General features: G+C 35.5%; 2 long non-coding RNA genes across 7 annotated transcripts; one reads left to right on the top strand and one right to left on the bottom strand.

Moving 5' to 3' along the window:
• Positions 1-24,158: 24,158 nt before the first annotated feature.
• LOC138920879 (uncharacterized) lies at positions 24,159-119,375 on the top strand. Of its 6 annotated transcripts, none has more exons than XR_011432837.1 (6): positions 24,290-24,593; positions 24,707-24,862; positions 94,742-94,872; positions 107,623-107,770; positions 109,365-109,424; positions 118,371-119,375. It is a non-coding gene; the product is annotated as an uncharacterized lncRNA (long non-coding RNA). The 6 variants fall into 6 exon arrangements; XR_011432838.1 differs by having other exon boundaries at positions 107,623-108,190; XR_011432835.1 differs by lacking the exon at positions 94,742-94,872.
• On the bottom strand, positions 52,270-99,467 carry LOC111770854 (uncharacterized). The gene is made up of 4 exons (XR_011432840.1): positions 99,349-99,467; positions 94,511-94,640; positions 91,701-91,859; positions 52,270-55,770 (listed from the first exon to the last, which is right to left on the bottom strand). It is a non-coding gene; the product is annotated as an uncharacterized lncRNA (long non-coding RNA).
• Positions 119,376-144,179: the final 24,804 nt, after the last annotated feature.

Genomic DNA, 144,179 nt, shown 5'->3' with positions numbered 1-144,179 from the left:
TGCCAATTCAGGATGAATTCACAAATTAAAATAGGTATAATTAAGAATCGCTCCCTGAGTGTACATGTAACCACAGCACTAAATCCTTATGCTTAATACTCATGTTCATACTATTTCATTTTAGAACTACCTACCACCTTTACTGCACATCGAGTAGGGGAGGACATAGTTACAGCAGCAGACATCATAAAGAAAAAAGCTGATGTACTTTACTATATAAAAATTTGATGGGCAGGCCCGGTGGCGCAGCAGTTAAGTTCGCACGTTCTGCTTCTCAGCAGCCTGGGGTTCGCTGGTTCAGATCCTGTGTGCGGACATGGCACCACTTGGCACACCATGCTGTGGTAGGCGTCCCACATATAAAAAGTAGAGGCATATGGGCATGGATGTTAGCTCAGGGTCAGGCTTCCTCAGGAAAAGAGGAGGACTGGCAGTAGTTAGCTCAGGGCTAATCTTCCTCAAAAAAAAAAAAATTTTGAATTTTTGGTATACAAAATTTTAAGTACTTTGAAATAAAATGAAAATTACAAACTGAATAAAAATAATTGCAAGACATGTGACAGATAATATGACAAAACCTTCATATATAAATAACTTTTACAATTCAATAAGAGACAAGAGAAACAAAGGAAAAGGTGTACAGAGGAAGTTCCTCATGATTAAGAGCTATAGATATGTATAAATAACAATTAAATCTGTAGAATTTATAAAGATATCTATGATATACTGTCAGGAAAAAAATAAAGATTTCTAAGCCACATGCACAGCATCACATACATACACACTCACAACAATCTCTGGAAAGATTAAATGTTGACATTGGGTGAGTAAACCTAAAGCTGTTATTTATTATTATTATGTTTATGTTTATGTTTATTATACCTTTATATATTTCCTTCCTCTGTGTCTCAGCAAGTACTCCTTTAATAGGGAAAAAAAAAAAATGAAAACTTGCGGGAAGAAAAATGACTGACCAATGGAGGACTCCTAGAATGTAGCCACTTATCAGTATTGAATCAATACTTATAACAAATGGATGGAATACACACAAAGAAGGATAGCTATATATTAGAGACGCATTGTGGTCTAATTGGAAAGAATAATGGCTACAGTGTCAATTAAAACTGGATTCAAAATGTATCTTTGCACTGATTAACAATATGGACTCGGGTCCATCACCTAAAGTCGTTGATATTAGGTATCCTTGCGGTTTCCAAGCTTGAGGATTGCATGGGGTGGGAGGGGAGGAGTTGGGGGATGGGCATGGTATATTCAAAATTTTTGTTTTTTCCTCTGTTCTTTGAATTTATTGTACTTCCTTAAAGTTTTTTTTGTTTTGTTTTGTTTTTTATTTACTTTTTAAAGTTATGTTTTTTCTGGTCTCCGTCATCTATGAGACTTTCATTATAGAGGTGTAAATTCTACCCGTATTTTCCTTAATGATTTAATTAGTCTTTACCTTTTTTGTTATTGTTATTTGCTGTTTTAAAAGACCTTCCAGGTTGAAAAATAGTTGCAAAGTATTGTCGGGTTTTCATTTTTTACATTCCCTCCAGTACAAATGAAATTTATTTTCCTCCATGGTGATGAGTCAAGTTGTCTCTTGTTTAAACAGAAAAGTTATTTCCCAGTACTAACTTTAAACCAATCTTAGTGATTTCAAAATGTCACCTAATAAACTAGAAAAGAATGCATATCTTTTAGGGTGACAGGATTAAATAAGATAATGTACGTAAAGTACACATTCCAGTGCCTGGTACATAACACTGTTCAGTCAATTGCCATATACAAACAACTTTGATATTTTTATAACAATCAATTCTCCCTGAGGATTAACAAAATGCTACATCTGGTATCTGTCTTTTGGAAATAGGAGACTACGTTTTAAGTTGTTATTCTTAGAAAATAATGCCTAAATTCTTTAAAGATAACTGGGCATCCTGTCTTTTACTAAAAGAATTCTAAGTTTTCTTTGAGCCTCAGAATCTATAATTTTATAGTTGTTTTGAATCACCAAGACTTCAACATATTCTGAGATATTTTTAAAGAGTTTATATTTACGTATATTAATAATGAGTCAAAATGTGCTATCTGTACTTTCCCAGTCTGTGTGACTATTGAAAAGCATTTTATAAGTGGCCATGACAATATCATAGGTACATGAACTCATTCTCTAGTAAATGCTCATGACATAAATCTTTCCACCCACACTATTGCTTATGTTAAAACAAAAGAGGCAAAGAATTAATAAATAAGTTTAACTTTTCTGGGCAATAAAGTTATCTCTAATCATTGAACATGATAAACCCTTTAAACTATACTCAGATTTTGTAACATACACATTTCACTGTATTTTATTCAACAGAATTTCTGCCAAACTTTATAACTTGAAATAAAAGTCTTGAAATTTCCTACTGAGATAGACTAAAGAGATGCACAAATTCTTTGCCACTCTTTCTATGGAGAAAAACGATCTTCTTTCCTCCTGTGAATCTGGACAACATGTAACTGTTAGGTTCAATAGTGTGGTGAACTAGACACCATGTCAGTTCCAGGCTAGCTCTTCAAAGGACTGGCAGCTTCTGCGTTGGTAATTTGGAGCCCTAACCTACCGTGTAAGAGATAATACGAGAGACCTGGAGAGGGCATTGAAGAGGAAGGGTGTGCAGCTACCTCCAACTTTCCAGCCATCTCCATCAAAGCACGAGATATGTGAGGGAAGAAACCTTCATGGAGACAGATTTTTTTCACTGCCAGGTACTCCAGTTTATGGCACATAAATTAGACACAAATCATCCAGCCACGCCTTCTCCAAATTACTGACTCAAAAAATTGTTGGCACATTTGTCCAAATCCATAAAGTGTACACCACCAAGTGTGAACCGTAATACAGACTACAGACTTTGGGTGATTACGATGTGTCAATGTAGCTTCATCAGTTGTAACAAATGCACCTCTCTGTTGGAGGATGTTGATAAAAGGAGGCTATGTGTGTGGAGGCAGGAGATGCATATGGATATATATGGGTATATATCACCTTCCTCTCAATTTTGCTGTGAACCTAAAACTGCTCTAAAAAACACAAAATCAATAAAAAAAACATTGTTGGTAAAAATAAAATGATTCTGAAACTAAATTTCTAAGGTGTGCATGATTTTATGGTGGCCTATTCTTGTTAAAACACATTAAAGGATTAAATTTTGAGGAAAAACAAAAGAGAACCTGGATTTTTACATAAAGGAAACTTTTGAGTATTTGAAGACTTTTTATAATTCAAAACCTGAATTGCATAGATTACCTTGAACACCCAGAATATTTTATTCCTATAATACTGTAATGCAAATATTTAGATATATAAAACTGTATATAACTAGTTTATTTGGTAAAAATAGATATATCTACTCTTACACAACTGTAAGCTAAGTCAAACATAAGTCATTATCAAATAAACTTATAAAATGTATACCATAGCAAGTAACATTAATACTACAGTTCCCAAACTGCGTGTGAACTCTACCTTGAGAAACTCCATTTTAACAAATTTAGTCAATCTACAAAATTAAATTATTATTATGTAAAGTTTTCCCAATAAGAAGAATCTAAGCTTTTATAATGACAATTATAAATCAACATGAAACCTGAAATATTTTCAGACAGTGAACTATATTTATTGGACAAAATGTCCCATCAACATATTTTTTTTTTCCCTCCTGTCACTGATAAGGTAACTATAATCGCTTTAGGTAGATGTTTATTAACATGTAAAATTCATTTAAATTGTCACAAAGCACAGTTTAAGAAGGTGGTCCATGGAGAAGTGACTACAAGAGTGTAAAAGTAAAGATCCTCAGTTGTCTGATCACTCTGGCAAGATGGGGATGGGACTGACGGCAGAGCAACAATGAGAGAAATGCAATGTGCTATCCCAAAGGCTGCCTCCATCCTGGCAAGTGAGTCAACATCTCTGTGTAGTTGAATCCCACTGAGCAGTTACAGCAAAGAAACATTGCATTTTTAAAACCCTGGAAAATCCAAAATCTAGACATTTTGTATGAACAAAGAAAAATTATGTTTGCATTATTTTATGAGGACGTATTCTTCTAATGAGTAATGAAGTAGAATTGTTTTCTTCCATTCTTTTCTATCTTAATTAATGTTAAGAACATAATATAATTTTAACTGTATTATCAATACAACCCAGGGTCATAATCACACAATTTCTCAATTTGCATAAGTACCTTATAAACCACTTCCTAATGTGACATGATACGTTTGACAAAAGTAATGTGACTAAAGATTTTATTATTTATCTTTTTTTGCTGTAGAAACCATTTAATTTGCTTTCACCACATTTGATGCTGATAGAAAATTACTAATGTAAATGATCAATGTGCGTCTCCTAAATATGAGTACTATTTTTTAAAGAAATATTCTAAGAACTTTGGCAAACGTATTTCTCCCTTTGGTTTTCTTGGTAACAGCTAACAAAACACATTTATCCACAAATTATTCCTGGAAGCATTATATGTCTATTCGTATGATAAAGCAAGCTGCAGCAAAGAGATACATATTCTAATAAGGTGTTTAGATTATATTCCCAATGCATACATGCAAGTGTTTGCCAAAGTAAATTAAGCCAGAAAGCTATCATCTTCTTGTTACTGATAGAGTTCATCTATATTCAGTTGCATTTCCTTTTTAATATACATTTTACTATCAAATTTCTTCAATCTCTTTCCTCCTTTAGACTAATCTTCCCTTACTCTTTCCCTCTCATTATAACGGTCATAAAGAATAAGCATGTCTTATGAATCCTTACAAGGCTGCTGAGCAAGATAATAAACTTCGATTTTTTTGCTCCCAAATGTTAATACCTGTTTTAATAAATATAAACCAAACATTGCACTTTATTCCTTTTTAATTATCTAATATGCCCTATTTTCCATAGTGTCCAATTAATGTCTAACACCAAGGGCGTCTCATTTTGTACAAAGCTCTACAAACATCAAGAAGAACAAAAGAACTGGGGAAAGCATTATGTATATCATATAGTTATAATAATTACCACATTGTTTCCAAATTATTTATCAGTGTGTCTCACATCTCTGCTACCTCTGACCTCTCTGATGAAGAGACCATATGTTATTCATAATTGGTCTCACCAGCCCAAAGCTCAGTGTCTGCTACAAAGGGAGTTCGCCAAAGATTACGGGTGAATAAATGGGTGGGTTGATGGTAGGTGGAGGGAGAGATTGAGGAGTATTGAATAGAGTAATATGTTACCTCCTCCCAAAAGAAAGTTCTGATAGAAAAGCAGATACCAGACATATAAATGCTTTATAGCAGTATATATTGTCAGAGAAATAAACTGTCATAATACTTAGCATAAATTTGGCCTACTTTTGCTCAGCATAAGCAGAACTAATTATATATAAGAAGGTATCTGAAATAATTCTGAAAGACAATCTAAAATAAAATCTTTATATTCATTGATGTCATCTCTCAAAAAGCAGCACTTAGACGTGCGTGCAATTATGCAAGTCAATCATTTACACAGAGAGGCGTAAAAGCATCCTGCAGAGGCGGAAAATTAATAAGAATCAACAATTAACTTTATTTCATCTATCCAAGCATCTTAGATATTGAAATATAAATTATCACACTACACAATCTTGCTTGGAAATTAGAGTGATGGCATCAAGAATGCATTATTCTCTTGATTCAAAGGTATTGAAAGCAAGAGCAGAAATCATAGTTAAATATAGATTCAAAACACTTTGGCACATCAAAGCATGCCATCCGACTGCTCAGCGTTCTTTCCACATGCCACATTGTGTTCACATTCTTATTCACTTTCGCATGTAGTTCCTTGCTCCTCACAACATGACCCTCAGATAGAGCTGCATTCTACTCTTACAAATGCTCATTAGTGACAGCACTGGCATTCATTGCAAATGTGATTTATCCAGATTTTACCAAGAGAAGAGCCATTAAAGTTCCCACCTTGTAAGTTGCTCAACTTAGACCCAAGGAGAATGCCTATTCCCACTTTTCTGTTGAATTGCACACCAAATTCACATTATTTTGCCTCCACACCTCAAGATTATGATTGAATCCCCCCCCCCCACCAAAAAGAATAATATATCCATTTTCTTTATGCAGCTTCTTCTCTTTCTAGGGATTGCACACAAATTGTTTAAAACTTCACTGGAGAATTAATTACTGAGAAAGTCTATGGGACCCTTTCCCCCAAGGCTTTTTGTCAGCTACCCGTTGGCAATACAACTTCCTCATCCTCTCTCAGCTGTACAGTTCTGTTGCAACTTGATTCATGGAGCCCTAAACTAAACTAAATTGACATATGCATTTATTAAGCAATCTTTAACATGCCAGACAATATTTAATGTTAAGCACATGGAACACAACAGTAAACAAGAAAGACAATGTCCTTGCTTCCTGGAGCTTCCATTATTATGACAGAGCGAGGGTGAAATAGAGAGTTAATACACAAAGGAAATATTATATTGGGATCAATTTTGGAGGAAGGGAAACGAGAGAATAGAATAGCTTTGGGAGAGACAATGTGGATACTGTGGACTAGACAATATCGGAATTGTCTGCCCTCTCCGTAAAGGAAGGGCCATTCCCAGACATGACCAACCTTCAGGAATATAGTCCATGTGGAGAAACAGAATCCAACTCGGAGAAGATGAGGAAGAGCTGTTTGTTGGTAGGAAAAACCCAGCATCATCGAATGTGATGGAATGCGGAGTGCGAATATCCTTAGCCACAGCAATAGAGAAAATGTTTGTCTAGAGAAATAGAGACGAAGTTACCAACAAAGGCACAGCCCTCAGGTGGCCAATGAACCTAAATAGAATTCTAAATATTTGTATGTAGAAAAGAGGAACATTTGAGCTAAGAAATGAATGACTAAAAAGAAGCTATATCTTCAGAAAAAGAGAAAGAAACTTTAGTAGCGAAAGAGCAAAGCAAAGACTCTAAGAAGGAATAAGTTCAGTGAGGTCCAGGAACATAAAGAAGACCAGTGCGTCTACAGTGTGATGTTTAAGAATGCAGAGGTATTAGAAGAGGTAAGAGAGTTAGAATAAGTCCAGATACACCAGGTAAAGGGCTGGGTTTTATTCTTACATGACAGGAAGCCACTGGTTAATTGTAAACATAGTTGTGACATAACCTGGCATAACATTAAAATATGATAAAGGTCACTCAGGATACTATACATGGAACGGATCAGAGTAGGGCAAGGGTGGAAGCCAGGACCCAGTTAGGAGGCTTCTGTGGAAGTTCAGGTAAGAAATAATTATAGCTTAGCCCAGGGAAGTGATAAAGAGGGGACATTTGGAGACAACATAATAGAACTTGATAATTTAGTTAGATATTGGATGGTAGGAAAGAGTAGAATCATGGATAACTCTCAGATATTTGGTTTTAACAACTGAGAAGATAGTTGTTTCATTTCTGAAGCAGAGAGAGTATTTGGTCAGGTAAAATGTAATTTGTGTATTAGACATTAAAGATGAAATGTAGATTAGATAGCTGTACATATGAGGTTAAACTCAGTAAAGTCAGAGTTGGAAAAACGTTTAACTTCATATAAATGGACTTGATAGTTGACACAATCCCTAAGGGAGAATGTGCAGACAGAAAAGAGAAGAGGGTCCTGGAATGACTCATGGGATAGTACAAGTTAGCCATTGCATTAGTTTCCTACTGCAGCTATAACAAATCACCACAAACTTAGCTTAAAACAATGCAAACTTACTACCTTAACATTTTGGAAGTCAGAAGTCTAACCTGGGTCCGCAGGACTTCTGGAGTCTTCAGGAGAGACTCTTTCCCTTTCCTTTTGCAGCTTTCAGGGGCTGCCCACATCCCTTGGCTCTTGACCCTGCATCGCTCCTGTCTCTGCTTACATCCCCATGTCTTTCCTGACTCTGATTCAGCCTCTCCTGCCTCCCTCTTTCTCCTATAAGACTCCTTTGATTAAAATGGGCTCACCCGGATGAACCAGGATAATCTCCCCATCTTAAAATCCTTAATGTGATCACATCTGCAAAGTTAATTTTACCCTAAAACATACTCACAGTTTCTGGTAACTAGGACGTGGACATCTCTGGAGGTCATTATTCTGCCTACTACAGACATGTGGGAGAGTCTAAATTCAACTGCCTGGACTGTGACTACAGATTCCACATACCAGACTGTTTCAGACATCAGTTACCCTTGATATCTGAGACTACTGTGGAGAGACATACAATTTTGGGAAGAAATTATTATAGGCTAGAGCAGTACATTTATAGGATTTTAAAGATGCAGGAGACATTAAAGATCACCTAGAACTCCTCAATTCTTGCACAGATGAGAGAATTCATACTAAGAATAATTAAATGGATTAGGACTTAAATCCACATATTTTACTTGAGTTCACTACACTCCCCTCTCCAGAGAGTATCCTGGTATTTAGCAACTCAGGGTGGATTGCAGATTACCATTTGCCTGACTGCTTGGACTTGAATTCCATCTCTGTCACTGATCAGATGTATGACCTCGGTTATCTCTGCCCCTACTTTCTTCATTTGCAAAAATAAAACAATAATAACCTCCAGCTATTGATGTGTTTATCGGACAGCCCAGGTTTCCTCAAGAGAAGAAAATCAATAGGAGTGGTGTCTAGTATGGAATTTGTTATTTGGATTCAACCTATAAAACTGTGAAAGATGCTGGGGAAGTGAAGGATCAGAAAGGGGAACCGAGAACCCAGCAAGAGTCACTCCTGAGCAGATCTGAGAAATCATTCACGCCAGTGGCTGAAGTGGGGCTGGGGATGGAAGTTTGTGGGGACATTTATGGGATGCTATTTTGTTGGGTGTTTTTTGCCTCAATTGAGTCCACAACCAAGCTTCTGGAGGGGAACCTAGAACTGCTATTGGTCAGCAGGACCAATAGTGGGGAAGATCGCCTCTCAGCAGAGTGGAGGAGAGCGAAGCCATTCTACAGCCCACCAGGCAATTCTGTCTGTCACGTTTGGCATCAAAAAGACCTCCTGAAAGTAATGGCCATCCTTTCACTTCCCTTCTACCTTTCAACTCTCTCACGAGTTCCTGTTGTGGTCAAGTCTAACTTGGAACCATATACGAAAGGGGATTCTGGGAAATATACTCTCCAGTTTATTCAGGTTGACACAATTAAAATGAACTTACCATTTACATTGACACATACATGTCTTTTTACAGGTAATAGTCTAATAAATTTGATGCAAAACCCAATATTTCAAAATTAATCTAAGTTGTCAATAGATGACATTCTTTAAAATTCAAAAGACCACTTAGAAATAAATTGCATATAAGGCATAAAAATATCTGTATCTGACTATATGAGCAATTTTTTCCTGAGGAAAATTAGAGATTTGTTTATGAATTTAATAGCATTGCTTAAGAAATGTTCCATTCTTTTGGGGACATATACTTATGTATAACTATTCCTTTATTGTTTAATTTGTGTTGTAAACAGAGCACTTTTTTTAATCATGTAAAATATTTTTTAAAAATTCAGAGTTAACAGAGATATAGCAATGCTCAATTATTTATTAAATTTGATGATCCAACATTCTTTACTGTTTCTCTAAAGATTAGTTACTGATTTGCAATTTACCTCTCTAAATACAGAATGAAATTGGATTGCCACAATTTTCTTCAATGGCCAATTTTTTGTCTAAAATACTTTGATTTTCTACAAAGTAAGAACAACATATGGGGGCCAGCCCAGTGATGCAGAGGTTGAGTTCACACGTTCCACTTCAATGGCCCAGGGTTCGCTGGTTTGGATCCCAGGTGTGGACCTACACACTGCTTCTCAAGCCATGATGTGGCAGGCGTCCCACATATAAAGTAGAGGACGATGGGCACAGATGTTAGTCCAGGGTGTCTTCCTCAGCCAAAAACAGAGGAGGATTGATGGCAGATGTTAGCTCAGGGTTAATCTTCCTCAAAAAAAAGAAAAACAAAAAGAACAATATATGGATATTCTGTTCCTTAGATGCGGTTTTAATGGCCTTATTGTTTTCTTGTGATCTTTTCTAACCATAGATCTAGAATTATTTCCAGAGAGTTTTCACAACTTTAATGAAAATAGGTATCTATTCTAGTACTAAATTTAGAATATTCAAATGAAATTATTACTCTGGGATTTCAAAATTATTTAACTGTGTAGATTCTCAAAGCTTTGGAAGTTATTTTTCAAATACATCATTGGTTTTTAGTATAATAGTTCTTACCACAACTTTCTTTCCGATTTCACAAATTTTGTGACACTTTTCTTTTTTTGCTAAGGAAGATTAGCACTGAGCTAACACTTGTGCCAATCTTCCTCTATTTTTTTATATGTGGGTCACTGCCACAGCACAGCTGATGAGCAGTATAGATCTGCAGCAGGGATTTGAACTCGGAAACCCAGGCTGCTGAAGCAGAACGTGCTGCATTTAACCACTGTGCCACAGGCCCAGCCTGTATCATTTTTGCTCAGAAGAAAATATCATGTCTAAAATCTATTTTATTTGGAATTATTATATATTCACAATATTTATTTACATTTTTATAGTGAGTTGTGTTTTCATAAGTGAAATAAAGATTGTTCCCTTTTTTGTTTGTTTGCTTTATGAATACGGAAACTGAAGTTAGGAATCCTTGTCTCATTTTGGCAAGTAAATTATGGAGTGCCAAATATAAAACAAAGGTTAATAACAAGTCTAGTGTCTTTTGTATTGTGTCACATATTTTTGTAACACTGCATCATATTTTAAAATGGACGGTTTACCTCCATCGTAATTACATCGTGCTTTCTACTTACAGAAACATGACATTTCCTCTGTAGACGTTCTTACTGGTGGAGCTTCAGGCTCCACTTCTCAGTATCTGGGTACTTTAAGGAGAGAGATTCACATCTCTCGAAACAGCCGAGTACCCCCTACATTTCCTGACCTCACGTGCAATAAGAAAAAATGTTTTAAGAAGATCTTTTATATAATGAAATGCTAATTAGTGTATTATTAACTGTGAAATTAGTTGCATTTAACTGATAACATTGTGGTTCCACAAACATGAACTTAAAAATTATTTGCTTATTTGGGTAATTTTGAAAAGAAATGGAAAAGGAGAAAGCAATAGAATCATAATTAACTAAAAGTAATGAACCTGTTGAATTAGTGCTGTTCTTTATTGCAAGAATAATCCAGAAGACCCAAATTCATAGCAGCTTTTCTAGTACTTCCCCACCCCCCCAAAGATTTTGTTATGGAATATAAAGAAAGAAAACTAAGTGTTGTCAGTTCCAGTGTGGGAATCTTGGTGTTGCATTTCTCTTTGCTATAATATAATAGCACAACGTTTTTTATTGTGAATATATAATGAATCCATATAAAATAGATTTTAGGAATGAATTAACCTGTAGGAATTGTCTGTGTGGAAACCGGATAGAAACCAAAGGTTGAAAGGTCCCTTTGAAGTCATCTGGCAGAATGTCCTTGCTATTTGAAGCCAACATTCTCCATATAGCGTTTCAGGAACAGGAAACTTACTGGCTATAGAAGAAGACTTTTCTCCCTTTGGTTAGACAAATCTTTAGAAAATCCTCCATTATTTGAAATCTGAGTTATTTTGCCCTGTGTTTATAGGTTTGTTTGCAGATATACAGAATTTAATTTTTCTTCTTCATAATTATTTGCAGCAGAAGTGAAATAATATATGTATATGCTTCTCATACCATAACATAGTACTGATGTTTAAGCATACTTCCTATAATCTCATATAGTCCAAATAAAAAGTTCCAAGCAAAATTTCAACTAGCCTTTTCCCTTAAAAGGCAGATTTGTAGTGGTAATCTTCCACTGATACAACTGCAATAGCAATTGTCTGTTCGGAAATATGAAGGAATAGAGCACACTGCCTTTTCAAATGCTATATCCACCAAACTACATCATTTAAAAAAAAAAGAACAAATGAAAATTTTAAAAGACAGAACAGAGATAGAGAACTGTAAGTAGGACAAATTTAATGAATTCATTTATGTGTTGGGCTAAAATACATCCCTCATCAAGTCAGTTTGAAGTTGCTGTGTGGTAGGGTGTTCCACCTGCTAATGACCCTGCAGCTGGCACGTGCATGGCATCCATGTTTATCGGCATCCTCAGTGTCAGTTATTTTTAAGAAGCTCTCTTCCAGGCCTCTGAATAATTTATCTATCAAGTGCGGCAGTGCATGACAACACCAACGATACAATTTGCAGCCTTGCACAGACTCTCATTATTTGGTGTAAATGAAATCCCAAGTCGTTAAACTTTTTAAAAAATGAAGGCAGCCTGTATTAAAAATATGAGCAATTGAAAGACCTCCTAGGTCATTCTTTCAGTCCACGATATGCATAGTAATGAGCCTGGAAATAAGTTCAATCCCTCAGCAATTGTTTGTTTTCTTCTGAAAGACAAAAGTTTCTGTCAAACACATCAAGGAAAAAGTTCAAGCAGGCTAGTTTCATCTGTTCCACTGGGAATATGCCTAGAAAATTGGCCAAGAGAAAAGACAACACAAGCAATGATGATAAGAAATAACATGCTCTGAAATTTATGAAGTCGTAAGTTATAAGTCAATAGAATATGTAGGGTGTCTGCCAAATAACTATGAGCAATTCACATTTCTGTGTCTGAAGGTTTTCCCCCCACATATGCTGTCAGCTTTATCAAAAAAAAGGAGATGGAAAGACCTTTTCCCTGTTCTGGTTATACGAGCCTTATCAATTTCAGGCAAGATGGCAACTAACTTTCTTGACAATGAGTATAAACGTATCTGCAGGCTCTCCCTGCTATGTTTCCAGTGAATTCTGATGGCGCTTTACATGAGCTTCAAAGCTATTTGATGTTGCCGCACTTTTAACCCATGAACTGAGATTCATTGCCCATCGGAAAACATTTAGTCACAAATCAGTATGGAATAAATGTTATCTAGCACAGCTGGTTTTGTTGTTGGTTTACAAATGCAAGAAATACATATGATGATACAGTGTAACATCTCAATGTGAACGTTGAGGAAAAGCCTTCAACACTCACTTACAAACTAACCAAACTTAGGTGTGATATCACTCTGCATTACCAATATGTTTTTTTTTTTTTTAAGATTTTATTTTTTCCTTTTTCTCCCCAAAGCCCCCCAGTACATAGTTGTATATTCTTCGTTGTGGGTCCTTCTAGTTGTGGCATGTGGGACGCTGCCTCAGCGTGGTTTGATGAGCAGTGCCATGTCCGCGCCCAGGATTCGAACCAACGAAACACTGGGCCGCTTGCAGCGGAGCGCACGAACTCAACCACTCGGCCACGGGGCCAGCCCCAACATTACCAATATGTTTTAAACGCACTTTACCTCTGTGAGGTGCCTGACTTTGTGGGATTAACAGAAGAGAGGAAGGAGGAGGAAAGAGCTCTAATGGTTTTATCGAGAAAAATCGAAGTGCAATTCAAGATTTGATTAATGTGGCTCTCTCCCACTGTCATTAAGTTCCATGAAGGCAGCCACTTTCATTTTACTTCTCCAGTATATTTTCACTACTTAACATGTTCCTGGCATGCATGGTAGATACTCAGCAAGTACTTGTTAAATAAATGAATGAATAAATGAAGTAACTGGCATATTCAAATTCTTGAAGCTTCCTGCATTCAAACGACCCTGCTAGGGCAAGGGCTGCTTTGAAAATGAGTCTCACAAATAATCACAAATCTTTTTGGTGTCCCATATATTGTGACAGTAAATTATTGTTATTATTATTATTATTATTATTGGTAAGGAAGATTTGCTCTGAGCTAACATCTGTTGCCAATCTTCCTCTTTTTGCTTGAGGAAGATTGTCCCTGAGCTAACATTTGTGCCAATTTTCTTCTATTTTGTATGTGGGATGCTGCCATAGCATGCCTTGAGGAGTGGTATGTAGGTCCACACCCCAGATCCGAACCTGCAATCCCAGGGCTATCGAAGTGGATTGTGCGAACTCAACCACTATGCCACCAGGCCAGCCCCCTGTGATGGTAAATTTAATAGAAAAATGCCAGCACTGAAAGAAATTTAAAACTAAGACAGTGTAAGCTGCCAACCAATTCTAGAATACTCTTTCCAGTAACTGTGATTGTGGTAGGCAGATACTAAGATGATCCCAGCCTCGTGACATTGAGGCGCATGTGTAATATCCTTCCTTTGAGTGTGGTGCACCTAGTACTAGCTTCTAATTTGACAAAAGTGATGGAACATCACTGCTGAGATTAGGTTACAAAGAGAATATCTCAATTTCTCTCTCTCTCTCATTCACACACACAGGCACACACACACATTCCTTGGACTGGGAGAAACAAACTACCATGTTGTGACCAGCCCTATGGAGTGGTTAAACTCCTGTCCAGTCTTGAGACAAAAAAGCCCTGACTGAAGCTTGGCTGCAAATGAGAGACTCAGAATAAGAACCACTCAAGCTGCTCCAAGATTTCTGACCCACAGAAACTATGACATAATAAATGTCTGTTGTCGGTCACTCAATTTTGGAGTGATCTGTTATACAGCAATAGATCACTAATACACTGAAATACAGCACCCAGTCTGTGATTTAGCATAAATCTATTTATAGGGAATCAATGGATATAGGAGATCCTCGTTAAGAAATGTCTTCTTAATTTTAAGTTGAAATATACCACCTTATGATTTTCACCTATAGGTTCCTAAATGTTGGTACACCAGTGAACAAGACAGATCACTTTTCTGGAACTTTAGAGATTATATTTTAATTAGGGAGACAAACAGTAAACACATTTTAAAACGAAAAAACTATGGCGTATGACAGAATCATATCATGCATAACAGAATAAACAAAGTAAAAGGCAAAGAGTAATTGGAGAATGTGCCATTGGTTGGTGTGATCAAGAGGGGCATCTCTAAGGATATGACATTTGAAGTGGGCTTAAAGAATATGAATGAGGCAGTCACATGAAGAGCTAAGGAAAGATCCAGCAAGGCAAATGGAACAGTAAGGACAGCATCCCAGAAATAAGAAAAAGCTTCATAGTATTTAAGGAAGAGAAAGAAAGCCAGCTAGGTTGAAGCATAATGAAAAATTGGACAAAAGGTTTGTTAGTGATAAAGTAGAAAAGACTGGCAGGAGCCAGATGCTGTAGGGTCCTATTAGCCAAGGAATGAGCTCATTGGTTTTTTGTTTTTGTTTGTTTTAATACAAGTGGAAGCCATTAAAAGATTTTAATCAGAGGAGAGTATCAAAGGCTTAGTTAAAACTCTCATACTTAGGCCAATTAAGGCTGACCATTAGGGGTACATTTGGCTCTCTCAGGTCTATCAGGTGCCTAGGAGTTAACACCAATTTGGCTTATTACATAAAAATCACTAAATTCTACCAGCTTTAGCTGGTACTGGAACTTCTGTCTCTATTTCCCGAAAAAATAGTCAGCCAAAATATTGCACTTATCTTCAGAAAGAACGGTGATGTCCTCTCTGGAATCTCCTCTTTTCAAGTAGGTTCTTGAAATATCCATGACTAAGCTTAGACCCTGGGCTGAAGAAATACTACTGAAGCAATCAAACGAGGAACATCCAGTGAGCTGTAGGCTCTCTGAGCCTGGCACCAGGAAACGTCAGCCAACAGCAGTAAGGTATAGCAGGTCTTCCACAGTTCAGCGGTGTTCCTTGGCTTCTCATATCATGTCCTCAGCCTTTGACCAAACATAAGACAAATGCAGCAAAGTCAATATATCTGGGTATATTGGTCAACTATTGTCGTGTAACAACAAGACGTAAAATCTCTGTGGCATGAACAATAACAACCGTGCAGTTGGTTGGAGCAGCTCTGCTTTAGGCTGCGGTTCAGCTGGGCTTTGCTTCAGACCATGAATCTACCCCATGTGGCTCCTTCTGGGGCCCAGATTTAAGGGAGAGAATCTGCTTACGGGATCTTGCAAAGATAGGGATCAAGAAGTGGGAATAGGGAGCAAGAAGTGGGTAAGTGAAACACGTGATACTTCCTAATGCCTCAGCTCATAACTGTCGTAAACTGCCCTTTCAGCTCATTATTCAATGGCAAAATTAAAACACATGACAAAACTCATTATCAGAAGGAGTAGGCACTACACTCCCCCTACGGAAAAGGGAGGGAGCAGAGATTACTTTCGAAACATTCATCTAAACTACTGCACTGTAGGGGGCTCATCCTTACGCCTCAGTAGGAAAACATCATCATGCTAAAGATCCCTTGGACAGAGTACAGGTAGCTTTTCAGGCTACAGATGAGTTAAAATCTGAAGGTTTTCTGGGACCCATATGTGTGGTCTTCATTTTGGCCTCCTGTCTTTAAGTTCTGGTTACGCAGTTCTTCTTTTTGTCCAGTTGGCAAATGTAGCCACTCATATAGATCACTGCCGATGCCCAGGAAAGTCTTCATCCATTTAGCATTGATGGCATGGCTCAACACATGAACTGTTGGTCTAGGTAATGAGTGTCTCCAACAATTCTAAGCCTTAAAAAAAATAAGCGTACATTCTACTAATTAGCTTCTCTTTACCATTGTAGCAGGAAGTGATGCTGCCCACTTCCTAGCAGAGCAGAGAGACCCTCCACGTGTGTAGTGAGCAGACTGTAAAAGTATCTTGGGATCATATAAGGACTTGCTTCTCTAATCTTGAGTTAATTTACTGCCATATCACTCTGCAGAATTTTCATTGAAGTTTTAGCATTGTTGCTGTTGAATTTGTTTTCTGTTAGGAGTGAGAGGGTTGTAACTGGGTGTGTACCACTTTTTAAATAATAGACATCTAAAACGTATATGTAATTTCTGGTATTCGTTAGACATGCCACATCATATACATTTATGACGTCAATTTTTCCTAAAACTTTCCTCTATTTTTAAGAGAGAGATTATTTGGGGAATTTTCTAATCAAATCAGAAATTTATCCCCTGACTTCAAACTTTAGGTTAGCACTGAAGTCTCTATTATTAAATGATTACCCAGTAATGAAAACCATCTTGAGGGGCCGGCCCGGTGGCTCAGTGGTTAAGTTCTCATGTTCCTCTTCAGCAGCCTGGTGTTTGCTGGTTCGGATCCCAGTTGTGGACATGGCACCGCTTGGCAAGCCATGCTGTGGTAGGTGTCCCACATATAAAGCAGAGGAACATGGGCACGGATGTCAGCTCCGGGCCACTCTTCCTGAGCAAAAAGAGGAGGATAGGCAGCAGATGTTAGCTCAGGACAAATCTTCCTCAAAAAAAAGAAAAAACACAACAACAAAACCATCTTGAAATTCTTAAATAAAAATTCATTACTATGTGTAGATGAACTTCTCGTTTGTAGAAAATTAAATTCCAGTATGTCCCTATTATAATGCAGGCATTATATAAGGTTGTGATAAGCCATGATCATATATTATTAAGTAGTTATATATAAAGCATATAAACAAGAAGAAAAGACTTTCAAACTTCCATGTTACCATTATTTGGCTCAAATTGTTTATTGCATGAATAAATAGATCACAGTGAACTCCATTTATTTGTTTCTGAGTATTTTTTTGAGTGAAAAATTTAAAAATATTTTATACATGGAGAATAAAATCTACATATGTTTCATATAAATGCTCATGGTGACACTTGAGAATGCATATCATGGTTTTATTTCTCTACTAGTTTCTTAACATAATTTACCTTCAGCATACATACATCAAGTCAACTTTTCAAATATTTGACCCTTTCCATGTAGGTTAACTAGTGTTTTGAAATTGCAAAAGTGAATTATAAGGGAAATTGACATGCATCCATGCTATTAAATAAAACTTTAATAATTTTATCTGGCCTGTACCCTGTGTGTAGTTATTATAAAAGTTATTCTGAGAACAAAATTCCAATTTTTATTTGATAGCTGCTTCAATTGGCTTGCGTTTGTCATTTTATGTATTTTATGAGAAGAAGCAATTTTAGTTTGCTAGTCTTGAGGTGTTAAGTAACTTCTATTTTTTAGGTTTAAGAAGTCTTTTAAAGTTTGTCTTTATACTTTGGAAATTCTTATGTTGAAGATTAAAAGTTTGTAAGTCCTGAGCTGAATCTTAGAGAATAAGTTAAAACGGCATGTTTTCACACATGAGGAAAAGATGGTAGAGATAAGCTAAAGGACTTGCTTATGGCCCCATATTTAGTTCCCAGTGAGGTGGGACAAATGGAAAACATTCTTTTTGTCATCCTGTGATGTTTATAATTCTCCGTGGATTCTTTGCCATTCTATATCTCCCACAACTCTGGCACCATCTTCAGTTGTCACCATCATCTTCATTCTCAAAAGCGTCCTCAGCTGAGCATGACTAGAAACTGATTATATTTTTATCAGTGGAAAAGACGATGTGTGAGAACCCATTCAGCGAATTATTAGAAGATCTTATGTATATAAAAATACGTAGCTGGGTCTTGTAGTTCTGGATTCCCCATTCCTTGAGACTGCATCAACTATCTTGTTTGACATCCACAACACTATAATATCCTGGAATTTCTTCTACTTTTCTGACTGTTCCCTGAGTATTATTTACTGGATCATCTTTTTCCTTCTTTACACTCAGTCAATAGGAGAACTCCAAAAAAATAAATTCTCAATTTTCTCCTCTTCTTTTTCGTGCCTGGGAAATAGAATCTAACACTCTAGCTTCAACTCTCCTCTATCTGTGAGTCATTTCCATTTCCTTACGTCTAGCCCTCCATTTTCCCATGCTACTTTTGCACTTCCCATTGAAATGTCCATCATAACTATTCTGAAAAGCTATTCTAGATCTCTCACGCATTATGTTTACTCTCTCTTTCTGTCTTACACACACACACACACACAGAAACATACACACACATATACACACCACTACCATCACCAAATTTATGTCTGTTAATAAATGGTCCAACTATCCTCTTTGTCATTAGGGTTGAAATCTCCAGATCACCTTGACTGTATTTCTTTATTGACCATCACATCTACCAATTGCTAATTCCTGATAATTCACATAATATCTTTCCATTTCCTATCTATGATTGCTACCTTAATCTAGAAATTCAGTAATTTGTCTTTCAGTTTATTGCAATATATTTAAAAATATATACCTTTCCTTAGACTCTTTTACCTCCAGAATGTTTTATGTACTAGTCTTTTTGGAAAACATATTACATTCTTGCTTAACATCCTCCCCAGTCAAAAGCAATCACTAATCTACTCTCTGTCTCTACAGATTTGCATGTTCTAGACATTTCATGTGAATGTAATTCTACACTATGAGGTCCGTTGTGAGTGGCTTCATTGACTTGTTTAATGGTTTGCAGGTTCATGCATGTTGTAGCATACGGCAGTACTTCATATCATTTTATTACCAAATAATATTCCTTTGTATGGATATAGCACACTTTACTTATCCATTGATTACTTGATGGGCACCAACCTCCATTTTGCTTAGGAGTTCAGAAAGAAAGTGATAATGAGGAAAATTATTTGTAAATGTTTGAATGTCGGTATTTTCAATTTGTTTATTTACTCTCAGATCTTACGTACGTGCCTTAACAGCCTTTGACACCAGCACAGGAAGAACAAAACAAACGCACCAGTTTCACCTTTAGTTGCTGGTAGTTACTGAAATAATTTTACATGGTTGAAGAGAGATGGAAGCTGAATAAGTTTCTGAAAAGCGGAGAAACAGTACAGAGATTCAGTATAAGATGGCATTAATTATCCATTGCTCCAGTTTTAAAAATAAGACTGTTGTTAATAGCCAAACACCCTTTTTTAAAGTTCCTTTAGCGTGACAAGAATAACGAGCAATCTCTGTAATACAGGATTACATTGGTTCTTAGTAGCAGGCTGAGTCACATCAAATTGCTGTTTCTGTAGATTAAAAAATATTGTCTAGTATGGTTAAACCTAATAAAAATGACTGAAACCCATTGGTGGGAAGAAATATTTTTCTTCATTTACTTTACTGAATATGATGGACTGATATTAAAACAAAAGAAATATATGAGGACTGTTGTTACAATAAACAAATGCCACAACAAATCACACTAGCTATTTTTAAGGTGTCTTTTTCTCCATACTTCTTTCTGGGTAAATTTACATCCCAAACTCCTTTTTATATGGAAATGCAACCTTCATAGCAAACTAAATTCTCCTCAACTCTCTATAAGCCCAGGCTGCATAAACCAAATTTGGTTTATTTATAGGCTGGCTAGTAATTTATGACTTGGCTCAAAAACGTAACCTTGGTAAAAAAATTCACTAATACGAATTTGAATTAAGAGGAAAAAGGCAAAGAGGAAAGAACAGGAAGGAAGGAAGTAGCCCCAACCTAGGTCTACTGCTATCTGTCTACTACAGACGCCTAATTAAACTATCTTTTGGATTCCCATAAAAAGTTTATGTATCCAAAATAAATCTAAATTTCCTTGATTTGGCTTATCCTTACATACCTCTCAAAGCAGCTTCATTACAACCAGATGGCTTACAAAACAGAAGAGAAATCTCAACAACTTTAATACTTTGTCAAACATAAAGTATGAAGGAAAACCACCTCTCCTTTCAGGTATGTGTGTCTTCACTGCCAGAATTCACTTACTCTTATTTACATGGTTTATAAAAAACACTAACACAGTTTTCTTTAGAAAGAAGGCTTACTCAGAAAAGTTATAATTTCAGCAATTTTTTTTTGCCTGTCTGTGTACAGCGATTTTTAAAGTGGCAATATTATATTAATACAGGTGGCATCCTTGAAGGAAATGCTGTAAAATGTGAAAATTAATAAAACTATAAGCATTTTATATTACCAAATGAATATGTAATGGTGTCATCCATTAAATAAAGTAATTAAGCTCTTTTTATATTTAATATACAAATTGACAGTAGCATATAAATCTACTATAAAATAAACACCATGAGGGCAGTGTTCTGTTGCTGTTTGGAATGTATCAGGAAAAAAAAAAAAGAAACATGTATATTTCTTCATTTACTTTTTCTTTTCTGATAAGAATTCACAGCCAAAAGAACTTCCAGATCAGTGACATAGAGGTTTTTGCTCATTATACATCATTATAAAAATAAAGAGATTTTTTAAAAAACAGTTCTACTTGCAAAGATAATAAAAAAAACTGTCAAATTATAGACAAAGAAGATTTATTGTCTATGTGTGTTAAATCTAAAAAATCTTTAATAATTTTTTAAGAGAATATTCTTGTCCTATTTAATGGCTATAAAATGCCAGAAGGGTTTCATTGTAATGGAAGTCAACGTGAAAAAAGAAAATAGAACATGAAGTCTTATTGATTTAAAACAGGCCTATTATTCTTAATGTTTCATGGTAGCATGTAAACCTTCTGTATAATTCACAGTCAAAAGCATCATATTGTAAAGGTATTGGTGCGTTTTGACTTAGTATGTTTAGCGCCTACTTGATAAACATGAAATAAGAAAAGAAAATATCCATTTTTTACCGCTTTTTCCTGTTTGGAATCATTCTTCTTGTCAGCAGATGTAAAATGGATGACTATAGAAAGGTACTAAAATGTGGACCTACGGCTGGATAGCAAGAGCAAAGGACATGACTCTCAAATACTTTTCAAAACAAAGTTTTTTTCAAAAGCATATTAATCTCAGAAAATTTAAAAAATATCAACAAAGTAAAAGAAAACATTCAGATGGATCATGTAAGCTTCCAAACACCTTGGCATTTCGTCTAACATTGCACCATGTTGCATTTATAGATTTATATTTTTGGAATTATGGTTAAGAATTCATCCACAGTGAAGGCCATGTAAATTTTCACAGGGCTGGATTCAAGAGTTTTCAGGGGTCATTTCTTTTCTCTGCAACTACATTAAAACAAAGACACCAGAGCCTTGTAGGAGATCAAATTTTGCTTTCTGTTCACAAGATCCATTTAAAATTGACTGTCTTCGTTGGCTAGAAATGACCTATTGAATTTTTGACATGATTAAATGAAAACAGCTTTTAAAATCCAGAAAGATTTATTCCTAGAAAATAGTAGTAAAAAGGAAATAAAAAATTACATTAATACCTCTTTTTTTATTCCAGGATTAGCTTTCTCAGAGACAGAGAAAAATAAGACTGATTATAAATAAAATATAAAAGTTGAGCAAATTGCTTTGGATGAAAGATATCTAGAGTTACATGGAAAGAGTTTGAATATAAGTTAGTAGCCAATATTAAGCTAAAAAAAGAATTATTTAGAAAGCAAAAATTACTGAGGGCAGGCTGTACAAAGTGTAGAGAGCAGCCTATGGAAATGTTTTTTTATGATTGACTGAAACCATAATTATCTATAGAATTACCTGGAAAAGCTAGAGTTAAAAGTTTAGATTATTACATTGGTAAATGGAGTCAGAGAGCTGGTGCTTTATAATCTCGTAAGTCAATACAAAGAAAATTTTTCAGATAGTTTGTATTTGCTCTTGGTTCTGGTTTTTTGTTTTGGTACATTTAAAATGAATATTTCTAGTGTTCTGAATAGTCACTTAAAGTATAATAAAGAAGAACCAAAGAGAAAAGATGACTCAGTAAGGCATTAGAGCTGTATCTATTCTGTCTCGCTCCTATTTATCGTCTCTACTTGCCTCATTGCACTACGGGTAAGGTTGTTCGTCTCGTATACAAAGCAAAGTCCTTAATACAGCTAAATTGCATTCTCTCCAAACTATCATTAAAAGGTTTAAGAGCTTCCAACTGGGATAAAGGCAAAAGTGAATTTTTTAAAAAAATTGGTGGATAGGGGCTGGCCCCGTGGCCGAGTGGTTAAGTTCGCCGCTCCGCTGCAGGCGGCCCAGTGTTTCGTTGGTTCGAATACTGGGCGCGGACATGGCACTGCTCATCAGACCATGCTGAGGCAGCGGCCCACATGCCACAACTAGAAGGACCCACAACGAAATATACAACTGTGTACCAGGGGGCTTTGGGGAGAAAAATAAAATCTTTAAGAAAAAAAAAAAATTGGTGGATAGAGAATAAAATGCAAATAAAATAAGTAATTTTGCAGAGTCTGTCTTAGTTCGTTATATTAAAACCAAGCCACATCTTAGCTCCAAAGTTCACTATTTGAAAATCATCAACTTTAGTTTAAATAGTCATTTTTAGATTAAAGAGTCACACACATTTAAAATAATAAATGAAATACTGTTCTATAGGTGAAATAAAACTTGCAAATTTAAATCTTTTGAACATGCAACCCTGGAGGAAAAAGAAAACAAAACTAAGGATGATTAATGATGAATGTGATACCCTAGACAAGTGTACAAGCATAGCTTTTTTCCCTGGTTTAGTTACACACCATAAAATTATTTCAAAGCATCACTGTGAAAGATTTAGTATTTGATTGTGCTGCAGGCTGACTAGAATTTCTCTAGCTATTTGTTCAAAGACTCTATTGTTTGTGCACTAATCTATGAAATTTCATAATGAGTTTGCATTTTTCAATCATGTTAACTTTCTGCGTTTTTTTTTTTCTTGGAAGCACATCCAGCTGAGGAAATCTATAGCTGATGGAAGGAAAGCTGTGTTACACTAATGTAATTAGATACATTTTAAAGAGCGAAAACATATATAATGAAAAGTGTAAAATTATTCCCATTTCCTCTGCAGAAAATTCTTTTAGAGACATTTAAAAAATCATGCTGGTTTCTTTTCCTGAAGTGATCTGAACGACGGAAAACCTCAATAGGGGGCACTAACAGTCTGTTCTGGAAAGCCTTGCATTTTCTTGCTTGTGACAATGAAACCTAACTGAGAAGGCAGTACCTTTTAGATGCATAAAGTTGCAGAAGTGGTATTGGAAAGGGGGAAAAAATCATCTCGTCCTTGAGCCGAAAGATAAGTTCACAAACCTAATCCATTAGCATGTGATCCACTTTCCCTGTATCGGATATTATCTACGAGCTCTATAAATTCTCTAAGTACTTTGTTTTGCCTGTGGCTCTTGCAAATGATATTTCTCTCCAGTTTTAGATCTCATTGCACATAGTTAAACGCCATCCAAGAAAACGTTGTCACGCCATCAACAGTTGGTGATCTCTGCTGGTGGAAGGGCGCAGGGATACTCCCAAAGAACTATCTACAACAACCATTGGTCTTAGCGTCCTATCTCTGTATTTTGCTTTTGAGGTCACTTTTGATAAGCCAAAAATAATTATAGAAAGAAATCTGTGGTGATATCCAAACTCTAAAACAACCCAGGAGTGACGGCCATCCAGGGAGAGCTGCTGAAACGTTTTGGAATAAAACCTGGGCAAGCCAACAACAGGCCCTGTTCTACAGGATGCAACTTCAGGGACTTCAGGAAAGTCTTTCTGATTTTAAGGAAGTTGAATGATGCAATCCAACCATGTGACCAGAAGCAGTAGTAACGGAACATTTGTGAAAGTTTTTGCCGAGACTGCAGGGATTCTCAAGAGAGACGCCAAATGAAGTCAGGAGACCGCCATGATGGGGCCAGAAAGCACTGGAAATTTATACTCCCCTTTGTTTGGTAAAATCAATCTATTTTGATTATTTTTTTCCATTTTAAGCAATTTGCATCTTTGTGTCTAACCTGAAGGCTGTCCCTTCTGATAAAGATTCCTTGATACTTTTTTCTCACAGCTTTGAGGAATTGTGTAAGATTTCTTCAAGAAGCCATCTAAATCCAGTAGCGGCTGCAGAACCACACCACACCGAGAATCACGTGAGGACTCTGAGAGATAGCTCTGCGTTCACACACCGCCTCTCCAACTTTCAAGCCTTGTGTGGTCTTTAGAGGTATGCTGAATGAGCCCAGTTTCCCCTAACTTTAAAAGGAACACAGTTTCAGTCATTTAAGTTGAACTGAGGATTAAATTTAAAAAAAAATGTGTAAAGTACTTGGTGTATTTTGAGTGTTCAATACATGCTTCTTCACATCTCTTAGCCTGTTTTCTTTCAGACGTAGTCCCTTCATCTATACCAATTTTACGTTGACTATAACATGAACTGTCATAGGCAGCACTGTTTCTATAATCACCTTCCACAAAGCATAACATTTGTTATAAGCTTTTTTTTTCCTGTCTCCAATTGTCTCTTTGCTAAATAAATGTAAAATAAGTTTTTATTTCCATCACGTAAAGTACAATATGAAAACTGAGTGTACCTGGAGTTAGATAAAAGTTTCCTCTTTAGCTTAATAAGCATTATTAATAAGTTTTTAGGAAATTGTATACATATGTGTATGTGTAAATCCAGTCTAGAATCTTATATATAGGTATATCCCTTAGTAATATAGTGAATAATTATTGAGAGGGCAACAACATATTGATGCCCATAACTGAATACAATTTTCTGAAAGTTCAATAAGAATCAGTCAACAAACTTGTCCCTGTAACTTGGTACTGGTCATTTAAGTGATTGAATGCATTTTAAAAGCCTTATTTTGAATGTGAAAAATGTAAAATATTTTGAGTATTTGCCTTTAGTAAAGGGATACAATGCTCAAAATCAAAATTTTTATTTTCTTATGATCTTAGATTTCATTATAGCCTGTCAGTTATTTGCATGTGGCATTTCAATTTGATTAACTCTAAAAAATTTTCCCTCCTTTCAATCAATATTTTCTTTTGTGTGTAGCCACAGTAAAGAGTTACATCCTTCTCTAAAGTCTTTTTAACCTTGCATCTCGAATTTCCCTTCTGTACTACTCATGTTCTTCCTATATTCCTGCCATTATCCAATACTTACATACTTCACTTTTAATTAATTAAGTAAATAAGTGCTTACACAGGCATACAGTTTTAACCAACACTCAGTTCCTTCCTGTCGTCTATTAGTGTCAACACTTGAGTGTTTAATAGGCAGTTTTCAAATGATAACCAAACACTTGCATATTCTTTTTTCTGAGACAGGCATGTGGAAATCATAATCAGAGAAATGTAGTTGAACCTTCGGTAGACAGACTGCACTATAAAGTACTCTGCCAATTAAATTGATGCTACTCATCAAAATTAACATTGCAAGCAGTATGCTTCTCTTCTATGTATCTAGTTCTTTGGTCATTTTCCCTTGCATTTATTTGGCACACTCATATGCATTTCTACATATGACAGTTAATTTTAAGTGTCACCCTCAGTGGGCCACAGTGCCCGGACATTTGGTCAAACATTATTCTGGGTGCATGTGTGGGGGTGTTTCTGGATGAGACGAACATTTGTGTCAGTAGACTGAGGAAAGCAGTAGAGCCCTGAATAGACCTAAAGGCTGAGTAAGAGGGAGCTCCTTCTACCTGACTGAGCCAGAACATAGATCTTTTCCTGCCTTAGGACTCGAACTAAAACGGCTTTTCTTGGGTCTTGAGCCCACTGGCTTTCAGGCTGCAACTGAACTGTCAGCAGCCCTGTATCTCAAGCTTGCTGACTGCAGATCTTGGAATTTATTAGCCTTCGTAATCACATGAACCAATTCCTTGTAATAAATCGCTCTCTCTCTCCTTTTATATATATGTGCACACACAGACACATACACACATATACACATTTACACATAAATATACATATATACATATATATACACACACATCCTTTTGGTTCTGTTTCTCTGAAAGAGTCTACCTAATACACTATGTTATACAATTAAAATAGAAATCAAGACAACATAAAATTTCATAAAATAAAAATTTTTTTGAAAATTGCTATTATATTCTTTAAGCCATATTGTTATGTAAATAGAAACAAAATTCCTGAAAAATATTTCAGCTGTTAGTTGTATTCATAAGGTAGGAAAGCTGCTCCACCTTTGTCTGTCGCCTAACTCCTTTCCCTCATTTATAGAGAAGGATCCTGTGGCCCAGAGAGGGAAAGTTACTTCCAAATACTACAGATTTGGATCAATATCACCTTGCTTTATTTAAATTAGTCTCACCATTCATAAGAACCAGGGATCAAAAAATCTCAAAAATATCTTCATATATGTTATCTTCTAGGCATAATTACAAGTCATATTTTAAGAGAAGTATAAGAAAAGGAAAGGTATTATTTAACTATAGTCTGGAAATGTAAAATTTACAGAAAGAGATTAAATTAATAATTTACAGATAGCCTTGTAAGAATCAGTCTCAGGGAATTGATAAATGCTCCATAGTAGAAGAGTGTCAATGAAATAATGAGGGGTGAACGACTGATAACATTTTATAAACCTTGGTTTATAGCACTGCAATCTTGTTTCGGAAAGGTGCGCTGTTGATCTTGAGAAATGAGGTTTGTGCAAAAATTAACACATATTACAAGCCATAAGAAAAAGAATTTTACATATTCCTTCATTCAAATATTTCCTTCAATATGCAAAAGAAATTTCTTAATTTCTCAAAGAATTTTATCAGAAGATATATTGTCAGACACGACATGGGTGGGTTAAAAAATTTCACTCATTGCGATTTTTGTGAGCATAGCTTTTTTCTTTTTTTATAGTACACAGTAACAAAGACAGAGCTATTACAGAAACACTCATGGAAATAGAGCCATAAAATCTGTGAATTTAGAAATCAAGGCATAAAGTCACAAGAATAATATTACATTTTGAATTAAAAACATCTCAGGAATAGAAAAAATAAATATAAGATTAATTTGAATGAAACCTAAGGCTATTTGAACTATTTTGCATTGTATAAAACATGATTCACAAGAAACTATGTAATTTTGAAATATAGACATTGAATACTATAGATATAACACAGAAGGCCTTTTTTCCCAGAAGGCTTAAGTTAGAGGATCAATCTAGCAACTCCCCCGACACTAATAGGGGTATCAAGATTTTATGATCAAAATCACATTATGAGAAAGGATGTAAAAAATAATCTTTGAAAATTGTGAAAGAAACCACTGCAAATTTCAACATCTAGTTCAAGGAAAAAATTATTGACAATATCTTAATATAACTTCCACATTTTTTCAAATGGGGAACTTGATACTAGCATTGTATAAAATAAACCATAAAATTTTACTGGGTTTCTGTCTGCTGGCCTTTTTCTTGCAAACTGAATAATAGATGGCATTTAAGAAGACTTACCTACCATGTGTTGATAATTTCATGATATAGTTGGTAGGATTACCAGAAGATTAATTTTCATAATTGCTCTGCACCCAGAGCTACCCTATAGAATTCTCAGGAATGAAATCTGCACAGCAAGAACCCTGCTTAGACTGTGTCTTTGTAATACCATGACTGATCACTTCAAACAAATGATCTACAGTGTTAGCATTCAGAGATTGATGACTTCTCTATTTGGAACTGTTCAGCTTTAAATGCGTTTAATAAATCTCAAATAAATTAAAATTTGAGAACTTCTAATAAGTTTTAATATTTTTATTCTAATTCTATCATGAAATCAATGTGTTAAATATCACTTTAATGACTCCAGGAAGTAATGACCTCGAGAACATGACTTCCTATTTTTACTCTTTCTAACTTACATTTTAAATAACTTACATTTTTAATATTTCCTTCACGTTTGTACGAAGAAAAAGAATCACCTTAAGAACATAGAGCACAAAATCGTGACCCCTGTTTCAATCTTCTAAGTCCTCTAACTTCTCTGAAGTAAACCCTATGAAATGTTTATCTCTCCAACTTATTTCTAACATTTATGTTCATATAGTTCCTTCTCAACATAAATCATAGTAGATAAGTCATAGTAGATATATATTTTGTGTGATTTTTTTCCCACATGATAACATGTCTAAGAAATCTTCTATGCAATTTCACAAAGGTCTACCTCATATCCCATTTTATGTATGAATTCTTCCCTCTCTCTTTTTTTTTCCTGCTAGAAACAGTATTGCAAAGGATATCCTTTTAAATATATGTTTGCATACCCAGGCATATATTCCTGAATTCTAGAGTCCTAGGGGTAAATTGTTGGGCCAAATAATGCGCATACTTGATACTTTAATCGCATCTATTGTTACTTTCTCAAAAGCACATATAATTTTACATTCCCACAACACTGTTTGAAAGTACACATTTCTTCTCAATTTGCAATCTCTTATTTTATTTATAAAGTTTTCCAACGCATAATTCAAAATGGGGTGACATACTCAACATATATTCAGATATTTATAGAAAAAATTAATAATATCTTTATATTTTGCCAGGTTTTTATATAGTTATTTTTTTCTTGTTGATTTATAGAAGCTTTGTGTATATATATATATATATATATATAAAATTACAAATACTTTGTGTTGTATTGTATTAGTTGGGTTTCTGCTGTTATAATCCTTTTTGAAAACAAGCTCTGAATGTCAAGCTTACAAAGACAGTCATTTACTCTTCTTGATCATAGGTCTGTAGATTGGCTGGGATTTGGCAAATTTTGCCTGGTCCCGACTGGACTCGATTCTACTCTGGAGGTCAAGTTCAGGTATCTTTCACATGTCTTATGCAAGAAACCATTATCTACTTGGGCAAGTTTTTCTCATAGTGATGGCGAAAGTGCAAGAGAACAACTCTGACCACATCAACACATTTAAAACCCCTGTTTGGAATGTATGTGCACTGTATGAAGAAAATTTGTGAACTAGTGATCCTGTCCATCAGTATATCATGAATGTTTCTCCAAATCAATTGCTTATGCTGTTGTTTTTGTACAAGTTGTAAAATCTGCATTCTAATAACCTGTTCCTTTGTAAATTCTGGATTTTGTGTCTTACCTAAGTCTCCATGCTAATCATGAATAAATATCATCCTATGTTTTCTCTTAATTTTTTTATAGTTTTGACTTTTGCATTTAGATCCTTGTTCCATTTGCAGGTTCTTTATGTGTACATTTTAAATGAAAACATTTTTTGTGAGCTTTAACTTATCTTTCCTATTGCCACAAGGTAATTTTTATTGTCATTTCTGCATGAATTTGAAACGCCATCTTCATGTACTCAATTGCCACATATAAATTGGTTTCTTTCTTGCTTTTTTCATTTTTTTCTTCTAATCTACATCTCTATTTCTGCACCAGAACCACATAGTTCTCATTTCTGCAGCTTTACAAAATCTTTGGTTACATAGTAAATCAAGTCCTAGCTTACTGTTTTGGATTTTTTTGACCTTTTCTATATATTTTCTCTTTTGGATGACCTAAAGATTAAGTTTTCCTTTCTCAATTTAAAAATACTTCTGGGATGGGGCTGGCCCCGTGGCCGAGTGGTTAAGTTCGCGCGCTCCGCTGCAGGGGGCCCAGTGTTTCGTTAGTTCGAATCCTGGGCGCGGACATGGCACTGCTCATCAAGCCACGCTGAGGCAGCGTCCCACATGCCACAACTAGAAGGACCCACAACGTAGAATACACAACTATGTACCGGGGGGCTTTGGGGAGAAAAAGGAAAAAATAAAATCTTAAAAAAAAAAAAAAAAAAGAAATACTTCTGGGATTGTGAGAAAAAAAAGAATATAAAAATAACATAGATTGATCCATCTGAAATTGCTAATCTTTCCTCCTTTTAGACCCACAAAAATAGCAATCATTGTGATTCAACCTAATATATAAAATTCATTTGGAAGAAATGACATGTATACAACATTAACTGTTCCCATAAAGGAATATAATGTAGATTTTCCCTGACATATTTTTGTTTGGTTGGTTTGGTTTTCACCTGGCTTTTTCATAATTTTTTTAGGTATATCAATAAGGTCTCTAAGGTTTAATTTGTTGTTAACAAATGGGAATTATTTTGCATTAGATTTCTGTATTGCTATTGCTGATTTATAGGAAAGATATTGCTTTTTCACAAAGCTGACGTTGAAAGGAAGTGAAGTATAGTGGTCCCTATCAAAAGGCTCTGAAGCCAGGCTACTTTGGTTCAAATCCTAACTCTACCACTTATTTGAAGAATGATATTAAGGAGTTCCTGCCCTTGGCATGTTTTCTTCTCTACAAATAAGCTATCATAACACTTTCTGTCATGAAGTATGGTTTCCCAAATTCCTCTATCTATTGTCCTCTTTCAAGATTACCACCTCAAATCAGTGACCTGTCTGTGTACGTGTGTGTTCCCGGGGGCGGGGGCGGGGGGGGGCTTGTCATTGGGAGAGATGTGAGAAGCAAGCTTGCAAAGACAAACTTTGCTCCTGTCTATGAGGTAATTTCATTTTCCTTGATTCAGTAGGTCGTATTCTGCTAAATTGTTGAGCAAAAGTCAAGCAGCAGTTTCTGAAAGCTTTCTTAGGATTTTAATTTCATGTAAAATTTATTAAAGTGTTAAAATACAAAACCAAACATGTCATCTGAACATCCATCATAGCAGAAATGTATAGAAATTCTACATTTTTACATTGCAGTGTAAGAAGTTTGAAATATTGTATTAACCAAATGTAATACATCCTAAGACAGAAAAGAATAGAGACTTAGTGAACAGGACTAACTTCACTTAAGTAAGTAGAACAAGGTAATGTAAATTGAGCAAAATGAGAGAAATTCAGAGAAGAAAAGCCAGACATGAAGAGATGACATTTACCCCACACTTTAATTGGGCAAAGAGAAAAACTCCTAATCTGAGTATATCCTTTTTTTCAGGCACTTTTTTATTATTACATTTTTAAGTATACAGGTCAATAGTTTTTATTATATACACAGTTAAGTTATACCATCATCACAGTCAATTTTAAAACATTTACGGCACCCCGAAAAGAACATCACATGTATTCTTTAGCTCTCACCCCACTATACTCCACTCCTCAAGGATGAAGCAACTGCTAGTCTACTTTCTGCCTCCATGGATTTATCTATTCTGGACATAGCATTTAATAGATTAATATCATATTAACCTTTTGTAACTGGCTTCTCTCACTTACTGTAATGATTTTAAGTTTCATCCATGTTATAGCAGGTATCATTATTTCATTCCTTTTAACAGCAGAATAATATTCCATTCTATGGATGTACCATATTTGTTTATCCATTCATCAGTTGATGGAGATTTGGATTGTTTCTACCTTTTGCCTGTTATGGACAAAGCTGCTGTAAACATTCATGTGCAAGTTTTTGTTTGGACAGACATTTTCATTTCTTTCGCAATATACCCAGGAGTGGAATTGCTAGGTCATATATAATTCTATATTTAATTATGTGAAGAACAGCCACACTGTTGACCAAAGTTGCTATGGTGTACGAATGCTCTGACTTCCCTCTAGCAGTGTAAGAGTATTCTGGTTTCTCCAGATTGTTGCCTTGTTATTATCCGTTATTGTTTTTTTTTTTTTTTCACTCTAGCCATCCTTGTGAGTGTGAAGTAGTATCACACTGTGGTTTTTATTTGAATTTTCCTTATAGATAATGACACTAAACACCTTTTTAATGTTCTTATTGGTCATTTGTATAATGCCATTGGAGAAATGTCTATTCAGATCCGTTGCCCTTTTTATTTTCTTTTTTTTTTTAAAGATTTCATTTTTCCTTTTTCTCCCCAAAGACCCCTGGTATATATTTGTGTATTTTTAGTTGTAGATCCTTCTAGTTGTGGCATATGGGATGCTGCCTCAACATGGCCTGATGAGCAGTGCCATGTCCACGCCCAGTATCGGAACAGGCAAAACCCCAGACTGCCGAAGCAGAGCGCGTGAACTTAACCACTTAGCCACGCGGCCACCACTCATTGCCCGTTTTTTAGTTGAGTTGTCTTTTATTCACTGAGTTCCAAGTGTCCTTTATGCATTCTGGATACAAGTCGTTTCTTAGATATATAACTTGCAAATATGTTCTTCCATTCTGTGATTTGTCTTTTCATTTTCTTGATAACGTTCTTTGAAGCACACAAGTTTTAAAGTGGTCGTCTCTTTCCTTCGTGATTATTCTATTTATTGTCTGTAAGCAGCTTGTTTCTCATAAAATGCTGTATTAGATTGTGAGGACTACCATGAAAAAGCACCACAAATTAGGTGACAAACAACAGGAATTTATTGTTTCACAGTTCTGGAGGCTAGAAGTCCAAAATCAAGACTTCTGAAGGGTTGGTTCCTTCAGAGCGCTGTTGGGGAGAATCTGCTCCCTGTCTCACCTAGCTTCTGTTGCTTTACTGACGGTATTCAGTGCTCTCCTTGGCTGGTAGGAGCATCAGTCCAGTCTCTGCCTCATCTTCACACGCTGTCCTCCCTGTGTATGTGTCTATCTCCAAATTTCCCCCTTTTATAAGGTTGTCAGTCATATTGGATTAGAGGCCTGCCCTACTCTGGTACAACCTCATCTAAACTTAGCTAATTACATCTGCAACAACCCTAATTCCAAGGACGGACACATTCTGAGGTACTTGGAGTTAGGACTTGAACCTATGAATTTTTGAGAAACAATTCAAGTCATAGGTACATCATCAAATAAATAAATACATGTCGAGTACTTAGATATTACTTAATAAAATCTTGAAATTTACATAAAATAACTATTTTCAAGGCTTTTCCCATACATTGTCTCTTTTATTTTCCTCATAACCACCTAGTTTGATAATCAGTACTTATTTTTGTCTTCATTTTATAGATGAAGCAGTTGACATCTAGAAGGATTACTGATTTGCCCCAGTTTATTAAGTGTCTATGTAACAAGAACACAAAGGTACCATCTCCCACTCTATGTCCTCTCCAGGGCCTTTTACATTCCTAAGGGTAATGCCTATGACTATACCTATCTATTTAAAGGGAAGGTGGCACTGATAAAAGTTGCAAAGCTTATATACTTCTGTGAATGTGTGGGAAATAAATGCTCTAGGAAGATTGCATAACATTTTATCTAACAAACCTAATGCCTGTCTGCTGTGAGTTCTACTCAGCTAGATAACATAGGAAAGACAGAATGAATAAAAAGCATTATCCTTGCTTTCAACGTACATATTGTCTATTAGAGAAGTTAAGAATAATATGGAAAAGGATGAATAGGAAAACAAGATCAGAGAAACTATGATGAATTGTTCAATTTTGTGATTCAGACAGTGGTCAAAGGAGAATTAAATTTGGGTGGCTTGGAGTATTCTGGGATGGCTTTATTATGAAAATTGGACTTGAATTAGGGACTGATGTAAGGAGATGGAGCCTGAAGTCATACAAAGGAGGGAGCATTCCAGACAAGGGGAAAAACGTGAACCAAGGTAACAAATGGAATTGTGAATCCTCTCTCTCAGGGAAAGGGACAATTCAGGGTACGGTAGTACAGAGAAAAAAAATAATTGAAGAATTAATAATAACAATTGAAATATTAAACTTGCCATTCTTCTCATTTCTTTACTCATATTTGTTGATTAATAGGTGACTGAACTAGTAACTATAAAATTTTATGTTCATTCCAAAGCATTCACCCAGCAAGAAGAGAACCACTCTCAAAAATAAGATCAAGTTTTCATTTCATGGTATTAAGGAAAATTAGCACATATTCAAAGTAGTGGTTTAAACTCCCTGTACCTTAAGTGTTTCATCAGTCTACCTACTGAGTAGGTATGGAGTATGGGTCATGAAAGAGCAAAGTTCCCCTTCAAGCAAAGTCAACCCTAATCTGGTGGGTCAGTGCTTTAACCTCACAGCCTACTCAATCCATCTCTATTTTTCTGGAACTACCAACAAGGCTGCCAAATGTGATCCATGCACTTGTCCACTAGAAACTGAATGGGAGCCATCAACTCATTTCACACAGGTCAGCAAACAGCAATCAAAGGCTAATGGCTTTCTGTCACCACAAGCCCAGGATAGGTGCAAAGGCCGACCTGGAGGTTAGAGGCTCTGCATCCCATTACCTATCCCAGCAGCTGTCTATTCCCCCTCTAAAAAGCAATTTACTTGGTGCAAAATTGAAAGTAGTACTTGATTTGCTGTTTTCCCAGAGCTGTTTTGAAATGCCAAGAAGTTTTTAAGGTGGCAGAACTGATGGACTGGCCTCTTTGTTAAGTATCTGGCAGGTTTGAGGGAGCAGTGGTGAGAGAACTAATAAAGAGAAAAGCCAAGCTATGCCATGGCAAGAGTGAATCACCATTTGATATGTGACAAAGACTCTTGGGCTAAAATCCTCATACAACTGTTGTTAAGTGTCAAATAGAGCCACACAACGGTGTTTCCAAGGAAAGCTTTTCTTTCACAAAGCAACTGTTAATTGATGTCAGTGATTAGAGATGGATCAGTTGAAAATACTTTTCTGTCTACATCATTAACAAACTGGAATTATAGGAATAGTAACAACTTAAAACATTTGATGTCAATATACTATAACTCTAGTAATGTTTATCTTCAGAAATAGTTTGTCCCAAACTGTTAAATAAGCAAGTTGCATATGTCTTGTCCTAAATTTTAGGAAAGCTTTGCCTTAAAATTAATAGAAAACTACCAAAAATGGAAAATCAAGAATAGTGGATGGATATACACTATAATTATTTAAGATTGGGCTTTACGTACCCTCGAATGCATAAGTCATACCCAAAGTTCTAGTAAGCTTTTGTTGATTCATTTTATTATTTTTCATCAAGAAAGTGCTTCTAATTATATAATATTTAGGATCCAAATAATTTGGATGCATCCCTATGAACTAACTAATCATTTTATTAATCTATGAAAAGCTATAACCACCATGTCTGTCTATGCTTCTCAGTCTACACAAACATCACTAGAAACAATATTTGAAAAGATTCCTTTCTGTGGGCCTCTGGGGGGAGACACAGCCCAAAGAGTGGTTGCAGCATTTTCTCAGGCTAGTTTATAGCATAACTACACACAGAGATGCACACACAAATACAGGTACAAATGCATAACAAAGATAAAGGTGGAGTGAAAATAGACACTAAGATCTGAAAAATGCTCAACAAGAAAGAAATCTAAAATATCTCATTTCACTTAGATGTCTAACTGCATTTAGCAAGACATAAAATTACATTTAGTTAACGGAGAAATTATATGACCTCCAATAAAATGTCTCAGCTTGTCAGTAATGCTTCGTAGGGTGAAATAATCCTCAGAATTTACAAAAGCCTTATAAGACCCTATATTATTTATTTTATACTTTAGCTCAAATAATAATCATAATGTTTAATCATTGCCATTGACTTTCCCACAAATTATGAGTGTATGTGTGCATGTACTGTATGATTCAAAGTTAATTATGTATCCCCAGGAACACCCCAGTGATTTTCAACACATCATATAAATCTGTTCCCAGAATAGCTTTAAAATATTGATATATGAAAAATATCTTAGAGTCAAATCAAAGTTCAGGGATATCCTAAGTCATGTTATTTTAGCAAACAGATATAATTTAAATTCTAAAGTAACTTGCCTTGAAAGCTACTATTTTTGTTAATACTTTAAAAAAGACTTTATTTAATCTTAGAAAAAAGTACAGAAAGTTCTTGTATGCCCTCTACTCAGCTTCCATAAAGGTTAACATCTTCTACAATCATAGTATATTTATCAAAACCAGTAAATTAACAGGTGTCAATACCACTAACCAAGCTACAGACCTTATTTGAATTTCACCCATTCTTCCCCTCGTGTCCTTTCAAGAATCCAGTCCAGGATCCCACATTGTATTTAGTTTTTGTCTCTTTAGTCTCATCTTTCCTAGTCTTTCATTCTGTCAGTTCTCTTTCAACAGGAATTTCATTTATTTTCTGAAGCAAGAAGATAGACATTGATTTCCACTGATTGTCTACTGTCACAATGATTTTATTATTGATTTTATTGATTGATTGATTTTATTATTGTGTCCGCTAAATTAAATGAGAAGTAATCAATAATTTTGTGAAAATATATACAATCGCACAAAAATTTAGGGTCATGTAAGGAAGAATAACTTGAACCTGTATGTTGTTCATGTATAATCATGATATGTTTTTGCGTTATCTTATTATCATTATATCTTTTAGAAATGTGTTGTCAATTCCGTTTTGCATGTGATGAAATTGAAGCACAGAAAAGTAACTTGCCCAAAATCACAGCTGATAAGGAACAGACCAGAATCTCAAAACAAGTTTTTTGTATTACAATCATATGCTCTAGACAACCTCCAATGCATGAGTTCTGCTGACAGGTACATAGGATTAGATTTTTATAGACTGAAGGATCTAAGTCCTAAACAATCTAGATCTTTTCAGCTGCCTTGCACAGCTTCAACCGCCCACTCACACCAAAATGTGACACGACCCAATAGAACTGTTGCTTGCCAAGCCCTAGTGTGATCAATAGATATCAACTTTTCACTTAATTTTTCTGTTTTTCCATTAGGCAGTGTCAAATATCACATATAGACAAATAAGTCATGCTAACATCTTTCATATAAATTTCAATGAGCCCAATAGTCCCTATCTGAATACCAGTGCTAAATTTCCCCCTTCATATTGCCTCCCAGTTTTGAAAGGAGTCATGTTCAGAGACATCTATCCATACACGTTTCCCCAAATTTTCTTGTCACCAAGTTACCATGAGACCTGAGCTGACACTCATGAACGGGGTGTTGTCTGACTCAATAATCCATAAAGTTGGGCATGTCCAGCAGCACTCCCTCATCAAATGGAAGTGATATATACATGACTGAGTGATATATACAGGCCCAAGCAGGCCCTGAAGGCACAAGTAAGTTAAATGAAGAAGTGGCCTAAATGCCCATGGTCCCTACTCCTGCCACACTACCTTCTTTCTCTCAGCCTGCACCTAAGGTGTCATGGAGAGTTCCCAACAATCAGTTGACAGAGGAAGAGGAGACTCATGTCTGGTTTAGAGATGGTTCTCATAATATGTAAGCACCACCCAGAAGTGGAAAGCTGCAGCGCTAAAACCTATTTCTAGGACATCCCTGAAGGAAAGAGGTGAAGGCAAATTCTCCCAGTGGGCAGAAGCTTGAGCAATGCACCTGGTTGATCACTTTTCTTGGAAGGACGAATGGTCATATGTGCAGTTATATACGAAACCATGGGCCATAGTCAGGAATTAGAAGGAATGTGATTGAAAAATTGGTGACAAGGAAATTTAGGAAGAAGTATGCAGATAGACTCTCTGAATGCGCAAAAAATATGAAGATATCTGTGTCCCATGTTAATGCTTGCCAGAGGGTGACTTCCACAGAGGAGTATTTTAATAATCAAGCTCTGTTCTGTGGATACCAGTCAACCTGTTTCTACAGCCACCTTTGTCATCATCTAATAGGCCCATAAACAAAGTGGCCATGGTGGCAAGGATGGAGGTTATGTATGGGCTCAGCAACATGGACTTCCACTCACCAAGGCAGGCTTATCTACAGCCACTGCTGAGGGCTCAGTCTGCTAGCAGCAGAGACCAATACTGAGCTCCAGATATCACGCTATTCCCTGAAGTGATTAGCCAGCCACCCGGTGGCAGGTTCATTACACTAGACAACTTCCATCATGGAAGTGTCAGTGTTTTGTCCTTACTGAAATAGGTACTTACTTTGGATACAGATTTGCCTTCCCTGCATGTAATGCTTCTGCCAAATCTACCATCTGTGGGCTTATAGAATGCCTTATTCATGATCATGGTGCCAAACACAGCATTGCTTCTGGTCAAGGAATTCACTTCACAGCATTTTGCACACCAGCCTGAAGCAGTTGGCTTAACAAAACAGTGGAATGGCCTTTTGACAACCTAGGCACAGCACAGCTAGATGGCAATACCTTGTAGGGCTAGGGCAAGGTTCACCAGAAGGCTATATATGCTCCGAATCAACTTCCAATATACGGTGCTGTTTCTTCCATAGCCAGGATCCACGGGTCAAGGAATCAAGCAGTGAAAATGGGAATGGTGTCGCTCACTATTACCCTCTAGCAATCCAGTGGAAAAATTTATGCTTTCTGTTTCCATGACCTTATGCTCTGTCGGCCTAGAAGTCTTTGTTCCAAAGGAAGGGATGCTTCCACCAGGAAACACAACAATGATGCTATAGAACTGGAAGTCAAGACTACCACTTGGCTGCTCTGGACTCCTCATACCTCTGAAACTACAGGAAAAGAAGGGAGTTATTGTACTGGATGGGGTGACTGATCTTAGCTATCAAAGGGAAGTTAGGTTCCTACTCCACAATGGAGGTAAGGAAAGCATGTCTGTAATATAGGAGATCCCTTTGGTATCTCTCAGTGTTACCACGCCCTGTGACTAAGGTCAAAGGAAAACTACAACAACTGAATCCAGGCAGGACTACTAATAGACCAGACCCTTTAGGAATGAAAGTTTAGGTCATCCCACCAGGTAAAGAACCATGACCAGCTGAAGAGCTAGCTGAAGGCAAAGAGAATATAGAACGAATAGTGGAAGAACGTAGTTATAAATAACAACTACAACTATGTAAGTAATTCCAGAAACAAGGACTATAATTGTTATAACTGCTCCTCTTTATTTTGTTATAAATATGTTTGTATGTAAGTGTGTATAGGAAATATCTTTGTTTCCCTCTCTCTCTTATTTCATCATCATGTAACATAACATTTATTGACTTATTATCATAATATTTAAGTATTGTTAATTTCATATAATAGTATTTAAGTTGTGGGATACCAAAGAGAAGCCTAAACAGAACTCAGGAACTTTACCTCCTGTTCTAGAGAAGGGGTTACTGTGTTTTCAGTTACATGCAGGAGAGTTGTATCAAGTTAGGCAGAATTCTAACCTTGTTATTGCCTTTATTTAAAGATTAAGTACAGTTAAGAAGATGTGTATGAGTGCCAAGTTGGCAAAGGGTGGACTTATGATGGTTAATTTTATGTTTCAACTTGACTGGCCTAAGAGATGTGCAGATATTGGTTAAGCAGCATTTGGGGTATGTCTGTGAGGGTGTTTCTGGATGAGATGAGCGTTTGAATTGATAGACTGAGTAAAGCAGATTGTCCTCCCTAGTGTGCGTGGGCTTCATCCAATCCATTGGAGGCCTGAATAGAACAAAAGGTGAGGCAAGAGAATATTCACTCGCTGCCTGTTTTTAAGCTGGGACATCCATCTCCTCCTGTACTCAGACTGGAGCTTACACCACGGGCTCTCTTCCGTCTCCAGCCTGCAGACGGGAGATCACGGGATTTTTCAGCCTCTGCAATTGCGTGAACCAATTCCTTATAATAAATCTCTTTCTTTCTTTATAAATATGTATAATAATTTATATAATCTTAGTCCATTTGGGCTACTATAGAAAAATGCCATAGACTGAGTAGCTTATTAACAACAAACATTTATTTCTCACAGTTCGGAGAAATCTGAAATTTCAGAGGCTAGAAATCTGAGATTAGGGTATGGTCAAGTGCGGGTCCTCTTCCAAGTCTCAGACTCTGTTGCATCCTCACATGGTGAAAGGAGTGAGGGAGCTTTTGGCTCTCCTTTACAAGAGCTCTAATCCCATTCATAAGGGTTCCATTCTCATGACCGAAGCACCTCCTAAGGGACCACCTCCTTACCATTACATTGGGCATTAGGATTTCAACTTATGAATTTTGGAGGGACACAAATTTTCAGACCATAGTCTTCTGCACCCTGGTCCCTCAAAATTCATGTCCTTCTCACATACAGAATACATTCATTACATTCCAACAACTTCAAAAGTCTTAATTTGTTCCAGCATCTACTCAAAAGTCTAAGTCCAAAGTCTCATCTAAATATTACCTAAATCAGATATGAGTGACAGTCTAAGTGTAATTCCTTCTAAGGCAAATTGCTCTATAGCCACAAACCTGTGAAATCAAATATGTTATGTGCTTCCAAAATACAGCAGTGGTACAGGTACAGGACACACTCCGATTCCAAAAGGGAGAAATAGGAAAGAAAGGGGTGACAGGTCCCAAGTAAGTCCAAAATCCAAGAGGATGAATAACATCAAATCTTAAGTCTGGAGAATAATCTTCTTTAACTCGATGCCCCACCAGCCAGGCCCACTGTGGGGGTCCCATCTCTTGGACACACTCAGGTGTCCCTGCATACAAGAGAAGCCACTTTGAAGCTTCAACACTGCTTAAAAGTAGCTGCAGCCAAATATCCAATTTCATCACTCACAAGTTCTACCTTTCATAAAACATTAGGACACAAACATAATTCAGCCAAGTTCTTTGCCACTCTATAACAAGGGTGGCCTTGCCTCCATTGTCCAATAGCATGTTCCTTTTTTCTGTCTGATGCCGCATGACGGTGGCCTTTTTCATTCATATTTCTACCAAAATTCTGTTCCTGACCATCTAGGTATTATCTAGAAGATTAATGCTTTCTCTACAGGTCTCCTCTTTACTATCTGGGCCCTCACCAGAATTGCCCTTAACAGTGTGTTCATGGCAATGTAGGCTTTTTCTAGCACTTGTCTAAAACCTCTTCCAGCCTCTACCCATCGCCCAGTTCCAAAGCTGCTTCCACATTGTTAGACATTTGTTACAGCAGCACCAGTACTTCTCAGCATCAATTTTCTGCCTTAGTCCATTTTGGCTGCTATAACAAAATAACACATTCTGGGTAGCTTATGAACAACAGAAAATTTACTTCTCACAGTTCTGGAAGCTGAAAGTCGTCGATCAGGGTGCCAGCATGGTTGGGTGAGGGCTATCTTTGGGGTTGCAGACTTCTTGTATCCTCACACTTTGGAAGGGACTAGGGAGCTTTGTGAGGTCTCTTTTAGAAAAGTAGTAATCCCATTTATGAAGGCTCCATCCTCATGATCCATGCCCCTCCCAAAGGCCTCACATTGGACATTAGGATTTCAGCATATGACATTTAGGTGATACAACCATTCAAACCATAGCATATATAAGAATAAATTTTATATATAAAATATATATTCTTTATATAAATATAAATAGTTATACATTATATAAATATAAACACCATATCAATATATATTATGTATTAATATGAATAAATATAAATTCATATAATTTATTTCTTTATAAATATATATTTTATATATTTACACTATTGGATTTATTTCTCTGGAGAACCCCAATATGAATGACCATGTGAGACACAGGGAGAAGGTGGGCATCTGCAAGCCACGGAGAGAGGCCTCAGAAGAAATCAAATCTGCTCATCCCTTGGTCTTGACTTATAGCATCCAGAATTGTGAGACAATAAATGTATGTTAAGTCACCCTGTGTATGCTGTTTTGTTATGGCAGCCCTAGTAAACTAGTACAAGATTTGACAGTCACAGAAATAACAAAGGAAACAGACCTGGATAGAACACAAAATACGTGGAAGAGTGCAGAGTGAGTAATACATGACTTTCCCAGCCTGTGGCAGTTCCCTTCTTCCCTTCAATCTTCTAACTAGTTACTCAGGCCTAGTTAAGAGCTATTCATACTTGAGACTCTATTTCCCCAAATGGACTGAATATATGGGCAGCACACCACAATGAAGAGAATGTCTGCATAAGCCTATTCCTGATTGCTCTACACATCACACTTACATATTGCATTCGATTTTTATTGCCACATAACCAATTTTCACAAACTTAATGGCTTGAAACAATATTCAATTGTGATCTTAAAGTTTCTGTAGGTCAGAAGTTAGGCATTGGTTGACTGTGTCCTCAGATACGGGTCTATCCATGTTGAAATCAAGATATTGCACAGGTTGCATTCTCATCTGGAGCTTGGAATCCTCTTACAAACCCATTCAGATTATCCACAAAATTCAGTTTCTTGTAGCTGTAGGACTGAGGTGCTGCTTTCTTGCTGGCTAAAGGCCAAAGATTGCTCTAAGCATCAAGAGGCTTTTCTCAAGTCATTAGCACATGGGCCTCTCCATCTTCAATGGCAGCATTCCTCCTAGAGAATCTGAATTCAGAAAGGGCCTAGTCTCTTTAAGGGCTCACTTGATTAGCTTAGTAACACGCAGACAACCTGTTCTTTGATTGACTCAAGGTCAACTGATTATTAGTCTAATCATTAGAGTGATATCTCATTGTGTTTACAAGGGGGGGAGGATTTTACAAGGCATGTACACCAGAGGGTGGAAATCTTTAGGGCCATCTTCAACTGTGTCTACCCCACAGATTCTTCCAAATAACAACAACAACAAAATGGTGAACAAGGTTGAAGACTCTTTCAGGTATAAATTCTCCATTTTATGAATAAAAGATAACACCAATATTAGTTTCCTTGGTCAAATTTATAACAAATACTAGTCTTTGTTTTTTCAGTTTTGATCCATAAACCCAGGTAATCCAGAGTGAACTGTTTTTAAAACAGCTGATATTCTCATTTGAGTCTATTATTTAAAACAGGTTTTGTATCTATTATCTCATTTAATCCCACCCCCTATAGATACACATGGCATGTGGTAAATAAACTAATTAACTATTATCCTCACTTTATAAATGGAATAAAGGTGATTGAGAGAAGTTAAGTAACTTGTAAAAAGTCACACAGTTAATGAGTGCTAGCACCTTGACTTAACTTTAGATTTCTGCATTTGCTCTTTTCAGCACACCATGCCATCTTTCAGAAGTCATTTGCACTAAAAGATAACAGAATCTAATGCTTCTATGTTTTTAATCTTTAAGGCAAATAAGACAAGAATCATAACATATTTGCTGTTAGTCTTGACTGTCACAATATTGTGTACCGTCTTGTCCATTTGAGTGGGCTTTAGAATCACAAATTTGACAGTCAATATGCAGATCTTTATTGAATCTATTGTTTCCTAGATACTAGGCTACACAATGTGGAATGCTGAGATATATAAGGCAAGCTTGCTGGACTCCAAGAGGTGTTTGTACTTAAAAGGCAATATCAACGGCAAGGGCTATTAATTGTCATTTTTCTTTTCTTTTTTTTCTTTTAATGATTGCCACCTGAGCTAATACCTGTTGCCAATCTTCCTTTTTTCTTCTTCTTCTCCCCAAAGCTCCCCAGTACATAGTTGTATAATGTAGTTGTGAGTGCCACTGGTTGTGCTGCCATTTTTCTTTAATTCTTTTTTTTTTTCTGAGTAAATTCTGGATTTCTCGTGTGGTCATATATGACATATATGTCATATATGTCATATGTTGTTCTTATATGGAAGATCTCTTATGAAAACAGGAAAGTAAAATCAAAAGACATTGTACAAAAGAATAAACTTCTTAGAAATTAAAAGAATACAAAATGACAGAGTGGCAGGGTCCAACATTTGAACACAGTTGAGAAAAATATTTTAAAATAGACAACTAAGAGAATTTTTACTCCATTAAATTATTTTCTTATTTCATCCTTGATGAGAGTTAATTCATTATGGGCTTCAGAGAAACTGATTGAATATACAATCTTATACTTATAAAAATTTTATCAAAATGATACAAGAGAACACTTTTAAGAATTATATTTATTTGTGCCACACTTACAAGGTAAATTTTGTCAACCTTGTTAGCCAGTTCTGGTTAATTCAGAACTAAATATAAATTGGGTTTTCTTTTTGTCTAAATGTCAGGCTTACTTTAATCAAAGATGAAGACAAAAAAATGAAAAGTTGGAACATTAAGAGTTACTACCTAAAATTTTCAAAGCCTGAGTAAATATACCTATCTGCTAAACACAAAAGGTAAGTTTTAGGTTTACAGAGATATTGCGGACAAGTCAATAGATTTTGAAAGTTTTGGTTTTACAATGACTTGCACCAACTCTAATCCCAGCCCTCATATTTTAGACTATCTTTACTTTTACCTTCCAGAAATATGAAATATCTAGGTTTAAGAGGTATCTCCATGTTGACCTTGAGATTAACACAAAGGCACTAGTTTTATAAGTGTAATCAGGTGATCAGTAAGGCATTTGAGTAGCACATTTCTTCTTGTATCATCCTTAATTAATCTCATCATTCATATCTGAGTCGTAATTTGCTACACCACTGCAAACTGAGTTTTAGTCTGGTGATTGAACCTATGCTACTTTCTTATCTTACCACTACAAATAGTTTGCTTTCAGTGGGATGTCTTGTCAGAAAATCTCATGATTCTATTGATGAGTTCAAAAAAGAGAGATAAGTAAACGAATTATGGTGTGGTAAAAATTGGCAAATAACTTTAGCATTAGCTACATAAATTAAGAATAACATTCCTAAACGCAAGAGGGAAAAAAATGAGCATTTATCAAGTTTTTCGGCTGATTGCTTATGTGGTTTGGGGCAAATAGTTTAACCTCTCTGTTCTTTCATCTCCACCTGTTTATTTATATTCTATGAAGCATTCTGGTGTCTTCGCATATCTGCAAGGTAAAGTAATGCTAAAAAGGAAAGAAAGAAAGTGTCATCTGGAAAATGAGGATAATGATATCGTAATTGTCAAGCAGTTTGAATTTTTTGAAAAAAAATATGAAGCAATTTGAAGAAGTATTGTTTAATGAAAGCAGCTATATCTGTAACTCAAATTCACATGATCATAACTGTATAAATTATAAATGAATCTTTTTGCTTTGGATAGAAAATCGGAGGCAAAAAACTGTCATTCATCAACAATGTGATATGTGAAAAGTAAAGAAAGTAGCTTTATCTTCTGGTTTAATAAGCAAGTCAACCAAAGGGTGAAATATCTTTCTTTCAATGAACAGAAAAAAGTTTATTATACTGATTTTTTTGGCCTGTCTCTGTCTTTTCATTGTTAATGTAAAACACTTCATCATATTCTGGTTGCCTTTTGTCTTCAAATAATATGATTTTTTTTAATACACTCGGGCTTAAATAGGGATCTTTTATCATAGATGTGATAGCATTACTTCTCAAATTTCTTATTGCATATTTCCACTGATTGTATTCATTTTCCAATAAATATTTATTGGTCACTTGTTAAATGCAATGTACTAGGAGTTGTGAAGTTTTTAAAGATTGCACTAAAGCTTGCTAACTCTGAAACGTGATGGATGGTTGCACTTGGTTTTTAATGACACGACAGCAGGTGTAAACTAGCTCAATACAGGACGGGGAAAAGGTGGTCTATGAGGACTTTTGGTGCATGTCTGTCAGGCCAGTCTCCATCAACACGACAAGAATATGGTCCAGGGAATACCAGTCTTTCTCTTCCCTCAACTGTCCTTTCTCTCTTAAAGTCTCTGCTGAAGCTGGATACTCAGGAAGCATCATCCTTGTTCAAAGATTCAGTCCTTTTCTCTGTTGCCCTAGTAAGGAAATAAATAAATATTTTGCCTGCTGTATTAGGAAGGAGGATTTTTCCTCATTCTATGTATTTATACAGACTCTTATTGGTTGATAAAAAGAAAAGTCAATTTTGAATTTTTAGTTAATGAACATTTCACTCACAAATTCTGACTCAATAATATCTTGGCATATTTTGTGGGAAAATTAATATTTATTCACTTTTTGTTGAATAAGGATGATGTGAATTGACTCTGTTGAAAGAGCTTAATTAAAAATTTGAGAAAGTTTTATGTTAACAACCATTTTTCCAATGTCCTTCTATGCAGAGGTCTTTCAATATTACTGTGAATTCGAAAAAATAAATCATTGGTTCATACCCTCAAAAAGCTAATAGTTAAGTGAGAGAATCTGACATGCATAGTGTGTTACATTGACATAAGAAAATATATTTCAACTGCTTATTAGCTGTGCAAAGTCTCATGCTAGCACTGAGAATAGAAAAAATAGACAAATTCTACCTGAAGATCAGGTAAAGCTGAAAGGAGGAAAATACATTGAACATGGGTAAGGTTTCTATTGGTGAATAAGTGTTGGATACACATCTACTTTTGGAATTCTGTAAGAATTATTCCAAGGGAGGAAAGTGTGGCTTGTTCAAATAGAAGTTTGATAGAGGTCATGCATACAATATGAGAGATTCAAAAGAGGGACATGGCTAAAATGTGGCCAAATCAATACCAGCCTTAAATCTATTCTAAAAAATGCAGAGCTGAGATAACTCATATGAGACTAATTGATGTTGACTCTTTATCATATTGCTAAGTGTATGACGGTTCTGCCAAAGCAACGCATCAATACAAGTAACAGAGGGTACTCTACATTTCAAGGATTCCTAGAAAACTTGGGGACAAATTTTGCTAAATAAGGAGTCGTTCTTTCTTTCTAAATGTCTATATAAGGCTGAGGTAATTTAGAGAATCACGTAAATGCTATTTGATTAAAGTGTCAAGTCTGTATGACTTGACCTAAGTTGGTATTTGGAAGATCTTTGTGTCATCTTGAGAGAAAGAGAAACTGAGTAAGCCTTAATAGATTGCAAGAATTAAATTAACATATGCATTTTATTCATTCTTTTTAACAAGGCCTTGTTATGTATTGGGGGAAAAAGATATTTTTCTGAAGTTGAGTTGGGCCTGATGAGCCATTTACAATGGGCACGTTGCATTGGCCATCTCCTTCAAAACAGATGAAATAAAATATTCTAGAAAATTCCATGTCTTTTTTAATCCATCTCATTATTCTTAGAGAAGATGGTAGTTATTCATGACTTTCTTATTAGGAGAACAAAATTTTCTTAGGTGTCCACATATCAGGGTAAAACATCGTGCTTTAGTTTTAAATGTTTAGAGCCTACTCTCCAATTGTTCAAGAGACTATAATAACATGCAAGAAATTTAAATAAACTTTATTAATAGATGCATATTTATCTTCTATTTTAAATAGAAATATGAAAACAATTCCATTCACACAATAAAGTTTATAAGGGAATCATTTTTAATATTTTAAACTATATAAAAGTTCATACTATTTCAATACATTTCTAATTGAGATTTTGTTCTGAAAGAATTAAAATGACACCCTCTGTGCATTTGTTAATCAATTACCATCAAATCAAATGTATCACCATCAGATGGTAATGTATGTCTATCGCAGGAGCTTTGAATGAGCTGGACCCAAGCTTGTATTACAAGAGCATGAGACGTTATAGCTTGTACAGCTTCTCATTCAATAGTTTGGAACATAAAAATGCAAATAATGTAAGTCTAAAGTTTTAATGATGACTGTCAAGGGAATATTGTATCTGAATCCTGCTTCAAATTCATTTTAGAATGGCAGACTTTAATCACCATGGAAAGAATTTTGAAAACCACTATATATAGAAAATATTTATCTTTGCAAACCTAATTACTAAGCTTCACTAAAAGACACTCTAACACTAACTCTATTTACCTATAAATTTTCATCCCTGTTTACCCTCTTTGATGTAATGTTTAATGTGGATTAATAGAAAATGAAAGGGATGTAATATTCTAGAAACCAAGTTTCTAGTCCTAGATTTGCCAATGGCTAGTTTTGTGATGCCAGATAATTTCACATTCTCTGATCTTCATATTAGTCATCAGTAACATTGTAGCTTTATTCCGATTTGATATAATATCTATGAAGTAAGTGTTAACAAGAAAGTGTTATAAAATTGTATATTTTGTACTATATACTGATTATTTCTAATTGTAAAATAATATATGCACCTTGTAGAATATTTAGGAAATATAGTACAAGGAACATTTATACCTAATTTAAAAATTATCAATGGAAATAATAAAACGAACTAATCATCTCTCTATTTTCTCTCTTTCTCTCATACAAAATAAAACATATTGCATGCATTTGCATCCCAATATCCCAAGAGCTGACAGAAATAATCATGGAATTTAGATCTTGCCTATGATTAAATTACTTTTTTCTGCAATATGTACCTTCACATTTAAGAATTATTTTGACTTGTCCATTGCTTTACAACATCAGCAACACCATAGAGACATTATATTTTAGTGAAACTGTAGCTTTAGCATCAGTTGTTGTGGTAGGTTCTAAGATATTCCCCAGTGCTCACCACCTCTTGATATTCATGCCACTGAGTTCTTTCTGCTCCCTGAATGAGGACTGGCCTTAATGATTTGATTTTTACTAATAGAACCCAGCAAAAACAGTGGATGTCATTTATTTGGTTAGACTATGGAGATTGTGACCTCCATGAAGTTAGTAGACCTTTCCTATTGCCATGTCACCTTTCACACTTTGATGAAGCAGGCTGCCATGTTGGCAAAGCCCCATGGCAAGGCTCTGAGGGTTAACTCCTGCCAACAGCCAACAAGAGACTGAAGCCCTCAGTCTAACAATCCGTGAGGAACTGAATTCTGTCAACAACCATGTGATCTTAGAAATAGATTATATCCATGTGAGAGTTGAGATGACCATAGTCCAGCTGACGTCTTGAACACAGCCCATAAGAGATCTTAAAGTCTAGGATCCATCAAAAACATGTCCAAATTTCTAACTCATAGGAAAGGTAAAATAATAAATGTGTGTTGTTTTAAGTTATTGAGCTTTCGGGTAATTCATTATGCAACAATAGATAACTAATATAGTTTTTACACTCTAACTTTGTCATTATAATATTATTTCTATAGTGTCTCACTGATTAATATTTCTACTGAGTCTTAGGTGACTGATATTTCCCAGGTAACTAGAGTGTATTACTGATTAATGTCTCTTTTCATAAAGAGTACATCTGTTGGTTATTTTAAGAGACCTTGAAAATCTTAATGTATCTTTTATTTGTCTGCACATATACATAAACATTTTTTGTTATTATAGACATGTCAGTTCCCAATATATTATCTTCAAAATATAGATTCTCTACTGTTATTTCCTAGTATTTATTGTTATGATATGTGTCTATTTTTAATAATTAATTTCTAATTCTATATGATAAAAATTATTAATATAGCTTGCAAAAACGATATGAGAAATGATATGGTATGAGAAAATGATATTATACGAGAAAAATAATCTGAAAAACATCAAGGCAAAGACAAAATGGGGCATAACAACAAAATGAGCTCAGAAAATAAATGTGTATAGTTTTCATAAAGTCCTAAATCGTTAAAAATTTGTCACAAATTTAGCCTTGAGTTTTTGTTCAGTGAATGAAAGAAATATGTGGGACAAACTTCATAATATCATGTTTACATCTTTAAGATGGTAACATGTTGGATTCAGTATGATTTCATCCTTTAGGAGAATTATCCACTAGCCTCCATTCCATCCCAAACCTCTTTTTGGCTAACATGTTAGTAGACAAGTTTCCTTTATCTTTAAAAATAATTGTTGTGTACCTGACCTGTCTTTTTGAGTTCTAGATTCACATCTTTCTTTCACTTAGAAAAGTTAGTTTGTGTTATATTTTGCTTTTATTCCATTTGTCCATTGAATTTTCATCTTTTACCTAGAAGTTTCTTATTAAAATTTAGATCTTTGGATCTCTAAACATTGTTCTTTCTCATTGTTTTACTCACTTTCTCATTTTCTTAGTTCTGATGGAATGTATTAAGTTAGACTTTTCCTTTACCAAAACTTGTTTCTATAGTGTCTAATGTATGATTGGGGTCATGGATCTAGTTTTATTTCAGCAATTATGGTTTTTATCCCTCTATATTTTTTCCTGGTTCTAGCTCTACATTCATGGATGTAATACAATCTTAAGTTTTATTCTAACATAAATGAGGGGTTAGTGTAAATCTATACAGAAAGGAGTAGCTTATCATTATTCGAGATGAGCTCTTCCTTATGAACTGTAATATTTTTACAAAACTGGTGATATTTCACTGATTGCTTATTTTTTATATGATATTCTATATTTGCCTTGCCTTTTAATGGCTTAAAATGATAAAGAATCTTAGATAGTTTTGTTGGGCATTAAAACTCATAGACTCATCATGTTCAGATGAAAAGGGTAAGTATAGCTCAGATTAGTCAAAAAGTCACAAAATCAGTGCATTGATCCTGAATCTTTGATTGACAAGTAAAGAGTTAGGATTGATTTAGGAGGCATTTGAAAGCCAGAACGCTGGGCAATGTCTCCAGGATACTTCATCTCGAGGCATATCATTTTCTCTTCTGAGTTGATAGGATCACACATCGTAGGAACAAGTCTTGGCAGTGCCTGAGTTACTCTTTTTTGTTATAAACCAGTCCAGGAACAAGACCCACAAAGAAAAGACAAGCCACAGACTGAGAGAGAACATTTGCAAACATATATCTGATAAAGGACTTGTATCCAGAGTTTGCGAAGAGCCCTAAAAATCAATAAGATAACAAAGGATGCAGTTAAAATGGGCAAAACATTCCAAAATACTTTATGAGGGATGTGATAGCAAATAAGACGTTGATTAAAATTCTATACATAATTAGTCATAAGGAAATACAGATTGAAACCACAATGAAATTCCACTATATGTTTAAGGATGACCAAATAAGAAAACAAAAAAGAAACAAAAATTCCAAGGGCAAATAATGATGTATAGTGGCTACAACTCTAATAAAAGACCGGTAGAAATGCAAAATGGTACAGGCACTTTGGACTGCAGTTTGGCAGTTTACCACCAAAGCTAAATATTCATTTACCATATGACCCAACAAACCGCTCTTTGGTATTTACCCAAGACAAATGAAAACTTATGTTCACAAAAAAAATGCATAAAAATATTTAAGGCAGCTATATTAATAATTGTCAAAGATGCAAATAACACAAATGTCCTTCAACAGGTGAATGAATACACAAACTGTGGTATATCTGTACAATGAAATACTATTCAGCAATAAGAAGGGATCAATTATTGACACAAGGAATAACACAAATGATTCTCCAATGCTTTATGCTAAGTGAAAGAAGCTGATCTTAAAAGACTACACTCAGAATGATTCCCTTTATATGCCATTCTGGAAAGAGCAAACGGATCAGTTGTTGCCAAGGGCTGGAGCTAAGGGGAATGATTGATTACAAAGGGGCAAGAGGAAAATTTTCCAATAATGAAAACATTCTATGTAATTCTGGTTTCATGAATCTATAGATTTGTGAAAACTCATAGAACTGTATACCTAAAAGGGCAAATTTTCTGATTGTTAATGATATCTTAATAATCAGACTCAAAACAAAAGTGTTAAAGGTAACTATGACTGAATTTTTGCAAGAGTTAAATGATGGACAATATTTCAGATGCTACTATTAATACTAAAAGCAAATTATAATTATGATAAAATATGATAAATTCCATAGTAATGAAATTTTATGTCTTGCAATTTGGAATGAAGATTACATAAGTTTTTCTTTCATACTCTACAGTGTGCTTTCATACTCTACAGTAGCATATGATTTTCATACTCTACAGAGGCTTTCATACTCTACAGTAGAATCATACAGATCTCCTGCTTGTAGAATACAGGTCATAACAAATAATGGTGTATTTAACAGACATGAGCCATTCACATTCCATTACTATTCAATGAAAGAAAAAAGACATATGCCAACTCTTCCATAATAAACTTTAGCAATTATTCTTTTCAGAAAATGACATTAAAAATATAAATTATAGGTTTATATTATACCAAGTTCACTCTGAATTAAAATACCGCAATATAGATTACATCATAACCAATGATGGATGACTAAATACAGTTCATAGATCCCTTCCCACACAGGGCTATATGATTGCCAAAAGCTAACTGTAGTGGAACAATTAATGGTAAACATAAATGCAAATATGTTAACAAATAGATCTAGTACAAATACCTAACATCAGCAATTCACTTGCTGTTTTCATTTAAATACTGGTTGAATTTCTTCTTTAAATGTGGAATGGTTTTGTCATGATCTTCACTAAGCTCCTAATAGTCCTACCAACAAATTAAGCATCTGTTAAGAAGTCCAACACCAATTCTGAGTATATTTTATATCTTTGGGCAAGGATGCTAGCTGTATTTGCACAGTAATAATGTTTTTGAAAATATAAAATCCTGTAGAATAATTGTGCTACGAATCCCATTTTATTTTTCAAAGACATTCAGTGAAAAATAATAAAAGTGAAAAAGAATGCAAACTCAGTCATTGAAGCAACTATTTTTTGGAATATTTTATTGTTTTATTTTATTTTTTCCTGAGGGAAAGGATGGATTATTTAAGTGTAGATAGAAGACCTTCTGATTGTCTTAATATTTCCCCATAGTACTGTGAAATAAAGGAGACAAGGAAAAAAGGACTTTTCCAGTAGGCAGTTACTTCTGCTATTTCTTTTGGATCACTATTTTCAGCATTATAGAGCATATAACTTGACAAATGAGATATTAACGGATCGTCTAACACCAACAGCATTTATTTATGGTTGTCTTAAAAAAATCAATTTTGTATATCAAAAGAGCTTCTAACCTAGGAGTTTAGAGATATGAAATGTGAGTTGTATTTGCTTCAACCTACTGTCTCTGCAACACTGGACATAATGTACTCTCTCTAGCATCTTTATATCTTCATTGTTAAGTGAAGTTAATAGATTAGAAAATGTCAGAAGTCCCAAATAATTTTTGATAAATCACTTTCTGATTCATCAAATGTTGTGAATTGGGTTTTTTTGCAGCTTGATAAGGAACATTTTTACTTTTTCTGTGAATTGAATTTAAATATAAAACATAATTTTTATTCAGTTAAAGGCACCATAGTTTAAAAAAGTTGCACACTGTAAAACAAGACCCTAGAAATGTAATTTACCCACAATGTTCTAGAAAACAATCACTAATACTATAGAACCTCCTAAATCACACTTTCCTGGATGTTTAGAGTTTTCATTTAGTTATTTTAATCCTGTGTTTTCAAAGTGTGGTTCTCCAATAACTACTTTCTTCTCAAACAAGTGATTCTTATTATTGTGGCTTTCCAATGGAAAAATTTTAGTGTACACTTAATTTTAATCATTGTCTTGAAAATTATTATGTTTTAAGGTTACTTGTTTTCTTATTCCTCTGCAGATTTGCCACTAAAATTCAAGGGATGTGTTTTATATTCTATTTACATAGCCCTTTTTCTAATAGCTTAAATTATTTCAATTTGGAGCAAGGATTAAGAAAGTGTAATGTGGTAAGGAGAAACTTATTTTATTTGCTCCATGGAAGGTGCAGAAACCAGGAATTTTTCCAAAGTGATTCTATTTATCCATATTCCATTATGTATTCCATTACAGTTATCAGTTAAACTGACGATTGGAGAATACATTTGAGTAAAGAGGAAACTAGATTGGAGAAGGCACTGGAAAAATCATCAAGGAGTAAAATTGAATCTCTAATCTTTTTTCCCTTTCTGCCTGTCTTCTAGAAATTTGACCCCTAATTCACTTCTCCTGATAGTCTAAATGCAAAGTAGTACGCTCAGTGAACCTTCTACTGACATCGACCACTTCTTGGGATGAACTTATCAGGGTTTAGATTTTATAAGGAAAGTAAAGCCTCACCAGTAATCAGGTAGGGTATGATACGTTATCATACATTTGCAGTGTAGTGTGGAATTCAGTGTAAATTTGCCTTTCCTGGGAGTGTTTGCATTTTATGTCTTATAACTTGTTGAGGAATGAAAAGGTTGGTATTCAATTAAAAATGTTGGACATGAGTGCACAGAATGGGGAGGAGTTACTCAGTTAAGAGAACATCTCAGTCTCTAAATTTACTCTACGCAAGCTGTCTGTACTCTACTAGGTCAATTGTATTTATTTTCATTAGTACATTCATTGAATCCAGGTTGTAACAGTTTCTATAACTGCTTAAAACAACATCAGTCAGAAATCTATATAAATAATTTATCACCCTTCCCCCACCCATTGCCCAAGAACTCCCCTGAGTTTTGTGTAACATCTTTCAGTTGAAAGGACATTTACAGAAAAATATGTACATGCCATAAATTTCTGCAAACACCAAGAAACAATCTGCCTTCATAATTTAGTGTGCAGGCAAAGTAAAAAATAGAATCTCTGGTGAATTATTGTTCCCTATAGTCATAATGTGCCTTGTTTCACTGCCCATAAAACAATATGAAAAGTGGCACTGTGATGGATTCAGCAGTTATACCATATGCCAGGATGTTTTCCTGAAAATATCTTTCCTTAAATATCTAACAAAACAGGTAGCTCCTCATGGGCTGATGCATATGCAATTCTAAAACATTTCCTGCATACTCGAAAAGGCCCTAACAAATAATAAAAGGATAATGAGCTGTGAGCATTATTCCGATGATTAAATGCTCAGGAAGTTGGATGGTGAAACCTGTAGGTTCCTAGTGTTTGATTGGTGGTCACACAATCATATCCTAGGAAGGAGATATGCCCAGAACCTTATTAGTCTAGATGCTAACATGGTATCTGGTCCGAAAATTCTAAAGTGTCTCAGTTGCTTAACATTTAGGAGATGATGGTACTCTGGAATGATAGTAATATTTTCTAAACTAATACAACATTTGAGAAAGATATCCTTGTTCTCACAAAGTAAGTGGTACTAATGGCAAACAAGTGAAGTAGAAGCAAAGCAGGAGTCTGTACCTTGGAGTGGACAGTTAATCCTTTACTATTATTCAATAATGGTTTAATGAGAGAAATTCACTTGAAATTTAGATGCAACTGTTTTCAAGCCTTGCTTTAGAACATATAGATGAATATAGTTAATCTATAGGACCACACCCTAAATAATAAGCAGATATTCTAAACTTAGAAAAAAGTACTCAACTAAAATATTCACTGTCTCTCTGTTATCCACTACGTTATCTCCACAGCAAGCCCAGGGCTAGATCCATAAGGAAGACTTAAAAAATAGACTTCAAACAAACGAGTAAAATATGTTTTCTAGCATTAAAGTTACTTTTAAAAAGATTATGTTCCAATTATTTCAAGCCCTTTATTAAATTAATGCAATCTAACATTTCTCCGTATTTCTCATCTCATCCTTTTCTGTCATCTTCTTCTTTTCCTGTATTCTTTCCCTCTCCACACTCTCTCCAAGCAACTGTTAAAAAATAAGAAAGTGACAAAGCTTAGCTTTTAAAATATTTCATTTATTAAAAGAAAATTATCTCATAATTTGAAAGAAAAACGGTAGAGTAATTAGAAGGAAGTTGTTAAGTTTTGTAGATGGAAATAAAAGCTATGTGACCATGAGATGATTCTAGATACGTGGGAGCAATCAATCCCAGGCTTGACCTTTGCAGAAAAAAAGAAAAAATAGGAAGGCTGGCCCCATGGCTAAGTGGTTAAGTTTGCGCACTCAGTGTTGGTGGCCCAGGGTTTCGTGGGTTGGGATCCTGGCCATGGACATGGCACCACTCATCACGCCATACTATGGCAGCATCTCACATAGAAAGACTAGAATGACCCACAATTAGAATATACCACTCTGTACTGGGGCTTTGGGGAGAAAAAAAATAGATAACTTTGGTAGGATATACTACTCAATTTCTCTTCGAAAAATATATAAAAATAGGACAACAATCCTAATTATACTAATTTAAATGTTTTATTTATGTTTGTACTTTCAAAGGAGTTAAGATGATGGATGCTACATGATACATAATTGATAGATTTTTTTTCATTGTTGATATTCATAACACGCCAGATTCTTTAGACTAAAGGCTGCCTATGTTAATTAGTTCACAATTAAACCTTCACACCACATTAAATTGTACCCAAATGGTGCATAATTAATAGTCCATTGTGAATAAAATATGAGGCAACCCAACACAAGAAACCAAAATGAAAAGGGAAAAGACGTAATAGGATGTCCTGTCAATCACTTAGGGCATACAAAAGACTGCCGAGGAGCCTCACTTTTAGGAAAACAGTGACTAGATCTTGTACCTGAAGTTTGTCAGTATACTTTGGATGATTTGTCCTTGTTAAGACAGTAGGAGAGGATTGACCCTTGTTGGGTTACAAAGAAAACAGCTTTCTCAAGTCTAATAGAACTATTACAAAATAGCAAGCACACACAATTTATCATCACATAAAACAGGTAGAAATACTTTACAGATATGTTATGATTTCTCATGTGTCATATTAGCAATCTGTTGGGGATTGACTGGCCCAAGCTTTGTGGTACTATGTTCTCCAAGTTTAGCTTATGTTTTTTGCTTTGCCAAACTTACGTTTCCATGATCATCTCATAGGAAACAGCCAAGAGCTTCACACAGCTGAGGTAGCAGTGCCCATGTTTCCCCAACACAGAAAATAAATCCGTTCTCAGTCAATATTTATTTTACTACGTAAAGTGTACACGGTACTTTCTCATTGTCTTCTTAATCATCACAATAGCTCCAGGAGAACATATTGATAATGTCCCCATTTCACTCCTGAAGATCCAGCAACCAATAGGCAAATAACTATCAAAGCTCCGTGCCTCATATCTTATTCACAATGGACTATTAGTTATGCACAATTTGGGTACAATTTAATGAGGTGTGAAGGTTTAATTGTGAACTAATTAACATAGGCAGCTTTTAGTCTAAAAAATCTGGAGTATTATGAATATCCACAACTTTTCACTGTTCCTGCCTACTCATTCTATCCTGTAATTTTTTCTGCATCTGTTTCCACTGATGGATTTTTCTCCCCATTATGGGTCGTAGTTTCCAGCTTCTTTGTACGCCTTGTAATTTTTTATTGGATGGCAGATATTGTGAATTTTACATTATTGGGTGCTGGATAATTTGTATTCTTATAAATATTTTTAAGCTTTTCTTTGGGGCATAGCAAGTGTCTTGGAAATAATTTGACTCACTGAAGCTTGCATGGAAACTTTGCTAGGCAGGACCAGAGCAGTCCTAGAAAAGCTAATTTTTTCCAACTATTGAGGCAATAACTTTCTGAATACTTACTTAATACCCTGTAAATTATGAGGATATTTTCACCTCTTACTGGTGAGATCACAAGCTATTTGCAGCCCTTGTGAAAGTTGGGATTGTGTCCTCTTCTCTTTGCATGTGGTTCTTTCCCCAACCCCATGTAATTTCCTTTCATTCATGAGCAACTGACTATTCAGCTGAGGACTTCGGATCTCTGTGTAGCTCTCTCCTTCTTGATATTATCTCCTGCAAACTCCGGCCACCTAGGACTTCCCAGACTGCCAACTCCATCTCCTCAACTCACGAACATCGCCAGGTTCCTCCCAGGTTTCCTTACCATTCTGTGACAGTTGCAGACTCTTATTAGACAGTGAACAGGGCCACTCATAATGTTCACACTGATTGTTTCCCGTCTGTCAGGTCACTGTCCTTTACTGCCTAATGTGGTAAGTCTGTACACTGTTGTTTCTTATATTCTGTTTAGTTTTTATTTCTTTCAGGAGGGAGGGTAAATCTGTCCCCTCCCACACATTTTGAAGATTAGCAATCACTTACAGTCATTTTGTTCCTACCAACATCATAGAAAAACACTGGAGACTGAAAAAAATTTTCTTTAAAAAAAATAGGACACATATTTAGTCCAGCTCACCTATAAATAGAAATGTGTAAGAGATGATAGGTGACTTGCACAAGGATCTAAAAGTTACTAATGATAGAGATAGGACACTAATCCAGCACTTATTCTATTAACTCACAATTGTTTGAACTATTGATGGAGCTTCCAAGAATCAAATGAAAGTCAACAAACATAACTTTTTGACACTATAGTTTTAAATGTAATTCTCATCTGTGAAATGGGGACATTATCAATATGTTCTCCTGGAACTATTGTAATGATTAAGAAGACAATGAGAAAGTCTTGTGTACACTTTACATAGTCAAATAAATATTGACTGAGAATAGATTTATTTTCTGTGTTTAGGAAATATGGGCACTGCTACCTCAGCTGTGTGTAGCTCTCGGCTATTTTCTATGAGATGATCATGGAAACGTAAGTTTGGCCAAGAAAAAAACGTTATTTGGAGAAAACTGATCCTGATATTTCAAAATTTAACAATTTTGCAAGTTTGCAAATAAGCCCACAGTTTGGAGAGATTCTACCTTGGCTTAATCCTCATATGATCATGATTTCTTGTTCAAGGATTTGTGAAATTTCTTCACCTTAAAATTATCCTTTTTATCGAGGTTTCTTATGGGCCCAGCAGGAAATCATTAAATATTTTTATTTTTCTAATATGAATAAGAACTCCTCATGAGCACCATATGTTAACCTAGATGAACCTGAGGAAAAGATAATAGGCAGGTCTGGTAATGTGGATTGTCCTATTCAGCTGTGTATTTTCAAATTCAGATGCAAATTTAATTTGATTTGCCCTTTGACCTCATTTTAGTCCCAGGCACATGGGACTATATGTTTTAGTTATACAAATGGTTGTTACAGTAACGTGACTTCTAGATCTTATGCAAGCCACCTACTTCTCTTCAGAATATTCATCTAAGTTTCTTGGTCTATTGAGATTGATCATGATAAGAACATTTAGGGTTATTAAGAGCTGCAAATAATGCATCTGTTACTCCTAATAAATTACTTTGCTGTAAGCTAATGGTCAATTATTATAATAACCAAAATAAATTAGGAGGTAAAGCCTTTACTGGTGCCCGAAAACTAAGCTGCTAATATGAGCAAGATGAATGAGATTTATAATATACATCTTTGGTTAGGGAATAAATATATCATCACAGTTATGTGCTGATTGCTAACTAAAAGCAATGTTCACGGTTATTATTTCTGATGTTCTTTTGTATTTGGGTAATTCAGAGGGGTGATTTGGGAGATTGTAAAACAAATATTTCATTTTACCTTCCTTTTTTCCTTCACTCCTTTCACTTTTTGACATTAATACTGCTAATTGAGAAAGTAAAATATCTAACTCATCTCCTAAATTATATTTTTCCAAAATATATTGCTTATTATATCAAAAATTCCAATGTTAATTAACTACATTTCTAGGGTTGATAGATTTTATTTTGTTTTTAGAATACAGAAGCCTTCAAGAATTTTCTCCATAAATAATTTAATTTAGAACAAATTATATTTAAATCTATAGTGTCAGAAAGTTATGTTTGTTGACTTTCATTTGATTCTTGGAAGCTCCATTAATAGTTCAAACAATGGTGAGTTAATAGAATAAGTGCTGGATTAGTGTCCTATCTCTATTACTAATAACTTTTAGAGCCTTGAGCAAGTCACCTATCAGCTCTCATGCATTTCTATTTATAGGTGAGCTGGACTAAATATGCGTCCTATTTTTTTTAAAGAAAATTTTTTTTCAGGATCCACTGTTTTTCTATGACGTTGGTAGGAACAAAATGAGTGTAAGTGATTGCTAAACTTCAAAATGTATTGGAGGGAACAGATTTACCCTACCTCCTGAAATAACTAAAAACCAAACAGAATATAAGAAACAACAGTGTACAGACTTACGACATTAGGCAGTAAAGGACAGTGACCTGAAAGAAGGGAAACAATCAGTGTGAACATTATGAGTGGCCCTGTTCACTGTCTAATAAGAGTTTGCAACTGTCACCGAAGGATAGGGAAACCTGGGAGGAACCTGGCGTTGTTTGTGAGTTGAAGAGATGGAGTTGGCAGTAGGGAAGTCCTAGATGGCCGGAGTTTGCATGAGATAATATCAGGAAGGAAAGAGCTACACAGAGATCCACAGTCCTCAGTTGAATAGTCAGTTGCTCATGAATGAAAGGAAATTACACGGGGTTGGGGAAAGAACCACATGCAAAGAGAAGAGGACACAATCCCAACTTTCACAAGGGCTGCAAATAGCTTGTGATCTCACCAGTAAGAGGTGAAAAAATCCTCATAATTTGCAGGGCTTTAAGTAAGTATTCAGAAAGTTATTGCCTCAATAGTTGGAAAAAATTAGCTTTTGACTAGGACTGCTCTGGTCCTGCCTAGCAAAGTTTCCGTGCAAGCTTCAGTGAGTCAAATTATTTCCAAGTCACTTGCCATGCCCCAAAGAAAAGCTTAAAAATATTTAAAAGAATACAAATTATTCAGCACCCAATAAGGCAAAATTCACAATATCTGCCATCCAATAAAAAGTTACAAGGCATGCAAAGAAGTGGGAAATTATGACCCATAATGGGGAGAAAAATCCATCAGTGGAAACAGATGCAGAAAAAATTACAGGATGGAATTAGTAGGCAAGAAGATTAAAGAGTTATTAATTCCACGTGTTCAAGAAGGTATAGGAACACTTGAGCATTTTAAGTAGAAACACAGAAGATGCAAAAATGACTGAAATCAAACTTCCAGTGATGAAAATTACCACATCTGAGATTAAACAAGTATACCAGATGGGATTTAGAGCAGATTAGGCACTGTCAGAGAAAAGTCAAATTTAGAGACACAGCAATAGAAAATAAAATATGTAGGGAAAAAATACTACCCCAAAAAAATGAACAGAAACTCATTCTGTTTCTGAGGAAAGTATTACTCTGACACCAAAGGCAGAAAAAGAAATCTCAAGAAAATTAAAATATTCACCAATGTCTTTCATGAATATAGATGCAAAAGTTATCAATAAAATATTAGCAACCTAAACCCAGCAACATATAAATAGGAGTATACACAATGTTCAATGGACTAGAATTAACAACCAAGTTAGTCGAGGACTGAGGATACAATGCCAACGTCTATATTGTATTTCCAAATAATAGTAGTAAACAATATGAAAACAAAATTAGAAAAACAATTTCATTAACAATAACGCATCAAGAATAAAATAATGAAGAATAAATTTAACAAAAGAAAAAATCATATACAATAGAAGTTACAAAACATTACTACGATACATTTTCTAAAAAAATCTAAGTAATTGGATCCACATTGGATTTTCATGCGTTGGAAGACTCATTTCACTAAAGAAGATATACAATATCCAAAAAGCATGAGGTTCAACAATGTTAGTCATTAAGAAAATGTAAATCAAAACTATAATGAAATACCACATCACACCCACTAGAATGACTACTATAGAAAGGCAATAACAAGTGTCAATGAGAATTTGGACAAATTAGAACCCTCATAAATTGTTTTTAGGTATATACAATATTGCAACCACTTCAGAAAATGATTTGGCAGACTTAAGATATTTAAAAATATATTCATTACATGACCAAGCAATTCCACTCTAGGTATTTACACAAGACAGATGAAAAAAAAATCCACATAATAGTTGTACCTGAATGCTTATAGCAAAATTATTCATAATGGACAAAAACTGGAAATAATCCAAATGTTTATAAATTGATGAATGGATAAACAAAATGTGGTATATTCACACAATGGGATATCATTCAGTAATAAAAGAGAAGAAAATACTAATACATGCCACAACATGTAGGAACCTCAAAAAACATTAAGTCAAAAAGCCAAACATACAGAAACCCACACATTACATGATTTCATTCATATGAAATGCCCAGAAAAGTCAAATTCATAAAGATATAAAGTAGATTGTTAGTCCCTGGTGCTAGGTGTAAGAATGGGAAATGACTGAAGAAATGCATAAGGGAAAAAATGTTCTAAATGTGGACTGTGGTGACATTTTCAGAATTCTGTAAATTCACTAAAATTTTTAGAGTGTACACTTAAAAAACATTAATTTTTGGTATGAAAATTATGCTTCGAGAAAGCTTTTTAAAAAATAAAAGAGCAGAACACCAATGAGCTCTGGATCAACTTCAATCTGACAAATACAGTTTAATGGAATTCTCTAATGAGAAAAGAAGGTGAGGAGGAAAAAAAACATTTAAGGAAATAATAGCTGAAAATGTTCCAAATTTGATGAAAATTTATAACCCAAACTTCCAAGAAGCCCAACAGATCCCAAACATAGGACACACGAAGATAGTTACGCAAGACACCTCATAATAAAATTGCTTAAAACCTTTGGTAAAGAGAAAGTTTTAAGAACAGCCAGAGTCAAAATAAACACTACATAGAGAATGACAATGGGATTCTCAACAGAAGCAAGATGACTAGAAGACCATAGAAAAACATGCTTAAAGTATTGAAAGAAGGAACAAAAATTGTCAACCCAGAAATCTCTACCCAGCAAAAGATATCTTTCAAAAATAAAGGAAAAACAAGGCTTTTTACAGACATTTAAAATTTGAAGTAATTCATCATCAGCAGTCCTGCATTGCAGAAAATTTTAAAGGAAGAAATTCAGTAAAAAAATAATACCAGATAGAAAACTGGTTCTCTACAAAGGAATAAATGGCACAGGTAATTGTGTGGGAAAATATAAAATAATTTCCTCCTTATTTTAATATCTCTTTCAATTTGAGTTTTATAACCAAAAGAATGATAATGTAATTGAAGTATAATCTACATGGAAGTACATATAATCTACATGGAAATAAAATATGTAACAAGGATGACAAAAGGCCAGGTGGGGAAAATAGAAACATACTCTTGTGAGGTTATTATAATACATACGAAGTGGGATAATATTACTTGAAAGTAAGACTGTGATAAGAAAAAAACGTATACTATAAACTCAAAATTAAACATTAAAAAAAGACAATGAAGGATTAAAGGTAATAAACCAACAAAGGAAAAAACAGAATAAAAATTTGTCAATAAGCAAAAGAAGATGAAAAGAAAAAGAGGAAGGAGAAGGAAGAAGAAGAAGGAGGAGGAGGAGGAGGAGAAGCAGAAGAAGAAGAAGCAGCAGCAGAAGAAGAAGCAGAAGAAGAAGAAGAAGCAGAAGAAGAAGAATAAGAAAGAAGAAGAAGAAAAGGGAAACAAAGAACACAGGGGACAAATATACTACAACTAGCAAGATGGGCAATTAAAACCCAAACATCAACAGTCGTATTAAATATAAATAGTCTAAACAATCTACTTATAAGACAGGGATTGTTATATGGGATTAAAAGAAATTAAGCCTCAGCTACGTGGTGTCTACAAGAAATCCACTGAAACATAAAGACACTAGCAGATTAAAAGGAAAGGGATGGGAAAAGCTCATATCACATTTAAGCAACCATTGCCCAATCCAAAGTAATGCAGATTCACCCCTAGGTTTTCCTCTAACATTTTTATAACTTTTCCTATTATGTTTGGGTTTTTGCAAATGGTGTAAAATGGGGATCCAATTCCATTCTTTTGCATATAGATATACCATTGTCCCATCACCATTTGTTGCAAAAGCTCTTCTTCCCCCATTGAAATGCTTTGACACGTTATTGGTGAAAATCAGTTAACCCTAAATGTGTGGGTTTATTTCGGAATTTTAATTCTGTTCCACTGATATGTATGTCTATCCTAATGCCAGCACAACACTATCTTGATGATTGTTGCTTTGTAACAAGTTTTGAAATTCAGAAATATGAGTTCTCCAATTTCATTCTCTTTTTTTTAAAGATTGTTTTGACCATTTTGAGAGTCTTGGATTTCCATATTAAGTTTAGGAACAGCATGCCAATTTCTGCAAAGAAGCCAGCTGGGATTTTAACAGGGACTATGATGAATCTGAAGATCAGTTTAGGGCGTATTCTCATCTTAACAACATTAAGTGTTCTAAGTGATGAATATGGGATGCCTTTCCACGTTTGTAAGTCTTCTATTTCTTTCAACTTTAAAAACTAAATTTTATAGCTTTCAGTGCATAAGAATTTCACTTATTTTGTTAAATTTATTCTAAGTGTCTTACTATTTTTGATGCCAGTGATAAAGGAATTCTTTTTTTAACTTCATTTTTGGATCATTCATTGTACATATCTAAGAATACAATTGACTTTTGTATATTGACCTCGTATCCTGAAACCCTGCTGAAATCACATATATGCTATAATAACTTATTTGTGGATTCATCAGGGTTTCCTATATACAAAATTATGTCGTCTGCTAATAGAGATACATTTAATTCTTCCTTTTCAATCCAGACACATTTTATTTGTTTTTCTTGTCTAATTGTTCTCCCTGGAAACTCCAGGAGAATGCTGAATAGAGGGAGTGAAGGCAGACATCCTTGTTTTTTTTGATCTGACGGAAACAGCATTTTTCTTTCAACATTGAATATGATGCCAGCTGTGAGTCATTTGTAGAGGCCTTTATAAAGTTGAGGTCGTTCTCTCATATACCTAGTTTGTTGAATATTTTCATCATGAAGACTTTGAAGTTCTTTTTCAGTGTCTTTTAAGACGATCATGTAGTTTTTGCCCTTTATTCTATAGATACAATATACTACATCAGTTGGTTTTGATGTTTAACCAACATCACATTCTTAGGTAAAAACTGTTTCTTAAATGGTATATAAGTCTTTGCTGTGGATGAGAGGCCCTCACTCAAGAACACCCTGCACTGTACTTCTTTTACTGGAACTTACCGTAATCTCTGTACTGAATCTTCTCTCATCAAAGGCACATCCAACATCATAGGGTCTGCCAGCTGCAGTGTCATTTCCTGCTCTGGGTCCCACTCAAAGCTAGCTGACTTCAACCAGTAGATGGGATGAAGCAATATTCCTGGGTTTGGAAACATGTCTGCTTCAGAATTTGAAGAGGCCTACCAAGTATTTTGTGTGTGTATGTTAGATGCAAGATGCACCAATTTGTCTTTTATTTTGTAACGGATGTTCCAGCAACCCCCTAACTACTGGAACCCTAAAACCTCACTATAGCAGCCAGTCTCTGGACCTATGTAAGGTTTATCTCCCACTGTCAGAAGCACACGTATAGTAAGAAGGCCTCCAGTGTACCAGCCACTTCTCAATCATTCTGTCTAATCATCAGGTCATTGCGATGTTGTTGAGATAATGAATCAGTGTGATGTTCTGTGGGATATCCAGGACTTCAGGTCTCTGGATTATACCATAACGTAGAAAAAGGCAGTTAACATAACTATAAGCCAAGATTGTAAATTAATATTATTGTCCATTTTAGGTGAACAAGAACTGTTTCTGATCCTGTTTTAACTGGAATAGAAGAGAATACATTTGCAAATCAGTGGCAAACCAAGGACTAATCAATGGCCTTAATAATCTGCTCTAGCAAAGAGATCACGTCTGGCACAGTAGTTGTGATCTAGGCAACTGCATGCATAAGTTTATGGTAGGTTGCCATGACTCTCCAGAATCCGTCTGGTTTCTGTAGGTGACACTAATCTCCCAGTCCCTTTGTATATACAGCACTGGTTTTGATTTATTAACTGGCAATGATGGGTGATAGTTTCATTTGTCCTTCTTCACTTCACAACTTTTACAATACAGACCAGTATGGAGGTTACCCTGAATTCTGAGTATATCACTTCAAATTCTGCACTCACAGACAGGGTAGAAGACCTTTGGATATGCCTGCAGGATCTCTGAACCACCATGAGTCAGATGTTACCCAGACTCTATTTGTTACCTGGCTTCTGTAGGCCCCTACACTAACAGGTGGGCCAAGATTCTCTGGGCAACCGTGCTAACTCAGTAGTTCTAGAAATGTGTGGGTCCTAGAAATGTCCCTTTTCTCCAGTGGGCAGCAATCTCAATAAATAGTTACAGTCCCCTTTGGAGACGAACTCTAAAAGTCATCTTGGTATATTCTTACCATACTGTTGCAAGGGACTTTCTTCTAGGGACTTGGCCAGGACTTCAGCCAATGGGTTCTGAATCCAAAAATTGACTCATATGTGGGAACTGAGAAAGGGATTACTGGGGAACAATTTCTCACAGATCTCATCTTTATATACAATCTTGTGAAGAGAAGTACTAATTGCCCTTTGTATTGAAATATCTTTTCAAGGGTGTTTCTGTGGCAAACAACCTTTAAAGTTAAAAGAAAGTTTATTCCTTCATGGCAGAAGGTAGATTTGCTTAGTCCTCATCTTAAAAAATGTAGATTTCCTAAGCTCAGGTTTCCTGTCCTGCGGTGCACTGTGTATGCAGGTATCACCTGGCTGTCTTGCTGTTGGTCTACACAGATTGGGACTTGGATAACTGCCCCCCCCCCCAATGCTTATATTTGGCTACCACTATTGCTGTGAGTTATAAAGTGTCCTTCATCTTTGTCCCAGAAGTCTTGTATCTTCTACCAGCTTCTACAGAACTGTGGCAGCCTAACTTGTTAGCTTGCAAGTAGGGTAAAATATCCCACTCTTCACAGTTCTTGACAAAGATTATAACCTTATCACTGTGGCAATTGTCCTCAGTCTCTTGCTCTTCCAGACTTGCTTGGTTTTTGGTTATAGAGGTTAAGCAGGACTGTTGTTGGCTGCCTGTGTAAGACACGTGATACACATCTGGAATGGTTTGAAAAGGAGAAGCAAGGTAGGGATTTGGTGCTGGTTTACCAATTTCTTCACTTGTAAAATTCGTGAAAATATCAGTATCCTCCTCATAAAGGTTGTACATGTATTAAGTAACATACTGCATGTAGCATATTGAGACCAATATGTGGTATTTATAAAGGACTCATATATTATTATCATCATCCCTCATTTACTAATATTACTGAATTACCTATTACTTATTACTGAAAGTAGTAAGTTACTTGAGAAAATTATTTTAGGCCAATCCTAGGTCTGACCAGCTCCAAAACTGCGGGATAATTAAAAAAACTAAATGTTTTATGTCATGTGTCAATTACCCAGCACTTTGAGATTGATCAATAACTACTGATGCTGCCTTTCTTATATATGTACATGCTAAAAATGTAAAGAAGAATATGAGACCTTATCCTTAGGGCAAGAGCAATATTATCCTCTCAGCCAAAGTTTCCGAGATTAAATGGGAAGTAACAATTTTCATTCCTATTATGTTGAATAAGTATCATCAGAAAAAAAAGTGAAAATTTTATTTTGTTTTTGCACAATGAAGGAGACCATCAGCAAAACAAAAAGGAAGCATAATGAATGGGAGAAGATATTTACAAATGATATATCCGACAAGGGCTTGGTGTCTAAAATATGTAAAGATTTCATACAACTCAATATCAAAAAAACAAATAATTTGATAAAAAGTGGGCAGTGACCTGAATAGACATTTTTCCAAAGAAGACATACAGATGGCCAAGAGGTACACGAAAAGGCGCTCAACATCACTAATCATCAGGGAAATGAAAATCAAAGCCACAAATAGATATATCCTCATACCTGTCAAAATGACTATTATCAAAAAGATAAATAACAAGTGTTGGCAAGGATGTGGAGAAAAAGGAACCTTCATGCACTGTTGGTGGGAATGTAAATTAGTGCAACCACTATGGAAAACAGTATGGAGGTTCCTCAAAAAATTAAAATGGAACTACCATATGATCTAGCAATACCACTTCCAGGTATTTATCTGAAGAAAACAAAAACACTAATTCAAAAAGATGTATGCACTCGTATGTTCACTGCAGCATTATTTGCAATATTCAAGATATGGAAGCAACCTAAGTGTCCATCAGTAGATGAATGGATAAAGAAGATGAGGTATATATACACAATGGAATATTACTCCACAATAAAAAAGAATGAAATCATTTCATTTGCAAAAACATGGATGGATCTAGAGGGTATTATGCTAAGTGAAATGAGCCAGCAAGAAAAATACAAATATAGTATGATTTCAATTGTATGTGCAGTCTAAAAAACAAAACAAATGAACAAACCAAACAAAAGAGGAACAGACTCAGATACAGAGAGCAAATTGGTGATTGCCAGAGGGGAGTGGCGTGCAGTGGGTGAATAAGAAGTGCAAACTTCTATTCATAAAATAAGTAAGTCAGGGAGATGTAATGTACACCACAGGGAATGTAGTCAACAATATCATAATAACTTGGAATGATGACAGAAAAATTTCATAAATTTTGAATTTCGCAACTAGTCTTATCAGTGTGATTATTTTGCAACGTCAATAAGTGTCAAATCACTATGTCATACACCCAAAACTAATACAATATTATATGGCAACTATACTTCAATTAAAAAAAAGAAAATATTCATTAAAATCCTGTCGACCTGATTTTATGAGCAATGTATAACAGAGCTGTAATTCTGAGATTAAACAATATTTAATGTAATGAAATGTCTTGTCAACTTTAATTTACTAACACAAATGTGACTAGATGTATTGGTCACTGATGGGAAATTGACTTTAATTTTAGTACTGTCATCATTCAAAGATAAATTGCATCCTTTGTATATTAATATACTAGTGCCTCCTTAAGAATAATGCCCTGGATTAAAAAAAGAAGTAAAAGAAAAGCAGATGGACATATTAACTAGGAAGACATTCAGTGCATTCTTCCACCCAAGTTCTTTCCCCAACGTTATTGATTTTGGCCCAGAGATAAACCCAGCCACCGTGAGTGATAAACTGTCACCAAGTCCCATTGACTTTTTTCTCTTTTTGCTGTAGTTTTGTCAGGTCAATGAATTATCCTTGGCTTATACTCTGTTCTCTAAGGCATAAATCAAGATTTTTAAAAAACATTAGCTCTTCACAAGTTTGGAGGGATAAAGTCAAATTTAGCCTGAAAAGAACATCTATGCTTTTGTTTATTTGAAATGCCTTAGTCTGATTCATAGACTGTCAATATAATTGCCACTTATTAATGATAAGAAGCGGTTTATTTTCATAAACTTTGAATTTGTTAATGGACAGAAAGAAAAAGGTTTGCTTTTGTCATCTTTATGCACTTTACTTCAATGGTCATAACATATGAATCTCAATGATTTCTGTACTTGCAATTAGTGATGATCAAACTATATAGTCACGATGGTATTAATAATCGCAAATTTTTATTAAAAGTTTAGCTTTTGCCAGATGCTATATTAAGTACTGTATGTGTGTCTATTTATCTATCCTCAACCTATCTATCATTTATCATCTATCTGTCATCTATTCATCTACCTATTTATCTAAAGTCATTACATGCAGCCAGGATTAGATACTATCATTATCTCTATTTCATAAAAATGAAACCTGAAGCATAATGAGGCTATGTAACTTGCTCATGTTAACAGATCTAGTGAGCAGTGAGATGAAAATCTGAATCCAGGTCGTCTGGTTTAGTGCCCATAGGCTTTTAACTACAACATTATATATATTACCTTTTTAATGTAACAGCAGAGCTATATTTAACGGTTATTAAATAGTCTATTGAAAATTTTAAAAGTACTCATAGGTTAAGCTTTCTCAGATTAGTATCCTATTAAAAGACACACAAGGGGCCGGCCCAGTGGCGCAGAGGTTAAGTGCGCATGGTCCCCTTTGGTGGCCCAGAGTTCGCCTGTTCAGATCCCAGGTGCACACGTGGCACCGCTTGGCTCGCCATGCTGTGGCAGGCGTCCCACATATAAAGTAGAGGAAGATGGGCACAGATGTTAGCTCAGGGCCAGTCTTCCTCAGCGAAAAGAGGAGGATTGACAGCAGTTACCTCAGGGCTAGTCTTCCTCAAAAAATTTTTTAAAAAATAAAAATAAAAGACACAAAAATAACGAAATGTACTAAAAATAAAATAAGAAGCAATTTAACCCAAACCAAACAATGTATTATTTTGAAGCATTTGAGTTGATAGTTCCAAGAAACAGGTACTCCAGTGGCTTGAGAGTCCTTACAAACCTAGTATAAGATTTAACTTCACAGAAGGCTACTGTTTGGACCCTCTCTCTCACCCAGCAATTGCCTCGCCCCGCTATTCTAGCACATTCTCATTTTTTCGTTGGCATCGTAACATTGCATTTTCTGGCTATACACCATATATTCGGCATTGTGTAATTTTTAACAACTAAATGGAACTCACTGAGAGAGAGAACACTATATAGCCAATATTTTTAAACTATAAATTACATTACATATAATATTTTGACTTTCTTGCAAACATATTTCCCTTTATCATTCCTATTAACGGGATCCAAACTTTCCCAAGCACTACCTATACTATATAAAAAGTTTACTAAATGTCAATTTTCTGATTATCTTTCAGTGTCATTTTCAACTATTGTAACACATTTAAGTTCTAATCAAAAGCAAAAATATTAAGTACAATTATAACATAAAGCCTTATTGTGAGTCTATATAACATTTTAGTCTTATTCAAGATTTTGCAGATAGATCCTGAATTTCTATTTATTCCTTCTTGAATCTTATATTTGAGGGACAACAAGCAAAGAAAAGCTAACAGAGGTATAATAGGAGTGTGCAGAAAAAGAAAATCAAAGGACAATAGAACAGAGAAAAAAATCTTTAAAAAAGTGTAACAACTTGAAACAACGTATTAAAATGCCGTGAAGTAACTCCTGGATTCATGAGCAACCTGATAAATGATCTTTCCAAAATATGTCATATCATGCCATTTCCTTGCCAAAAACACTTGTATTTCTTTCCTGCACTTCAAATTAAACTTCAGTTTTTTATTTTAGAGTTCAGGGCCAGCTATTATCTAGTTTCCATCTCTCCCGACTTCAGCTCTTACTTCTCCGTGTTGTTTTTCTCACTGTAGCCACAATGGCCGATTTTCTTGTCAAGAATGCATCAAGCTTGCTCCTGCCTTTGGGTCCTTATCCATGCTAATATTTTCTGAAAAGAAAAAGCTCAATTTTCCATGAGTCTCTTGCGTGACTGATAGTTGTTTCCTTTCAGATTTCCTATTAAAGGTCAGCTGAGGAGACAGGCTTCCTCTGAACACTGAATCTAAATAGCCCCGTCTGCCACTAACACAGTCCCCTGCTCATTGCCTCTATTGAACTTGTCGCTTCCTGAAGTTATCTTCCATTTATTTGTTTCCTCTTTTACTGGCCACATTCTCACTTCTAGAATGCAAGTTCTCTGAGAGTAAGGATCTTGCATATCATATCCACTATTATATGATATGAACACTGACACAAACCTAAATGCTCAATAAATATTCGTAAAATTAAGAAAAACATAGTCATTTAAAAATAGAGCATGTTTTACTGTGTCATCATTTAAGCAAAACATCCTCCTTTACCTACGCCTCCACCTTCCTGTGATGTGATTCTATGAACATGATGGCTTGTGAAGACTGGCATTTGGAACAACAAATCTTAAACAAGAATATCAAGGTCTGTGAAAACAGGTGAGTCAATGTGATAACCAATATGAATTATAAAAAGTTTGCTCTTTGCTCAAACTAATTAGTTCTTTAAATGTTTAAATTCCTTGTGGTTATGGTACAGAGGTCTTTGTTTCCTTGCTGGCTATTAGCTAGGAGCCATTCTTAGACCCCATATACCATTCTCATATGGTCCCACATGGTTCCTTTTATCTTGAAAGGTAGTTACAGAGAATCTCCCTCATCCTTGCTCATGTCAAATCCTTCTCACCCTTCTAATCTCTTTAAAGGTTCCCCTGACTAGGCCAGGCTCACCAATGATTATCTCTCTCTCTCTCTCAGAATCAAAGGAGTCATTCAACATAATCTAATCACAGGGGTTAGCACCCATTATGTCCATACTTCTGGCCCACATTCAAGAGGAGCAGGGAGATTATATAATGCTTATCAGCAGCAGGCACAAATATTAGATGTCAACTTAGAATTCTGCCTACCATAAGATGTATTTTCTTCATATTTAATCAACATATAAATTTTATAAACAATGGTTCATAGATTTAGTTATCTAAAAACATTAATAAAATAGATACATAGATATTGATAGACAACTGGCAATGTTAAAGCAGTAAAGGAGAAATCTTTTTTTTATTTTTGGTGAAGAAGATTCGCCCTAAGCTAACATCCATTGCCAATCTTCCTCTCTCTCTCTCTCTCTTTCATTTCTTTTTTGCTTGAGGAAGATTAGCCCTGAGCTAATATCTGTGCCAATCTTCCTCTATTTTGTATGTGGGATGCTTTCCCAGCATGGCTAATGAGTGGTGTAGGTCCATGCCCAGGATCTGAACCTGTGAATCTGGGCTACCAGTGTTGAGTGTGCAGAACTTTAACCACTCAGCCAGAGGGCTGGCCCTAAGAAATCCTTTTTTATGTATATATAATTCATACATAGATTGTCAAAGTCTTAGGTAAAGGACAAGCTGATCATAAATTGCACCACTCTCAGTTATTTGTAATTCTGAAATAGACGTAATTTGCAGTTAAGAGTATTTGTATGTGCATTTCATTTTCTCATTGGATGAGTACTTGTAGATATTTAATTAACATCCAAGAGAGAACCAGTTTGCTTAAAAATTAACTGAAAATTAGATGAGATTTAATTTTATAATTAGATTATAATTTATACATTAAATCTAGAATGGTGAGATGTTACCTGCTTATTAAGCATGGAAGTAGGACAGATGGTTTTGAGTCAATTAGCCATGTGAAGAGTGCGTAATATATTTTTGTTTTATAAGGATTTATCTGTCTGTTAAATTGGGACGGAATCTGCTAAACCTGCAACCACTGCAATTACCTTTGATGGCTTAGAAACAGCGTTCAGAGAAGGAAGGCCTCGCATTTGCCCCGACTTCATCATTTACAAGTTATATGGCACTGGGCAAGTTTTTCTGCAAGATTTCCTTACAATTTTCTGTTTTCAAAATGTCTTGGAGTGCTATCGCTCCTTCCCATGGTTTCCTTTGCCTTTGAAAAATATAAAAACTATATTACGTGCTCTTCACGTGGCTAACCAGCTCAAAACCATTTATCTTACTTCCATGCTTTGAAGAGAAAGGGCATCATGTGAGAAGGGGCACATCCTTCTCAGCCCTCCCACATCCTTCGCCTCTACTCTCTGCCGTGAGAACACCATGACTAAGCTCTTCACCCCGGTTTTTCTCGTTCACAGCGCAAAGCCCAGCTCAGCAGCCCTCCTCATCTGCCACACTCTAACGCCCATTTGCCGCCGGTACTGTCCATTCTAACCTGATCTCTCATCCCCTTCCCAGCTTCTGAAACCCAAGGATTGTTAGAGGCAAAATCCTCTTTCCTCAAACTCTTGCTACATGTTCCTTTCTCTTTTTGCTCCAACGTAAAATTGACTTTCCCTAAAGACACTACTTCCCCTGTAGGCCTCTCAAGTGGTGGGTTTTCCCCCCAAAGCTTTGGTAACACCAGGCCTTCGGGAGTTGGAGGTATTCTCCTTTCTCACGGTGACTTGCAGTCTTTACTCCACCTCCTCCGCTACAACTCCCTAGATGGGAATCACATTTCAGATTCTCCTTCAATCTTCCCGGTTGTACTTCATTACTGACCTCTAAATCAGTCTTCCCTTACACATTTTATTTCCTGCAATATTGTCTCTCTTTCCAGCGCAACTCCTTTTGTAATTCTTGATATTTTTATTTTACTGTTTAATAACATTCAATAGAACTTCCAAGAAAATTTTGTGCAATAATGGAAATAGAGAATATCTCTCTAGAAACTCTTTGTTGTTGAGTTTTGGTAAACATATATTTTTTTAACACCGTCTCTGCTCTTTTGAAGAAAAATTCAGTCAATTCATATAATAAACAATATATTTTATTTTATTCCTCTCTGTTGAAACCCATCCTTTTACATAGCTGTTTGTGATGCTAAAGCTGGGATTCCCAAAACTGTCTTGCCCTTTTGTCCGCTCTCCTTCTGTCAGGCTCAGCCGAAGGAGGGCGCTAGAGCGAGGCCGCAAGGCTGGAGGAGGGTGAAGGGACTGCTCTTCTGTTTCCTGCTCCCTTCCTGTTTTCTTATGGTTTCTGCGAGTGTCACCCCAGCAGCCCTTTCTCATCCAGCGCTAGTAATTCCCTCTGCAGAAGGCGCTGAAGCCAGTCTGCCGTTTTTCCAATAATTGCAAAACCAGCCTCACGGGCCCCCATCATGGTCACCAGCAGCGGACCAGTGTGTGCCTCTCCGTCACCAGAGTTTTGGGTCCCTGCACAGTGGGACCCTTCTCTAAGTTTCTAAATTTTAATAATTCCAGACACTTCTCTTTCTTCCCCTCTGACGTAAGGATGACGGTGCTTCCTGTAGCTGTAGCCGTTATGACCTTAGAATTCTTTTCACCTTTTCAATCTCCTAGTTAAAAATTTTATGCATGGTTAACCATTCTTGTATTGAATTCTCTGTTTTTAAAAAGCCTCAGCTAAGGCATTAATCCTGCTTAGACCTGGGTCAGGTCCTTAAGTCAGCTCACTGAGGGTTTTCTTCAAGGTAAGAAAAATTTCTTCCATTATTTGTTCAATTTCTTTCTCTTCTAGCTCTTCTTTTTCTACCAAAGGGACGCCTATAATTCAAGTATTAACAGTTCTGAATATATCCTTCAAGTCTTTCTTTTTCTTTTTCCTATTCTTTTTTTCATGATTTCTATCTTTTTGCATTGTTCTGTTTTGAAATAGATCTTACACATGATATTTCAGTCCATTGATTTACATCTCCAAAGAGGATATAAAATATTGGGCAAGCAAGTTATCGTTTCTGCCGTACTTGATCTCCTTTGATTTTTCTTGGTAGTGGTACTATTGAAATTGTCATAAAATTGTCAAAGTGTTGTGCAAAATACCTCTAAGAATTCATACTAAGAAAAAAGTTGCATGCGAAAAGATGTAGGTAGAAGATTATCATTAAAGGCTTATTTATGAATAGCTAAATTCAGGGCACAGGAAAATACCCAACTTTGGTAGAACAGTTAAATTATGAAGCAACAAATGATAGAATGGTATTATAAAGTGTTCAAAGAATGAGGTAAGGAACCAGTTACTAGTAGAATGACATTGGACAGGTTACTTCTTTATGATTCAGTTGTGTAAAATTGGCAAAATAATAATAATAATCCTTCTTCCATAGGATAGTTGTGAAGATTTGTTGACCTAATGCAAGTAAAACATTTCGAAAAGTGCCTGGTACATGGTAAATCCTAACTAGGTTAATGTTAGCTGTTATCATTATGATTATTATTCAGTCATTAAATTGTATTTATCATATTATGCAAATGTTATGTGTTCATGATATATTGTTAAGACATATCAAGCAAGTTAGAAACAGTAAGCACAATTTCATTTAGTTTTGTTGAATGCATATATTAATATGGAATACAAAATCTAGATAACTAATAGACTATATATTAAATATATGTGGCAGCCTATGTACTAAATTGCTCACTCCATTCTTTGGAGTTAGAATAGTTGTAAGTAATTCTTTTCTTTCTTTCTTTATTTTAAATTTTTCTTTATGTAATAACCATACTCTACCCAATTATTTAGAAAAATTATTTTTAAAAAGCTTTGAAGTCTTAATATTTTATAATTTTCCTCCTTATTTATATTCTAAGAAAGTATAATAATTTGAAATCATTCTTTACATCTTTTTTGGTCTTATTATTACACTTTTATGGAAGATTTGTTAGTCTTTGGAAAAATAAACGTTATTCAATTAGATGGTAATATTACCTTTATAGGTAGAAATTTATAAATATGAATGTTTCAGAAAATTGAAGAGACTCTACAAATTGTGTCTAAATTTTGATCAAGTTGAGAAATGAGACAAAAGTATGGCAGATAGAGGGTAAAATAATTTTTCAATATGTTTCATATATAAATAATATATAAAAATATATAATATTGCTTCAAAATAAAGATGTTTCAAAATATTCTAAAGATGAAAACAAACCAGTTCCTCAGAAGAAGCAAAATTATTCCTTAGATTAGGAGCTAGGAAAACTTTATCCCTTCAAAATTTAAAAAAGAAATCATTACTAAGTTTTAAAAAGGTAAAAATATATAAATAATATGCTTACTAGCCTTTCTCTTTATTGATAAAGACAAAAAGAAAGAAAATGTTCCAAAAGTCTTTTCGCTAAAAATCTATTTAACAAAATTGATAGCACAGCCACACAGGAAGGACTTATTTCAAATAAATTTAAAGCACACTAAATTGCCAGTGAATTCTTACCTGATGATATATGCCAAAAAGACAAAAATAAATTAACAAAATCTCTAAAACTGCTTTCAATAAGCATGGTCTTGGTAATAATATTGGAATACTAATTTGAAACTGCAATATATATAGTATAAGATAAAGCAAAGAACAACCATCTTATCATGATGTTCAAAATTGAAAAATAGGTCTAGACATATCTGAGTATGTGTGTACATGCAAATATGTAATGAAATAATATACATAATTTGGTAATTATTAAAGTTGAATTTAAAGTGTAGTTATGAACATAAATTAAATCTTAACTTAAAAAAAAGAGTGTGTTTCACTATTGTCAAAAGTAGAAAAAAAGGGCAACCCAATAGTAAAGAGCACCTATAGCACAAAAATTAAGATTTTGTTCTCTACACGCCATTTCCCATTTCTAGTAACCAATGTAACTTAGAGAAATAGCTGCTTGTAGGTATAGGAGAGAAATGATGATGATTTTACATAAGGAGCCTGTAACAAATCGTCTTATCAGACAGCTAAGAAACTAACAAAAAAATGCTAATATTTTGTCAAGAGGACTCAGGAGCCAACAAGAGGAGGCTCTCTCATTTGCCAAAGATTTAAAAACTTGAACATCAATTAAGAATAATAAGCACAATGGGTTTATCAGATAAAATATATTTAAATTAATGAGATCATAAATATAATACAAAAAAGAAAATTACTGATTGATGATATTCAAAGAATAAAAGGAATGAACATGTTATTTTTGTAACTAAACTTTTAAAAAGAAAGAATCAGACACTTATTCTGATTTTTAGTATAAAACTTCCTTCAAAGTAATCACAGAATAGAGAAGGAGAATTTCTCTTTGAGAAAGTATTCTCTGTAGAAATGCAGAAAGAATGTAGAGTTAGAATATTGACATTTTAACTTTAATCTGTTGGAAATAAAAGAAAACTTCAATCTGATAAAGGGTTAAACCTAAGACCTATTGCTAACATCATACATACTGATGAAATGTTCTCGTTTCCTAAAATCAGGAGCAAGGAAGGATGTTTGATTTTAACACCTCTATTCAGCTTTGTAATTTGGGTTCTAGCAAATGCAGTGAAACAGAACAAAAAGAAATAAAAGGCGTATATATTGGAAAGAGGTAGAGAGGTTCTTTTCTGCTGATGACATGATTATCAACTTTAAAATCCAAAGGAATCTACAGAGAAGTTACCTGAAATAAGTGAATTTAGCAAGGTTTTAGAATACAAGATCAAAATTCAATTTAAAAAAATTTTTATATGCTACCAACAAGCGACAGGAAAATTAAATTTAGAAATACCATTTATAGTAGTGGCAACCAACATTTAATACCAAACAATAAATTTGACAATTCATAAATTAAACAAATTTTGCCAAATAAATTCATAAATGCAATAAAAATTGTATAAGAAGTTTTCACTGAGCTCTATAGCATATTGCTGAGAGAAGATTTAATTTATTACGTTCATTAGTGAAGACCTAAATAAAAGAAGAAATATAATATATTAATTGGAATATTCAATATTGTTAGAATGTCAATTCTATGCATATTGTGTCACCACCATGCCAATGTTTTTTGTAGAAATGGACAAATAAATTTGAAAATTTGTATAGAAATTAAGAAGACCTAGAACGTACAAGGGTATTGAGAGAGAGAGAATAAATTAGAGAGAGAAAGAGAATAAAGTTGGAGGACTTGCACCACGTGGTTTCAAAACGCAATAGAACAATACATTAATTTAGGTAGTATGGAAGTGGTGGAAGGAATGAAACATAGTGGAGAGCAAAGAAATAGACTCACGTGTACATAGACAATCAAGTATTTATTGACAGGGATGCCAATACGATGCAATGAAAAGTGAAAACTCTTTTTCCTAAACTGTGCTGAACAAGTGGATATCTTTATGGTTAAAAACAAACCTAATCTTATACATACAAAATTTAATCTGAGATAGACATTAGATCTAATTGTAAGTGCTCAGACTGTGAAGCTGCTAGAAGAACCATAAGAGAATGTCTTCATTCCTTTCATGTGGGCAAAGATTTCTTACATAGGATATACAGGACATCTTCCACAAAATTAAAATGACAGTTCATTAAAATAAAAATTACTGTTCCTAAAAAGATCAAATAAAGACTGGCAGAGAATGTTTGCAATTCATAAATCTGACAAAGACTTATATCTAGAATATGTAAAGAACTCTTAAAACTCAATAATGAGAAGGCAAACAACTCAATTCTTAAAAATGGTGAAAAGTCAACACTTGGACATGAATTGCCAATAAGCACATTGAAAGACTTCATCCATCATCAGATAAATTCAACGTAAAATCAAAGTATGATACCACCACACACCCACAAGATGGCTAAACTTCAAAATTAAATGAAACAAAAGAAGATTAACAAAGTCCAGTGCTGGGATACGGAGTAACCTGAACTCTTATATATTCCTTCTGGGAATGCATAATGGTTGCACACGGGAAAAATCCATGAGAGTTTCTCAGAAATTTAAATATACATCTTGCCATATGATCCAGACATTCCACTCCAGGGTATGTCGCCAAGAAATGTGAAAGTGTGTATTCCCCAAAATCATTCTACAAGAATGTTCATGGCGGATTTTCTATGGTAGACAACATTTGAAAACAGCTTGCAAATGCTTCCATTGGAGGATCAATAAGTAAATTGTCGTGTTAATTACACAAGGCCTTAAACTCAGATGCTCTAATGCTACGGTGGCCTATGTAAAAAGAACAAAATCTAAATCTGCAAATGCTTGAAGGTGAGGAAATCCAAACTCTAAGGACAGCCCAGCACAAACAGTCAATGAAGCTTTAAGCTACAGCCAATCAAATAATTTCCTTTCTTTGCTTCCATACTTTCTCTATATAAGTCTTTCCCCTGGCTCCTGTCTAGGAAGCACTCCTAACCACTGCTCGTTTGGTGCTCCCCAATTGTAATCAATTTTTGCTAGAATAAATTTAAAATATAATATGCATCAGTTTATCTTTTTTTGTTTTTTTTCGGTGAGGAAGATTCACTATGAGCTAACATCGGTCACCATTTTCCCTCTATTTTAGGTTCGGGTTGCTGTCACAGCACAGCTGATGAGTGGTGTAGGTCTGTGCCCAGGATCTGAACCTGTGAACCTGAGCTGCTGAAGTGGAGCACACTGAACTTAACTACCAGGCCACAGGGCCAGCCCCTCTTTTAACAGTAACTTATCCATACTATGGATGTATCTAGCAATAAAAGGAAACAACTAATGATATATGTAACAACATAGATGAATCTTCAAAACGTTATGCTGAACGAATAAAATATGACTTAGAAGAGAACATGCTTAATTCTGTTTATATGAAATTCAAGAACAGATAAAACTTCTTTTCAATGATAAAAATTTTAACGCTGCCTTTTTCCAGAGGATGAGGTGGGAGCCAGTAATTTACATATTGCTCATGATTTCAGTTCCATGGGTGTAAACATTTGTCAAAACACATTGCACTGTTAAGATCTTTGCACTTCACCATATGTAAATTAAACCCCAATAAGAAGATTGAACTCAATAACAATAGGTTCTTCCTCACCTAGAAAACATAAAAACAAGAAGAAATGCAAACCTCTAAAAAATAATGGATCCAGCAATGATCCTCAGTGACAACTAATATTACAAAAAGAAATCAGTTGTATATTAAGAACATCTTGTTGAAAAGAACCAGCACCATCAATGAAGTCATTTTGTCAAAATATGGAACTTCTATGATCTAATTACTTGATCTAGCTAACAGAGTGTAAGAAATACATTATTTAGGAAATCATGTTAAAATATAAGAATACAGGAAAGCGCTATCCAAAATACAGGGGACTCTGGAGGACAAGCAATCTCTTTCTTCCACAAATAAATTTCAAAGAGATAAAGGAAGGTTGTGGAATCTGTATATTAAAAAAATATTTAGGAGACCTTTAAAGCAAGTGCAATAGATAAACATTTTTGGATCCTGGAAAGCTTTTGGGTCCTTTATAACATGCATGTATTGTATAGCTAGCTAGCTAGCTAGAATTATATGTCTGCTTATAGGTATATATGAAAATTAATATTGAATTGTATTTTAATATATACTCTGTATTGAAACATGATACAATAAGATAATAGAAATTTGATAATTAGATATTTCATTATATTAAGAAATATTTGTCATTTTTTGGTATTATAATGGAATTGTGGCTACGTTGGAAAAATATATGCTTAATTTTAAATACACATACATGTATATTTATGGATACAGTTATAATGGTGCCTGAGGCCTTTTTAAAAATAATTCATCATGGGGAAAAGGGAAAAGGAAGTTATAAATGGAAGGAGATTTGCCATGAGTTAGATCGTGAGAAACTGGATGATAGATGTTTGGCGATTCCTAACACAAGTCCCTCTACTTTTGAATTTTAAGTTTCCATAATAGGTTGCTAAAAAAACCATCATAATAGAACAAACTATGACAATTGCACAGTAATTACATCCAAGTGTTTCATAAGGTTCTTTTGAAACTTTCTTCAGATGGCAACAGTCCAAAGTACAAATTAGTAAAAGTAGTTTTACGGTTGCAAAATATTCTGCTCTAAATACAAATGTCTCCAATCGTCAGTATGAATAAAAATCTGGTTTTGCACTTATAGAATAATAGATACCCCTTTTCAAAGGATATTTATTTCTATATGTGGAAGATTTTCTATAACCTCTCTATTGGCATACAATATCAATAATCAAAGGCCTATTGTTGATTACAGGGATGTCAGTCAGACTTAACTTTTTCCTTCTGTGGATTATAATTGCCTTAGTGCAGAATAGTAATGTGATTGCCTAGATATTTTCATAGAGACTTCTATTCACTTTTCTTCCAAGTTAGTGACAGAGTATCCCTGCTGATTGTCTGTATCTTTCTTACCTGAACCTTTTAAAATTTCTGGTAGGTAAACGAGGCCTGCAAAGACACAACGTCGCCCTTCTCTCAGATAGGCAGAGAAGGTCAGACAGCTGGAGACCGCTGTTGACAATCTTTCCTGATGAGATTATTTCTACCAACACATGCACCACTGGTCCCTTCCACATAAACACACACACACACATACACCCTATATTCTGCTGTCCTACTCTAATCATACTACTGTCAGAGGTTGTGGGGTTGTGGCAGAGATTGAAAGTGAAAATAATTAAGCAATACTTTGCATTCTAGGAGTATCGTCATCATTGACACCATATATCTTAGTTAAAATATATATTTTTTAAACAAGTTTAAGGCATCTTGATATTTGTCTCCGGAGATGCTTTTGGAAAGCAAAGGTTGATAAAATCTCCTGAAATTTAGATGGGAAATATCTTTTTCTTAATTTAAATATATCCAAGATCCGCATGAAGCTCAGGTTCTGGTATGACTAACACCAGGCACTAGTTTTCTCTGTCTGAACTTCCAGTAGGTACTCGCTGGAATTTAAATTCAAAACTATATGCCCTAACCAATACCTGGAATAGAGCTGCTCCATATTCCTAGAATGATGTGCTTTAATAGTCTAATATTTGAATTGGAATGATAAACATCCCTTAAGAATATTCAGAAACCTAATACATATATCCATATGCATCTTTATATATATATATATATATCCATATATATTTATATATATCCATCCCATTTATGTATATCCCACGTACATCCATATATGTATGTCCAGCATATATGTATATTATATATACACACACACATTTTTATATATATATATATTTATATCCATCCCTTTTCTAGAGAGACATAGCCCAAGAATTTATTCATTGGTGAGGAAACCATTTTCCTCAAAAACAAGTTAACACTTCAATAGAGAAAAAAATTGAAGAATCAAATTCCTAGAGATTTTTTATGAAAAAAATAAAACTAGAAGTTTTAGATACATTTAGGTAAGAACTCTTTTGAAGTACATACTACCAAAAACCTATCTTAGCCAATAAAATCCTTCGCGGTGCATTCCACGTCTTCTGCTTGTGAGCACTGGTGACTTCCAGCTGAGAGAAACGTATTAGTAAGTGTGTGCCTCAGTAACACTTTAATTAGAGGGTGGCCAGTGTTTCTTGCTGTCAGCTCTATTTAATATTATAATGTCATCTTTCAAAAATGATAACCTGGCTTTTCAAATATTGAGTGTTCAGTCAAGTTAAAAGTTAAAAATAATCAGGAATTAAATAATACTCCTTGGTGAAATATACCTTGATGAAAACTATTATCTGATTCTTCAGTTCCCATTTTCCTGACTCTCTCAGGCACAGGATATTTTAAATGCAAATACATATCTAAATTTGTACATTAAAACTAATCCAAAACTAATTTCTGTATTCAAATTTAAGGTCAAGGAGCACAGAGTAAAAGTCACAATATTACATAAATATTAAAGTTAATCATTTGTTTTCCTGGGTAGACGTACCCCACCCCACCACAACAGGTTTCTTCTGATCCACTGCAGTGAATAGGGCTATATTGCTTAGATCTAATGATCTGTCGTTAGAGTAATAAGCAGAATTCTCTCATTAATATGTCTCCTTTGAATTTGTTTTGCACCTCCCTTTCACAGAACCTCTGATACTCAATGAGTTGGCAAATCCCTGAGACACAGAATCTTAGAGTTGAACTGTAACCTGGATGATAAGTGGTTCAGACTCTCCTATACGTAAGAATTCCTTTTACAGATCCTCTGCCTAACTTAAATTTCACATCTCTTCATTTTCATTACCAATACCATCACTTTAGTTTAAACCTGCATGTGCTCATCAACTGTTTAAGCAGCAGTGATATCCTTACATCCTTATCGCCATTTCTGTGCTTGTGTTGCGTTAGTTGCAACATCCGGGTTAACTTCTTTCCTCTTTTCTGCCTGGATACACCTGCCAAGAGCCAGTAGAAGTACAGACTTACGTGTGAAGTCTTTCTTTATTATCCTTATCCACGACATTCTTTCTCCTCTGAATTCATTGGCAGCGTGAACCCTGATATCAAATAGTTTAAAATCCCCTGGTGATTCAAAGAAAGCAAATTTCAAAAAATGACCAATGACATGAGCCAGAGCCAAAGGAGTGACACAAACCATATGCGCACGGCTGAGGCAAGAGACATCATCAAGAACTGGTGTAAGATTTATGTTTACTGAAAAATGGCAACACGGTTGCAAAGAGGAATGCTCCAGATTTTAGGGATAAGATCAGGACATAATAACTTTAGAAATAGATACAAGTGTGAAAAAAATCTGCTATTACTTATCTGTAGAAAATTTACAAGAAAATGTACATAAGCACATAGTAGATTAAATAAAAGTTATGAAACTAAATTATTTTCCCCAAATCACCAGGATCTCCAAGGTCTATCCCCAAATAACTTCAAAGAAATACCACTCTATGATTTAAGGTAAATTAGATGCAACTTAAATCAATGTTACTTGCAATAGGAGACTTTTTTTAAATGGCAGATAAATGGCAGAGATTTTCGTTGCATTAAAAAAATATTGCAAACAGAGCTATATAGTGAAAACTTATGTGGATTCTCCTGGCATCATTCAAAAGAGAAATAATCTGATTCTGTATGATTTGTCCCAGGTATTCAGACAGGAAATTCTCCAGAGGGCAGAAGGGAAATTCATTTCATTACTACAGCATGATAGAAATATTTCTTAAAGAACATCAAATTCCCTTTGTTCCAATTCAGTGCTCTCCAGGTAACTATCTGATCTATCATTTGTTTCCCTGAGTAGATATACTCAACCCCACTAGGACAGGGTTTCTTATGATCAACTCCAGTTAATCGGGCAATATTCCCCCTCACACATTAATAAGCAGGCATTGTTCTCCATTAATCGGTCTCCTGTAAGATTGGTTCAATTGATTCATACCTGATTTTGACGACACCTTTAAGTAAGTTAATAAAACAAAAATCTTAAGAGAATACCTAGAATAACTACATCCCCACAGCATTCTGAAAAATTATGAATTAACTAAGCGCTTTTTATCTCAAATGAACTATTTGAAGTAATCCATAACCAAAACATACCATTGGATAATCAGAATTAATTTAGAAGGGAAATTGTTTATTAATGATTTTAGTATTAATTTTGATAATTGATTTAAAACTGAAAATTAATTATTAAGGAATATAGACTAAAGTTTTTTAAGTATGTTACAAGTTTAAAAAAATGTATTAATTATAATGGTGTGTTGACCATGATTCTCTATAATCAGTTATATAATCGTATGTGTCAATGTTAAAGATGAACTGAGTTGAAAATACAGTAGGGATTTTTGAAAGTCTGTTTTTCTATACTTATACCTAAAAGGAACTAATTAACTGTAATTCATAAATGGTTTCTGTGAAATGAAAAAAGTAAAAAACAATTTTTAATAGACCTTGGTCTTCTGAACAAGGAACAAACCTAACTACTGTTACTTGTTAAGCTTTCAAAATAAATATCACCTAAATTAAAAACCCTGAATCTTCCTTTCCATAAAAGACTTGGTCTGATGTAATTACCCAATTGTCATATCGTCTTAGTAACCTCAAATATACTCATAAACACTGAAACTCATATTTGAGTAATGGAAATGACTTGGCAGTCAGTTAGGATGATGACTGTTGGTTTCCCCATTCCTTCAAATTTTAGTTTCATATTTAGAGAGAGAGTCAAGAATGAAGGAGAGGAGTTATACAGATGGTAAATTAATATTGCTTGTAATTTTCCTCATTTCTCTCCTTTATTGTTCATCACTTGGTTTATTTGCATGAAAACAGGGCTGCTGATTCTTAAGAATTCATTTGCATGAACTGTCTCAGCACACAAAATCACAAGCTCCTCATCAACAAATACAACTGTGTGATCAGACAACAATAGAAAGTAAAGGTGAATGGGACCCCAGAGATAATATAAGCCACTCTTTACACAGATGAAGACAGTAACCTCTGGAAAATAAAAGATTTCACCAAGGTAGCTGTAGTTTTAACAAAGGCAGAATTCAGCTCAAGTCTTCCTGAATTGCAAATAATTATTTGCGTTGCATTACGAAACAGTCTCACTAAGGCGTTTGAGTCACTTTTAGATCTCAGGATACAGAATCTCTTTTGGTCATGATGCTTATTGATGATGTTTTGGATGTTATTCATTTTCTTCTGTCATTATTATGACAAATGGCACAAAAGATAATAGCTTTAGGTGAGACATGGCTGGTCTATGCTGGTCTCTTCCTATTTTAATGATCCCACTTAATGCAAAATGGGGAAAACTGTGAAGAAATTTATGAGCAGCCCTGTTTCTAGGTATAGAGTTTTGGAAAGTTTCTTAAGCAATATGAATAATATAATAAATGCCTACTTACTTTTAAATATTATAAATGGCCTTTTATTTTGTACTAATAGATTTTCTTTTAGAGAAGGCTTAGGTTTCAAAAAAATTAGTAAAAAGTACAGAGACTTCCCATAAATCCCCTCTCCCCACTCCCAACCTTCCACCTCACCTTCCCAAACAATTTCCCTATTATTAATGTCTTTCATTCCTGTGTATGTTTGTTACAATTGATGAACTAATATTGATACGTTATTGCTATCTAAAGACTATAGTTTACATTAGGGTCCATTCTTTGTATTGCACAGTTCCAAAGATTTTGGCCCATGCGTAATGTCATGTAGCCACTATAACATCATCATATTACTATTTTATAGTTCCACTGCTCTAAACATCCCCTGTGCTCCACCTATTCCTGCCTCCTCCAACCCTTCCTCCACTCTGGAGCTCTAGAAACCATTGTTTTTTTCCTGTCTGTATAGTTTTGCCTTTTCCATAATGTTATCTTGTTGGAATCATATAGTATGTACCCATTTCACATTGGCTTGTTTCACTTAGTAATACGCATTTAAGGTTCCTCCCTATTTTTCCCTGGCTTGATAGCCCATTTCCTTTCTTTCTTTCTTTTTTTTTTTTTGTTGATTTCTAGTTTATTTTAATTTTCTTCATGTCAACTAGATTTTTGCTCTCAAAGAATTTTTTACAAGATTTACATATTTATTATTAATTTTAAAAATTCAACCACTTTTTATTATTTCACTGAGGTCACACTGGTTTATAACACTGTGTAAATTTCAAGTGCGCATTATTATATTTTGGCTTCTGTGTAGACTGCATTGTGTTCACCACTCAGCCACAAAAAAAAACAAAACTGTGCCATTTGCAGAAACATGGATGGACCTTTAGGGTATTATGCTAAGCAAAATAAGTCAGACAGAGAAAGACAAATACTCATATGATTTCATTCTATGTGGAAGATAAATGAACAGAAAAACACATAGATAAGGAGATTGGTAGTTACCAAAGGGAAAGGGGATGGGGAGAGGGCTAAAGGGGCACATATATATGGTGACAGATGGAAACCATTTCTTTTTAATCAATGAATAATATTCCATTGTAGGTATGTACCACGGTGTGTTTATCCATTCACCTATTGAAGGATATCTTTGTTGTCTTTCAACCAAGTTTTGGCAATTGTGAATAAAGCTTCTATAAACATTCATGTGCCCACTTTTGTGCAGACATAAGTTTTCAGCTCATTTGTGTAAATACCCAGGAGCATGACTGCTGGATCAGATTATGTTTAGCTTGGTAAGAAACTGCCAAACTCTTTTCCAAAGTGGCTGAGAAAAACTCTCAACAAACTAGTAATAGAAGGACATTACTTCAGTATAATAAAGGCTATACATGACAAGCCCACAGCTAACATCATATTCAATAGTAAAAAACTAAAAGCTTTACCTCTAAATTGGGAACAAGGCAAGGATGCCCACTCTCACCACTTCTATTCAATATAGTACTGGAAGTCTAGTCAGAGCGATGAAGCAACAAAAAGAAATAAAAGGCATCCAAGTATAGAAGGAAGACGTAAAATGATATCTGCTTGCAAATGACATAGACTTATATGCAGAAATCCCTAAAGACTCTACCAAAAAAAAAAAAAAAAAAAAAAAACCTGTTAGAACAAATGAATTTAGTAAAGTTGCAGGAAACAAAGTCAATGTCAAAAATCACTTATATTTCTATACACTTAACAACAAATTATATGAAATGGACATTAAAGAAAATAATTCCACTTACTACAGCATCAAAAATAATAAAATACTCAGGAATAAACTTAACTAAAGAGGTGAAAAACTTGTACAGTGAAAATTATAAAACATTGATGAAAGAAATTAAAGAAGACACAAATGGAAAGACATTCTGTGTTATTATGGATTGAAGGAGTTAATATTGTTAAATTGTTCATACTACCCAAAGTGATCTACAGGTTCAATGCAATCCTTATCAAAATCCCAATAATATCTTTTCAGAAGTAGAAAATAATTCTGAAATTCCTATGGAACCACAAAGGACCCCAAGTAACCCAACAATCTTGAGAAAGTAAAACAAAGCTAAATGCCTTGTGTCTTCTTTTTCTTTTTCTTAAAAGTCAGTTGGTGTGGCTAAAGGTTTATCAATTTTATTGGTATTTTCAAAAAACCATTTTCTGATTTTGTCTATTGTTTTCCTTTGTCAATTCCATTGATTTCTGCCCTAGTTTTTATTATTTCTTTTCTTCTTCTTACTTTGGATATAACTCATTCTTCTTTTTCCAGTTGCCAAAGGTAGAAACTTAGACTACTGGTTTTAGGTCTTCTCTGAAATATGCATTTCAATCCTATAAATTTGCCTGTAAAGACTGCTTTCACTGAGTCTCACAAATTGTGACAAGTTTTTATTTTCACTTTCATTTATCTCTTTTAAAAAGTAGCCAACAGGATAGATAGATAAGAAAGGATACTCTCTTTTTAAAAAATCTATTTGTCTTTTATTAGTGATTTTTTCTTAATTTTAAGTTAGGTTTATCGAGTAAATCTGTTATCTTATTTGAAATCTTCACCAACCCTAAGAGCTACACCTCATGCCAGTATTTTACAGCTCTTCATATACAAATCCAACACCAATTTTAGATGCTGCTTACTCTGATAAGAATCACCTAGATTGCTACTTAAATATATATATTTCAAGGCCTATCCCCTAGAATTTCTAATTCAGTAGGTATCTACAGGATCTGAGGAATTTGTATGTCTATTTTTTTTCCTAAGCAAGATTAGCCCTGAGCTATTATCTATTGCCCATCTTCTCCATTTTTGCGGAGGAAGATTCACCCTGAGCTAACATCTGTGCCAACCTTCCTCTCTTTCATTTGTGAGTTCCTGCCACAGCATAGCCACTGACCAGTGGCGTAGGTCCATGCCCAGGGAACCAAACCCAGGCCCCCAAAGAGAAGCACGTTGAACTTAACCCCTAGGCCACTGGGGCTGGCCCAGGAATTGGTATTTTTAATATGTTCTCCAGGTAATTTCTTTTTACCCTTCACAATTGTGCCAAATACTGCACAATCTCTGCCAGAACACTGGTGTACTTAAGATATTTCTGTGGAGTGTCTAAAAGTTTGAATGATATGGTTTGGCAAATATCTCATAAAACACTTAAGGTCATGTGCTATCAAATAGTTTCATAGGGGCTTTTCATTACTTCCAGTTACCATGTCTATTCATTGTTTTACTTCTTAAAAAGTTTTTTTAACATTTTTTTTTTTACTTCCAATCAAAATACCATGGTTAGTATGATATGGGAGTATTTGACTTTATATATGAAATGTGAATGGCAAAATGATAAAAGCCTTGAGCTGAAATATTTTCCTTTCTCCAGATTTGGGATACTTCTTAAAAATTAAGAGAAATATAAGTTATAATCAATTTACTAATGTGTGTGTGTGTATTTGTAGCTATGGTTTATTCAAAAGTCAGTCCATAATGAGGAAAGGAGATGGTAAAATTTGGCAATAAAAGTAATCTTTTTTGGGCTGGCCCAGTGGCGTAATGGTTAAGCTAAGGCTCTTTGCTCCAGCGGCCCAGGGTTCATGGGTTCGGGTCCTCGGTGGGGACCTAAACACCACTCATCAAGCCATGCTGTGGTGGTGTCCTGCATAACGAAAAATAGAGGGAGATTGGCACAGATAATTAGCTCAATGACAATCTTCTTCAAGCAAAAAGAGGAAGATTGGCAACAGATGTTAGCTCAGAGCTAATCTTCCTCAAAAAAGAAAAAGTCTTTTCACCAACAATTTACAATGTTTCAGGCTTCTGGCTTCAACCCTGGTCCAGTCCAGTGGTTAAGATTTCATGCTCTCACTACTGTGGCCCTGGTTTGTTTCCCAGACAGGGAACCACACCTCCTGTCTGTCAGTTGCGATAGTCTGGCAGCTGCATGTTGCTTTGATGCTGAAAGCTATGCCACTGGTATTTCAAATACCAGGATCACCCACAGTGGGCAGGTTTCAGTAAAGCTTCCAGACTAAGACAGAGCAGGAAGAAAGACCTGACCACTCACTTCCAAAAAATCGGCCATGAAAACCCTATGAATAGCAGTGGAGCATTGTCTGATACAGCACGGGAAAGTTAGAGGATGGCACAGAAAGACCAGGCAGGATTCTGCTCTGCTGTACACACGGTCGCTGGGAGAGGGAATCGACTCCATGCCACTAACAACAACAAAGGCTTCTGGGACTACAGAAAAAGTATCTGTGTATAATTTAATACTTTATAAAGCATAACTGACCAGTGCAAGTATCTATGTGTAACAAGTTTGCATTCCCTTCAGGTGAAAATATACATGTATTCTTTGTTGCTACCCTTGCCTTGGAAACATATGTGTATTATCTCTGAAACGATCTTAAAAGAACTTCACCCTTTCAAAGTTACGCTGTCAAATTTTCCATATCCCATCATGTCCTTATTCACGACATCACGAGAGAAGTCTTTGTAAGTAAATGGAATGCTCTGTTTGTAAAGCTTCCGTAATATTAGTCATTAAAACAGTGTTGGAGAATTTGTTGTTACTATTATAATCTCCTTCAATGTTACTTAAAAAATACCCCAGAGAGCTCAGCTGGCAGGAGAGACGATAATGGGGCAGAGGCTCCAGTCGTAAGGTGTATCCTTCCAGAAATCCTCATAGTGTGTTACACTAAAGCCAGTACGTATTTTAACAATGGAGTGACTTCCCCAAGGAAATGTCCCATGTTAATGGAAGAGTTGGGTCAAGAATGCTACTCTCTGAGACGCCTTCCTTTTTTGACGCCTCAATTCCTTATTTCTTAAATAATACAACTCTTTCATGGTGACAAAGTACTAAAACTAAAAATATATTCAACACATTTTCTGAAGAAAACCAGTAAAGTCAGTGAAATATTTGTTCAAGGAAGTTAATTATATGAGTAATTTCTATACTTATGTTTGTTATCATTATAATTCCTGGATTACAAGGATGTGAGACCTATAGTCTTTCACTGTCTGAATATTATCTAAACATAACAATTTTCAATTTCAGAAAATAATGTCAGATACAGCCCGAGACTTACACATACAAAATAACATTTCCTTAGGGAAGTTCTCTGCTATATTTCCCTTCTCATCCTTTTTGCTTCTTTTTTTTTTTTTTTTTTTAAATTCCCTATCCAATCTACTTGACATTTTTCTCCTTAAAGCCTATTCTTATGTTGTCCAGTTTCTTATATATTCTGCTTCTGTTTTGTTTGGTCTGGGTTTGTTTTCTACATTGTCTTCCTTATTCCTCTACGGATTTCTCTCTCAGGTTTCATACAGGCAGTGTATTGATGGCGATTTGTTTTCTAAAACTGTATTTGGGTTCCTGTTAAAATTATTTCCAAAGTTATGCTTTTCTTCTGAATTATGCAATTTTGTTCCTTTTATCTTCTGTCAGGGTGTATTTTCTGAGGCGCCATGCATTTCCCATTTTATTTAGCCTCAAATCAGAGGAGATGTCCAAGCCTGATATTTCCTAGTGGGCACAGGGTGTATATTGGCCTTACTTCACTTAACTTTTCATTCAGTGTTCAATTACCCACAGCTGAATGCACTCCACTCCCATCCCAGTTCCCCGTTTCCCGGAGGAATTAATCTAATCCAGCTATTCTGCACTGAAGTGAGAACTTGTCCTGCACCTATTACAAGAAGGAAGAACATGAAAATCCCATACTCTTACTATTTACTCTTACCAATTTTCCTTTTCTTCTCTGATTTGGCACAATCTTTGAATTGTAGATTCTTTATTTTTAAAAATGGAATACACAACTCCCTTGACATGTCCCTCCTGACTTCCAGTTTGCTTCTTTTCCAAGATTTCTCATTCATCAGTGGTTGTAGAGGAAAGGGCACTGTTAGGAGAAAGAACAGAGGGCGCTATCAACCCACTTGCCCCAGAGAGGCCACATCCATAGAATAGAAAGTCTTGGTTGGGTCTGGGTTTCTGATATCATTTTTTAGGCAGTATATGAAGGCAAAAGAAATCTCCCTGCAAATGAGCTGGGCTCAGGACAGCTGTGAATGTGTGATCTGTCGATGGCACTTCTTAACTTAACCCAGTACAATTAGCATGCAGTTAGCGAAAATTCTTCTAAGACTCTGGAACTATATCAGTGGTGTTTTTGTTTTTCTTCTCCCCTGGTGATCATAGTTATGTTAGAATTAATAAGAGTTTTTATGAGGATGTATGAGCAAATTCCAGGAAGATGTCTCTTTTTTAAAAAAAGAGAAAGTACCAAAGTCATTTCTAATACATTTCAAATATGTTTCCTTCTTTCTTCCTGCCCCCCCCCCCCGACCCCCACCCCCATCCGCCACCCAAATCAACTTCGTTCCTTTGGAACATCAGCACTGGCAGAATAAAATCAAGACTCTTCAGCAGAACATTTAATCTATAGATGTTCTAGCCACAAAATAATCGGCAGCTTACATTCCTCTTCCAGCCCCTAAATTAACAACACATAGATCTACGAGTCACCTTGGTAATAAGCCTACCTGTCTATTTTTGTCTGTCTTTGCTCATTTGCACCTCCCCTATGTTTTCCATATTGAAACCTTGCTCTTCCTTAAGGCTTCTCACAAACGCTACACATAATACTAAGTCTTTTTCGATTGACTGCTTAGGGTGGACCTATTCCTCTTTTATACCACAGCCTCATTATTGGAATGCTGTTTTGCACTATTAATTTATTATTTGCACAAATAAATATTGAATCCCCTGCGTATCTTTCCCAACAAATTCTCCTCTATCTGCATAGTAGCTCTTTTAAAATCTCCCTGTTGTCAAGCATCCTTTTCCACTACTCTCCGTTCAACTTTACAGAGAAAATATCAGCCATGAGATAAGATCTGCATTAATTCTCAAAACTTTATTGGTTTTAATGAAAACATGCCTTCTCCTCTCATGACTATGAAGAAATCTTCCTTTTTGTTGCCAAAGACTAATTCCTTTACTCTTGCTTGAGTTCTATCTGCTCTCACTCTCTAAATAACAACTAGTTTATTTGAATAACAATTTTCCTTTTTACTAGCTCTTCATCAGTATTTAAAAATGTTCAAAATCTCCCACCTTAAACATCATTCCCATCATCTAACATAATATTTCATGAAAAGAAGAACATTTAATGACTTAAATTCTCTAAGTACAGTGACTATAATGACATACGTACTCTCTTTGACTACCGTGCATGTTTTTATCGTTGTTAGGGTCAATAAACTGATATCTACTAGTCTCTATTTCTGTCTTTATGTCTCTCTTGAGCTATAAAACCATAAACCCAAATAGTTACTGAGCATCTCCATTTAACCCCCCAAACACTCAGATTCTTCTTCTAATGTACTTCTCTTGCAAAATCCCCAACCTTAGTAAATACGATCCACCCCATTGTGAAAATTAGAAACTTGCATGTATTATTTGACTTCTTATTCTTCCTCAGAACTAACCCCCAATCACCACCAGGCCCTGTTGTTTACTGAATACCATCCTTTTAGTCTTCTCACTTCTCTTCTTACCCATGTTCATGCTTATGGTCCAAAATGATTTATCACCTGGTTTTTGACAACCTCTCCTAAGAGTTGTCTTTGCTCAAGTGAGATCTATAATTTACAGAGCAGCCAGGGCAATGTTTCTAAATCACCCAGCTGACAGTGCAGCTAAAAACCTTAACACAGTTCAGAAGCTCATTGCCTTCTGGAGAAATCCAAATTTCTTAGTGTAGCACAGAAGGCTTTTCCTAATCAGATACTTCATTTCTTCTCCTATAGCTCCAACATTTCCAGCTGGCCTCTAAAACCTATTTTGAGATTCTCCATGTTCCTTATCTTTTGTTGTTGTCAAACAGATGCATACGGCCCAGTGGAGTCTCTAGGACTCTAAAGAATGGCTGAACCACTAACAGGAAGGGCCTGTGTCTTTGTGAAACAGGGGACCCTCAACTGATTTGCAGTGGGCAATGCTATGACAAAGCAATAAACTGTTCCTGTATTTAGTCACTGAAATATGGTGCTTGTTTGTTACAATTAATCTATCATAACTAATTTATTTAGGAGAAGAAGTATTAATTACAAGAGTAATATCCCCAATACGTAGTTGACTAACACAAATACCCTAAACAAATAGAGGATTTTTTGGCATAAAGATCATATCTGTAAATACTCCCAATATGTAGTACAAAAGTAGAAATAGATGAAGACAACAAAATAAATACTATTAGTGATGGGAAATTCCAGATGTAGTAACATGCTTGCAAATTCATCTCCAGAGAGATGAGAGAGGGGAGAGGAAAAAGAAATCATTGGAGAAATTTTAAGAAAAAGATTCCCCTAATGATTAAATAAGACATGGAATTCAAACTTAAACTGCTTATCAAATGGCAAGTAGGATAAAATAAAGAGACTATAACTAGACTTGCCCTTGGGAAATATCAGAATTCCAAAGACAAATGGATTCTAAATGCTTACAAAAGTGAGAGAAAAAAAGCAAAAGAAAAAGCAGTTCACTTACAAGGACCTGTAATCGCACTCTCCCCAGATTTCCTCTTAGTAATTCTGAATACAACAACAGTGGTTGCCTTGAAAGGGATGCGGGAAAATAATGTTCACTTGAGAAATTTTGTACTCAGCCAAACTTCAAACTGTGTGTTAGAACAGAAGAAAACATTTTCAGACATGCAAGAACACAGAAAGGTTATTTTTGTTCACATTTTTTATGAAACATCTATGGGATCTATTTCAGGAAAATAAAAGATGAAAAGCAAGAAAGGGAACTGCTCAAGATCAAGAAGCTGGAGCAAATCGGGAGGAGTGAAAGGAAGTCGCCCCCCCGACAGTTCTGGAGCATGCCAAGGGAGCTATGGCTAGACGTGGGTATGGAAAAAGGAGGCGCTCAATATCGCAGGCAGATGATTAATAAATGAAGTAAAATTAAGAAAAGATCAAGAGAAATTATTGCTTTAGAAATCAGAAAATGAAAAAATGTAACTAAAAACTCTATGACAATAAACTTTCAGAGTTGCTTGTTTCACACAATTCTCATACTTTTGGTAGAATTATTGGTCTTCCATGAGGAAAGGTCAGAATTTGAGGAACAGGAAACTTTGCCTCAATTAGTGCTGGCTTTCATTCAAGAAAAAGATAATCGTTCTTTATAACACAATTGAGAGCTGTCTCTATATAGTGATGGAATTAGACTTTGTCAAGTGTGCATGAAATTTAAAAACACTTAACTCCAGAAAACAGTGAGATCATCAGATGCAATGTTACAAACTTAAGAGTGCTTTTTAAATATATCCCTCCTTTTTCTTGACACAGAATTTGTTTACAGAATGAATTGGAAATATGAAGATTTTGTTATTGACATTATGTTTATAATATGCATATGAAATTATATGTATGTAAAAATTAGATATATAATATATATTTATTTGAAAATAAAGCCCTACATATTCAAGATTAAAACTTATAAGATGAAAGGCAGCATTTAAACCAGAAAATGACAGGATTTATCATTAAAATATCATTGTTATCCCTAAAATAGCATCCTTCTTACTAAATATAAAACGAGTAATAACTTTAGCTCACTGGATTTAAGTGGCATCACTTGTTTTGCTCTGAAACAGAAGCTTTTTACTTGTTTATTAGCTATATCTGAGCTAAATATATACAGAAATAGGGACTATATATTGTGTCCATGAAACACACAGGAAATGTATAATTGATTTTTTCATGTCCAAACATAAAGAAGGCCAATTTCTTTTTTCCTTTAAATTCTGGAATGATTCGAGTTCAGCAATGGAAACAAGTTCATTGTGCAACATAAATGTTAGGGTCTCTTCTGTTGTGCCTCATCTTCCATGGTACAAAAGACCACCATGATAGGAACAGGTAAAATGCTTTCCGATGTTGAGGAAGAGGAGGAAGATGTTGCTTGGCTAACCTAGGACCCTCATACATTCTTTAAATGGCAAATTCTGAAAGAAGATAGGTTGCTAGAGTGTGAAGCCTACATGGTATTGATCATTTGCAGGGAAAAAAAGGGCAATGAAAACAAGAAGCTGATGGAGTAGCAAAGAAAGGAGAAATTCTATTCTGACAACCAGACAGAGCCAAAAGTTAAGGTGCAAGTACAATAGGATTTGTAATAGAAAAGCAGAAAATAAACAATATTGTGAGCTCTAAATTAGAAAGGAGAATTGAGAAATTAATCACGCCAGTTTGAAAGCTCTCCTCTTTTTATATTCAGTAAAGACTAAATATTTAAAGGAAAAAGATCTATCGTTGGAGGGAAAGTCCATATGGGGTGCCCCCTTGGCGCTTTGCGCTAGTATTGGAGCTGAGAATCTATTGGTGGTAGGAAGAGAAATGCTGTTCTAATTCTATCAAAGTGCCTCTTAGTGAAATAAGTCAAAATGCTGACTGTCTTGTGGACACATGGCTTTGGTTTGTTTGTTTTTCTAGGAAATCTGCACGGGGCCTCAGTATTGGCCTCTTGTATAATGCAGATCAGGTTCCTTTCACTGACTTACTGAGTCTCTCCTCAGCCCTCAACCTCTAACTGGTGGTGTTCTCTTGCCCCTTCACAGTTTTAAGAGTGAAATGTAAAACACTGTAAAATATAACAGAGCAAATAATTAAAGTTGAGGAGGAAGAAGTCAGTTGGATTTCGAAATTAGCCTCAGAGAATCAAATGCAGTGTAAGGCACATTTGGAAGGTGGAGGTGGGGAAGAAGCCACACTGGGTTAGGCTGAGTAGAAAAGAGAAAGAAGGAAATGAAAATAACAAGAGGAGACAATCCTTTCCAGCAACTTGGTGTAGAAAAATGATCTTAAAAGTTAAGGAGAAATATGTTTAAACTCAAAGGGTTCAAATAGAAAATACAGTGAAACTTCCTGTGTTGGAAGGAAGGAGGGGAGGATGGAATCGCTTATATACACTTTTTAAGTAACTTCATGGTTAGAGTCTTCTATTCAGGTCTGGAAGTTGGAGGTAAAATCATATGCTACGATTAATAACTAATCATAACCATTCACAGTTACTGAACGCCTAATGAGATCAGTGTTCATTTAAGCTCACAATCATCCCATGAGAAAGATAAAATCATTATCTTTGTTTTACAAATGAGGAAATTAAAACATAGAAAACTGAGTAACTAGCACATAACCTTATATTTAGTAAGTGGTAGAGTTTTGTTCCAGAGCCTGTATTCTTAATTAGTATACTAACAAATAATAGATTGCATCCAAAATTAACAAGCAGTGTTAGACTACAGGGCTTAAGTATTTTGGTCATAGTTTATGGTGGTAGAATTACGCTTAAAATAATGAAAAAGGACAAATTTTAAGGGATTATACAATATTCTGTTTAGTTTTGAGGACCCCACTAATGTTGGAGACCAGGGATTTTGAGTACCATGATCACATTATTGTGTGAATTTCCTTTTCTTTTTTTTTGTTAAATAAAACACTGCACTTGATAAGGTACTACATACAATAAAGATGAGCCAAGAAAAAGAAGTTGGCCAGTGTTAAAAAAACAGCATTTGGAGAAAATATGAAGAACTCAGACCTCGGGAGGTAGAAAGTAAAATCCTGTCATCTGTCCAATTGTATCAGCTTTCCAGGGCTGCTGTAATGAAATCCCACAAACTAGGTGACTTACAATAGCAGAAGTTTGTTGGCTCACAGTGCTGGCGGCTAGAGGTGTGAAATCCAGGTGTCAGTTGAGCCATGCTCCCTCTGAAACCCCTAGGAGAGGGACCCTTTGTTGTCTCTTCCAGCCTCTGGTGGCCCCAGTCACTCGCTGACTTGGGGCAGCCTAAGTCCAATCTTTACATCGTGTTCTCTCTGTCTCTTCTCACAGTCTTCTCTCTGTGCATGTCTGTCTGTGTCAAATGTCACCTTTTTATAAGGACTGCAGTCATATTGGATTAGGGACTACCTTAATGACCTCATTTCAACTTAATTACCTCTGTAAGACCTATTTCCAAATCAGATCACATTCTGAAGTACTGGAGGCTGTGACTTAAACATATCATTTTTTAGGACACAGTGCAACTCATTACACCAAAATATCCATACAGGAGGAGATTCTCAAGTTCACAATAGCCTAGGGAAATATTAAGAGCATTAAGATATGCCAAGTGGACATAGACCAAACCATTGGCAGGCCATCCTGCCTTTGTTTAGACCTTTTAAAGAACTGCAGGGACTCCTCTTAGAATGTCTTATCTGGTAAAAAGTCCTTACAGAAGGATTAAAAGCATGGTTCCACCAAAGCCTAATGTACCATAATACCCATAATTGAGTAGACATGGAGAGACGTGTCTATAAAAGAGTTACCCTGTGGCTTTTGAACTAACTAAAATAAAAAGCCTGGGAAATTTAAAGGTTTTGAGAGAACTTTATTGGCAAAAGTGCTGCCAGTCTGGAATAAAAAGAGAACGAGAGTAAGATAAGAGACTTCTGGGAGCCAAATTTCGACATAACCAAAAAGCAGGTTGAGAAAGCAGCTCAATTGCCAAAAGGGAAATAATATTCAGAAATCACTTCAGACATAACCAAGCAGGACAATTAAAGAAACTTCCAGAAAGAAAAACAATGGACTCTGGAGAACCAAGGTACGTTCCTAAATCCAGGGTAGAGAGAGCTGATAACATGTCGTCCACGAGATTTTGGACATGCTATAAAACAGCAACTGCTATGGGCCTCGCAGTCTCTCCTTCTTCAAAAAAAGTCTTTGCTACTATTACCTTTTCCCTATTTCAGCATCATATGGTGGGTATTTGGGGAGACAGACAACTTTTTTTGATGAGGAAGATTCGCCTTGAGCTAATATCTTGTTGCCAATCTTCCTCTTTTTTTGCTTGAGGAAGACTGGCCCTGAGCTAACATCTGTGCCAGTCTTCCTCTATTTTATATGTGGGTCTCTGCCTCAGCATGCCTAATGAGAGGTGTAGGTCTGTGCCCAGGATCCGAATCCATGAACCTGGGCCGCTGAGGTAGACAGTGCTGAACTTAACCACTATGCCACGGGGTCAGTCTAGATAACTTGTTTGTTTGGGTTGTCATTTCAAAAGCAAATATTTGAAGACATGTAGATCATGAAATCCTGAAATTTTAAGCAGATACTGTAATTGGATGACTTTTGGCAATCATGGAATGGGGTCAGTGGGTTTTTCTGGTGAGAGGGAGGTGAATACTCATGGAAAGAGGACTGAACACAGTAGATGAGATGATGGTGAAAAAATTCACTCCCTTCCTTTTCACATCTCCTGGTGGCAGAATAAATTCCTCCCGCCACCCCTCCAGCCACCCCTCAACTTTGGGCTTGCTGCTGTAACTTACCTTGCCAAATATGACACAGGAGAGGCTTCAGATATTTTTCTGGAGTTGCATTTCTTCTCTTGTACCTCTCCTATTGCTACGAGAAAGACTTCCCTGAGTAGCTGCTGCTCCTTTATCCTTAATTCCCCAATAGAACACACTTGAAGCAACCTGAGCCCAGCCTACATCGGCAAGGGGCCAACAGCAGTCAGACCTGCTTCTTGAAGCAGAACTGCGCTGCCAAGATCAACCTCTATCAGCGAAGCCCCAGCCGGCTCTTAGACATGCCAACGAGCCCAGCTGAGACAGAAGAGCTGCACCAGCTGACTGGGTTTTTTCAGGTAGTAGTTACCCAGCTTTATGTAGCAACAGCTAACCAATACTTTCTCAGCTATGAAGAAAAATGATTAAAAAGTATACAACCTACTCTCCTATATGAAGTGCTCAAGGATGATTCTTCTTTTTCTCTTTTATTCCTATATCAGTCTTCATTGTATATGTTTTAAATGCACATGAATGAATTAACATTTGTGCTTTTTAGCTGTTTTGTTTTAAATCAAATATAATTCCTCACCAAAAAAGGAAGGAAAATTGTTAATGTTTGTTATATTACCTTCTGCTATGTTGATTTTGAAATATTATATTGTCATTCTGAAAATCAAGGGGATCCAGGGTATGACCATCTACGCACCTATAGTACTTGAGTTTTAATCAGTTAACTAACCATTTCTAACATTCCTTTGTATGTCCTCTTATAAGGCCTTAAATTAAGAATAATAAAACTGCCGATGTGTCTTTTACACCTATGTCATCCTTATCACTTCCCAGAACAATGCTAGGCAGCTCCAAAGCTTCACTCCTTCACCTTATAAAGGAGGGATGATGGAAATATTTAGACACAATTGGAACTCTCTATATTTTTAACTAGCTCATTCTTATTTTAAGAGCTATCCTATTTTTCAAACACTCAATGTAAGAAATCAGTCAAATCCAAAAAACAGGATTACTCTCCCTGAGATTAATTTTATAAGGTTAAGTGTTATTAATATAAATAGGTTTTACCAGCTGCATACTTGTTTTTTGGATGAGTAAAGCCATACGTATACTTGTATGCAAGAGTTGACACAATGACCAATAACAAATTGACTTATTTAAATATTTCATTCTTAGACTAAAAAGCCCTATTCTATTATCGATGCTGGTAGCTCACCATTTTTCAGGTCAAATTGAAAGGCCCCAGAGATTTGTCAATGCCTTCATTGTTTATAACACTTTCTTACTCAGTGTAATTATTACTTGAGTCCTTAAGAAATACAGACAAACCCACATACTTATATATATTAGACACAAGAAAGAAATCAACTTTTCTATATTCTGACATTGTCAGTTCTATGATAAATTTGCTAGAGTATTAATAGTCAGTTTCCACCCATGTCGCCAGGGTGGGGAAGTTTGGCCCTGTGGTAGAAACATCAAGATTCTCAATTAAAAAGTAAATAGTATTCCAAGATAATTTCAGTATAGAAATAGGTAACTTTCTTCTAATAAACTCTAATTTAAGACCTTCAGAGTATGAAATTGATAAGAACATCTTTATTCTGATTGTTTACCTTGAGAAATTTGGGTACTATTATTGGGGTTTTGTGTTCCAACAGTCTCATGTATTATCTTCATTGGTGGATAATACACAAGAATCTAACAAGTTCGATTCTGTCTAGCCAGGTTGTAGTAAACAGATCTGCCTCTATTGGAGACATAAGGTATCTACAAGTCAGTTTATAAACAATTTTAGCCCATGAGGTAGAATGTACTCAGTCAGAATCCCAATGTGATCTACTACAAAATTTTGTACCAAATACCATGAGACTAGGTATCTAGTAGGCTGGTTTGATGCTTAATTTTATGCGTTAACTTGGCCAGGCCATGGTGCCCAGCTGTTTGGTCAAACATCAGTCTAGATGTTGCTGTGATGGTATATTTTGATGTGGTTAACATTTAGATCAATAGACTTTGAGTAAAGTACATCACCCTCCACAATGTCGGTGGGTGGGCCTCATCTAAACAGTTGAAGGCCTTAACAATAAAGACTGAGGTTTCCCCTAGAAGGAAGGAATTTGAACTTGATACTGCAGCATAAAAACGCCCCTTAAGTTTGCAGCCTGCCTGGCCTGCCCTGCAGAATTAAGACTCAAAACTGCAACTTCAGCTCTTACTTGAATTTCCGGCCTCCTGGCTTACCCTGACTTTGAACTTGCTAACCCCCACAATTCTATGAACTAATTCCTTAAAATAATCTCTTTCTCTGTCTGTCTGTCTCTCTATTTGTGTTTCTGTCTCTATCTGTCTGTGTCTCTCTGCCTGTCTCTTTCTCTCTCTATACATATACCTACATATATATACCTCTCTCTGTATATCCTATTGGTTCTGTTACTCTGGAGAACCTTGACTAATACACCCAGTAACTAGGACAGACCGAACGCTGATAATTAAAAGGAGAGTGTGGCTCTGAAAATACTAACATATATAAATATTTCAGAATTTCTAGCTAAACTCAGAGCAGTACAACAAGCTTATCGGGTTCACTGTGTCCTTTCTCTCCAGGTTATAGTAATATGGCCTGTTGCCATTATATACTGATTTAGTTAGAACATTCACTATTTTAGCATTACTGCATTTAAACTTTTGTGTTAATCAACTGGGTTATCAAATGATTTCAATTGCTCTTACTAAAGTCTTCTAATGCGAATCTATCCAACTAGGAGCAATGCAACTGGTGGCAGTGCACCCAGGAAAAAGAGCCAACACTACCATAGGATTCTGACAGTGAAAGACACCAATACTATCACCACATACTGTTTTGCAGCTATGGTTCTAGAAAGTGGATGTTTGTAGAGGAACCCAGAGGAAATAAATACTTCTATCAGTGTGCTTACAAGAAGTTTCCGTCTTCCAGTAGCTGTCTCTACTTGCTCGCTTCTACATCTAAATCTCATCCAAATCTTACTAGCTGTCCAGTACAATGAAAACATCGCCGTGTTCCTTGGTAGGAAGATGGCTCTTTTTGCTTCTGAAACCTAAAGTCATCAAATTATATAGTCCTGGGATGAAGGCAAATATTTTACCAGTGGTTCATTGAGTGAAATAGCTCCCGGACTGTTTACTGTCTATGGGAGAAAGAGCACCATGTATTGGTCATGATTCAAAGCATGTTCTACATCCTGTAGGTGGGCCCCACAGCCTTGGAGGGCATCACCTTATAGATGGATGGTGCCATAACTGAGGTTTCAATAGGCCATCCCACCATTATAAGGTCAGCTGCTTCTGATGATATAGTACATGATGATAATGATGAAACACACAAATGTCAGCCCATTGCTCTACTTATTTTGGCTGTGTAATAAATTCCTTTATCAGGGCCAATATTACATTGGATACAAAGCTGACAATACAACATTCGGTCGTCTGCAGATGGTGTTCTTTCTGAAACATGGCAGTCTTTTTGATGATGAAAGTCCACTGTAATCAACCTGCTGCTAGGTGGCTGTCTGATATACTATAGGGATTCTGCCACATTGACAACCTGACATAGATTTCTGCTGCTGGTGTAATGGCTCTCAGTGGTGGCGGCAGCCACGTGAGCCTTAATGAGGGGAAGTATATTGTTGAGCAGGCCCAGAACCAGTATTTCTGGCACCACGGCTACATGTTCACGAGCTCATTGAGCAAACACTGAGGTGTCTGGGGAAGGAGGAAGATCATCTTGTCAGCTGATTCTAATGCAATGTGGAGGGAGCATTTTCATGTTATACAAATACTTTCAAAGTCTGGGCCCATTATGAGAGGTCCATCTACCTACTTCCCATTACGTTTGTCACTTGGTCACTGATCTTCCTATCTTCTCTTCCAATTCCCTGTTAATGCAGCCAAACTGTTAGCCATTGCTTATTAATCAATGTAGTTGCTTATTCCTACCTCTCTTCCCTTCTAGGAAAGATGGGTCCTGTGCACAATTCCAAATTCTCTTCAGGGAAGAGTTTTACTTACTCACTGTCCATCAGGGCTGCCATGAAACAGTGTTCTTTCACTTCAGGTCATTGTATTATTATTATTATTTTTTGTTGTTGTTGAGGAAAATTGGCACTGAGCTCATATCTGTTGACAGTCTTCCTCATTTCGCTTGAGGAAGATTGTCACTGAGCTAACATCCATGCCAGTCTTCCTGTATTTTGTATGCAGGATGCCACCACAGCATGGCTTGATGAGTGATGTGTAGGTCCGCACCCAGGGTCCAAACCTGCGAACCCTGGGCCACCAAAGGGGAGCACGTGAACTTAACCAGCATACCACTGGGCTGGCCCCAGTATACTATATTTTAAAAATCTGTAAACCTGTCTTGAATCTTTGTTCTCATTCATACACTGAACATGAATAACTCCCATGATGAGAGTTCAGCTGCCAGAGCAGCAAGGATATTCTCACGAAGAATCTGCCTGCTAATGCAACTTAATTGTGATTTCTCAACCTACTTGAGCCAAGATATTCATGCTGCTGGTCACGTCTGCTCTGTAGGTGAGTAAGTAAGAAAATAGCCACTTCAAGAAGAGCAGTTCGATTCTATAGTTACTTTGTATCACATGTTAAAGCATTCAGTCTCTTCCAGGACCCAATACTATACTTGGCCTCTATTTCAGGAGTAGAATAATCATTGACCAAGGAAAGCATGATTTTGTTCCAGAACTCAAATAGCCCACATTATAACTCATCAATATGGGTTTCCCCCCACATAGAATACAATGAACCACTCATGGAGAGAAAAAATACTACTTAAAAGCATATATACTTGGGCCCATGTTAATAAAAACTTGTTCAAAATAATTGGAGGAGATTTTCTCTTGTGCCATTTTAGTATTGTCCTATTTTGTGTCATTTATTATTAGCTATATATTTCCAGCCTTTCCTCCATTGTACATAAATTTCCTTAGTTACATAGGACCCTTGTTAATAACAGAAATTATTATGAAGTGCACCACGTCAGAATTGCCCAGGTCAAATTCTAACATTGGCAATTCTCCCTCAATGTCTTTCTCTCTTCCTCTCATGGTCTGGTCTTTGGTGGTCAATAATAATCTATATTCTCTGTCATGCCCAGCAAGTGATTGAGCAGTGTTCTTTGGTTGTACTTTTGTTCAAGATGACCTTTCTTATTTCATAATGTTATAGTAATAGATGATCAATAAATGAATTTTCCAGGATCCCTAGGATACGGACAATGAACAATAGATCACATGGAATTCAGAATTGAGTGGAGAGATAGGATAATACTTATGCTGCATAAATAGCACCTCATTCTAGATATTTTTATGGGGATATAAAATATAAGTGTCTTGATTTAGTAACCTGGGTTAGTTACTAATCTTCATATTATCTCTCCATCTCCATTGCAATTACCACATTATTTATTGTCCAAACACCCTAAAATGAAATTTACCCAAATCCCAGAGGACAGTCATAGCACCCAGAATTCATTTTTACTCATCGTCTCTTTTTTGCCCATTGCATCAATAGCTATATGGTATACTTTTTTTAGCTTCCAGTCCTAAATATTGTGGTGAACATTTTATTTTATCTATTGTGTGGACATTTTATTTTGATGGAACACTCTGTTATATAAATGGGCCAGAGTTGGCGCCTGTGTATTGGCCTAAAATGACCCCCATGCTGTTTATTTCTCCACAGCAGACTACACTGTTACCCCAAAGCCTGTCAGTGCCAAACTCAAATTCTTACATCTGCAAATGCTTTAAATATAGTCCATGTAAACACAGTTTTAGCTATTTAGAGCCTATGAATGTGGTGTACTCCACAAAACCGCACACAACGTTTATTAACCAAACATTTATTAACCAGAAATATTGGTGGTAAAGGTAAGACAAATCCTTTAGCAATAAAAGACCCCATACGGATTCTGCCCTTTGTGCTCTCTGACCTGGGGCCTCCTCATTCTGCTGCTGCTGATGCATCACCTACTCCAACTTCCTCTTCTCCCCCTGGAGGTTCCTGACCTTATTCTGCTTCCGGGTGGTGGCCTCTCGCTGCTGTCTCTGGAAGGTGTCTTGTTGGAAAGGACTTCGTCTCTCATATGACCCTGTCCAAGCATCACTCAGTACAGCCTTTTGTGGTCCTGTCTCCTCCTAGATCAACTCTGAAATCCTTTAATTTACCGCACACTCTCAAATTTAGCAAACTTCCTACCAGTATATTATAATCTACTTACAGTAAGTGTGTTATACAATCAATATTCTTACCTTATAAGCTTCGGAGTCCTTTTTCTCCATTCTCAGACTCTTTAAAAACTCACAGAAGAGGGGACAGTCCCTAGTCACAGAGAGATGGTGAGAGAAGAATGAGTGAAGTCTGAAGGTGTGAATGGCCAAGGGCTACAGATGAATTCTGTTATCTCCTAGCAGCCTGAAGAAAAGTCACTTAGTGTTTGAAACATCAGAAATATCAGTGGTGAAAAGAACACAGTGTGTGCCAAAGAGAGAAACTGTATACAGACTCAGATAACGATAATACTGTGAGGACTTAAGTATGGGAAAATGGCAGCAGAGAGATAACAATCAATGACACTTGGGAAATAATTGTGTCCTAAAGTGCTCCCTATGTTGTTAATTATAAAACCAAATGTAATTTCTATTTGTGCCAGCCTCTCTCTTTTCCGGGGCTGTTAGCTCTATGATTCATGTCCTGAGTTTCTCTGCTGGAACAGTGAAAAAAAAATTAACACAAACACTTTTGCTTCTTGTCTCCAAAGTACTGAAATGATAGAGGAAAAAAAGGAAGATGAAATGTTGATTATATGGTAGTATGAGATGAGAGCAGGAAAAGGATGATTTTTATGAGCTCATGTTCTTGCAACCTAATTCATCAGTTTGAAATTCAAACACTCGTCAAGCAAGGCAAGTTCTGCATGGTTATAACTTGGAAGCGCTATAGCTATTGATTTTTAAATTTAGATTCTTTGTCTTTTTTTATTCCTAGCAATGCACCAAGTTTAGTAAAATTTACTGCAATTTCAGTGGGAAGAAAATGACACTGTAAATACGAGAAAATAACTCAAGAAAAATGCTCAAAAAGTATTTTTCAGAGAATTGCGTATACACACAGGGCAAGGATATATGTCAGATTTTCCAGCACAGAGCAGATTATAATAATCTGACTTTTTTTGACTCACTGCATTGGACCATATGTCCTAATTTTTGCCTCAGAAAATAAAATTGCTACATGTACCCTTTCCAAGCATGCAGAAATAGGAAACCAATTCAAATTTATTTATATATTTTATATTCAATGCATGAGTTTGTTACAACACTTATCAGGGTATTATAGTCTCAAAAAATTGCATTTGTAGTAGGTTTTGATAAGACTAAAAATAAGCAACAACAAAATTTATTGCAGACCTAAAGAGCCAATTTGGAAATTAGTTAAAAAATAAATCAAAGGTAATAATACTATACTTATTAAGTTACTAGAACTTTAATAAGATAATTAAAATGATAGTTTACAAATTAGTTATATAAATAACATATGTCTGACTAACATTCATTATACAAGCAGATAAATTAAGATACAAAAATGTTAAGATCAACTTGATCATTAAGGGCTTAAGAGTCTACAACATTTATGTTACAGCCTAGCTTTGTTCACCAAGCAAGCTCGGGGAGATTTGAAGAATAATCATTAGATTATATATAAACATGTGTATATACACTTTGCTCTGATTTGCCTGCCGTGCATAAGTACTACAATAAAATTTCCAACCACTCTGTTAGCTCTATCCTAATACTGTATTTAGCATTCAATTTTTGCTGGTTATTTTACAGTCAATACAAGTAAATTGACCTAGTGACTTACTTCTAATGCATAATATACCAAAAAAGTGACAAGATGTCACCCACAAGACTATCTTATAAAAATGCTCTGCATTAGGACGAGCCTGGTGGTGGAGAGGTTAAGTTCACGCACTTTGATTTGGTGGCCCAGGGTTGATGGGTTCAGATCCTAGTCACGGACCTATGCATTACTCATCAAGCCATGCTGTGGTCGTGTCCCACATATAAAATAGAGGAAGATTGTAGTAGATGTTAGCTCAGGGAAAGTCTTCCTCAAGCAAAAGGAGGAGGCTAGGCAACAGATGTTAGCTCAGGGCCAATCTTCCTCAGCAAAAAATAAATAAAATAAATGCTCTACCTTCCCTTCTGCTCACTTCTCTTGATCTCTTATTTGTTCACTCAGAGAAACCAGCTGCCATAATGTGCGTTGTCCTATAGAGAGACCAAGGTGGCAAAAAACACCCCTGAGGAGTCCACTGGTCAGCAGCCAGTGAGAAACTGAAACCTGCAATTCAACAACAAGTCAACGAGCCGTGAGAGTGGTCCTGGAAGTGAGTCCTCCCTCAGTCAAGCCTTGGATGACTGCATCCCTGATCAACACCTTGATTGCATCCTCATGAGAGAGCCTGAGGAAAGACCCAGTGAAGCCATCTTTAGATTCCTGCCCACAGAAACTGGGAGAAAAATAAATGTTTGCTGTTCTAGGTCATTAACTTGTGGGGTTACTTATCATACAGCAACAGATAATTAATACACATGGTTTCAAAGATGACTGGATATGGATTATAAAAGGGAAAAAAATGCAAAACAACTTATGACTTTTGCCTGTGAAATGTACTTGCTAGTGTTAGAAATGATGACTTTGGGAGAAAGAACCACCTTGGGCAAAAGAGTCAAATGAACTCTACTCTTGGTAAAATTGAGGAAGTGGTTGGGCATTCAGAAATTAGAAAGGAGGGGTTAGAAATTAGGTAAGTGGTCACAGGTGAAAATACATATTTAGGAATCAGAAATTTAGATATTTAGACTTGTAAAGCAGTTTAAATATATTCTCATTCAATACATCAGTTGAAATATGACGAAAAAGATGGCCAGAAAGTTATTTGCTATGAAAAGTATCATCCCTCGATTTGAAGACCTCGGTTTGGGGTCCTGACCTGATTCAACCATAGTTCATATGTTCTTTCCCATTCAGTTTCTGATTGACATCTCAGATATGGATGAGCTCTCTGAGGAACACAATGTGGAGAGAGTAGAAAAAATGCAATGTTTAATATTGATTAAGTAGCTATTGTATGTAAATCATGTGCTTTATTTGCATTTCTTCATTGAGTTTGATAAGTAGTGTCTACAATAGTAAATAATGTTATATTTATTTTACAGATAAGAAAACTGAGGCTTAAGACACTGTTCTTAAGAAACTGTTTTGATTATGACAAAAATCATATATAACACCAAATTTTTAAGATTAATTTGGTAAGCCTATATGTCAGACTCAATCTAACAGAAATTTTGTCCTTAAACCTAAAAATATAGATTTAAATTCCATGTTACTCTTTTTTTTTTTTTTTTTTGATGAGGACAATTGGCCCTGAGCTAACATCTGTTACCAATCTTCCTCCTTTTGCTTGAGGAAGATTGTCATTGAACTAACATCTGTGCCAATCTTCCTCTATTTTGCGTGTGGGATGCCACCTCAGCATGGCATGATGAGTGGTGTGCACCTGGGATTAGAACAGGCAAAGTTCTTTCCCGTCAACTGATATACACATTCTTATAAAAAATGTTTTCTGTTAAAAGTGAACTATGTCTTTAGATATGCTTAGCTGAGATATCTTGGAAGAATTGATTATGAAGACATGCGTCCAACAAAGTACTCATTTTTAAAAATACTTTAGGAACTGGATATTTTTCTATCTCCACATATGACGTTCTTAATACTGGCTAATCACTGAGGACAAATCAGTACTTTACAAAAGGAAATGCATACTGCTTGTCATATTACATGATATTATTAAAAGATCTGAAATCAATCAATGAATTTAAACAGTAAAAGAAAGCTTTATTTCTAATTCTCTATTTTGAAAGTGTTTTGTAGTTGCTTTTTATTAATTTATAAATTCTAATGTTTTCTCCTTCGGCCAGTGACCATTCATCCTTTTTAACGGACCCAGGAACGAGTGGGAAAGCTTTTCCTTACAAACTGTGAGTCACTTTTATTTAAGCAAACTCAGTATATAAAATATACGTTGATATGTGTTTATTCATGTTTCCAAATGTTTTTTAACATTTGGGTTTTTCGTCCATGTGTGCTTCTAAATCAAAGATGTAAAGGTATTTTGGTAATATATTTATTAGTGAAAGAGTCAATGCATGGTTTATTTTTTTCTACTCAAAATTAAATGAACTAATGTGATCTGATATAGATGTTAATGCAATCTCTTGTAATTCTTACATTTTTAAATCCTTTGCTACATATTACAGAATTAAAGAACATGTGTTCAATTCAGGAACGTGTAAGTGCTCAATACATATAGACCAACTTATTGACAATGGCAAATTTTGAATTTAAGTTTGAGCAATTTAACTTTCTTCAAGAACAAAAATAAACACATATGATTTCAGGTTGATAGCTTATTTCTCCATTTGTGTTTAGCCTTACTTTGCAAGGATTTATTAAGCCAGAGAAAAGGAAAAGGATGAATGATAATGAACCCAAATGAAATTTTGTGCAAATATAATCCAGACAAGTTTGTACAAAAAGACAACAATGAGTTTTCATCATTCTGCCTTATCAAAATGTGTAAATGAGGATTCCAATGAGCCATTCCATTTGGCTGATGTGGTAGGCTGGTATCCTTAGTTCTCTAAACATCTTTATCCTTGGCTGTAACAGTAAGGTGAATATGATATATTTCTGAACTTCTGTTTTGTTCAAGTTTTTTGATGAGAGTAGAATTGGTTCACCTATTATTTTTCCTGTATTAACACCCATTTGTTGATTTAAATTTATTATCCAATAACAGTTGAAGAAGATGGAACAGGAGAATACAACCAGCGTCTTGAAGAAGTCTTGATTCTGCATTTCAATAGTCTCTAACAAAACTTTTCTATACGCTTCCCTCCATCAATGAAATACACTGTCCTGTTTTCCCATGAATGATAACTTTATTGTTTTTAAATTTTTTATCAATTATTTTACTGAGGTCATAATGTTTTATAACATTGTGTACTTTCAGGTGTACATTATTATCTAACACTTTCTGTATAGACTGTATCATGCTCACCACCAATATTCTAATTTCCGTCTGTCACCGTTTGTGTGTGCCCCTCTACCCCTTTGGCCCACCCCCCAATGTGCTCCCCTCTGGTAATCACTACTTTGTTCTTTGTCCGTGTGTTTGTTTATCTTCCACATATGAATGAAATCATGTGGTGTTTGTCTGTCTCTGTCTGGCTTATTTCACTTAACATGATACCCTATATTGTTGCAAATAGGATGATTTGGGTTTTCTGATGCTGAGTAGTATTCCACTGTATATATATATACACCACATCTTCTTTATCCTTGCCTCAGTTTATGGGCTCTTGGGCTGCTTCCATGACTTGGCTATTGTGAATAATGCTGCAATGAACATAGGGATGCATAAGTCTCTTTGAATTGTTGATTTCAAGTTCTTTGGATGAATATCGAGTAATGGGGTAGCTGGATCATATGGTATTTCTATTTTTAATTTTTTGAGAAATCTCCATACTGTTTTCCATAGTGGCTGCACCAGTTTGCATTCCCACCAGCAGTGTATGAGGGTTCTTTTTCTCCACATCCTCTCCAACATTTGTTAATTTTTGTCTTGGTAATTGTAGTCATTCTGACTGGTGTAAGGATTACCTGGTTGTAGTTTTCATTTGCATTTCCCTAATAATTAGTGATGTTAAACATCTTTTTCATGTACCTGTTGGCCATCTGTATATCTTCTTTGGAAAAATGTTCATATCCTCTCCCCATTTTTTGATCGGGTTGTTTGTTTGGTTGTTGTTGAGTTGCAGGTGTTCTTCATATATTTTGGAAATTAATCCCTTGTCAGATATATGATTTGCAAATATTTTCTCCCAGTTGAGGAGTTGTATATCCATTTTGTTCATGGCTTCCTTTGCCTTTCAGAAGCTCTTTAGTTTGATGTAGTCCCATTTGTTTATTTTTTCTTTTGTTTCCCTTGCCTGTTCAGACATGGTACTTGAAAATATGTTGCTTAAGACCAATGTCAGAGTGTACTGCCCATATCTTATTCCAGAATTTTTATAGTTTCAGGTCTTACCTTCAAGTCTTTGATCCATTTTGAGTTAATTTTTGTGTATGGTGTAAGATAATGATCTACTTTCATTCTTTTGCATGTGGCTGTCCAGTTTTCCCAACGCCATTTATTGAAGAGACGTTCCTTTCTCCAGTGTAAGTCCTTGGCTCCTTTGTAGAAGATTAGCTGTCCACAGATGTGTGGTTTTATTTCTCGGCTTTCAATTATGTTCCATTGATCTGGTGTCTGTTTTTGTGCCAGTACCATGCTGTTTTGATTTCTATGGCTTTGTAATATATTTGATAGGTTAAGTTGTTTGTTAGAGTGGACCTGTATTGCTATGAACTTCCCCCTTAGAACCACTTTTGGTGTGTCCCATAAGAGTTAATATAATGTGTTTTCATTTTCATTTGCCCCCAGGTATTTTTTGATTTCTCCTTTGATGTCATCATTGATCCAATGGTTGTTCAGTAGTGTGTTGTTTAGTCTCCACATATTTGTGACTTTCCTAGCTTTTTTTTTGTAGTTGATTTTTAGTTTCATAACATTGTGGTCCGAAAAGATGCTTGACATGATTTCAGTCTTCTTAAATTAATTGAGGCTCACCTTGTTTCCCAATACATTGTCTACGTTTGAGAATGTTCCATACGCACTTGAGAAGAATGTGTATTCTGCTGTCTTTGGATGGAATGTTCTATATATATCTATTAAGTCCCTCTGGTCTAGTTTTCATTTAAGTCCACTATATTCTTGTTGACTTTCTGTCTGGATACTCTACCCATTGATGTAAGTGGGGTGTTGAGACCCCCCTTCTATTATTGTGTTGCTGTCAATTTCTCCACTTAGATCTGTTCATAGTTGTTTTATGTTTGTCTCTGTTTGTCTTTTAGCTGATATGTGTTACCTGGAGGCAGCATATTGTTGGGTCTTGTTTTTTAATCCACCCAGCCACTCTGTGTCTTTTGATTGAAGAATTCAATTCATTTATATTTAGAGTAATTATTGACATATGAAGGCTTAATACTACCACTTTATCTGTTGTTGTCTGGTTGTTCTATATTTCCCTTGTTTCTCTTGTATTTATGACTGCCAATTCAGTTTGGTCGTTCTCTATGATGGTTTTCTCTTTATTTATGATTTGTGTCTCTGCTCTGATTTTTGGTTTGGTGGTTACCATGAGGTTTTATAAAGATCTCATAGATGAGATAGTCCATTTTCTGAAAGCTTCTTATCTCCTTTAGCCTAAGCAGGGTCCATCCCTTTCTTCTTCGCTAAGTTATTGTTGTCACAGATTATTCTATTTTGTGCTGTGAGTATGTGATTAAAATGAAATGTTTACAGTTATTTTCCATATTTCCTTCCCTTTATCTTTTATGTTACAATTGTTTGCTAAATTGCTTTCATAGAAAGCTGCAATTTTCTAATTTTGCCTTGCTCAAGGTTTTTTAATCTTTGTCTTTTTGTTTCAGATATGAGGGCATTCTTGATCATTTCTTGTAAAGGAGGTCTGGTTGTGATGAACTCTCCCAACTTTTGGTTATCTGGCAAAGTTTTACTTCTTCATTATATCTGAAGGATAGTTTTTCTGGATAGAGTAATCTTCACTGAAAGTTTTTGCCTTTCATTATTTTGAATGTATCATCCAGGTCTCTCTTAGCCTGTAGGGTTTCTGCTGAGAAATCCAGTGTAAGCCTGATAGGGTTTCCTTTGTAGATTATTCTCTTCTGCCTTGCTGCCCTTAATATTTTTTCTTTGCTTCTGGCTTTTGCCAGTTTTCCTATTATATGTGTTGGAGAAGGTCTTTTTACATTGATGTAGTTAGGAGTCCTGTTAGACTCCTATACTTATAAGTCCAATTCTTTCCCCAGATTAGAGAAGTTCTCAGCTATTATTTCTTTGAACAAGCTCTCTGCTCCTTTCTCCCTCCCTTCTCTCTCTTGAATAACTAAAAACTTTATGTTATACTTCCTGAGTTGGATATTTCTGGAAGAATTCATTTTTTTCAGTCTTTGTTCTCTCTCCTCCTCCACCTGAAGAATTTCTATATTTCTGTCCTTAAATAACTAATTCTGTCCTCCATAACATCAGCTCTGTTCTTTAAGGTTTCTAGATTGTTTTTTATCTCATGTATTGTGTTCTTCATCTCCAGGATTTCTGTTTGGGTTTTTTTTTTTTAGAGTTTCAGTCTCTTTAGTAAAGAATTCCTTCTGCTCATTAATTTTATTCCTGAGTTCATTGAACTGTCTTTCTGAGTTTTCTTGTAACTCATTGAATTTTTTATGACAACTATTTCGAATTCTCTGTCATGTAAATTGTAAATTGCTGTGCCTTCAGGATTGAGTTTTGGAGACTTATTTTCCTTCTTCTCTGGAGTGTTAATGTAGTTCTTCATAGTGTTTGATGAAGTGATACTTTCCTCGTGCATGGTAGTAGTATCAGGTCGCAGATTCTGCCTGCCACTACTAAGGGCAGGGAGGAGTATGTTTTCTGAACCCTCTGCACGTGCTGAAAGTTATGCCTATAGGGCTTGTCTGTGTTTTCCCACTGGCTTCAGCCACTTGGCAGGTCACACATTCACACAGGCACTCTGGTGCAGATCCACTGACTTGGCCAGGGACTAGCTGAGCTGGTGCAATGTGGGGGGGTGGGGGAAGGATTCTTTCATTCATGCAAATGCCCAGGCCCACTCTGTGCTCATGGGTGGTTCACCTGAGCTGCTGCACTTGTTGGGGTCACCAACAGGGTGGCTAAGCCATGCCACTCAGTTTGGAGCATTCCTGGGGGCCAAGTTGCAACTCTGAAAGTGAAAGTGTTTGCACTCTGGCCTGTGTACCCCCCACCTCCTCTTACAGTCACATACCAGCTACTGCATGGCGACCTGCAACCTAGATTGGTGCCACTGGGGAGGGGGTGTGGATCTGCTCACCGCTTTCCATCGCTTCCTGGGATCCCAGTACCCCACCTTCAGGTATATGGCTCTGTGGATTGCTCAGACATCCTATTGTGCTTTGTAGGGAATCCTCTGTTGCTTAATGAATATCCATTTGGTTGAAATATGGTGGGGTGAGACTAAGGGAACAGCTCACTCCACCATGATGCTGACATCATTCCCTGCTAAAATTTCTAATATATGTTATGAAAACTACTAAAAATAATAAGGAAAAGGAATTTTCTGTGTGGTCGTGGCTAGCTGAGATTGCAATAAATTTAATTAAGCAATTGGTTTTAATCTAAAATTAAGCTGTTGAAAAATTAGTATTTGGTTTGCTCTCTGTTTAAAGAACAATGTTTTCTTGAACTATTGGTCTGCTCTCGATAATTAGAAATTATGAAAGGTGTGTTTCTTTTCCTTTGTAAGTAATCTGCCAGGAGACATTCAAGACTCAGGATTCACCTTCTTTGACAGGACCATACTTCCCATTTCTAGGTCTCCTGGGTCTCCCTAAGTCCTTCCTATGACTCCCACAGCCAGTGAGGATCACAGCATGACAGAGGCATTTCTAGGTTTCCTGAGACACCGGCACGCTTCCTACGACTGCCATGGTTGGTACAGGTCACAACTCCACAGAACAGGTGGCAGAGCCACCTACAGCCTTCACTGGCAGGGGACACACTGTTACCTAAATTTCGGTCTCTGATCCTGATGCCAATCCAAATAACAAGAACAGAATCTTGGGTGAAAAAGGAAAGGCTTTACTCTACCAGGCAGAGGGAGCAAAGCAAGGACCAGTGCTCCTGAAATTTCTTGATCTCCATTAAGAAATGGGTAAGTATTCTCATTTGGAGTTTTAGATAAGAGAAGGGGGCTATGGCCTTCTTGGTCAGCAATTTCCCAGTGGCCTGTGTCTGGGGCTGCTTCCAGTGGAGGAGACAAAGGATTTCTCTGATGAGTGTCCTTGGCTGTTTATCTCCATGATGGAAGGTAGACTCTGACATCAGGAAGCCAAGGAGTTTGGCTTGAGAAGCTTCAGTTTCTTGATATTCTCTGGACGTTAGTTTCTCTGTAAAAGAACTTCAAGTTCCTGTGATTAGCCATGACTTGAGAGGGAGCCAAGCATGGGGTCATCTGAACTTTAACAATTTGTAACTTCTCAGGGAGTCAGAGATTAAAGAAACAAGCATTTACATGTGAGTGTAACTAAAGAGCCAGGGAACTGGGAATGTGTGCTTTTAGTTTTAACCCATATAGACAGGGTTCACTGTAGGGGAACAAATATCAGGGCTGATATTAACTAAGAGCCGGTAACAATGCCATTCCCGGTGTGGCTCCAAATGATACCTTTAACATTCATGTTACTAATACTAAGTTGCATATGTATAGCACTTTATAAGAACATTTCTGTTGAAATTTTGCACATAACAGCTACCTCCTTGTATAGTCAGGACAGACATTTAAAGCTGAAGAAATTACAAGATTATGATGAGAGAAAGTGACTTGAATAAGAGTCAGACTCAGTAAATGATAAGATAGGGATTACATCCAGTCCTTCAGACTCCAAATATTCTTCATAAATCTTTCTACGATAGCACACTAAGTCGGAAAATTACTGAATCTAATAAAGTGCTACAGTATTCCTTGTGATTACTTCAAATTTTAAATGAAATTATTTACATACTCAGTGCATCTTAGCTGGCCTATATCCAATGTTTTGCTTTGTTACTCTGAGACTAAAGCAAATGGTTTTATAATGAAGAAATGTAGGTAGGAAGTAGAAATTTGGAAGAAACCTCAAATTTTTGCACTAGTAAGTTGTTTTTGAGCTAATTTGTGCTGCAAAGAATGGTATGATCATGAAGTCGACATACTTTAGATACATTGGTCTACAGGAATGGAGATTGCCCAAATCAGTACTCTGCTGTGTTTGGAAGTATAAGTCAGCCTGAGTGAAAAAAAGGGGAAGAGAAAGGAATTCATGATGACATGGTATAGATTACTTTTTCCATTTCAGTCAATTATTTCACAACTCTAAAATTAAATTAAAACATAAAAAACAATTGTATAATGAAAGTTTGCCTTTATGATGTCTCCTGTTAATCTCAGCACTATTTTTACCTCATTATCATCTGTATTTTATGATATATATTTTTTCTTTTGCTTTTTTCCATTTATTTTAGCCAAATAGTGTACAATTGGTTAGAAAAATTTGCCAGCATTATGAACTGAATAAAAGCAATGAGCAATTTATTTTCTGAGTAGAATTTAATTCAGTAATATATTAAGAAATATTAATTGAGCATTTACAAATTTTAGGTATTTTTCTAGATATTAAGCATGCCAGAAGAAACAAGACAAATGCCCCATAATTAAATCCCGAAAATGTGAATTCTATTTTTATCTCAAGAGCTAGTGATTGGGCTTTTAGGCCTGACTGCTTTTTTTTAAAAAGAAAATAATTGCCTTTTAAATAAATTTCTTCAGAGAAAGATCTTGTGAATACACAAGATGAAATAGAAAATATAAAGTTAACTAAAATGAGTCTTAATTCTGTTCAAAATTTGGGAGCTATAAAAGTTGAATGAATAAATCACTCAACACCTTTATATTTAATCTCGGTCTTTAAATGGATTCATTTAAACACATCAAGGTTTTGGAGAGATTTTGTTTTATTTTATAATAGTAATTTGCAAAAATACAATTCTTTCTGCACTTGAAACTTCATGCAGCAAATCTGTGTCTGAAAAGCTGGTTATTTACGTAGCGCCAAACAAAAATTTGTCTTACTCTCAAACTTTGGTTGGAAGGTCTGAGTCAAAGTCAGCTTCCTAATTAGACTCATAATTTTTAAGTTGTTTTTTTTCGTTGCTATCTAGTTTAGTAAACGTGAAACCAAACAGATAATAAGATTATTCTTCCTTGGTTAAAAGGAACTTTTTTAGATAAGAAATAATAAGTGTTGTTGAAGATGTGGTGAAACGGAACCATTGTGCACTGTTGGTGGGAATGTAAATTGGTGCATCCACTGTGGAAAACAGTATCAATCTTCCTCAAAAGATTAAAAATAGAAATATGGTATGATCCAACAATTTCACTGTTGGGTATTTATCTGAAGGAAATGAAGACACTAATTCAAAAAGATATCTACACCCTCATGTTCACTGCAGCATTATTTATAATAGCTGAAACATGAAATAAACTGTGTCCATCAATGGATAAATGTATAAAGAAAATGTCATATATATATACACAGTGGAACATTATTTAGCCATATAAAAGAAGGAAATCTTGACGTCTGAAACAACATGGATGGACCTTGAGGGCATTGTGCTAAGTGAAATAAGTCAGACAGGGAAAGACAAATACTGTGTGACTTCATTAATATATGCAATTTCAAGAAAAAAGTTAACTCATAGATACAAAAAACAGATTGGTGGTTGCCAGAGGTGGGAGGTGCAGGGTGGGCAAAATGAGTGAAGGGGGACAAAAGGTAAAAACTTCCAGTTATAAAATAAATAAGTCCTGGGGATGTATTGTACAGCATGGTGACTACAGTTAATAATATTGTTTTATATATTTGAAAGTTGCTAAGAGAGTAGATCTGAAAAGTTCTCATCACAAGAAACAAAAATTTGTAGCAGTGTATGGTGATGGATGTTAACTAGACTGATTGTGGTGATCATTTTGCACTATATTCATATACGGAATTACTATGTCATATACCTGAAACTAGTATAATGTTACATGTCAAATATATCTCAGTTAGAAAAAGAAAAGAAAAAAATTTGAAATGAATTTATGTCAATATATTTGCTTTTTGTAATTAAAAAATAACATACAGATAGACGTTTAATGAGTACCAAAGTTCACTTTCAAAGGGTTTATGAAAGTTTCAATTACTTACTACTGTATTTATTTACACAGGTGCCAAACATTTGGAAGAAGTACAAGAAGAAAGAGAGAAGGAAAGACGGAGAGAAAGACAGAGAGATGGAGAATAGAAGAAAATATAATTATGCTTTGGTAAATAATAAAACATTTATGGTAATATGTAGAATTATCATTGAGGTTCCAGTGTAGAGTGTTGAAAAGTTGAAAACACTGTAGGGAATGATTTCCATGATCCCCAATCTCTCAAAGAAATTATTTTACCTCAAAATTATGTTGAGAATATTCGATCTCTCCCTTTAGAAATTAAAGCAATAGAAAATGAAAGCACTGGCTTTATAATTTTGCATCAATGATATCAATATTTCAAGAAGATTTTCATGTTACTGCTCTCTATTGTGCCATCTGCATTTTGGTAAGCAGGCTCTGATTTCTTCCATAAGTAACACTTAATTCTCCAAATTCTGGAAAGAGTAACTACTTTTATAAGTGAAAAGTAGAATTTCAAACTCCTTTAAAGTAACGTAAATCAGAATTCCCTAGACCCATCAAATTTCTCTATATTTTGTAACACTCTTTCAATATTTAACTAATGAACAAACTTGCTTTTCAAAATACTGTGAATTGGTACATGCAGAATCAGTTTCTAAATCATTCAGGTAAGAATCATCTTGTTTGTCAGAAAGCATTTACTTAAATAATACATTTAGCATATTTTCACATTATTATGGCATTGAAAGTGATGTTTGTTCCTTTAAATAATTCAAATGAGTAAGACTGACTCTGTATCTTGCAGGCACAATCTGAATTTTTACTGTACAAATGGACTACAAAGCTATTAGTGTATTGCACACCTTATTTTGATTCAGAAAGGATTTCTGTATCTACACACTGTTATCTTTTCTGTGATATTTTCATTTCAGATACAACTAAAATTTCGAATACCCATAATTCTAAGTAAATTAATTTTTGTTTCTGTAATGTCTCATGAATATGAAGATTGCAAATATATAATTCTTTAATATTTAAAAGGTAATTGACAACGAGCTTGTCTTGTGATTCTTTATTGAATGACCTGCCTGGAATGCACTTTTAACTGAATCAGGTTTATAACTAGTAACTAAATCAGGCATAACAAATGTTTAAAAGCCTTTATTAAAATGCAATGTTTATTGAAAAATAATGAACATCACTAATAGAGCACTCTGTCAATAAATTGTTATTAGCTTGTCCCAAGTTATCTATAATGACAGAAAAAAATGGCAGCTAAGTAATGTTTTGTTGTAAACATATTTGTTTTAAACTGCAAATCCTGCAACTGTTTCAAATCTCCAATTTTCGTTATCAGAGCTCTTCACTTTGAATGGACTTTCCATTGGTCAGAGTTCTGTGTGGAGATTCATAAAACAACACAACTACAAAACCTAAAATTAAATTCCATTTTCTAATAAATATCAAGCTCAATCTGGATGGATGAAGTAAATCTACTTTGCATTGTGCAAGTCAATAGCTTTAAAATACCAGCTTACTTTATCACACCTGTATAATATATTGACTATATTATTGATTGAATTTTAATAACATCCTACAGAAGATACAGAAGTTAGAATAACATTCATCAAAAAATAAAGAACAAGCTTTATGCTTTTTATTGTAATTGTGTTTTTGAGTACAAACTAAACTTTTAGATTGTTAAGACAGATATTCCAGACATGACTCAAGGCTAATATGGAGTTTAAGACCAATTTGCTTTTTATATAATTCTCAATTTTACTTTAGTCCCGTTTATTCAATATAGCCTAAATCAATAACAAAACTCTCACAAATTTTTGAAACAAAGTTTCAACTTTAAAAAATTGTGTCCTAGGAGACCTTAACCACAATCCTGCAGTAACCCAAATGTTTCACACAAATGACAATTAGTGTCTTATTGCAACAATCAGCGCTGCTCTTAAAGCCAGCTTGTAAATTCCAGGCATGCTATTTCATTAAGTGGTATATCCTCAATACCCAACCCAGGGCCTTGCACATAGTAAGCTCAAAAGAAATGCTTCTTTAATAGGGAAAACCACAGAAAAGTCACATTAGAACAGTGTTGCAGAAGCAAGGACACAGTGTGGCAGAAGCAAGGACATCCTAAGTAACGCGCCTCATTCTTAGCAGAAAGAGCTCCCAGATGAGAATCACAAGACCGTGAATCTGCTGGTCCTGCCACTTGCGATATGTACAACCGTGGGGGAATCGCTTAACCTTCAAGGCTACAGTAGCCTTATGTAAACAAAAAATAATCCTAAGAGGTCACCTACAGAGAGTTCTTCCATTCTAAAATTCTGTGACTTTCAAAATTTCTGAGGCTTTTAATCTGGATAGCATTGTTTCAAGGCATGATAAATTTAATTGAGCAGATTGAGCCATATAGCTTTTAAATAGTCAAAAATATCATGCTTAATTATTTGTTAATAGTTGCCAAGCTTATAATTCAATAATTCAGAATTTAGATGGATTGTATATTCCAAAATGAGCCTACCTTCACTACAAGAAAAAAACACCAGCTTTGATATTATTTCTTAAGTATGAAGAATCTCTGCATGTTGATTCTTTTAAATATATGAGTCTTAAAACTCATTGCTGTTAGTGTCATAAATATAGAAATTTAAAAAAATTATCTATGTCTGTATAATTTTAGTATAACCAAAAATGTCATAATAAGAACTAGATAAGAGCATTCATTCTTAGAAAAGAATCTCAGCCCAATGAGAAGATTGACAGTAGTTATGTTGGAAGGAAAATGGAGCTGCCGAGAATAACTCAGGTAACACTGACATTCTAGACAAAAGTACTTAAAGTTGTTCAAATTCTTGTTCATTTGTGACAGGGTGGTTAAAAATAAAGAGATGCCCATATAAGGATCAGAATTTTGATTTACATATAAAAATGTAATGGGTTTAAAATTTAATGCTATCCATATAATTAATTCAGAAACCAATATAGCTGTATAAATTAAATAAAGCTTTTGTAAGTAATAAAACTTGCTTGTAATTTTAATCGCTGAGTGGAAGGCGGCATTTGAAAATTCCTCAGAGAAATCTTAGGAATGTATTTTCAGAATGATATTAAATGGACACTTTTGATTTATTTTCTTCAAATCGACACTTTGAAGAAAGAAAGTCTTCATGAAGTCTGAGAAAAGTGAATTGAAATAGCTGTATTAAATCAGGAGACAGGCAGCAGCCATGTGAGCTGCCTAGTAAGGAACATGTGGTTCTGGCGGTGCAGGAGGAGAACGTAGCAGAAACAAGTACAGAAAACTGCAGAAATGCCAGGAATAAATACAGCTCGATTGGTACCATCTCTAGGCAACGCCATACCGAACTCCGTATTGAGGGAGGTATTTCTAGTCCCCTAAAATTCCAGTCATGGAAAGGACCTAATGATGCGGGGTCGGTGAGCCGAGGAGTCGAAAGAAAGATTTCTTAGACTCTCAAGATCTGGCAGTAGTGCTCTTTTATTTAGAGAATAGTGTGGAATAGCATGGGGACAGGACCCATGGGCAGTCAGAGCTTCTGCTGCCGCCGCTTCTGCTGCCCCCGCTGGCATGGGGACAGAGCCCATGGGCAGGCAGAGCTGGTGCGTGGGGACAGGACCCACGGGCAGTCAGAGCTCCTGCTGCTGCCCCAAGTTGAGGGTTAGGGCTAAATTTAAGGCATAGGTATGTGAGTTATCTCTTTACAAGACAAAGAATATGTAAAAAAGTTAAAATGGTAGATAAGAATCAAACCGGATTGAGTAAATGGCAGAAGTCACCGCTTGAATTTTATCCTCGGCTAAAGACAAAGGAGGATTTGTGGGGGGGAGGGTCAGTTACATGAGGTTGCCAGACCGTAACCAACTTAAATTCTTGCCTCTGGCATTGATTAAGAGCTTCTAGAGATAAGACCATCCCCTCTTCTTCCTGGCACAGAGAGGGAGGCATCTTCACAGATAGAGGTTTCCCTTAGAAATGTAAATATTTCCCAACAAAGTGGCAAACAAATTCCACTCCTTGGAGCCTGAATCTCATCTGTAGTTTTAAAACTAACCAGCCTAAAAATCCTCATCATAAGCCATTTTAAAATTAAGCAGCCTAAAAATCCTCATCACTAGGAGCCCATCCTCATTTTATAAATGGACTAAGGACGCCTCAGGATGTCAGGTAAATTCCCTACGGTCACTAAATATTTAATGCAAAGTCCAAACTGTATCTCATGGCTTCTAATTCCTAGTCTAATGTTCTTCTCCCCTTTGCCATGTCTCATTTTTTAAAGACATAGTATCTGAAGCCTAGCTTTTCACAAATTGCTAAACTCTTTAATATGTGTTTCCTGTAGTCTAAAAATGATACCAGCAATTTCATCTCAAGCTATTAATTATTTCCTTTAAGAAAGTACAAAAATTAACATGAATTTCAAATTCAGGAAGAAATCTTAACTAATTTTCAATTTATAAAGAACAAATTAAAATGAGTTCTATTTATGCCACTTATACCCGATATTTAGAATAAATATGACAGTCCAAATATGCCTGAGAATTCTTTGCAATAAAACAGTAAATTTTGAATCTTTGAGTTGGTGAGACAATGTTTATATTTCTTACTGAATTTGTTCTAAAATATCAGGGACCAAAGAATATCTTTTAAACTGTATGCAAGCACACAGAAGTCCTTTGATTAAGTAAATGGAGACAGACAAACAAAGTCATCAAAACATCATCTTGTCTCTCATTTCCCTAGGAAATTAGATGTACCATAAGAATACCCCATTTGTTAAAATTCCATCACCCTCCTGTACACTAGGAGTTTTCAAACTTTAGTTGCATCCAAATCACCTGGTTAAAAGCAAATTGCTGACCCCACTCCCAGAATTTCAGATTCAGTAAACACAAGATGGGGCCTGACAATTAGCATTTCTAACAAATTTCTTGGTAACGCTCACACTGCTGGTCTGATGAATACACTTCAAGAACCATTGCTTCACTCTCCCTAGTTCATTTGTATTTTAATTTACAGAATCTTACTATTATGTAAAATTAATCATTAATGTAACTGTCAACATATGTCTTTCCTTAGGCCTTTTTCTCCTAACTTGGGGAAAAAAAACTTGACCTGGGTTAATTTTCATATCCATACTCTCCTATTGTTTAAAGACACAATGTGCTCTTTAAACAATAATTATCAGATCCCAATTCCATGTGATTTCAATCTTTATTTTTCACTTTAGTATGAGGCCACTTCTTTGTTGAAATACCTCTGTAAAAGGAAATAACTGTACTTTTGCCTTATAACAATAATATTTATATATTTAATGATTGATGTTAAATAGATAATTGAGTCACTCCTCAAAATTTCTCTCATGAACAAACACTGATTGCAGGTCTTGATGGAAGAGTACAAAATTGGTGAGTTGTGAAATACAGCCTGCCAGGGCACTGCGGGATCTGTTAAATCACCTTGGTTTTTCTTCTCCAGCCTGAATTACAAGCTCATTTATTTGTTCTTCCTTCAGCTTCTCAGAGATGTCGCCTGTTAAATTGCTCTCCCTTTGACCATACCCTGCTTTTCACAATCTAATTGAAATGTGGAACCAAAAAATGGATTCACAGAGAGTGAAATATATTTTAAGTTTGTACGATCACTAAAACATATATAGTTCAAAGCATTTGTGTGTATGTGTGCGTGTGTGTGTGTGCAGTTTCTGTACAACTCTTGTGAAGGCAATGATTTTCTCTCTGATAGAACTCTTCCTCAAAAGTAGTCCCGATTTATTATTAGAATAAGTCATTAAGCATTTAATATTAGACAGTAGTCTACCAAAGATGGAACTGTTAAAGAACAGAATTAAATATTTGTTGACATGGCAAAATTTTTACAGGGCTTTCATAGTAGCTGAAACACTGCCAGTGATTTCATAGTAAAGATGGTGCCACAGGCATTTCTGAGCTCCTGGGTCTCTGAAAAGCCGAGAAAAACTGATATTCATTGGAGAGTTGTGAAACTCACTGGAGAATCCCTGAAGTCAATTGTGATTATTATAAATATGTAGGGGTCTTTGGATTTTACTCAAAACATATCATTCTTAATGAACTGCTTTTAGAACTCAGGATAACCTTGTGTTCTGTAAAATGCTGACACATAGTGCTTCTATGTGAAAGCACAAAAGATAGCAACTGGAACTGGAATTTTCCAAGAACTACCCATGGGGTTTAATGAAGGTTCTTATAATTGAGTTCAAAAAGATGAAACCATAAATAGAATGCATTTCTTCTGCAAGTTGCCTAGAAACTCGAGTTCATATGCTGCCAGGAACAATGTTAGAATCCATTGTTCAACGGCTGAAAGGGCACACTCCAGGCTGTGAAAACCCCAGGAAGCACCAACACGTGCTCATGTGTTCCACCATGTTCCACCGTTATGCATACAGGCTTGCTATGCTGCTGGAATCCTAAGAATTCTGTTCTTTGGAATTTTAAAAAGACTTGTATTTTGTGTTATAATTCCCAAATAATGTGATAAATTTCCCAAAGTCTCATTTGGAAATAAAAGTTAATCATTGCAATCCTCTTATAAAGTTAAACAAAAGTTATTTATCCTGAGGTTATTTTACCAGTTAATTTAATAATTTATAAAGAAAAAATAGAGTGAAGATTTTCCATACACTATATAGCAACAGTGAAAGATTCTACTGAGGGTTATGGAGAAGTTACAGCCTAGGCACACAATCCATGCACGAGACCATCTCTCACCTGTGCAATGCTAACCACCTCCCTAGCTCTTCTTTCCTGTTATATTTTGTATTATCCAGCTTAGAAGATTTGAGGAAGAGGAGAAAAAAACCTCCCTTATGCTCTTGCTATACTAAAGCAGTACAAAGAATTACCAACTATGCTGTTTTTAACTCTTTCTTAAATATCACAAGTCTGATCTTGCCTTTCTGCCTTTAAAGTTTGTGTTTCTACTTTGGACAAAGGCACACTTCTCTGCACCCACGACACAACTCATCTTGTGCACATAAGGTCAGATTCACAGGCACATGTATTTACAGGTGATATGGTACCTTTACATTTAAAAATAATTAACATAATTTAAAATAAAATTTTAATTTGCTGAAAATGAACAACTTTAACTGGAATGACATTTATTTTGATATTTCTAGTTTTGTCAATTTAAGAGACTTGAACATGCTGATTTAAAAGAAATATTCTTTATAGAGTTAGTAGATTTCCTTCATGCCAAGAAAGAATATCACATTTCAGTAACATAAAGGCTTACATAATTGCTCTCTTTGTGCCAATTGTGGATATTTACAAGTTTGCTTTATTTTACATTTTTGGTTAAAATTATAATGTTTATTTTGGGGGAGATAATGAACAAATATAGTGAATATTTCAAAAGATTAAAAAAGGAGGGATAGAAATGTAAGTCTCTTGCTCCTCGCTCCTCCCAGTTTTCCAGATTTCCTCCTCGGTGATAACTATAGTTTCCAATTTCTTGTGTATCCACTGAGAGATGTTTTATGCAAATATAAGATGTATTAAAAAGATTTAAAGTCGATATTCTGTCATGCAAAGGAAAGGAAATATATTTTAACAGCATATCGATTTCCGTAATTACTTTTTCTCTTCCAAACATGGGTTTTAAATGTTTGCTTTATTTGAAATGTGTTGCATGATGTATTTTTCAATCTTAGTTTCCTTAGATATTATTGAAATTATAAAAAATCATTGTAACAAATAAACATATTCTAAAATACTTCACTGAGTTTTATATTTTTACTTCTTTGTGGCTTTCATTATTAAGTAGCTGCAGCTCAGATTTTTTTTAATTTCCCTTAAGAGTGAAGGCACAATAATAACTTTAACTGTACCTGGACATTATTTTGGTGTACATCATAACTTTTATTCAGTCATCATCAACTAATTCTCAGAATCATGGTAAGGTGTTATACTCAATTTGTAGAAAAGTTAATTTAACATATACTGTACCTATATTTTAAAGATTGAGAGAATTATGATTTGGAGGAGGGCTGAAAATGAGATATCAATTGTAATTTGCTTTCAAAACCTTTGAAAATCAGTGGTAATTGGATTCTATTCCATAAATGACAATCTATTCCATAAAATGACAATTTAATTACTTAAAATCTGTGAATTAAACATACCATCTATAAAAATTTCAAAGATAATATATTGTCTTCACCTGTCCAATATCTTTTGTTTCTTTAAACATATAGAAAAGATAGAGAGACAATCTCTGTATGACTTCACTCACATGTGGAAGTTAAACATGTAGACAGAACAGATTAGTGGCTACCAGGGGAAAGGCGGGTGGGGAGAGGCGCAAAGGGTGAGGGGGGTGTACCTAAAACACAACTGACGAACAATAATGTACAACTGAAATTTCACAAGGTTGTAAACTATCATAAACTCAATAAAAATTTTTTAAAAAAATAAAAAAACCCAAAAAAAGATAGAATCTGAAGTCTTTAGACAAACACCAGTCTGTCTCAATACTGAAAAATGCAATTTCATGTTTTTGCTCATATGGAAATTACCTCATGAATATTAAATATTTGAGAACCTTTGTACAAATATTCTACAAACATAAATTGTCTTTAAAATGTCATTTAAATTATTGCACCTCTGGCTTTATTCCTGATGTTAGTATTGACATCCACGTGTTGTATTTAGATATAAGCTGTTTTAGAGCATTTCATTTCAGCTCAGAAACCATTGCCTTAATTCTGAAAGTAGGGTAGATCCATAGAGCTTTCTCTGAGCCTTTTAGCAGGTGTTATTTGTTCTGTTTTAATTTAGAAAGTTTGGAAACAATGAATTTTTCTAAGTAGTGGATTTCCTTCTTATTCTCTAAATAGTTTCATCTGATTCTAAATGAACTTACTATTTCAGGAAGAAGTAAACAGTCTGTGGTAGAAATGGGGGCTGCTAAGCAAAAAGATAAATAGAGGTGCGATAAATAGAAGATAGATAGAGGCAGATAGAGATATGGAAATATAATTACATAGGCTAAGTACTGATATCTATGTCTGTCTACACCTACATCCATCTATCTATCTATCATCTATCTATCTATCTATCTGGAGGAATCTCAAATGCAGGAATCTCAGATGCATAGAATTGAGTTGCTTATGCTCTATTCATTGGACATTGTCATCATCATCTTGTTCATTGTTGTTCTAATGTTTCTCCTTAATCTCTTGCTCCAATTGTATTTTTCTTCCTGACTTTGACACTCACTCTCATAAAGTTATTGAATTTATGTCTAAGTGATGTATGTGTATGCATAAATCTATAAGGTACTATTTGGAGGTTATTTATATAAATTTTGATGAGTTTTTATTAGGATTATGATAGTTAACAATAAATTTTGACGATTTTTATCATCAATGGTGATGGTTCAATATTTTTTAGACCAAGTTTCCCAAATATAGTTTGTTCTTTCTCTAAGATTGTTGAAAACTTAATTGTATCTATATAAGATGTTTTCCCTTTACAGCCCACTATTGATAGAAAATTACAATATATTCAATAGATTACTATCAGAAGCAATGCCTACTCGAAGCTTTTTGTGCTGCAGGAGACATTCCTTGGGCTACCTGTTATCTCACCTACAGTTGTCACTGAAATTTCCCATGCATATAGGAAGCATCCCATTTCAGGAAAAAAACACGTTCTTCCTGTTTTTTGCTTTAAGGGAAGCAGAGGAAGCTTGCTCAGTCGAGAAATGTGGAGAGTTAACACCCAGGAATTACTGTCTAAGAATGGAGGACTGAATAGCTGACCTCAACATAGCCTGCAGAGGGCAAGTGAAGTATGATCTCCGTTTCCTCAGCTGGTCACCAGTGGAATTCATCTCTAGTCATCCACAGAGGTCATGAGCTCCATCACACATACTTTACTGCTCTTTCTTCCTTCCCTGTCACAGTCTTCCCAATCATTTTCTCCACAGTCCCTGGATCACCTCTCAAATGAATCAGCCTCACTCAAGTCCTTGTCATAGGCTTTGAGAGGATCAAATGAAGATACAATGTTATAACAGACATTTCCATATATGATTCCTTGTGAATTTATGTTGGATTGAGGGTAGTAAGGTGTGAATATAGTGAAGTGAAATATTGGATTATTGCATCTAATTCCTTACTCCTCCCGGTTATGGGGTTTTATACTCATGCCCATGACTGTGTGATCTTGCAGTACTTTCCACTATAGTAGCCAATCTATTCCCTTACTTCACTGATGTTGTAATTCATCATGTAACTAGCAAGTCTAATGAGGTTGTTGTGGCCAAGATGGAAGCAGAGGCTTAAATGCATTTACAGGATTTTTCTTGGCTTCTTATGCTCCTAAGATTACTCTTAGAAGAGCATGCCTCAGATAGCAGCTGCTCCTTCAGCCTGAGCCCCAGGACGATAACAGGTAGTGTTAACATAACCCCAACTAGAAGTCAGAGACCAACTGGCCCCAGCCAAACCCGGCCTAGATCAACGAAACAACAGTAGAGCAGATATACGGACAAAAATATACATATTTTTGGGTGCCTGTGAGTTGTTTTTTTTTTTTTTTTTTGAGGAAGATTAGCCCTGAACTAACTACTGCCAATCCTCCTCTTTTTGCTGAGGAAGACTGGCCCTGAGCTAACATCCGTGCCCATCTTCCTCTACCTTATATGTGGGATGCCTACCACAGCATGGCTTTTGTCAAGCAGTGCCATGTCTGCACCCGGGATCCGAACCAATGAACCCTGGACTACCGAGAAGCAGAACCTGTGAACTTCACTGCTGCACCACCGGGACGGCCCCCAGATTTTTGAGGTTAAGTTTTACCCAGCAAAAACTTAATACCATAGTTAGTTTTAATAGTAATGTTCTATTATTCTACAAAATAGCTGCCTAGTTATTTATACCACTGATTGTTGATATTCAATATTCTAATATTTGCCAATTTGTCGGGTGTGAGGTATCCCCTTGAAGCTTTAATTTGTATATCTCTGCCCACTGGTGAGGTTGGATATCTTTCCGTATGTTTTTAACCATATGAGTTTCCATTTACAAAAAGTGATTGTTTATTTTCTTGCAATTTTCAATTAGTACTCTTTTGAAGGAATCCATTTATATCCTAAAATTTTTTCTGCTATTGTTGTTTTTCAATGTTGCAATGAATTGTCCCAAAGTATTACCTCTCTATCAATTTTATCAATATATTTCAGTGATGAGAAATCATTTTGATTTAGTCAATTTATATATACTTATATATATGTTATATACACATATGTATAATTTAATTTTGGGCTTTGAGCACCATGTGTTATGAGTCTTTCTTGATCTTGTGTTCAAGATATTCCTACATATTTTCTTCTAGGGATTTTATTGTTTTACTTTCATAGTTGAAGTAGTACGGCCATCTGTATCATGTGGTTGGAGATAAACTGCCTATAATATTAGTCTCCATGCCAATATGATAATATTTTCATTGTATTTAGGTCTTTTGTAATTTTTATGGAGTGTTTAAATGCTAGCCAAGTTCTCGTCAACTCCCTACCCCACTCACAGAGCCTTTATACGTACTGTTCTCTCACTAGGAAGAGCCCCAGCATACTTTGCCCAGCTAAGTTCTACTCTTCATCTCCTTCTCATTTTAAACCTCATTTCCTCAAGGATACTTTTTCATTAAAACTGAGTGTGTAAAATGTCCTATTTATATTCAATAGGCATCATATATTAAAATATTGCTATCAGGCCACTTGGTACCACAGAGTTCATCATTCTTGAAAAATAGGGCAGACATAGTATGTAATACCTTTCCAAGGGTTAATTTGACTTTGTATCTTTTTTACCCTCAAATGCTCTCAAAAAAGACATGAAGACTGGGGCTGGCCCTGTGGCATAGTTAAGTTCACATGCTCCACTTCAGTGGCCCAGGGTTCTGAGGCCCAGATTCCGGGCTTGGACCTAGCACCACTTGTCAAGCCACACTGTGGCAGCATCCCACATAAAATAGAGGACGAGTGGCACAGATGTTAGCTCAGTGATAATCTTCCTCAAGCATAAAGAGGAAAATTGGCAACAGATGTTAGATCAGGGCCAATCTTCCTGACAATAAAAAAAGGTAAATATTCAAATTTGTAGAATATAATCTCAAGAAAAACATATTAACATACTGACTGTTTATTTTGTGCCAGGCGATAGATCTAAAATTTATATATATTTTGTGTAATTATATTATATATAAATATGTTTTATATAGTAGCAAACAAAATTCTGGCATACTCACGTCCTTGGCACTAAGCTAGAAGCTTTACATATGCTAATTAATTCAATCATTATAACAACTCTATGAGGTAAGTGCTATTATTATCATCCTCATTTTATAAAAACTGACGAAAAAGAGATTAAGTAGATTGCCCAGGTCACACAGCTAAAAAGTGGTGAATATGATTTAAATCTACTCTTGCGGTTTAAAGTCTACGCTCTTAAACGCTAGGCAGTTATGTCTTTGATTCTAAGTTTCATGTTATTTAATAGTCACAATAACATGACATAGTAAATAACTACACTGAATTCATTATCCAAATGAGCAAGCTGAGAACTCAAGAAATTCAACAACTTTCCAGGGGCACATGAATATAAGGTTCAGAAGCAAGTACTTACAGTTGTCCCACTTCATATTCTATATGCTTACTAGACAAATAAGAGGAACTCCATATTATATTATGGATTATATTATGTAGAATATGGTAATCAAAGCACAGAAATTTAGTTAATTTTTATATGTTTTCAAAATACAACATTCAAGCACTGTTCATACTAATATATGAATTTCCTTTTGAAAACCAGGATCAAAAGCTGAATTTCCAGACTTCCCCATTATGGAACAATACAAGTGACCTTAAACAGAATGTCACTTAACAAAGTAAACAGACGAAATTTCAGAACTTCTTGTCAGCAACCTTTATTGTGTTTACTCTCACAATGATTATAGTGTTACAAAGGAAGTAGGAAAGGAGACACTTAATTTAGTAATTGAATATTAGATTCTGTATATGTGGTCTAAATATTAAAGATATTCACAGATTCTAAAACTCAAAACTATTTTAAGTGTGCTGAGTACAAAGCTGGCTTTCTTAATCCCTCAGAGAAAGCTGTCTAAAGCCCAGAGTCTTTTGCTCATGTCTATTTTGAAGGATGGAAATTTGGGGAAAAAAATAATAGCATTAAGATTGTATTAAATTTAATAAAGTGTTAGGGTTTTTTAAGCAGGGATTTGCTTTGAAGCTAAGAGATTTCAAGTCTTACCTATTGCCACAAAATCATTATTAAACCATTCTTGGAAGTTCCAGATATTTGTAATTCAAGAAACCATACTTTGACATGATAGAGGGCAATTCAAGTCACTGTAAGAGTTTACTATAAATTCCAAACTCCCAAAGGATTCCCAAATTTATATTTTTCATTTAGAGACACAAAAGTACAACTTTCCCCTCTATCTTTATATTTATCCTGGTTCTCAGTGCAGAAAAACACATGGGATATTAATGGCAGAAAAGTACATAATTAATAGTATAACCTTAGCTTACCAAGTGATAGAAGATATAGCAACAGCTAAGACAAAAATATTACATACATATTGAAAAGAAAAAAGTAGTAAACAATTTTTTAAAAAGCATTTCTTATGTACATGAGTCATACCTAGTTTTAGTATTCTTGACTAATTATTTGTATTCTCAACAAAAGTTAATTTTATTCCTAAGTGTAATTTTTAGTTATTTCTTCCCAAATGTTTTACTATGGAAATCCCCAAAGATATAGAAAAGATAAAAGAATCACTCAGTGAATACACCTTGTCCCAACTATTTCTTCCAGAACTGTTAAATTTTGATATGCTTGCTTTCTGATATATCTGTCTATTCATTATTCAATCATTATATTTTTGATGTATTTCATATACTTTATTCTCAAATACTTCAGAATGCATACATTAAATTGAGTTTAATGTTTAGGGGAATAAAATTTACATGCAGCGATATGCACAAAACAAGTGCCTCTATACATAATTTTAATGCACCTTAGTCTTTCTTGTTTCTGCTCTAAGTTTTGCATCCTTATCCTACACCAGATGTCCCTGTTTCACTATAATTCATATATTCTAAATGGCAGAAATCGTGAAGAATCCTGTTGTTCCCCAGCCCTTAGCCAATATGCTGCTTATTCTCCTTGGGATGCTAAGATGTCATTTAGCTTTGTACTAGGCTGTTCTCTGTCATATTCTTACAAGAATATTGAACGAAAGCAGGCAGGCATCAGCATTTGGTAGTACAGAGGAAAGCAGAAAGAAACATAAAAATGCCAAAGCAGGAGATAATTAATCCCTAAATGAAAGGTCATTTATAATTTGTGTCTACAGAAGTGACATTACTAAAATTAATAACCAGAACTTCATACACAGGATCTATTTTCCTGACAAAAGGTAGTCTGCTTCTACTCTGGTTGTATTAATATGTGCTATTAAAGGCAATGTTGTTAGCCTGAAGGCAAGGTACCTTGTTAATGTGAAATGTTGCCGGAGGTTTACAGATGATAACACTTGATTGTTAACAGGCCACCCTATAAAATCAATTAGCTCTGCTCCAAATAAATTTTTACTGGTCTTATAAATAATTTCAGCTAAGGGCTATATAGTATCAGAATATTTCCATCGACCTCAAGAATAATTTTGTTATTGCAGTCTTATGCCTTCATTAAAGGTTATTTTTTATAGAGTTAAAAAATACTGGTAGAATACAGTGCATAAAATTTTAGTATCTACAAATCACATGGCTTCTTTAAGTCTCTAAAAAGTCCTATATTCACATAATATAATTTAGGAGACAAACCACCCCACCTCAACTCTTTCAGTGTGTTTAAGGGAGCTCATAATAAATACGAAGAATATTGCTACCCTGCTATATGTAAAAGAATGTGTTCTAAGAAATCAGAGTGAATCAAATTCTTAGTGAATATGGAACACTATTAGGTGAAACTGTAGTTTGCTTATGCACAACATAAGCTGATTAATAATATGAGTCTGGTGATCCATCCTTCTACATTGTTAACAGTTGAATGATGCCAAAAGTGGTTAGACAAGTGCCATTTACAAATAAAGTACTAAACATAACAGCTTATTAGTTAATTTCAAAAGGGAATATGCCCAGGATTTAGAAATTTCATACTTGGTATTTTATGAATTTTAATTCTTTACCATCTTTTTGGTTTTCAATCCTTCACTTTTCCTCACAGTACAAAAATGATTGCAAATACTAGAAGTAAATCAGAGAGTCTAGATCATGAAACTGAACTCAGCATTCGGCTTCAGGGAAGTTTGCAGTAGTCAGCCCAGCATAGTGAGCGTGCGATCTCTTTCCCTGTTAAAATCCATTGAGGATAAGAAAATCTGCAATTATTTATCTTCTGAGATGAAACTCTCACATTTCAAAACTATTAAAATCAAACAATCTGCATCTTGCTGAATAACACCATAATTTGTGGGGCAAAGCCATTTACCTTAAATAATGTAAGATAAAAAGAGAAGGAAACTCTAAGTGAAGATACAAAATAGATTTAAAAAACTAATGGGGGCTGGGCCAGTGGTGTAGTGGTTAAGTTCACGCGTTCTGTTTTGGCAGCCCAGGGTTTGCAGATTTGGATCCTGGGCGCCGACCTGCACAGTGATCATCAAGCCATGCTGAGGTGGTGTCCCACGTACGAAATGAAGGAAGATTGGCACAGATGTTAGCTCAGGGCCACTCTTCCTCAAGCAAAAAGAGGAAAATTGGCAACAAATGTTAGCTCAGGGCCAATCCTTCTCACCAAGAAAACTCAGAAAAAATCCACAAGTGCTCATATATCCATAGTTTTATTCCAATTTGGAACAATAGTGTAATAGTTTTATTTAAAAGCTAGAATGATAAAATTTCTTTATTAGTTATTACCATTTTTTTCCTAAAATAATAAAATGGAATAGTCACTCATAAATAATTGAAATGTGTTTTTCAAGAAAATGTCCCAGCAAAACATTTTAAATTAACTATTATCTAAAACTATGCAATAGCTTTTGTCCTTTTAACTTTACTATGTCTTCTCAGCAATGATCTCTAGGTAATGTGGCATTTCGCTTTTTGGGAACAGCAGGAAGAGTTGTGAGGTTGAAGCTGTACATGTTCATAGAAACTGTGAAGTAGATCGGAAATAAAATGTGGCTCATTCGTCCATTCACTCCTTGTCCTGAAAATGGTCTGTTGATCCAGTTTGTAAGTGGATCTTGTAGGAAATGCCAGGGCAGACTACTCTGCCCCGGAAGTTGATGAGCCCAACCAAGAGCCGCGGCTGGCCCAGTTCAGCCAGGGCGGGAAAGTGCACTTGTGGGTGGAAGCGGCATTTGCCTATGAGCCCAGAACTCACACCACAGTCTGACTCTTAGTATCACCCCTCCTCTGATAAAACTCCCAATGATTTTAATTGTTTTCTTTGGTATTCACACTTTGATAAATAATTGTCACAGTACTCCTAGAAACATCTGTAAGCCGAAAGGCTGTTTTCTTTGCGAATATCAGGTAGAAGGAAGTGTAGCTTAAAATAATTAAACAAATTGCTCTGGAGCCAACTGAATGGGTCCAAATCCTGGCTGTGCTGCTTGCTATCAGGTGACTTTAAAGAACCTCTCAGTTTTCCCATCTGTAAAATAATTATAATTATAGGACCTGTCCCACAGAGCCATTGTGAGAGGTAAATAAAATAGCGTATTTTAGATACTTAGGAGAGAGCCACGTGCATGAACCCTTTGTTATTTTACGGATGTAAGAGACTCTAAAAAGAAAAAGGTAAGAGGTAACTGAAAACAGACAAGCAAATGTATAACTTCGAATAAGGCAGAAACTGCACATGAGCTTTGTCTTTGGATCTGAAAATAGTGGACATGGTCTCACAAAATTTCATATCTTTTTTATCCTTCTCTCTGCTGAACTTGCAAGAGAATGGGTTTGTTTAAGGGCATCTTAGAGGATGCTTTTCTTTAAAATAGGCCTCAAGTTCAGAAGAGGATCCATAGCTCTTTCAGACCCTAGGTCCCTGGAAACCCCCTGAGGCTTCAGGATCAGGCAAAAGAGGCCCGAATGTGGGTTTTTCAATTGATGAATAAACTAATAAACATATTTATTCATCCAAAATCAAGCATTCATTTAGCACTTTGTCCTCCAGGAGCTTATATTCTAGTAAGAGCCAGAGACAAAGGCAAATATTAGAAGACAATATGATATTGCTACAATGGAGGCCTGAAGCTGATATTGAAAGGAATCAAGAAGCTCCCCAACAGAACCACAAGTGGTCAGGGAGAAGAGAGGTGCCCAAGGGGGATCAGTTGTTGACCAAGTGGAATGTGAAGAAAAGGTAGGGGAACAGCATATGCAAAGACAATTTACTATAGCGGAAAATAAAGTGGAAGATTCAAGATGAAGCTGGAGTGATAGAAATGGAGCAGGAAATAAAAAAGAATCAAGAATATGTCTATGGCCACACAATGATCAAGGAGAGAAGCAACAAGGATACTAAACATGAAGAGAGTCTTCTGGGATGTTTAGTTGCAGAGATCTATATAACAGACGCTGTGAGCATGCGTTCTGGCAGGAAGCGGGGAGTCTGGCGTAGACAAAGTCAAGACTATACATATTTTGATGTCAAGTGAAGAGTTGAACACAGTCAAAGGATGACCAAAGTTGTTTTGTTGTTTAAAATTTTTTATCTTAAGCATCCAAATTACATTTGATTCTAGAAAACTGATGAAACAGTAACCAAGAACTGATGCAGAGACTTCACAGCAAAAGAACATTAAACAACTAAACGGAGGGTCTGTCAAACAAAACGCCTCAGCCTGAATATTAGCAACAAGAAAGAAAAAGAAAGATTCAAGCTGTAGTGTTGGAAGTAGGTGGGGAAACGGTAGAAGATAAGGCAGAAGGATAAAATGGATCAGAATTTTTTTGCCAAGCTAATAAGTTTGATAATATTCTTAAAGCAATATGAAACATTTCAGGTTTTAAAACAAGGATTATGTATAATATCGTCTGCCTTAAAAAGATCCTCCCTGGAAGCAATATGGAAGATTTACGGGAAGCATGGAGGCCAGTTTTGTGGTTATACCATGATCCTGGTAAGAAATGGCAGGTAACTGATCTAAATCAGAGAGCACTGAGAAATTCTAGAGGTGGTAAAAGGGAATTGATTATATTATAGTAGAACCTTTAGCCTATTCAAACTCAGTGTGCCCCTCCACTCTAACCTCCAAATACGTTCGCTGCCACTGATATTTGTGTGCACACTTTCAATTTATAATTTCCATTTTGAAAGGAATAAAGAAATTTGATTGACCCTTGAGTCAAGAGGAAAGATGATGGCAATAGAGAGGATGGCATGATTTCAGTATCCTCAAATATGGGACTGTATTTGATGACCAGATGCTTCTGATATTTTTTCATTAGTGATTTCAGATGTGGCTTCTTAGAGCTCCAAGTGAATAACAACAGAGATGAGAGCCCTACTGTGTGTCCAGCCCTGGTCCAGTTCTGGCCCCTGAAGACTGATGTCAAGCCTGTTGGTGTGTTGTGCATTGGGAGTAGTGCTAGATAAGGCATCTACAATAACTCAACTAGCAGTAAATAGCAACAAGTGGAACTGAAAGACGAGGAAAAAGACCAGTTCTTCTGGTAACTGCAGCACACAGACAGTTTATTAAAATTCAGAATATTTTTTTTTATCAAAGGAGCAAACACACACATAGTTTTACAGTCAACTCCAATAGTAGTCATAATACAAAAATAGTTCCTTCCTTTCTCTTTCTACCCTTTAGTCCTGCTTCCAAGAGGGCATCGCCATTCATCTTTTCAGGTGTTTCATTAGGAATTCTGCAACTTTAAATACTATGCTATATTGTTATTTTATGGTTTATTAGTTTCAGAAATATTATATTGACTTCTTTGGAAAGGATTTAGCTTCCTTTATTTCCCACTGCCCTCCCCACCCTCCTTGTTAATCTATTTATTTTGATGAAAGAATAATCAATGTTTACATTTTTCACAGTTTCTAAACATATTTTTCACTATATAGCCAAGTAGTTTACTAGAATTACATTTTCTTTCATGTACCACTTTTCACTTTTTAAAAAAAGAGTCAGCTTGTGTTTCTGACAATATTTGCTCTCAGCACAGCCATGATTGTTACGCGCTCTATCACATTTGGTATTTCATTGAGTCTTCCTCTTTACCTTTCCTTTCATGAAAAAGCAGTAATGGTTACTGGCTGGAAGCATAAATCATGCCTGCAATACATAAACCACTATATTTAAATACATTCCCTCTCAATTGGAAACATAACTGAGTTTTCAAAAGGCTACTACACTTTTCTTCACAATGAGCTCTTTGTAGTTGTGGGGTTGATGGCAATACCTTTGAGTTTCATGAGCCTGTGCTCGTTGTAGCACTTTGTTTACTGTGAGATAATTTCCTTCGCCAGACTCAATGATGGTGAGCAAAGTATTTCATAATACTTAGAATATATGTACGTGAGATTTTTTAATAAGGAATTGGCTCACACAATCACATGATTATAGAGGTTGAGAAGTCCCAAGATTTGCAGATCTGCAGTCAGCAAGGTGGGGGCTCCAGAAGAGCCTATGCGGACTTCCAGACCTAATCTGAAGGCCTGAGAACAGGAGAGCCCCATGTGTATATTCCAGTCCAATAGCCAGCAAGCTCAAGAACTGAAGACAGCTGATGGTTCAGGTCAAGGACGAAGGCCAGAAAAGACTGATCCTCCAGCTCAAAGCAGTGAGCAGGAGGAGCTCCCTCCTATTTGTGGGAGGTCAACCTTTTTGTTCTATTCAGGCCTTCAACTGGTTGGATGAGACCCAGATTAGGGAAAGAATTTACTTTACTCAATCTACCTGTTTAAATATTAATCTTGTCAAAAAATATCTGCACTGACACACCCTGGACAAGGTTTGACCAAATATCAGGGCACTCTGTGGACCACTCAAGTCAACACATAAAATTAACCACTATGCTTAGTTTTTATAAGGTAAAATACACTGCTTTGGTGATCCTTGCAAATTGATATGGAGTCTTGCCTCTCAATGGAGGTGATTGCTGCTCCATGGAGACATTTGGCAATGTCTGGAGAAATTTTTTTGTTGTTACAACTGGGAGGGGTACTATTAGCATCTACAGATCTTCCTTGACTTACAACGGGGTTGCATCCCAATAAACTCATTCTAAGTTGAAAATATCATAGGTTGAAATGCATTTAATACAACTAACCTAGCAAACATCATAGCTTAGCCCAGTCCACCTTAAATGTGCTCAGAACACTTACATTAGCTTACACTTGGGCAAAGCCATCTAACACAGAGTCTGTTTTATAATAACATGTTGAATATCTCATGTAGCTTATTGAATACTGTACCAAAAGTGAAAAACAGAGTGGTTTACGGATGCAGAATGAGCGGCGGCTTGCTGCCGCTGCCCAGGATCATGACAGAGGATCATACTTCATACCGCTAGCCTGGGAAAAGCTCAAAACTAAAAATTCAATGTATAGTTTCTACTGAGTGCATGTTGCTTTGACATCATTGTAAAGTCAAAAAACTGTAAATGGAGGAAGATCTGTAGTGCTAGAGGCCAAGAAAGCTGCAAAACATTGTAAAATGCACAGAACAGCTCAACACAAAAGACTCATTCAGCCCGGGGTGTCAATAGTGTTGAGGTTGAGACTCCCTGGTTTAGAGAAAAATGTACATGTCATAGACTTACTTTGTCCTAGTTGCCAGAAGCTGTGTAGTTGTATTCCAGTAAATAAACACCGTCTAGAACATCAGCTGCAATTGAAGCAATCTCTGATTTAGTTTATGATAATTCTCAGTCATTCTTCAAGATCTGTTTGCCTTACCCAGAGCACCAGAAACAAGTCAACTGGACATGTGATGGGAATCCCTACTCCTATGCTATTTGTTTGATTTGCCATCTTAGTCAGAGTTCTAGGGCCTTATATTTGATTGTCCCTACCGTAATAGCTCTCAAAACAGCAAGTCCTACGTATTGATTGTTGTATTTGTCTCCCATTCAGGAATGGGGCAAATAGTCATACAATGCCTGCCAACCCAATGCATTTTCTGACCTTTGAATTTGGGCCAAAAATCTATTTTTGACTTGACCACTGGAAATCCCCGTTTTGACAAGTGCACTCCAGTGTCATTTGAGTCCCTGATAACTAAGTTTAATTTACAGCCAATGTCTAGAAATTCCTAAAATGATTGGGTATTTTCTTTTCTCATGCAAAGATATCCTAGACAATGGCTATATTTTCCCTCGGGGAAGGACTGGAAGAGTAATTACAGCACACCCTCATGTCAATATTGTAGCATCTTTCTCAAGGATGCCTGAGCTCCCAATCATGGGTATTTTTACTGTCTTGGGTCTGAAAAATGGATAATAAAATCAATGACTTGCCATTGTGGCAACGTAAGTAAAATTTTGCCCACTAGACCTAAAGGTTTTCCTGTTATAGATGAAGTAATACTTTAATTCATTATCACCTATTTTATTCCTAGGTTCCTACTGATCAATTACACCATGTTGTTGGATTGTGAGGACAGGAAGTATAGGGCAGCTTTCGACTATAACCCAGGGGAGAGAATCAGCCTGGGAGAGTGAGAATCTGCACCGACCGTGCAATGGTGCGTCATGATCGATCTCCCACTTCCTGTGGTTCTGTGTGTGGACTTATACATATTCAGGCACACACATATCCAAATATAGAGATTTAGTTTATGGATTAGCAAGGCTCTCAATGTTTTCAACCTATCCCAATTTTTGTTCCCTTTCACCTTTTTAATCTGGCATTAAATGCTTGTGACTAAATTTATTTGTCCTGAAAATGGTGGTGACTTACCCACAAGTTCAAAATCATGGAAATAGTAAATTTTTTGAATGATTCTCTATTCAGAGTTTTACAAATACCAAAAAACAAAAATACTGCAGTATTGAAAATATTTTTTCATTGTAAATATATCACAGTTATGGTAACTTGTTTTGGTAAATAACCTCTCCCTCCTTTCCTTTTCTCCTTCCATCTTTCCTGCCTTCCTCTCTTTCTTTTTTATCATCTTCCTTTTTAAATCCTAGGTGTTGTGTTGGGCAGAAAGCATTTCCTCAATAATATAAGCATTACTGTATTTTTATCCTGTACCACATTGAATACAAAACTGTATGAAAAGAAGTCATTGATAGAGAATCTGTAACTATTTTTAATGCCACTTTATCCTCACATACAGAGATTTTATAGAAATTGTCCTGTTATTGAGGAGGCAAATAATGAAATGGGATATTGTTACTGTGAGCTAACATGGCTCCCAACTCAGAGATAGAGAACCACGAGTTATACTCAGGCTTGAAACCAACATAGAACATCCAAGATGAAGGAAGAGCAAAGTGATCAAGTCTTGGATTAAAGATGCTTCCACAGAAATTTCTTGCATCATGCCTAAATATCAAGTTACCTAATTTAATGTTGATCATCTGCTGTGAGTCACCATAAAAATTTGTATAAAAGATGGAGAAGGTTTTGATTGAGTTGGATGGACTTAAGAAGAAGATAACTAGAATGGGGAAATTGCAGAAATTAAGGAAAATTGAGTGATAGTTATTAAAACTAATAAAAATCAAAACCCAAAACATTGAAAAGAAAAATCAAGGTGTGAAAAGCTTTTCTGTGGAAAAGTGTTCTCTTGGGCCATGGCAATAGTAGTTTTCTATAGCAATTAGCAGTGAGATCCCAGAGCTGGAGATTATGTATGATATAGCCACTTAGTGGATTTGCTTTAATTAATTATTTACAGATTTGTATAAAGTAAAGAAGAAAATTCTGGAGAAGGTAAAGACCGTGGCCAAGAAAAGTAGTCAGGTTACTCCCAAGGTTTTCCATTTTATACAGAAAGTAAAGAGTGAAGAATTCTTTAGGTTAGGTTTTGAAGCAAAGAAAACAAAAAGTCACGCTGATCCTGAGTTAGTGTATACAATGGTCCTTCTGACAAGTTTTGTCCTATAGTCCTGTTAGAAGCCAAAGAGCAAATGCTCGACCTTTAAATATAAACACTAGCACTGATGACAGTGGAATTCTTGAAAGAAAATGAATTTAAAGGGCTCATTTACAGTTTGCATATAAAATACAATTCTTCTCAAAAATTATAGAAATCAATGAGTTAACTTTAAACATGTCTCGTTGAGGTTATAATTGCAGGTTGCTTGAGGTAAAGAGGTGAATCTAAATTTTACTTTTTTAACTCATAGAATAAAATACAAAAATAGAAAGATTGGTTAATATAAAGCTTTCATTGGTTATTAATTATTCAATTAAAGAAAAGAAAAATATTATCAAAGCTAAGCAGAAAAAGCATGAAGGTAATTTTTAGTGCTGAGAATAAACAAAGAGACATTTTATTGCATGGTCCAAAGAGAATACTGGAGGAAGTCACTGACATCAAGCAAAGCTGGGATGCAATCTCTATTCACAGATTCCAAGCTTATTAAGTCAGGAGCCAGATGGCTTTTCCAGGACAAAACACAATATTATAAAAGTTAGACCAACCAGGTCTTTGGTTGTTTTATTGAGTTACAAGGAGATGAAGTGAGGGAGAAGTGTTTTTCTCAGTAAGTGTTGGCCTCAGGAATCTCATTTGTTGTTCATAAAGATGGCTTGACGCAGTTACGTGCTGTGTTACTGGTGAATTCAGCAAATGAAGCGTCCAGTGTCGGTGGAAGACTGGCTGCTGCTCCTTTAAAAACTGCTGGCCCGGAGCTAACAAGGGACTTTGACGATATAATAAATAGAGCGGGTCAGATTATATTACATCGAGGACCAGATTATCCTTGGCTCTTCAGTTTTCTTCAAGAGAGTTTTTATACAATCATATAATTCTTGCAGTTGGTCTCTAATGGATGAAAGATGCATCAAGGAGTGTTTACCTTTTAATAAGGCAGGTTGAAGAAAGTCCCATTTGACTGAAAAATACAAATATCCGCACATAGCCATCCCGTCTATTTGATTTGGTGTTCTTGGCTTTCCCCTAAACCAGTATGTAGAGACCATTATGAGGACCATCAATGAAAGCTTTCAATACTACGGGGATGGACACAGATTAGAACAGATCTACTTTATGGGCACAAGTAAGAAGCTGTAACAACTGTCTAAAGAAACACTGCATAATAATTTTTCCCTGCCCAGTTTAAAACCAGAAATCCAACCTAGTGTAAGAAAAGATCTTGAAAATGGAAACAGTCTGGAGGCAGCTCAAACTATAGAGTCTAAGGTCCCAGTTGATAACAAGTGATATTCAGGATGCTGTGGTAAATGCTCCTATTTTCAGAGAATGCACCAAACTGACTTTGACTTATAATTAACTTTACTTATCCAGAGCCAGACCGAGGCGTGTTAATTCACAAGAGTTTACAGCCCCTGAGATTCATAAAGATATAGCTAAGGGAAACATTCAATGTCCTCTACCCCTGAGTCAAGCCAGATATACGTAGATAACCAGATATTTCAAAAATTATTCACTTGTTTATTAGTTCATTAATTTTTGAGATGTAATCAGATCACAGGGGTAGATTTCTAATAAATTTGAAATGCCACAGTAATACCTTATATGTGCATTTCTCTTTCTAAAATTTTTGTTGTTTTTCTGTCTGGCGTTTTCACAAATTTAAGGTTAGACTACCTGTGTGTTTTACTAGTAGCAGATACAGAAAAATCAGAGCTTGGGATAAATAAAGTCCAGGAACAGTATGAGTGGAACTAAGTATAAGCAAATATGAGGACCAGCATCTGAGGGACACTGGAACTTAGCACAAACAAGGAGAGGTTGATGAAAAAGTATGGTGAGCTAAATTAAAACGTGGACTTTGAAAAAGGACGAGATGTCTTGTAAGAACAAAATTCTATGAAGTCTGAAAGGAGTGATACTCAAAGTATAATGGGACTGCACTTAAAAGAATTAACTATGTGAGATAATGGATGGATAAGTTTACTAATTGTAGTAATCATTTCACAATGTGTATAAATATGTTAGGTGTGTCTGTATATACACACATATATATATAAAGACACATATATATAGCAGGGCCTCCATATCTGCCGGGTGTTGCATCCATAGATTCAAATAACCACAGATCCGAAGGCTATGATGGTTGCGTCTGTACTGAACATGTACAGATTTTTTTTGGTCATCATTTACATAGCATTTACGTTGTATTAGATATCATAAGTAATATAGAGATGATTTAAAGTGTACAGGAAGATGTGCGTAGGTTACATGCAAATACTATGCCGTTTTGTATAAGGGACTTGAGCATCCGCAGATTTTGGTCCTGGAACCAATCCCCCCCCACAGATACAGAGGGATGGCTGTCTACGCATTGTGAAATGATTATCACAATCAGGTTAATTCACATCATGTATATATCAAGCCATCAGCGTACAACTTAAATACATGTAATTTTTATTTGTTAATTATACCTCAATGAAACTGCAGAAAAAACCCAAAATATTATGGGACCAAAGTCTCAGATTGGTCACTGTGTGTAGTGCTGAGCAGAGTCCTGGGGGAAAGGACAAGGGTGGCAGTGGGTGTTCATAACACTCAAGGAAGCATCCACATTTAGCAGAGAGATTTTCTAACATTTAAAAAATGGTCATAATTATACTGCGTATATCAGTTAGA

This window comes from Equus caballus, chromosome 26, assembly GCF_041296265.1.
Source record: "Equus caballus isolate H_3958 breed thoroughbred chromosome 26, TB-T2T, whole genome shotgun sequence".
In the NCBI taxonomy this organism is placed as follows: Eukaryota; Metazoa; Chordata; class Mammalia; order Perissodactyla; family Equidae; genus Equus; species Equus caballus.
The sequence above is the reverse complement of the archived record's forward strand: the minus strand, read 5'-3'. Positions and strand labels throughout refer to the sequence as shown.